Raw genomic sequence first — 144,179 nt, 5'->3', positions numbered from 1 at the left:
AAAGAGAGTAGAAATACAGAGTTCTGGCATTTTTTCTCAGCTTTGTGTAGAAGAAACAATTTAAATGTAGCCCTCTTTGGTATTGTTTTCGTATTTTTTACACTGAAATATAGATCTAGATAATCACTTAACAGATTCAAAGTACATACCCCCCTCTCACTCACTCTGTTTCATGTCCTGCGTGGTGAGTGATCACATGAGAGGACTCTATGGTTCTAAAACTAAATTGGCTCTTTATTAAAAAGATCTATTTGCAGAGATGCTGCAACTGCAACTAGCATTCCAGCCATGTGCAAACAGACTGACTTCCTGGCATGCCACTGTCTCCAAACTCTTTCCTCCTGCAAGCTGTGCCCTGCCCTCCAAGTTCCTGGTGGGATGCTACAGACTTCATTGGGTATTGCAAGTGCCCCGCACCACTCAGGATCAGGCCCCAGGAGTGCCAAATCCATCAGTCAGCTTCCAAAGGGTGCATTACATGGGAACCGAATGGTGAGTGCATGAGCCAAAGGACAACACAGCTACCACGAAGACTTGTAGGTTGTGCATCCTGAGGCTTGTTCAGAAGAACAGCTGGAGAGAGGCCATGCCATGGAGGCCAGTAAATCAGGGAAGGCTCTTCGATTCAGAAGCCTCCCATATGTCATGTCTAGATTTGCTCTGAGCAGGGTTATGACATGAAGGTGAAAAGGTCCGTGCAGTATTGCCCATGCTAAACAATTACAAATCATGACTCCTTCTCGTCCTTCGGAATCACAAGATTGGTTTAAAAATCACAAGATTTATTTAAAAGTAATAAATGTTGGATTCTTTTATTCTGCTTCCTGGTTTTTTGCACCTTTAGGGTGCACCTGCTTCACATTTTCAAGCTTTTCTCTGCAAACAGGAGGGCCAGACACTCCCTTATTTTTAAAATGAAAGCTGAGGGTCTCATGAATTATCATAATTCCAGCAGCTGCTGCTTCAAGAACAACATCATAAACCACGCGAGTTGACAACTCTGCCTGCATGCTGTGTGCACTGGCGTTCCCACCTTTGCTTACCCCAGTGGCAGTGCAGCCACGGGAGACTTCTCTGAACATACTAGGGTGAACACTACCTCCAGCTTCAAGGCTGCTTTTACTGAAGTCGCTGGGACACATTCTGCTCTCATTTACCCTGATGTAGATCTGGAGCAACTTTAGTGGAGTCACTCTAGATTTTCTTTCCATGTCTGGGAAAGCCACAGAATTTGTGAACCCCCATGACGCTTTCAGCATTATTGCTGCAGCTTGCTTTCAAAATGTTCCTGCGACATTATCAATAACACCTGCATTGAATTGTTTAACTTTGAAGACAGTTTGAGTCTGAGCAACTGTTAAAGGTGACCTGCAAAGCGCTTCTTAAAAACTGGACTTATGCTTTTTTTTTTTTGCTTCTTTCTGAGTGAGATGAGGAGGAAGGATGCCCCAGTGGTTAGGGCACTAGCCTGGGATTTGGGAGGTTCTGTGCTCTGCCACAGGCTCCCTGCGTGATCTTTAGCAAGTTGCTTTGTGTCTCTGTGCCTCAGTTTCCCAACCGTCAAATGGGAGTCACAGCACAGCCCTGCCTCACAGGATCAACACAGTGAAGACTGTGAGTTGCTCAGATACTATGGTGATGGGCGCCATATAGGCACTAAAGATAGAGAGAGGTTGGGGGGGGGAAACGGGCTTCCCACTTTAAAAAAAAATTAAATCCCAACAGTTCTGGAATATTTTTTCCTGTTTCTTTTTTATCTTAGAAATATCATGAATGTCTGGCCCTCTCCATTTTTGCCTCCTACGTGTCTCCTGTGCGCTGTGAGTGCTCACATTGCAATTGAAGAGACGGACTGTTGAATCTTTAAGAAGACATCCCTTTCTGCAAAATGTTAATTGGTCATTGAAGTTAAATAGATGTTAGCAAAAGCCAAAGGCCAGCATTTGCTGAAGTGGGTGCCTAAGTCTGAATATCTAAATCTATCTTTAAGCAGCTAAATAAGCTCACATTAGCCACCCGCTTCTCAAAATTAGGGCTTGTGAGCTTTAAAGATTAGTTAAAAAACCCTTCCCCTCTCAATAGCTCAGCTTTCACTCTGGCTTCTGATTTCATCATTTCACACGTACTCAGGTCAGAGCCATCCAGCCTAGACCGGGCCGCTCTGTCTAAGTATCAATAGAGCCCTCATTGTGTTAGTATCTGAGCACCTTACAGTCCTCCCCCAGCACCCCTGGGAGACAGGGTTCTATTAGCCTGATTTTCTTCAGATGAGGAATTGCGGGAGAGGGTAAATTGAGTGATTTGCCTAACCTCCCAGAAGAGGCTAGTGGGAGAGCTAGGACTCACACCCCTGTTTTCTGAATCCCAGGTAAGGTCCCTATCCACTGAGCCATGCTGCCCACCGTAATAAATAAGTGCCATGCAGGGTGCAAGTACTTTGGCACTGAAAGCATCAGCCTCTTGAGACAGAGAAACAAACACACTTGGACCATCCAATCAGCAGAGGGGGACAGAAAACAAAGACTCTCCAAAGCATGAAAAAAAGCAAAACAACTTGCCTTTTCTTTTCCAACCTCTTTCAGGCTTTCATTATACATCACAGGCAACCTTTCAATTTTCCTTTGCAAGTCTCCTTTGAAATCAATGGATTGGCCAGGCCTCCATCAGCAGACAATATACCATTAAAAGAAGGAAGTTGGTCTGTCTTGGGAATACATTTCAAAGGGATCTGTGGCTACAGAAGCCAACAGCCTGAAGAGATAAGCCCTGGTCTATTCTTTTAAAGTTCTGCTGGTAGATCTATGTTGGTTTAGGGGTGTGACATGTTTACAGAAATATTTATACTAGTAAAAGCCCCAGGCTGGACACAGTTATAGCACTATAAAAGCATTCATAGCAGTATAGTTTATCCCCCCTCCCATACAGGAAGGAGCTATACTACTATAAAGATTTTTATGACACTATAACCTCATCCAAACCAGTGAGGTTATATGTAGCCAATCTCATAGTCCGCACATTCTCTGGGCATATATTTTGATGATAAACAATAAATTCATAGCTAGTAGGGTGTGGGGCATTACAGAAAACCTTAAGATAGATAATGTGCACAGGCCCTTGGGCAGACCCCTTTTTACAAAGCAGTAGTATCTGAAATGCCTTCTCCCAGGGAGACCCTTTTGAAGTGGATCAGCACTCAGGTGATTGAGGCATCTGGTTTTTGCAAGAGATACCAGACTTGGAGGCAGGAGGGTGGTTACCCAGGAGCAAGAGAATGTCCTTGTTCCATTCCAAACACTATGATTTGCAGCTGGTAGGACAAATTCTCTCTCTCAAACCCCTGGGAAGCAGAGGGGCTGATTCTGCAGAGGTGCTGAGCCCTCCCAGCTCCCGTGGATTTCAAACAGAGCTGTGAGAGCTCACCACTGCTGAAACCCAGGTTCAGCATTTCGAATGACAGCGCAACCCTCTGTCCCAGCCATCCGCAAAGCACCGAGCTCACTATAAACTGCACTGAGCACCTCTGCACTGCAGGAGTGCCCCGCACAGCACTCACTAAGCTCTCAGTGTCCTGTCTCAGAAGGAACTGGGGAAAGTCTCCCCTGTGATCGTTCAGGAACATGGAATAGACAGTCCCCGTTCCTGAGGGGAAACTCAAGATCACAGCTTCCCATCCAGATTTTGAACACCCCCACTTTTGGCAGTGGTCAGATCCAGGTTGTTGGGTCAGGTTCTGCTCTGAGAGGATGATAACTTTATGAGCAGATATTACCATAATGTGCATTTATGTTGATGATGTGTATAAATGACATCCCTTGGGAAATTGCTACGAGACTGGAGTATTTCTAACTTTAACCCTGCTGGATACGTGTGCTGCAGAGTTCCTGGACAACACTGCTGTTCAGCTGAGTAGGACTTTCTCATCCTAGTCCCATGATTCCTTGATGCAGAGTCTAATGTGACTTTTGATGTCTTTTGGAGTCGAAGCTTCAGTCCTAATTAAGTGAAAGAATGAGAAAAAACATCTGGCTTCCTTTGAGCCTTTAAAGGAGACCCTCTAATGAATGTTATGTTAATAGGAGGTGAACAAAGTCAACAACAGCTGCATGAAATCACCATAATTAAAAAAAAATATCCTTCCCAGTAAGCAGATAGCTGTGGTCATTCAAAAGCAGGGAAAGGTTAATTTCAACCTAAGCTCCCAGCCACCTCTATGAGAACAAAGATTAAAGATGAAGCCATAATGCACCCATGTGCTAGCTGAGCTTGGATTTCTATTTGCCTTTCTTTTGTAAAAGGTTACACAAACAATGCCACTTTACAGCGAGGTTTTACCCAAATAAGCTGTTCTGTCCACAGCGTAACACACACATTTACAATAGCAAATTCCCCCTTCCATCATGCTCCAAAGAATGATGGAGTTTAAGAAAAATGTAGGGTGAATATTGGGGAATAAAAATGTCCCTCACTGTGAGACGAGTTACAGTGTTAGGTGCTCAGGTACTACAGTGATGAGTGTGATATAAGAACATAGAGACTAGGAAACTGTGACATAGTCTTGCAAAGAAAGGACTGGAAAATGTGTTGGCTGAGTTCTTTAAAGGGTTGAACAAAACAGGAATTATTAGAACTCCTTGAAGCTGGGTGGATGCACTTCCCCAGAGTTTGGGTGACTATTATTTGGGTTACTTTTAGCACAGGGTTCATTACCTCTGATGTTTTACTCTGAGTTTTGGATAGAGCCTGTTGGGAAATGATTTGGTGTTTCCTCAAGAAAAATGCAATGAAAACCAACATTTGTTGTTAAAACTGTTCTTTGACATTTTAGTTTTTGCCACAGACCAAAAATGTTTGTTTTTTCAACAAAAACCTTAAACATTTCAAAGAAAAACATATTTTTTCACAAAAATGTGAATTTCTTTGAAAAAGCCTTTTTCCATTGATTGGGAAGTTTGCATAGACCATTTTTGAGTAGCTGTGGCTATGGATTTGAATGACAACGCTCAAGAGGTTCGTGCATGCACATGTATATACCACTTTCCTCTGCTGGCTAGAGTAGCAAACTCATGACGAGTTCTAATGCCATTGCAGTCCATGGAGATTCTCCTTTAGTGTGAGTGGCAAGGTCTTGTGCTTTTGAGGCAGAGAAGGCCTTGAATACTATCCTTGTTTATGGTCAGTCGGCCTTAAGCAGGCACAGTGTGTGGTAGGTGACCACGAAGCCCTATGTGGCCACAGACCTATTACCAGATAAATCCAGTACCACCATGTGTAACTCAGCCGGACCCACTGAATTTCAACTGGCTTTGAAACTATGAATCCCGTGTGGTTTTCTAATTGCGTTTTAGTTTACAGTTGCATATCATTGGTAAAGAAAACCTGTTGATTATACAACAAGTGATCAAGACTAGCAGAAAGATTTATATGAAGAGCTGCTAAATCCTCCTGGATTGTAAAAACAAAGGAACTGCATCAAACAGCTAGACACTCTTGCAGCCAGAGAAAGCAAAGTGAGCTTGAGGCATGTGGTTTGGTATATAAATGTCTCATCTCCAGTAGCAAGGAACAAGGCTACTGCCTCTTTGCCCCACAGAAACAGCTCAGACTCCATTGGTTAGTTATCCACACTACACAGTTTATCCAAGTTCCCTCCACCACCTTCACAGTGCCGTGCTGTAAGGCTATTTTCAGTGACCCCTGTACCTACAGCCCTTATTTCAGGGCTAGAGAGGAGAAGAGGTCTCCTTTTCTTGAGATCTCTCCAAATCTGGGCTCAGCTAGCCCCATTCTTCCCCACTCATGCTTCCTTCCTGTGCCTTTTTATCAGTCCTCAGCTGGTAAGCTAATTAATAGCACCCCCAGCCTGCCACCCTGATTAATTACATCCCAATCAGACCGCTCTGGAGGGCTTAATTATGAGTGTTGGCTCACCCGCCAGCTCGCAGCACTGGATCACGTAGCCGTTTCATTAGTAGTCTGGGGAGGGAGCTGGGTTGGCTGTGGTAAAACCTGGGGAAGCAGGAGGAAATGTCTGCTGGGAACAAGCCCTCCCCTTCCACCACCATGGATCAATATTTGGCCAGAGCCATCCACATGGAGGCTCTGCGTCTCAGTTCCCATGCCACACCTCTTCCGCCATCCCTGTATGCCTCCGATGGAGATGCTCTACCAGAGACTCCCCTGTCTGCAGATGCCTTGTGGGGCCCCACAGAGCAGGAGGGGACCAGAGGAAAGATAGCACAGCCCTACGATGTGTTCTCTTTTCCCTGTAAACTGCTGGGCTGGGGGAGGGACAATGCATGTCTCTTCCCGTGGCACACCCATTACTCAGCCCCCACTCCACTCTGTGTGAATCTCCCTGCACTAACAGAGAGACATGGACCAGTGAAAAGTTTTGGTACCACAGAGTTGGCTGTATTGCCCCCCCCCACACACACACACAGACACACTATCTGGGATCCAGGAGACCCATTGTATGGAGATTCTGGTCGGGGCAGGATCCCTTTCCATCGCCAAGCCCACCACGAGGCTCTCCTGGCAGACCTTTCCTCCCCCAGATGCTCTCCATCAAGTACCTCTGCAGGAGCAGGTCATCCAGCCCTTGGGCTACATTGAGTTAAATTCTGAGTTATTTGTTTTTCCATGTAAAACACATTGAGGGGGATTTATTTTTAACTGATTCCATGTTACAAAGAACAAAGCAGAACCTGGAAACAAACATCCAAAGTACCCAGAAATGAAGAACCACGAATGGCAAGATCAATAAACTATTCAGTCCCTTCGGACAAAGCACTCTCAAGAAACCTCCACGGATTAAATTAACGCTGCATGTTAATCCAGGCCGGTCATTTTAAAGAGTGTTTAAAGCAGTTTATGGAAAAACAGATCATGTTGGCTGGCATTTGGTTGTCCCCCGCTTCCCGCAGCTCCCATTGGCCAGGAACGGCGAAACGCAGCCACTGGGAGTGGCTGTGCAAATGTAAACAAACTGTCTGGCAGCCTGCCAGCAGATTACCCTGACGGGCCGCGTGCTGCCCGCAGGTTGCCCACCCCTGATCCAGGGTGTGGGCTGAGCAATTCCGAGGGAGGAACCCTAGGAGCAGTCAGGCATGAGGAGAAGGGGTTGAGGCAGCTTTGCTACCTTATTGCTGATTTCTTACCTAACCATCATCACAATAGCATCTAGAAGCCCCAAATGACGTGAAGGCCCCATGGTGCTAGGTGCTGCATAAAACACATAATGAGAGTCAATACTGGCTCTAAATAGTTTACAATCTAATTAGAAAAGATAAGGAGTGACAAGGGAGACAGAGGCGTAGAGCAATGAAGTGACTTGACCAAGGTTACACAGCAGGTCAATGGCACAGCTCAAAATGGAGCCCGGGTCTCCTGAGTCCTATCCCAATGCCCTGTCCACTAGAACACATTGGCTACCAAAGTCAAGGCCTAAGGAAGGGATTAATTTGGACTTCACAAAATGCATGGATGGTGTTAGAGCATGCTGGCAAAGGCACCTGCTTACTGAGGATACCAGGATTCCATATCTCATCAAAGCCTCTGTAACATGACCATAACCCCTCAGTTGCTTGCTACTATGGAAATCAGGTGCACCAGAAAACCACCGTATCTGCTCTTCTGTGCGATGCTGTCCATGTAGCAAGCTCCGGCATTCTCGCTGAGTGGTGAATGAGAACGCCAGCCGGAAAGGCAATAGCCCACGATGATGTACTTGTACAGCATGTTTGTCCTCTCACACGCAATAAATATGAGAGCTAGTATGTGTTTGTTCTGCCAGAGACACACCTCTGCTAGGGTGGGGAAACAGCAAAGAGCCCATCAAGGAGATAATTTGGCATCTTCAGGAAAGTAAATTATCTACACAGAGCTTGGATCTGTCTGTTATCTGACTGCAGACCAGACAGAGCAGTGTCTGTTGCCCTTTAAGGGTCACTCTGCTCCAAAGAGAGGGGGGAAGCATTTGCAACATGAGTTTTGCCCAGCCAGATCCGTGTGATGTCAGTAGCACGGGCCATCTGACATCCCTGTAGCTATTCCAGCCGCTGGGAAGGTGTGACGGTTTATTGTGCTTTGCCCTGCTCTGGAGTGCAGACAAGGACTGTCAAATCCAAGAGTCGGGGCAGCCTGCAATCAAACCTCCTCGGCTACTGAATTACCAGCAGTATGGAACTTGGTTAATGTGACACACATACGGTGTATAGGTCTGAGCACAGGACTAGGGGTCTTTTCCAGCTCTGCCATTGACTCCTTCTGCACCCTTGGGAGAGTCACTCACACCCAGATCCACAATGGTATTTAGGCTCCTAACTTCCACTGATTTCAATGAAAGTTGGGAGCCTAAATAGCTTTGTTGATCTGGGCTGTCGTGACTCAGCCTCAGTTTCCCCATCGGTAGATTAGGGCTAATAAATACCTGCTTGTATTGTAAGATGCCTAGCACATTTTTTGGGCCCTGAGGACTAATAATCCCAACTGGGGCAGAGATTGTGTTTTTCTCCATGAATGGCACAAGGTTGAGTGCATAGCTGAGACTCCGTAAAAAGTAACCCTTCACTGGGTTAGGGAGGGTTAGTTAGTCAGTGTTTGTGAAGAACTTTGCTGCCCCAAAAGCAAACTGTGCTGTTATTACTGATCTAGAGGGAGCCCTGAGGCAGACTCATGGTCATCCCAGCAGGACAAGACTTTGTCTCTATTGACGGCCTGTCCTTCCATTTTGCTGTGGCTGCTTCTCCGTTAGCTAGATCCAATAATTAAAACCTCAGGAAAGTTAAGCCATCTGAACACTGAGCCGAAACAACCACAGAAAGAATAGCAATGGACTATTAGGGCCAGAGTCTGCTCTCAGTGACCTTGGTGTAAATGAGGATTTTAGTAGATTTGCTCCTGACTTCCTTGGTGTAACTGAGAGCAGGGTCTGGCCCTTAGCCCCCACACAGTTGAATAGAGATTATTTCTCCCAAGGGTTAGGATCTGTACTTAGGATCAGCCCTGGCTCAACAGTCATAGGCCTGGAATGCCAGGGCAAACACCAAGTGTAGATAAGGAAAGCTACAATTTGCACTAGCTGGTGGAGTGAACTTGACCAGTGTAAATGGTAGCTTTCTTGTCTACACTTTATTCTTGCACCACCCGTTGCTGAATTCCAAATACAGACGAGGCCTCCCAGTGAGCAGGTAGCTCTTTGGATCCTCTATATTCCCAGACAATGGGAGCGACTCTCTGAAACCTTTCTCATTAATCTGGGTCCGGCAGGGTCTGGACGTCCTCACTTTCCGGGCGCTAGACAAGGGTCATCTTGTCTTGAGGGCAGTTGCCGGAGGGGGAGGTCGAGGGGCTGGGAGAGGATATCTGGAGACTGGGATAGCGCTGGCTACTTGTTAATATTGTGAGGCAGCTTTCAGTAGCATGGGTGGCTTGTTATGGGGATTATCTCAGGGTGGTTGTTTTACAGAGTCCAGGGTTCGTATAAATGCTTTAAAAATTGTGTGGAAAAGGGGAAGGAAGGAAAGAAGGGAGCAGGAGAGGAGATGGACAGAAAGATGGGGCAGGGAGAGTCTTTCTGTTCAGTGTTTGTACAGCACCCAGCTCAATGGAGCCCTGGACATGACTGGGGCTCCAAATAATCATAGTTGGATATAATTCCCCAGCTGTCCATCAGCTTTGGTCCAGGCCACAAAGGAGCTGAGTACCCTCCCTTCCTATTGACTCCAGTGGAAGCTGCAGGTGCTCAGCACCTTCCAGGATCCAGGCCCCTGGCTGAGTTAAAAGTAAACTGTGCCTTTCCTTTCTTGTTCACTGCTTCGCAGCACACCCGCCCCTCCCAGCCCTGTAATTCATGCTCCTCTGTTTCATTGACATGGATGGGATTTCACGTCTAAACACAGTTCCACCGTGTACCAGCTCCCCCTGATAAGTGAGGTGCCATCCACGTTTGCCTCAACTCACTGGCATGCAGGTAATTGCTCCACCTCCCACCGAACACATTCCTTCCTCATGCCTGAGCTCACAAGCTCAAGGAATAAGTGTGCGTGTGTCTGTTTATGGAAGATACATGCAGACAGATAGCTAGTTAGATGGATGCTGTGCATATATTCAGATCTAGAATGATGTTTCATATAGACAGTGGAAGCCTAAACGCTTCTGACCATTGCCCACAATTAGGGTTCTGTCCCCAACATACGTCACTTACTATTGATTTACATTATGGTCGTGCCATAAGGCTCCACTCAGGGATCAGGGCCCCATTAGTTGTCTCTGTATACATACATACACACACACACACACAGAGCAAAAAGACAGTCCCTTTCCCAAAGAGCTTACGCTTTGTATATATAAGTTCACTTTAAATAAGATCTTTCCTCTTTTCTCCCAATGAATCCTTTGTTGCTTGGTCCATTCAGATAAATGGGGACTGTACTGTAATTTAAAACATCAGAGGCCTCCTACGAGCGATTCAGTAACTATGGAGAATGGGGCCCAATTTTCTGATTGCACAGTGTGGGTCAAATTCTCTGGTGGTGGCAGAACTACACTGACTTCAGTGGGATTGCACCAGCAGAGAACCTGGCCCTGTGGGGTCTCTGGTCTCCAATCTTTATAATACCGAATAAGTACATTTATACTTATGACTCTTGGGGATTGCTTTAGTCTGTCTTCAAACCATCACAGCCCTAAAATGAGCAATTTAAATGGATTGGACCTGGGTGGTGAAAAGCACCACTTGGATAGATAGCTATGACTACAAAAGGAAACATTCTCCTTCTCAGGGCCACTAGCACAGGCACCGACTTTCCAAGGTGCTGGGGGGTGCTCGAACCCTGGCTCTGTCCCAGGCCCTGTCCCCACTCCACACCTTCCCCCAGGCCCAGCCCCATCCCCCATCTTCTCACTCCCACCCCGCCTCTCCCTGCCCAGTTCCGCCCCCTCCCCTGAGAGGGCAGCATCCTCATTCTTCCCCACTCCCTCCCAGCCTCCTGCATGCCGTGAAACAGCTGTTACCTAACCGTGGGCAGGTTCAGGGTTCGTGGAATCTGCTGCATCATGTGTGGCTTGTCCTCTGGGGCTGAGTTTCATTTAGCATGCGTGCGGTGAAATCCAGCGACAGGCGACCCTCCCATACACACAGAGGCACATACAGATGGAGAAGTCTGGCCCAAAGTGAATATTCAGATAGTTCCAGTTTCATGTAGCTCATGTTCAATCACCTAGAAAAAGCCCCTGTTAACACCTCTTCTCCTTGTTCAGTCATGACGGAGCCTCTGATCTCAGGTCCTCTTCAGAAGCTAGTGCAAGCCGCAGTTCCTTGCTGCTGTGTTGTAGGAAGGAATAGTCTTATTCTTGGAGGCAGTAGAGGAAGTTTGCATTGCCAGAAGGGCTCAAACTTGAGACCTTTAGCACCACAGCACGGACACCTACCACTTGTGCTAAAGAAGTCACTCTGTTAGCTGGTGTCAGTAGTCAGCTGTTATCCTCTAGTGGACCAGCAGTTATGGAGCGATCATCCCTGTCATCCACTCCCAGCTTCTGGCTGTCAGGGGTTTAGGGACACACAGAGCATGGGGTTGCGTCCCTGACCATCTTGGCTAATAGCCATTGATGGACCCATCCTCCATGAACTTACCCAGTTCTTTTTTTAACCCAGTTACACTTTTGGCCTTCGCAACATCCCCTGGCAACCAGTTCCACAGGTTGATTGTGCGTTGTGTGAAGAAGCACTTCCTTTTGTTTTTTTTAAATCTGCTGCCTATTAATTTCACAGGTGACCCCTAGTTCTTGTCTTATGTGATGGGGTAAATAACACTTCCCTATTAAGTTTCTGCACACCATTCATTATTTTATAGACCTCTATCCTAACTCCCCTTAGTCGTCTCTTATTCTAAGCTGAACAGTTCCAGTCTTTTTAATCTCTCCTTGGATGGAAGCTGTTCCATACCCCTAATTATTTTTGTTGTCCTTCTCGGCAGCTTTTCTAATTTTATTACATCTTTTTTATATGGGGCAACCAGAACTGCACACAGCATTCAAGGTGTGGCTGTACCATGGATTTATACAGTCATATTACAATGTTTTCTGTCTTATTATCTATCCCTTTCCTAATGGTTCCTAACTTTCTGTTAGCTTTTTTTGACTGCTATTGCACATTGAGCAGATGTTTTCAGAGAACTACCCATAATGACTCCAAGATAGGGGGACCAGATGTCCCGATTTTATGGGGACAGTCCCAATTTTTGGATCTTTTTCTTATATAGGCTCCTATTACCTCTCACCCCCACCCCGATTTTTCACATTTTCTGTCTGGTCACCCTACTCCAAGATCACTTTGGTATCACTTTTGGTAGCAGCCAATTTTGACCCCATCCTTTTGTATGTACAGTTGGGATTATTTTGTCCAATGTGCATTATTTTGCACTTATCAACATTGAATTTCACCTGCCATTTTATTGCCCAGTCACCCAGTTTTGTGAGATCCCTTTAAAAAAAAAAAAGGAGTACTTGTGGCACCTTAGAGACTAACAAATTTATTAGAGCATAAGCTTTCAGTGAGCTGTAGCTCACGAAAGCTTATGCTCTAATAAATTTGTTAGTCTCTAAGGTGCCACAAGTACTCCTTTTCTTTTTGCGAATACAGACTAACACGGCTGCTACTCTGAAATCTTCTCAGTTTGTAACACTTTGTAACTCTTGTGAGATCCCTTTGTAACGCTTTGCAGTCTGCAATTTCATTCGGCTACAGAATTCTTCTTCGCTGCCTGTCCTAAGCTCTCAATATATTGCTGTTCTGCATTGGTAAACACCTTCTGCATTCTAGCCTAGAAGCAGCTGCATCAGCCTGGTGCTTTTTGCATGTCCTGAGTTCAGGCTTGGGAAGGAAAAGCACTGCACAGATATGTGTGATACAATTTATTAGTTACTATTACCCATAAAGGAGAGATGAATAATTAAGCATTGCAGATGGCCCTTGTGCTGCGTGTTCCCCATTTGCTGGCTCATAATCAGTGCTGCTGCTGCAGCATTCAGCAACAATCCTTGGCAGTGGAATGTGATGGCCTGTTCGAACTGCGGGCTCACATGCTGAGCTGCCGGCAGGCCCTGGCCCATGTCTAGCTGGGTAGTGCCAGGCAATCAGGGTAGCAAGGAGGCTCCATTAGCCAATAAGTAAGACTTCAAGCTCCGTTATCAAGCACTCTGTCCCACAACTACAGTGAATATTCCTCACCATACCTTGGCAGGAGAGCAGGCTGCTTTCCCCAGCACATCCCCTCTCTCACTCCACCCATGAGGGAGCCTGGGATGGGTTGTGTGATTAGCTTAGCTATCACTGGGTGAATAGAATCGGACTCCACACATGCTGTCTCTGTGCAACTGCAGCCCTTCTGGGTCGGGGGATCCCCCGGCAAGCACCTCAAACCTACCCTCTCCCCAATCAGTGGCCCCACGTGATCCCCCACAGCTTGAAAAATGAATTTCAAAGACCCAAGCACCTTCCATTTGTTAAACCCTAAGCTGACCCTGATGAAATCCTTCTGAACACTTGACAAATAATAGTACCCCCTTCCACCCCACCTCCCACAAATGACAACAATACTTGGCAGTTCTGTAGTATCTTTCATGCCCAGAGCTCAAAGCTGTGTACCACCATTACATTTGCTTAGAGTTTTCTAAAAATCCTTTATAACCCAGCAAAAGCTTACATCCAACCTCAGTGGTCAATCTGCTTAGATTATTCTTTAGAGTGTCAGCTATTTATACACTAGGGAGAGAACATTTTCAATGTATCTGAAAAGAAACCTGCAGTGAATAGCTTGAAAAACTTTTAAAACCGAAGCCTCTTTCCAAGTGGCTTGTTACAGATTAATTTCCACTCAACCCCAGATTTTGTCTGCAAAGCATTTCATTATATCTTCCATTATACTCTGTGTACTGCCTCTCTTCAGAGGGGATGTGAGCATATAATGAAATGTGTTGCTAAATGAAATCTTGGTTTTAGCAGAAATTAATCTATAGAAGTTGCTTGGAAAGAGGTGTCTGCAGAACATGACCGCTCCTGCCAGAAATAGATCAGAGATGGGTGCTCTCAGATATTCCCTTATTATGCAGAAAGCTTGTCAGTGAGAGAGTAAGGAATGCATTTTGCTGTTCTTCCATACTGAAATTATGCCCCAGCATTGTGTTGAGTGCGTTTTAGCTGCCTTTCAAATGAGATGTGAAGCCAAGGTTGTGAGAATGAATGGGCATTTAAGGACTCCTTTTCATGCTTTCCAAGAGTAAAAATGTCAACCCCAATGTTTTATCATCATCTCTGATCATAATTCATGATCATCTTGTTGCCCCCATGGGCTCCCACACAGGCTGTTTGCTGTATCTACCTGTTGCCTATAGCTCTATACTTAGATTGTAAGCGCTTTGGGGCAGGGACCATCTGCTATATGTTTGTACAGTGCCCAGCGCAATGGAGCTGAGTCCTCTGGGCATAACCATCCAACAAATAAATGCCATCTTAGCCAAAGTCTAAAATTCTGCCTACCCAAATCCTTCACTGCTGTGCAATGTCTCTATGCACACTTAAACAGCTGGTGTCTTCCACCCCAGAAGGAGCTATATTTTGGTGACACTTAGGACTGGAGAAATGATTTGCAACAGGTGTGTTATTCAGTGAATTTAATCTTTTTCTCTTTCCATATTGTCCAATTGGCTGCGATTTTTGTTGAGTGGGTTGGTTAGCCAGGCTGGGGCTCCTACATGCTACTGTAGTACAGCTAATAAAAAATACTACAATTATTTGCTAAAATAATTTCTCTGACTCATTCCCTGCCCTGCCATTATTTTTGTGAGCAACTGCTTCTGACTAGTCAGTATTCAACATCGGATACTTCGGCTCTTTTGATTGGGCTTGCAAGTCAGATGGTATTGTTTCTGTTACGCAGTTGGATGAAAGTGGTTCTTAGAATCAGGTTTCCAGTGCAAATACTTGAGATTGTGAATTTGAAATGCGTTTTCCATGAACAGGCTGTAACACTCATTTAAAATATGCTGTTTCCACCAATATTCCCTCCCATTTGCTAGCACACCCCAGGAAAGCTAAGCCACACCCAGCTGCAGTGAACAAGTGTTAAAAGGTCAACTGGAAAATGTTTCACAGCCTTTGCTTAGTGCTACTGTCATGCCTCCCTGTCTGTCGGTCTTGCTTTCTGGGACCAACGGTGCTGTTATAAATGTGAGGTTTTATCCTGTTTACAACAGAAAGCCTGGAAAAATAATCCTATTTGCAATAATTCACCTCCATCAGCCCAAGGTGACCTCCAGTTCAATAGATGCTTTGAGACTATCTCGAGTTCCTGACGTACATTCAATTAATTATATATTATAATCCTAGCCGACAAAGAGAGCTCTAATGGGCTGGTGAGTCACCAAAGCAAAGGCAGATAATTAAGGCACAGGTGCAGGGATCTCAACGCTCAGAGCTTTCCTTTGGCTCCGCGGCCTGACTGTTTTGTATGCTCGTGATCTGCCTTTCTTAGATTGCAAACCCTTCTGGGCAGGCACCAGGTCACCCTCTAGGGACAATATTTTCTCAGCACCCAGTAGTTCCCATTGACTCCTATAGGAGCTGAACAGTGCTGGGGATTCAACACTATCCTCCCAGTTGTGAACCCTGGTCACAAATGGCAGGCATGGGCATCAGGTATCAAAGGCCGGGCAGGCTAAGCCTCCCCTGACCCAGGCCGTGGCCCCACCCATGTTCTGCCCCGAGGCCCCGCCCTGCCTCCCCCTCTACCCTGAAGCCGGCAGGGGCTCAGCTCCAGCTGGCGGCCTGGAGCTTGGATCTGTTGGTGGCGGCCAGGGGTAGACTGGGGGGAATGTCCAGCCCTCAGGCCGGCTTGAGGTGGGGGGTCAGGCCAGCGGCCCGGTGCTGGGGGGGCCGGTGGCTCAACCCATTACTGGGGCTGGGGAACCAGCTGGGGCGGGCGGTCCAGTGCTGACAGGGCCAGCCAGCATGGCTGGGGCAGGTGGGCTGGAGCTCCTCCAGCTGCGGGGGGGGGGGGGAAAAGACCTCAGGCAGAAGGGGCAGGGCCAGCAAGCTAGCCTCCCCCAAGGGGAGGTCACCTGCTGCCCGTGACATGAACACATCTTCAGTCAAAGGTGGTTGAATCACCTTGGCCATAAACTCTGGTTGCTTCCTTTTCCACTCCCCACTCCCCGCAGTATCCCTGCAGTCTTATCCAGATTGCAGCTCAGCCAGCTAGTATTTATCCCTGCTCTGGTCTCCCATAGGCCCTGGGTGGACAGGTGGTCATCAGCCATGTCTGCAGGCTTCTCTGCACAGGGACACCCAGGAAAGTGAAAGCAAATCGACTTGAGGTATGAATTAAAATGCATTAGTTAAAGCACATTAAACCTCATGTGCATGCTCTGTGAAGCAGCTTCATTTGTTTCAGCTTAATTCCCCATTAACTCCACCCCGTTAGCTAACTTTCCTGAGTGTCCCTGTGTAGACAAGCCCTGAGCCAAGTGTGGTAGAGGTAAAGCTCTTAGTGTCATTAGCATGGTAGCCTCGAGCCCCTCACTAACAACCTGCTATATGCATTGAACAGGAAGGGAGGTAAGACTGATTGGGACCACCACATAGCACTCTAAGGAGCAATTTCCCTGTACCACCCCCAGGAATGCTCAGCCAGGAGAAAGGAGTGCTCCCAAAAGCAGCACCATCCCCTCTGGTCCTTTACACACCTCCCTGCCATATTATCTGAGCACCTCAGGATCATTCATGCACTTTCCCAACACCCCTATGAGGCAGGGAAGCGTTATTATTCCCATTTCACAGATGGGAAAATAAGAGTAAGTGATGTGACCAAGGCCACACAAGAAGCATGTGTGGCAGAGTTCAGAACAGAGTTCAGTCTTCTGAGCACCAGTCCAGTCCTGTAATCACTAGACCATCCTCCTGTTGCAGTCGCCAGGTGAGTCTACACCACCTTGTGATGAGAGGGCTGGACAGCTGCTGGAAGGTCTAACAATATCATCACAGACCAGGATGAGATCATCTACCCGTCCCACACTGCTATTTCTGTCCCGTACACAGTTCTGTACCCACATTAATAAGGATCATGTAGACCTGAGACAGATAGGTACTTGGAGTTGACTCACTGCAACCTTTTCTATGGTCTTCCCCAGAAATGGAAAGTTGTCAGCATCTAGTGGTGGTTTCTTGAGCAAAGGACACATCACAGCTTCTTTAGGAGTAGCCAGCACCACCCTTGCACCCCGGCGGACGTGTGGACAATGACCTCCAGCATTGTCCAGATCTGTGTCTCTAGTTAGCCCTCCCAGCCAAGGAGGACATGGATCCAAAGAACAAGTGTTTTGATTAACTCCCTTCTCTGATCTTGGTGATCTCCCCTTCTCTTGCATCTTTCCACCCTGTAAACTGCTCTGGGGCCAGAGGCTCTTGGCAAGTGCTTGGTGGCGACTTGCTGCTGTTTGTCCAGCATCTGCAGAGCATCGCCAACAGCAATGGAAACTACAAATAACTGACTGGAGCTTGTGGATTTCATTATCGAGCGCAGAAAAGGAAACACCTTGAGCTGGGGGAATTGAATTCAGCCAGTGGGGTTGGATTGACAACGTGCCAGCTCCAGAGGCATCGATGTTCCCATCACACATTCATAACAAATGACAAACAGACACCATTTTCCACTTGAATGGTACATCCCTTTAAAACCCCTGTCCAGCTAGAACTGTAGCACAGTTGCCAGGATGGCCCACGGTCCACGAGCTTCTGTAATAGTACTTAGCACTTCTGCAGCGTTTTTAAATCCACCAATCTCAAAATGCTTTGCAAGGGCGGGATGTCTCAACCTGTTTTACAGGCAGGAAAACTGAGGCACTTGCACAAGGGGCTGCAAACTGTGACACTGACTGCCGAAGCACTGATGCATTGGAACATCACACCCAATCCCATGTGCACACCTGGATTTATTCCCCACCAAATCATTTCAAGGCACGGCGATTACATTGTGTTGGGGGCAGTGAGGGAATGACACTGTCCAGGTCTGTCTCCCATTAGCCTGATCCTTTTCCCTCCATCCTCAGCTAAGGATCCTCTTCTCTCAGAGCCCCGTGTTCTGTCTCTGAGTTCTGTTGAGATCTCTGTTACAAATTGTCCTTTCATTCAAGCCATGGAAAGCAGAGAAGTTTACCCAAGCTCCAAAGTGAGGGAGAGGATGGATTTTTCCATTAAAAACACTCCACCTGCTATTACTTTGATTTCCACCCAGCCTCTGTGTCCCATTCCCCTCCCCAGTGTTTTCATAATCTCACAGGAAAACACTCACAATGGAACCAAGTACCAGACCAGAGAATAACACGCATGCCAATAAGCCTGCAGACAGCAGCTCCTGTTCCACAAGTGGCCAATAATGATTTTGTTTTCCTTCTCCCTTCATATGCTAATCACCGAGGAGCAGTTGTGAGTTGGGGACTGACTCCAATTAGGGGATGGAATGAAAGGCTCAAGGACTTTTCAATGCTAAGTGGCAATAGGGAGAAATCAGGAACAAAATGACTGGAGCTGAAATTAACAAAAGGTCTTGAAGGACTCCCATTGCCAGTTCTGGGCTATGTTCGCTCCTTTCAGTGTAACCCTCAGTGACTAGCCAAAGCGTCCATCAGAGATTGCTGCCTCCACATTATATTCCACTGCCCAAATGCTAACAGCAGGCAGAACAGGGCGTGTGCATGCGTGGGCAGTTGGTGAGAGGGAAGCTGGTTTGAAGAAGCCACTTGGAAATTCTTTGGATTTTTCTGCCTTTGTTTCTGGGCACTGAACTGAACAGAGATGCAAACTGCTGAGATTTCACCAGACAAAGGTTCCCCCACCCACCAGCACAGGAAGGGAATTGGGATTTCTAGCAACAAGGCCTTTTCACTCCTTTCATAGGATTGTTTCAAAAATGAGATAGAATTGCTTTTTCTTTCTGGCAGAGCAGCCGATGAGGAAACAGACGCTCGGATCTTTCTGCCCTGTGCACTTTTAAAAATGGACTCCCTGTTAATCCATGAAAAACCCGAGAAGCTAGAGATGGAACGGGTCATCCAGTCTATCTGCCTGAATCATAGAATATCAGGGTTGGAAGGGACCCCAGAAGGTCATCTAGTCCAACCCCCTGCTCAAAGCAGGACCAAGTCCCAGTTAAATCATCCCAGCTAGGGCTTTGTCAAGCCTGACCTTAAAAACCTCTAAGGAAGGAGATTCTACCACCTCCCTAGGTAACGCATTCCAGTGTTTCACCACTCTCTTAGTGAAAAAGTTTTTCCTAATATCCAATCTAAACCTCCCCCATTGCAACTTGAGACCATTACTCCTCGTTCTGTCATCTGCTACCATTGAGAACAGTCTAGAGCCATCCTCTTTGAAACCCCCTTTCAGGTAGTTGAAAGCAGCTATCAAATCCCCCCTCATTCTTCTCTTCTGCAGACTAAACAATCCCAGCTCCCTCAGCCTCTCCTCATAAGTCATGTGCTCTAGACCCCTAATCATTTTCGTTGCCCTTCGTTGTACTCTTTCCAATTTATCCACATCCTTCCTGTAGTGTGGGGCCCAAAACTGGACACAGTACTCCAGATGAGGCCTCACCAGTGTCGAATAGAGGGGAACGATCACGTCCCTCGATCTGCTCGCTATGCCCCTACTTATACAACCCAAAATGCCATTGGCCTTCTTGGCAACAAGGGCACACTGCTGACTCATATCCAGCTTCTCGTCCACTGTCACCCCTAGGTCCTTTTCCGCAGAACTGCTGCCGAGCCATTCGGTCCCTAGTCTGTAGCGGTGCATTGGATTCTTCCATCCTAAGTGCAGGACCCTGCATTTATCCTTATTGAACCTCATTAGATTTCTTTTGGCCCAATCCTCCAATTTGTCTAGGTCCTTCTGTATCCTATCCCTCCCCTCCAGCGTATCTACCACTCCTCCCAGTTTAGTATCATCCGCAAATTTGCTGCCTGCAACCAGTGGAGGCTTGATCTCTCTAGTTAGTATCTTTTCCAGTCTCATTTTAAAAAGTCCCACATGCTTGAGCTCTTCCCTCTGCTCTTTGGAGACTATCCACAGACCATTCACACTGCATTTTATTTCAATATGTGACAAAGAGGGAATATCGTTTCCACTGGGTTTTTCCAAGGGAAGAGAAGAAAATTGTGTCAAACTCTTTTCTAAAACCTTATTAGAGCCACACTGTTAGGGTATGACCCACTCTCCTCTGCCTCAAGTCAAGGGGTGCTGCAGAACAGTGAAGGCTGCCTCCGGGTTGCCAAAAAGATATAGTCTGGATAGCTGGGTTCTATCTCTAGCTCTGCCACTGACTCACTGACCTTGGGCAAGTCACTTTGCCTCAGCCCATCTGTAAAATGTGGCTCATAATATTCACCTAACCCCCACAAGGGGCTGTGAGCCTTGGTTCATACATGTTTGTGAACTGTTTCCAGATCCTTTGGATGGAAGAGCAAAGCGGGATTGTTGGCAAATGCATCCATGCCTGTGTTGGAAAGCTATAAATAGGAACAGATGAATCGGAAAAAGAGAGACACACATTGGTGGTATGTTTTTGGAGCAGGGCAATGGAAAAAGTGGAAACTTTTCTGTTAAATATAGGGACAGTTACTCTCATACAGGGCCAGTCGCTGTGATATACAAGTGTTTGTCTAGAGAGGATGAGGAACAGCGGAAAAGATGCAGAATGAAGCTTGTTTCTCTGTGACTGCTGCCGTATTATCCCTCCCACACATACTCATACCCCACACCTTCTAAGAACAATCACAGGGTACCTGGGAACTCCTCACCTTTTCCTCTCTCCCTTGTTTTCAGCTGGGTCACAGAGACCAGCTGGTCCTGACTGTGAGTCACATTAAAAATCACATGTGCATCGTACAGCAACTCAAAGATACTGGACAGAGCAAATCAGAGAGGAAGGTTGGACTTATGGATAAAAAGCTAGAATAAGACACAGGCGATCTGCTTCCAATTTCCAGCTTATCATTATCATTATCATTAATTATTATTATTAATAATCACATTTACTGTGGAGCCTAAGGGTCAGTGAAGAATGGGGCCTCACTGGCCACTCACAGAGTATTAGACAGCCACTGGCCTAAAGAGCTTACAATATAAATAGACAGTACAGATACCGGGTGAGGGACAGGGTAGAACACACCAGCACAGTGAACAAAGTGGTGGCAGCAAACGACATGTTAGTGCCATATTTCCTGTGTGACTTTGGACAGATTATTTAATCTCTTTGTCCTTTAGCTCACCGTCTGTGCAACAGGGCTAATAATCCTTCTTTCATGTGGCTTGTCTGTTGTGATTGTAAGCTCTTTGGGATAGGGGCTGTTGCTTGCTATGTACAGAGCCTGGTGCCATAGGCCCAAATCTTACTAGGGGCCAGTTGGTGCTACCACAGTACAAATGATTAATAATAAATTGAAGAGAGAAGGAAGGTAAGATTTTAGAAGGACAAGTGATCTCTATTCCTTATGAAGAAATAAACAACAGTTTTCTAGGATAACGGTCCAAAATATTACAGTCAGGCCATAGGGTAACATTTTCAAAAGTTACATAGGAACCAAAGTTCAAAAGTGACTCAGGATCCTAAGGGCTTGTCTACATGTACAGCACTGCAGTGGTACATCTGGTGAAGATGCTCTAGGCTGATGGGAGAGCTTTCCTGTCGGCACTATAAAACCACTTCCACGAGTGGAAGAAGCTATATTGGTGCTTCTCCCGCTGACACAGCTCTGTCCACACCGGCACTTAGGTCGGTGTAACTTATGTCGATCGGGGATGGTTTATTCACCCCCCGAACGACATAAGTTATACAGATATAAGCTGTAGTGTAGGCATAGCCTTAGTCTCGATGAAAGTCCATGGAATTTAGGCTTCTAAGTGGCTAGGGTCAAGATTTTCAAAAGTGGCTAGTGAGCTTGAGTGCCCTGTTTTGGGAGGCACACCTTGCGACCCCTTAAAGGGGTTTGACTTTCAGAGGGTAGATGCTCAGCATTTCTAAAAATCCCTTAAGGTGTCTCCTGTAGGGTCCCCAAAAATGGAGGCATCAGACTCATTAGTCGCTTCTGGAAATCTTGGCCTACATCCCTTTTAAAAATGGGACTTTGGAGACATTTTCAAAAGCACAGATGGAAGTTAGGCCCTTAAATCCCATGGATTTTCAGTGAGAGCTGTGTGTTTAATTGTCCTTCTTGTTTTTGAAAAGCTCCTCCTAAAGGCCTAAGTCACTTAGGCACTTTTGCAAATTTTAATGTCTGGTAAACCGCATTGCTTGGGAACACCACTGTAGAACACGTAGAACTTCTTAGTAACCAGGAGTGGAAGCAGACAAGATGCTCTCGCAGATAGATCATCACTAAGGATGGGGCTCAACATAGATGCCCGTGTTGCTAAGACTGGGAGAATTTTGGATCTGGATCAGAAGATCATGGTGTCGACTTATTGCTAGTCAGCCCAAGTGTAAAAAGCTCCCTCCCCTCCCCTCCTATCCACCTCCAACCCCCACCTCCGGGTTTCCTTGCTCTGCATGTAAAATTCTTCACCAAAGCTGGGTGAATTACTCAGCATGATCATTATTTGTTAGGGGTTAGAGCTTTTTGCTGTTTGCAAGTCAGCTGGGAATGGATCCCAGATTTCCTTTGAAGGGATTTGTCATTCGGAAGCATGAAAATCAATATTCCCAGATAACTTGTGGGTTTCCTAGCTGAAACATACTCAGTTTGTTTTGCCTCTTTTACAGATGTATAAGTGGGCCTGAATATTTTCCCGCACAGGATGTAGCAATATAATAAGAATTTCCTTCTAATTACAGAAATTTGAGCAAAGTACTTGTAAGCAGGTGGCATTCTTGTCCTGCTCCTAATGCAGCACGGCCAAACACACATGCAGGACCCGGTCCAGTTTATTCTCCTTTCCCTGGAATTTCCCTTTATTGTTACCTTCAACAACAAACAAAACATAAACCTCAGCTTGAGCGTTCTCCCGAGATTGGGTGTTTCCTGCAGGGCCCTCTCTGATCCTGTTCCTAGCTCCCTTTGGCTCAGACAGAGATTCAATCCTCTTTTATACTCCTGGATGAGCAAAAATAAATGCATTTCTGTGCAACATCCTTGCATCTGATACCAGGGTGAGTCAGCAAAAGAGCTCTGCATCTTTATGCCGGGTCCTAGAACCTGCCACAGGTTACACGTAAAAAGGCATCTCTTTTGCACAGAAAAATCAGTGCAGTTGCATTATTGATTAAGTGCCGATACAGAGGAGCTACTAGTGAACACTGCTAGTGAAATAAACAGGTGCATAGCGCTGGAAACAGAACACTGTCATAAGTATATGTTTAGTACATGTTCACCAGTGCAACTACGTAGAACTAATTTTTCAGGCACATCATAATGGTAATATGGTGTCGGTTTGAGCATATGTAATATTAACATATATATATAACTACAGTGTGACTGCTATGCAGTGAATGTACCTTATGTAAAACATGAGGAATAGAATGGAAGTTTTGTGTGAACCCCTTTCAAACTCCAAGGAATAGTTTGAGGCAGATCACAAAATTTCAAACGGTTCATTGATCACAGTCCTACATCATGTACAGTTACCTAAAAGCTGTCTTGTCTATCTCCTGCCGTGTGTCTATACAGCTCTTAGACCAGTGGGTCCCTGAACTCAGTCTAGGACCTACCAAAACACCAATAATAAATGCTAATAATTATTAGTACTAGTATTGCCTGTTTCATCATCAAAGCACTGTATTGTCCTCAATTAATTAAGCAGTTGGTCCTTTCCTCTCACATACACTGAGATAAATCAAGAGCGACTCCACCACACTCAGGACAGTTAGGCCAGCATAAAGCTGGGGCAGGAGGAGAATCAGAATCCAGCCCCTTCAGTCTGTAACAAATCTCAAGAGAAGAGGCATTCCGGCAAGCCTTCCTGCTGCCAGCGGCTGGGATCACCATAGAAATCGCCTCTCTTGTAAGGTTGCGGCGCTTCCACTTGTGGACTTATTCAGAAGCAGAAAATGAGGCAGCAGCCCTGCCCTCACCCTCTCTCCAAAATGGAAAACAGCAGAGAAATAAAATCCTCCAAACTTCATGAATCTGGAAAACGTTTGACTCAGGTTCTATTCAAGCTTGAGTTGAAGGTTTGAGTCAATTTCTTATTGAACCCAATTCATTCTGTGCAACAGACTGGCAAACTGTGTGTCTTATTCCCATCGAGAGGCTGGTTTATTAGAGGGTAACAGCTTACTACCGCTACTGGCCAACAGAGTTACTTGTTTATCTCAAGTGGTAAGTGGATCTCTGCTCTGGTTCATAAGGTCACAGGTTCAAATCCTGTTACTGATCCATTCAGGGGCTCATTATATTGCCAATCTCTGGATGCAAACTCGGCCATCAGCTCCTGGGAAGTCCTTGGAGCTGCATGGCTGTAAACAGAGGGCATAATCTGCCCTTCTCCCTGTTACCACAAATACGTTCATTGGATTATTTTGAATGAAGAGAGCAACATGAGCTATAGGGCACTGGACTGTAAGTCTGAGTTGGGCTCCACCATTCCTGGCTCTGCAGTACCTCACTGATAAGGTAAGTCTGAAGCTGTCTGTGCCCCATAACCCCATTTGTGAAATGGGAATCATGCTACTTCCTTTCCTTTGCAACCAATTTGAGATCTACTGATGAAAAGTGAAGTAAGTGTTAGTATTAATTATTACAGTCCTCTCCTCTGCAGCTCCTGCTCTTTGGAACAGCTTTCCTGTGCCCCATAACAGTAAGGATATGTTCACATTCAGTATATTATTCAGTCACTAGATGTATCCATGTGCTGTATAGCAGTCCAGGCAGTATACAGACCCTGGTAAACAAGGGAGACAGAGTTGGAGCTCATGCTATGTGGAGGCTTGTTTGTTTGTTTCTGTAGATACAGCTGTTTTCTTTACTAACAGCTTCCTGTTGAAGATGAACTATGATTCCACAGATCAGCCATCTGCCTCCTTGGGTCTTCATCTCTCCACAAAATCCTGTATAAGAACCTGACTCCCCACCACCACCACCTGTTCCTTTTTATTTCTCTTGCTTGTTCTCCTGTGTATCCATTGCATATCTATTATGAACTATTACTTGTAAAGTGTTTTGAGGTACAGTTTGCATGCAAGCTGTCGCACAGGATGATGCTGCATCACAATGCGTAGTTCTGGACAAAACCATCTTGTGCAATTATTGCTGGTCTGTTGCTGTGGCCAGCAGAAAGCTGCATTTTGGCTCAGAGCTATTCCATTAAGCACAGCTCTAAGTAAGGGCACTGAGGAGCCAGGCTGCCCCACGGGGAAGCACACGGGGAATGCAGCTGCTATACCACCCAGGGGAGAGTGTGGTGTCCATCCCCTTTCAAGGTCAGTCAGCCTTGCAGATCAGGGGGTGTGTGGCGAATGGGAAAGCTCATGGTCCCACTTCCTCCCAGGAAATATTATCCCTGAACTGGGTGCAGCAATGGTTGAAACTGTGAGTAGCCTGCAAGGGCTCTTTGTGACTCTGCCCGACACACCTGTGACAGTGGTAATTCTAACAGACCTCCACATAGGGCACTCAGTAAGCTTGCTCAGCTGAATACCCTAACAGAGCATATATAGGGCTGGATTCAGTGGGTTTTGGATTAGGCCTGTAAACTGTGTGCATATTTGCTTCACACTCGTTCTCTTTACCCCTCTCTGCTCCTTTCTTCATAGGCTGTCGTGGGAGGGACAAGAACCCAGTAAATTCTAGTAATATAAGAACATAAGACCAGCCATACTGAGTCAGACCAATGGTACATCTAGCCCAGTATCTTGTCTTCCGACCATGGCCAGTGCCAGGTTCTTCAGAGGGAATGTGCAGAACAGGTAATCCTCAAGTGATCCATCCCATCATCCACTCCCAGCTTCTGGCAAACAGAGGCTAGGGACGCCATTGATGGACTTATCCTCCATGAACTTATCTAGTTCTTTTTTGATCCCTGTTACAGTTTGGTCTTCCCAACATCCCCGGGCAATGAGTTCCACAGGTTGACTGTGCGTTGTGTGAAGAAATACTTCCTTTTGTTTGTTTTAAACCTGCTGCCTATTAATTTCACTGAGTGACCCCTAGTTCTTGTGTTATGTGCAGGAGTAAGTAACACTGCCTTATTCACTTTCTACACACCAGTCAAGACTTTATAGACCTCTATCATATCCCGCCTTAGTCTTCTCTTTTCCAAGCAGAAAAGTCCCGGTTTTTTTAACCTCTCCTCATACAGAAGTTGAAATTCAAATGCAAAGGGCCTGATTTGGTGGGACTCAGTGACTTCCCTGAAGTTGCTCTTGATTTAAGCTAGGGGAGCAGAGAGCAGAATCAGGTCACAGTTAGGAACGAAGCAAAATACGTCACCTGATGGGCATTCTAATTAAGAGTTGTTTAGAGGAAAGTGGCGCCTTGCAAGGCAAGACTCGTGTTTGAATGATGTGATTGGCAGGGGGAGGCCCTGGTCTTTCAAGTGATTTGCTTCCGCTGGTGATTCTCTAGGGGACAGAAGCTACACAGTGCCAGCACTTTGTTTCACCAGAACCTTTCATTCTTCCCATTTCCTTGGCAGCGCTGAGCTGTAATGAATCATGTTGATCGCAGGCACAATTCAGTGCTGCAGATCTGAAACCCGCTGCACTGGTCTCATTGGCACCCAGTCCTCCTTCCATTCGGATGGGAGACTGGGGCTCCGGGCATGGAGGTCAGTTTGGATCTGAAGTCCTCCGTAACGCTTAGAGTGTTAGATATGAAGGGTGGGCTTTGGTCTGGCCTCCAATTCAAAACCTTGCCTCCTCTGAGCATCCCTAGCCTCTGACTGCCAGAAGCTGGGAGTGGACAACAGGGGATGGATCACTGGACAATTGCCTGTTCTGTTCATTCCCTCTGAAGCACCTGGCACTGACCACTGTCAGAAGACAGGATACTGGGCTAGATGGACCATTGGTCTGACCCAGTATAGCCGTTCTGATGTTCATATGTTATGGGGTTCTCTTGCATTCACACACATAACCTACTCTAGGGATAGAGAAGATATCAATCTTCAGCTGCAGTAGGATGCAGCTGTGAACAAAAGGGGCAGAGGGAGGGGAGTTAATAGCCAAAGAGTGGAAACAGGAAATGATCATAAATAATTAAGAAATAACTAGAATAAATTAATAATATGTGGCCCGTTCACATTCCCTTTCATCTGGCCACGGATCCTCATTTGCATCTCTGCTGGAGTCAGTGCAGCTGCATGAAGGCAGACTATTGCTCTAATTAGCGAGGTGAACTCATACCGAGTGAAAGAAATTGCTTCGCTCTCAGCTGAAATGCAGCCACTTCTGGGGTGGAATTCAGTTACTGCTTAGCAATGCACTACACATAAGTTCAGTGAAGAAGAATACCATAACCTCGTGAAACTACTAGGGTTGCCAATCCTCCTGGATTGTCCAGGAGTCTCCAGGAATCAGCCTCAATATCCTGTTTGCTACTGAAAATAATCCAGCAGATTTTAATAGGCCAAAAGTCCCGTCGGCGTCACAGCGGGGTTAAGGCAGGCTCCCTACCTGCCCTGGATCTGCGCAGCTCCCAGAAGCGGCCAGCACATCCCTGCGGCCCCTAAGCACCACATAGGAGCAATCAGGGAGGTCCCTCATGCTGCCCCCGTCCTGAGCGATGGCTCCATAGCTCCCATTGGCTGGGAACCGCAGCCAATGGGAGCTGCGGGGGTGGTGCCTGCAGGCAGGGGCAGTGCGCAGAGCCAGTGGCTGCCCCTGAGCCTAGGAGCCGCAGGGACATGCTGACCACTTCCAGGAGCCGCCTGAGGTAAGCACTGCCCAGACGAAGCCTGCACCCCACATCCCCTCCTGCATGCCAACCCCCTGCTCAAGCCTCCTCCTGCACTCAAACTCCCTCCCAGAGCCTGCACCCTGACCCCCCCTCCCACAGCCAACCCCCACATCAGCCCCAAACTCCCTCCCAGAGCCCATACCCTGTACCCCCTCCCACAACCCAACCCCCTGCCCCAGCCCTGAGCCCCCCTCCCGCACCCAAACTCCCTCCCAGAGCCTGCACCCTGCACCCCCTCCCAAGGGTGTGTCCCTTGGCCACACCCCCTCCCGCATCTCAACTCCCTGCCCCAGCCTGGTGAAAGTGAGTGAGGGCGAAGGACAGAGATTGCCAGAGGGAAGGGGGATGGAGTAAGAAAGGGCAGGGCAGGGGCGGGGCCTTGGGGAAGGGGGCGGGGCAAGGTTGTTTGTGTTTGTGCAAATAGACATTTGGCAACCCTACAAACTACGGAGGGAATTTATGTAACCTAAACCTTCTTACCGTAATGGAATATTGTTTCATTAGCAAAGAGTGAAGCTGAATGCAAAAGATGAACAAGTGGAACTTTATTAAAACTTGTTGATCACTCTTTCCATGTGACCGTGTTCTAACTCCACCATTTCCTTGTTCCTCTGGTGTCCGATCAATAACAATCCTTCGAGGGAACATGGGCCCTCTGACTCCAGTTCCACTGATCAGGATACATCGTCCCTATTTTACAAACATTTTAATATTAACATTAAAAACAAATAATTGATGCCCAGAGTCCCAGGCTGTGGCCCTTCAACCAGAGGTTGCTAGCACACAGCCAAGTTCCTATCTTGTCATTACCACAGACTCAGCTGGGTTCCATCGTATTTAGGATAGTTTGGTCTCCACAACAGGTGACCACACTGGGAACGATCCATCTCTGTCTCCCTGACCCCCGTCTCCAAGCACAGACGACAACTTCTGCTCATGCCGGTGGGTGTTCGACTGCCCCGGCCCCGCCTCGACTCCACCCCTGCCCCGCCCCCTCTATGCCCCTATTCCGACTCCTTCCCCAAATCCCTGCACTGGGAGGTAGGCGGAGGAGCAGAGGAGCGGGGATGCGGTGCGCTCAGGGGAAGAGGAGGAGCAGAAGTGAGGTGGGGCCGGGGGGTGGGGAGGGGAACTTGGCTGCCTAATTTTTCTAAACTAATTTTTCCTCATGGATGCTCCAGCCCCGGAGCACCCACGGAGTCGGCGCCTATGTCTCCAAGTTTAGCAAACTATCTCTCTGGAGTCTGCTCGCTCCCTCCCTGGGGGTTAGCCTCGGGGTGTTTCTTTGTCCCTCTATTCTGTGATGATTTCTCTGCCTCTGCACACTCTCTCTGGGCATTGTGTCTGCTGGCTCATAGGTGTCTCCTGTTCCTTTGGATCATGTGTCCCTCTGGCATAGTCACCTCACATGACCTGGGTGCCTCTGTGTCCCTTATGACTTCTTTAGTCCACTCCTTTTGGTGTCTCTCTAATGGCTGGATCCTCACAGAAGTGCCTGTCTCCAAGGCTGGTAGGTCCCTGGGTCACCCACCATACTGTAGTACCTGCTTTCTCTGACTGTTGGCCATCTCCTCTCAGCAGTGTCCCCATACTTGTAGGTACAACAGGTCTCCCCTCACTGGTAGCAAGGTTTTGGTCCTTTGTCCCATCAGTGGCTGCGCTGGCCTGTTTTGACACCCCTGTGATGAACTGTTCCTGTGTGCCAACAAGGGGTCTGAATCAGAAGGAACAGCCTCTTGCAACAGTCTCTTAGCTGTTTTCACAGCTGAGTCCAGCCAACCATTACAGTGGGGGTAGGATGTGGAGGAGGTGCGGTGGTCAAACTCCCATATGCGTGCAAATTGCTTGAATTCTTCTGAGACAAACTGAGGTCCATGTCTGTGAATACAGGGTCTGGAATGCCATATCTCCCAAAGTGGTCTTTCACTTTACCAACCACTGACTTGCTTCTTGTATCGGGGCATCAACCTCCCAAAACTTTCCGTAGCAGGCCACTGTCATGAAGTCCTGCTTTTCCTTGAAGGTAAGTTGGTCACTTGTCACCTTTTCCTATGGTCAGCTCTTGGACTAATAGAGTCTCACATGGCAGGCAGGTGTCCCATGCTTCCGTCAAGGAGTGGAGATATGTATTTCCAGGAAACACACTTCTGAACGCGTTTAAGACAGCTGTCGATGCCCAGGTGTGAGACGTATTTTTTTACTTGAGGGTGACATTTTTGGGGGTTCCCCACAGTGTCCGGGTGAATCACTACCACCTGCATACAGCATGAATGAGCCTGGTCTGCCTCTGCCAGGGGAAACTCACTCCAACTACCAGCTGTTGGCAACACAAGCGCTCCACTCTGGGATCCACAAGCCCCACTCTTTCCCAGTCCAGACTAGCAATTCACACACCCTACTTGAGTGCCCAGTCCCTTATCTTCTGGGTGCCCTTAGTGTGCACTGATGTGCTGCTTCTGTGGAAGCAGTGCACCCCAGTTCACCATCTCCTTAGCACAAGGTACTTAAACTTCAGTTTGGTTTTGCAATAGATATGTTTATTTAACACAGCTTGAGAGAGAGATTCAGATAATACCATGGATATGGGCTTGGAAACATAAGATTACAAGTAAAAACATAAAATGGAATCTATAGCCCTGTGACAGGGTGCTGGGCAAAGGGTTGCAGATTCAGCCCTCTGTCACGCCTGCTCTTCGTGAGGGGAACAAATTAGAGTGGGCTGGAGATAACCTGGCCCTAATCAGGGAGGCGGAGACAGCTGCCGTCAGGTATGGACAAAACTTGTACAGAAAATGTGTCATTCCTATGACGCGCTGCATTCCTTTCACATCCCTGGAGCTGGCATGTCTCCGACTACCTTGATCTCACTGGGAACTCCTTTCAGTCCCTCTGCTGTGAACAGATGTCCAATGTATGTCACCTCACGTTGTTTGGGTCACATTTTTTGGGTTGTGAGTTTTCTAGTCTTGTCCCTGCATCACTAGAAAAGCTTGTCGTGTTCTGTCATGGCCTCATTCAGCTTCTGTATTATTGCTCCCTTCACCGACAATGAGGTTATTATCTGCAGTTATTTTCACCCCAGGCAACCCTTCCAGCACTTAGGCAAGTATTCTCTGGAACACCTCCGGTCCTGGGTTTATACCTATTAGCGTATTTAAGCCCCACAATTAGCAAAAATATATTTAAATAAAAAAAATTAATCACTGTAGGTATAAAAGAAATAAACTACCCAACAGTGGGTATGCCCCACCTTGCCAATTTTAAAAAAGCCTTGCTTCATGCAAAACAAACATTTAGCAACATGCTACTAAAATAAATTAAATAATAGCACCACTAAAGTATGATTAAATTTTAAAAAATTATATAGCAAAAAAAAAAAACCTCAAAAGCAACCTGTACAACAATGTCTGTGCAATGTAACAATACTGCAAACCCCCACAATAACTTACTATTTTCCAATGCATAATAATAAAAATGATAACCTAATAAATTCCAATAATGTTCTAAATTTTCATTTTGCTTTGGGGGTTAATTAAACCACGTTATACCAATAGCTAGCAAAAAAATAAGCAAATTAGTCAATTAACTGCAGCAACCCAAACAAAAATACCAAAACAAAGTCTAGCTATTTTGCACCAGAAAACTAAAATTCTAAAAATATCCACACAAGCTCAACAAATAATGGTGCACCATTAGTATAACATTTTTAAAGGCTGTTCCCCTCATAAACATCAGTTTTAAATATTATAATTCATCCCATAATTGTTTTTTTAAATTAATTAAAATAATGTTTGTCATAATGTGCTTTATATGCTATTAAATATTTTTCCTACCAGTATAACTGATGGGCCAGATTTTCTTCAGGTGGAAGCAGACTTCAATGGAAATTTGTGATTTATTCCAGCTGAGGATCTGGCCCATGGCTCAATGGAGTTATTCCTGATTTACACCAATGTCAGAGGAGGAACAGGCCATAAGTGGGGGGTGGGCAGCCCAAATCTGGAGAAATTACTGCTGCTCTTACAACTTGTTGTTATGCGTTCTCATTACAACGACGTATTTTAAAATCACCTCCCAGGGAAAATAGATAGCTGAGTGGATGGGCTATGAATTGACCATTTTTGCTCTGGGAAAGCTCTTTGAATTCATCATGGGTCAGAAGTAGGTCTAGGTTGTTACCATCCATATGAAATGAGTTTGGTGGGTCTCAGTCGACATCCCCAAAACTCCCTTTGCATCTTGCCAGCTGTCTGAGCAGACAGACCAAGGACTGACTGGGCCATGGAATTGAATGAGCTCCAGGGAGCTCCTGAGTACCTTGATGATGTGCTGTGATGGGCGCTGGCACTGCCATCACCTGCTCTGTATGTGTCCTGTGGGCCAACATTGGACTTGAGTCTCCTGGGCTATAAATCTGGCACCTTTTGACAATGTTGTGCGCATTTAAAAAAAATTAATTGTCTCTCATACCGTAAAATAACCCAACCCAGCCAGGAGATTTCATTTTCTTTTATGACTCATGTCAGTGGTTAGTGAGCATGTCTCAGTGAAGCTCCATTTTGTGTTCCTGTGCATTAAAAATGCCACATAAAAACAAAATGTGCTGTGAGTTGCATTTATATTTACTGGGTTGAAGGGATTAAAGGGTCCTTTCTGCCAGTGATGGCTGCATGCACTTCTCATTAATGCTGACAAGCGTGATGCACTTCCACTAGCTGGATGATTGTCCCCAAAATTAATCTTTACTAAAATGAGAGGGAAGGAGTGGGAAGCTCTTTCTATTACAAACATACTTCAATTCACAATTCCTTTCTAATCTGGTTTTTAAATACAGGCCACTTCAACATAAAATATTGAGCATGCTAACAAACAAGGAGGGGAATACATGGAGGAGTTTGTATACAGACACGTCCAATTCATGGAATAATGATATTTTGCATTTCTGCAATGCTCAAAACACTTTACAAACATCCATGAATTGTTTCTGGTTAACCCCACTGTGCAGGAGGGTACTATGATCTGCATTTTACAGATGGGGAAACTGAAGTACAGAGTAGAGGGGCGTGGGGAAGCCCTTTGCCCAAGGTCTCAAAGCCAGTCAGTACCTGGGCTAGAAATATGACCTAGGTCTCCTGACTCCTCATCCTGTGTTTTTAAACACTGGATTATCCTTCCGACGGCAACATTGAATTTGGTTTCTCTCTACAAAGCCTGCTAGCCCAAAGGCCATTAATTCAGTGGGAATTGGACTCCTCACTCACTCTTATGCCGCTCTGAAAATTTCAGCCTAAGCCTGTTTGCCAGGATGTTGTCATTTATATACTAGAGGTGGGATCTTCCAAAGCACTCAGCCATCAATGGGAGTTGGAGGCCTTTGAAAATCCCATCTATGTGTACAACTGGAAGTTCAACAGAATTTTTCTTTTTTTATTGGACGAGAGATACTAATGAATCACTGACGGGCCACCTTTTTTTGACAGTATTGTTGGGCCGTTATCATGGCTAGGCATCCTGGGAGAAGTGACTCTTGCAAAGGACAGAGTTGTGGCTGTGAAAACTGATGAAACTGGGAGGCTATTCTAGGCACTAGGGACAGCTGTAGGAGGTGCTTGGGGGAGAAGTGGGTGAAAGTGTCTGCCACCATTGGCCGAGAGCAGGCGGCATATCACAATGTAGTGAGATAAGAGACTCCAGCCAAATTGTGAAGGACCTTAAGGTTAAGAACCAGAAGCCAGGGACTGTCGCTCATCATGGGGCATCCTTATATTGAGGGACCTGAAAAAGAAGTGTGTGTGTCTGATGGGATCACAGTCCGGGACTGGGGCTCCTAAGCACTTCCCCAATATGAATAATAACTGTCACTGGCGTACTCCAAAACTGCAGCATCTCCCCGCCAGCCTGGTCCTCTAACCCTTCTGCTTTCTGGCCCCCTCCTGCACACTGCTTGAACCCTGCCCTCATGCTGTGCGGGACAGTACACTCAGTGGTGTTGTGAAGCTAGAACGCCGTTGTGTCAAGTTCCAGCTCTGCTCCACTGCTGGATTGTGCTTGGCACTGTACAGACCCAGATGAAGAGACAGTCCTTGCCCTGAAGAATTCACAGTCTTGCAGATTGTAAGACAGACAATGCGTAGAAGAGGAAACACAGAGGAGATCAATGATCTGAGCCAGGAATAGAAGCAAGGTCTCGTGATTACCAAGCCAGTGCTCTACCCACTGGACAACATTGCCTCTCATTGCTCTGGCAAAGCCCTAATCAAGTATCAGCTTCAGCCACGTTATCAATGGATGTTCATTCAGGGACAATAAAAAGAAAACCACAAAGTCTCTCTCCCCATGCTGTAGTCTTAAAGAGACCAAGCTCATTTCTAGTAAGCCAATGCACTTTGTTATAACAGTGCAATGTGGTTAATGGAGAGTGAAATTGGAGAAGAATGTGGGACGTTTGTGCCTTTTCTCTCTAAAACAAATAGCGAATTCCTCCGGACGGCTGGAGGAATTAAACAATGATCTGTTCCGCCAGGGTTTAAGGTGTTGCTGTGGCAACTTCAGGGCTGTTTGTGGGCAAATCCTAGTCAAAGACGGAAGAGGAGGGAGGGAAGTATCATTGAAAGAAATGTGACTAAGGAGTTCTGAGAGCAGGGTTTCCCCAGCTGGGTGGGTTTATGTTTCCTCAGAGTGGAGAGATACACATCATTCTATGGGCAGTTTTCATTTCAGTCCAAAAGGCCTGATCTGAAGCCTATTGAACTCAATAGGAATCTTTCCACTGAATTCAATGACTTTGGTTTGGGCCCAAAAGGCCTAGCTCAGCTGGTGGGGATGCTGATGGTCCCTAGTTCAGCAACAGGGGAGTGGGAGATGAAAAGGCCCTGCCAGCAAACGGATCTCTGCAGTAACTGGCCGGGGTGTTGAATTGGGGCCTTTGTGATGGGAATTACATAATTTGTCAAAGCGGCAATGGGACTTTCCACTGGCAATGGCTTTGTAAAAGAGACACCTATTTAGCTGCATGAGTGAAAGAGACATGCAGAAACACAGGCCTCCTCAAATGGCTATTTCCAACAGCTGATAATGTGTCTAGCCGCCTGCCTGCCCTTCTTAATGGACTGCTTGTTTATTTTTCTAATGCTTTTCTCTCTTCTCTCCCCCTTTTTTACATTATGCAAATGTTAGTTAGCACTTATGAAAGGGACACACCAGTCACACTAGACAGCCACAGAGTAAGCACAGCAGATGCTGCATAGAATGCCCCCATTGAGCTCTCCCAGTGCAATGGATCGCTAATCTGCAGCACTCCCACTAGTCCAGGGGTAGTCAGTTATTGTTTGTCCAGGTCCAGATTCTTGGTCAAGGTATAATCATAGAATATCAGGGTTGGAAGGGACCTCAGGAGGTCATCTAGTCCAACCCCCAGCTCAAAGCAAGACCAATCCCCAATTTTTGCCCCAGATCCCTAAATGGCCCCCTCCAGGATTGAACTCCCAACCCTGGGTTTAGCAGGCCAATGCTCAAACCCACTGAGCTATCCTTCCCTCCCCACATCAAGGTCTAGACTCCAGAGAATCATTTGCCACAACCCAATAACAAAAATCATAGAATCATAGGGCTGAAAGGGACCTCAAGGGGTCCTCTAGTCCAGTCCCCTGCACTCATGGTAGGCTTAAGTATTCTAGACCATGCCTGACAGGTTCTGCTCTTAAAAATCTCCAGTGATGGAGATTCCACAACCTCCCTAGGCAATTTATTCCAGTGCTTAACCACTCTGACAGTTAGGAAGCTTTTCCTAATGTCCAACTGAACCCTGCCTTGCTGCAATTTAAGCCCATTGCTTCTTGTCCTATCCTCAGAGGTTAAGGAGAACAATTTTTCTCCCTCCTCCTTGCAGAGACCTTTTATGTACTTGAAAACCGTTACCATGTCCACTCTCAGCCTTCTCTTCTCCAGACTAAACAAACCCAGTTTTTTCAATCTTCCCTCACAGGTCATGTTTTCTAGACCTTTAATAAATTTTGTTGCTCTTCTCTGGACTTTCTCCAATTTGTCAACATCTTTCCTAAAATCTGGCACCCAGACCAAGACACAATACTCCAGTTGAGGCCTAACTGAGCAGAGCCGAAGAATTACTTCTCCTGTCTTTCTTATAACACTCCTGCTAAAACATCCCAGAATGATGTTTGCTTTTTTTGCAACAGTGTTACACTGTTGACTCATATTTAGCTTGTTGTCCACTATGACCCCCAAATCCCTTTCCGCAGGACTCCTTCCTAGGCAGTCATTGCCCATTTTGTATGTGTGCAACAGATTGTTCCTTCCTAAGTGGAGTACTTTGCATTTGTCCCTATTGAATTTCATCCTATTTACTTTAGACCGTTTCTCCAGTTTCTCCAGATCCTTTTGAATGTTAATCCTATCCTCCAAAGCACTTGCAACCCCTCCCAGCTTGGTATCATCCATAAAATTTATAAGTGTACTCTCCATGCCATTATCTAATTGCTTGATGCAGATATCGAACAGAACTATGTAATGATAATAATAAATAAATAAAAAGGATTTTGCAGTCCATTCAAAAGCACCTAGCAGTCCCGATTTGGCCCGTGGTCTGCCTATTGACTACCCTTGCAGACTAGTCCAGTTCTGCCCCTCCAGACTCCCTGCCAATGGCAAATGAATCCTGACATGCAGCAGCTTCTGGTATGCCATTATTATTACTCAACCATTACTCAACCATTACTCTGCTATTACTCAACTCACCACATCCATGCCAGTTTAAACCAAGCCTGACCTGTAACAGCCCCTGCTATTCCACTGGATTCCATCCACACACGGCTTTGCCAGTGCCCCTCAGTCCTGACCTGCTCTTCCAATCAATTTAATTCAATCCAATCAACAGTCTAGTCATTCCTGTGATGCAGATGAAAATCTTGAGGCTAGAATCTGGACTGAGATCACCAAAATCATTTCTATTGGGCATAATTCTGATTTGACCCAGGTCTTGGGTCCAATTAGATCTGCACAATAATAATTAATAATCATTAATAATTTATATTGCAGTGCTGTGGACCAAGTACTAGCTGCTTCTCAAACACAGCTGGGAACACAGTCCTTGCCCCCAAAGAACTGGCAATTTTGACTTCTTTATATTGTAGATTGTAAATCACTTTGAAATTATTCAGTATGGAAGGTGCTAGATAAATGTAATATAGATGCATTCTGTTTATCTGATATGTGCCAAGGATTGTCCCTGACATCAGTCTGGTTCTTAGGCTACACTGCTGCTGGCACTGCTTCATGAAGCTGCTCCTAATACACACACACACACACAATGTACTGTGCATGGCAAAAGTGTCTTCCACAGTGTGGGATGCATTCATGATAGAATTATTATGATTATTTATTTGACTGTAGCATTTAGAGGCTCCAGTCGACACCAGGCCTCCGTTGCACTAGGTTCTATAGGAGTAAGAGACAGTCCCTGTCCAGATGAGCTCACAATCTAAACAGACAAAAGATGGAACAATAGAAGTACTATAGTGCCCATTGTAAATACAGAGAACTGAGACTCAGAGAGATTCAATGACCAGGAGTCTGTGACACAGCTGGGAACTGAACCCAGATTTCTTGGGGTTCAACTCGATGTCTTAACGACATCATCCTTCCTGTTGTTATTACTTCTTCACTAGCGTGCCCCAAGGCTTCCCCATGGCTGTCAGCAAGGGCCTTGTGTTACATTGCTAACGGGATTGCTTTATGAAACAGTTCCTACTTACAAGGCATTGTACATATCAGGACATGACAAAAGTTTCTGGTGCTGCATGAGATGCGTTCTACACAATAGAACACAAATCTCCTGACTCGCAGTCCTGTGCTCTGACTACTACACCAAACCTCCTCCCTAATTTCTACCTTAAGACCCTCTTCCCCTCCTGTTTTACTACATTCCCTGTTGTTGGTTTTTTGCAACTCTGCTTCTGAAGGCTCCCTTCCATAAATGTTCTCTTTTCCTTGGGGTTATCTGCCAGCCAGCCGTCGGACTGTAGGTGTATTTGCCTTTTGCAGGGATCTCTTTATCTTCCTGAAATAGTCTGTGGTTATCTTGACCCCCAGTGGCAGCCCGTGTTCTTCATTCTGTTACTCATCCCATAGGTAGAAGGTTGGCGCACTTCAGCTCATCATCCTGCCTTAATCCCAAGTTTGAATTCCAAACGTTATTACTTTGGGCCCTATTGCACAAATAAGATAGGTGGTGACATACAATAAAATTGGATTACAGGGAAGCTTGGACAGACAGTTAAATTATCCAAGCCTGGATCCCAGCCCAAACTCAGGAGCTAGCACTTCCGTGATGTACAGGTTTTCCTCGTTTCAGAGTAGCAGCTGTGTTAGTCTGTATCCGCAAAAAGAAAAGGAGTACTTGTGGCACCATAGAGACTAACAAATTTATTTGAGCATAAGCTTTCGTGAGCTACAGCTCACTTGATCAGATGCTGTAGCTCACGAAAGCTTATGCTCAAATAAATTTGTTAGTCTCTAAGGTGCCACAAGTCCTCCTTTTCTTTTTGAGGTTTTCCTCGCTAGCTACCTGCTGATGGAGATAAATGCTGCAATGGTTTTGTCAATGTCAGTCAAATCTGATCGCAAACTTGAACGCAGCCCTAAGTGAATTATGCAGGACAGAGAAAGTACAGCTCTGTGAGGTCATGAGGCCCATCTCTCCCCTGAGGCAGCATTGTTCCCTGTATTCTATTTTCCAGTGCTTCGTCCAGTCTAGTTCTAAATGTCTGAAGTAATTAGGCTTCCATCACTTCCCCTGGGGAGACTATTAAAGAGTTTAACAGATTTCACTGTTAAGAAGTTTTCCCTAAAATGCAGCCACCATTCTTCTTTTTGTAATTTCAGTCCCATCATTCCTTCTTATACTCCTTTGAGCCACCATGGGGTCTACCTGTGTAAAGCTCCATTTCACATCCCAGTCTTGCTATTTCACAGAATCTTTAACTAAATAAGTGGAACACGGGGTTTGCTTTTTAAGAAACCTCCGTGTGTGCACAGATGAGTGTATATGCACATGCGCACGTGTCTGGGTGCTATTGCAAACCTCAAGCATTAAACATGATGAGATTGTCTTGAAAATCATGAGATTTAACAAAATAATAATAATACATGTTGGAGTTGTGCCTTCTGGTCTCTGAGATCTTGGGCCCCACTAGGGCAGCGGTTCTCAAACTTTAGCAACCTGAGGACCCCATTTTGATTTAAAATTTTCCGTGCACCCCTCAAGCCCCTGACTCAGCCCCAGGCCCCACCCCCACTCCTCCCCTTTCCCCAATGCCCCACCCCCAACCCCACCTCTTCTTGCCCCTGATCCACCCCATCCCCTCCTCTTCCCTGTCTCTTTCCAACCCCTCCCCCGAGCTGTTCCATGGTATGCAAGAGGCACTGGGAGGGAGGGGGAGGAGTTGAGGGAGGGAGGGGGAGGAGTTAATCTGTGGGACTGGCGGACCCCCTGGAGTACCCTCATCCACGGATCCCAGTTTGAGAAATGCTGCACTAGGATCGTGGTGCAAGTTTTTCTCCACCACCATGAGGTCTGGAAACTTGCATTTAAAAAAAAAAATACAAGATGAGATTCTCATGCAATCAACTGACTCCATGAGCTGGGGCTTTCAGAAAACCATAAAATATTGTGACACTCTTGATAAAATCATAACCTGGCCACTGTGTGTGTGTTTAGGTTAAATGTATAAACACCATGCAAGAGGTGGTGATACCCATGTGACAAACTCTGGAACTGCCTAACTGCATTGACCGAGTCTCTTTGACCTCCTCACCTGCACTCTGCCCACTAATCTATCGCTACTGGAACTACTTCTAAGATTGCATAGCTCTGTACAGCAGCATTATGGGGCGGGCTGCAAAAGTAAACAGAAATAAACAAAGCCCCCATTTTAAAGGTGATCAGCCAGAGGGAAAAATAATGCTGCTTCAGAGGTGGGGTGAGATGTTTGTGTTTCTATATTATGTACACAAAAGCCCTCCAACATTTGTCTCTCTCCCTCCCAAAATGGAAGAGAAAGGGAATCTAATGGCCATCCTAAAGTCCAGGCAGAACCTTTCATAGACAAATATTCTGGGCACCCTGTGTGAACATCTTCTGCCGGGGGATTCATCAATGCATGGCTCTCCTTTTCTGGCTGTGTGTTGTTGCATACGGCAAAACTATATAATCTGAGGCTGTGTCTATATTGGGATTTCATCTACCAGCCTAACTGCTACCTTAGGGCCAGACTGCAAATTCGCCATTGACTGCCGTGGAGTTAAGGGGTCTGCGAAAGGTTGTCACGACCAGAGAACAGTGGTTTTCAACTGGTGGCCCACAGATCCCTGGGGGTCTGCAGATTATGTCTAAGATTTCCAAAGGGGTCCGCACCTCCATTCGAAATTTTTTAGGGGTCCGCAAATGGAAAAAGATTGAAAACCACTGCCTTAGGGCATAAGTTCCAGACTTTGATGTGCCCATGTGTCCTGCTGCATGGCCTAAATAGAAACAAACCTCCCTTGGGGAGGACGAGACTGCCTCCCTGCAGGCCACTCCCTAGGGCATGAGATAGCACAACACAGCCACACCCACTCAGGCTATATGTTACCAGCTTTACAACACAACTAGTGAAAATAACTCACCCCTCTCTGCACAAAGCCAGCAAATGAGCATGGTTCTGCTGCTCTATATACAACTCCCAATAAATCCATTTGAGTAGGTGTGATAAATGAAGGGGGCGGGGGTAGCTCCCTTTTATAGAACCAGCCAGCCAGTTAGCTATAAAATCCCTCTTGGTAGTTGTTCTCTACTTGCTTTACCTGTAAAGGGTTAAAAAATCTGACTGCATGCATAGGTAAAAGGAAGTGAGTGGGCACCTGGCCAAAAGAGCCAATGGGAAGGCCAGAACTTTTTAAAATTGAAACAAGACTCCCTTTTTGTCTGTCTGTGGTTGTTCTCTCGGAGAGGAGAGACAGGGCTGGAACTATGCTGTAACAAGCTTTGAGCCAGGTATGAAAAATCATCAGATCATACCTAGAAACTACTCATTTAAAACCCCAGATATGTAAGTAGATCAGGAAATGTCTAGGAAGACACAATTAGGTTTATTTCTTTTATTTCTTTGTGGCTTGTGGATTCCTCTTTGCTAACTCGGGTGCTTTTGTTTTGCTTGTAACCTTTAAGCTGGACCTCAAGAGAGCTATCTTGATGCTTAATTCTTGTAATTGTTTTTGTTTTTTTTAATCTAGCAAAAAGCCTAAATTCCAAATGTATTTTCTTTCTTTTTGTTTTTAATAAAATTTACCTTTTTTAAGAACAGGATTGGATTTTTGTGTCCTAAGAGATTTGTGCATATGTTGTTTACTTAGCTGGTGGCAACAGCTGATTTCCTTTGTTTCTTTATCAGCTCTTCCCTGGAGGGGGCATGAAAAGGCTTGAGGGTACCCCACAGGAAGGAATTCCAAAATGCACCTTCCTGGGTTCTAAAAAAGGGGGGTTTGCACTTGGGTGGTGGCCGCATCTACCCATCCAAGTTCAGCGAAAAGCTGTAACCTTGGGAGTTTAATCCAAGCCTGGAGTGGCTAGTATTAATTTTTAGAATCCTTGTGGGCCCCCACTTCTGCACTCAAAGTGCCAGAGTGGGGAATCGGCCTTGACAGTAGGTTTCTCCCTGTTCTCCATGTGCCAATACAGTACAATAGCTGCAGCATAAACATTCCATTTCCCAATACATAGCAGCCTTGTGAGCCACTTGTGATTTTAAAACTGGCCTGCTTTTACCACAGGATGAAGTTTGTTCCAACTATTGACTGTTTCTGCATTTTTGCACTCAGAGTCCCGTGTAAATGGGCACAATCAGACAAGTGTGGACAGTTAATCATAAGCACAAAATTCTGCCTACAAAAAACATAAGCTGGTGCAGAAAATCTGTCTGATCCTGTAGTTCCTATGCAAGTAAAAGTCTTATGGTCTTCAAAATGATACGTACACTGACTAATACACTTACCTGTCTCCAAGAGCAGCTAATAAATGTCTGGCATAAACATTACTAGGCAGTATGGCACAGCTAAATACAGTGGGCCTGATTCAGCATGGCATAGATCCAGATGGGCAGGTGTATCTCTTGATTCCAATGCATGTACACTAATTTCCTGAAGTAACATGCTGGTGGCTCAGGCCCAACGGGGTGCATATGCAGTGAAAAAAAAAAAACTTGCCCATCACTAGCACTAGGGGGCCCTGATTCTCATTAGAGTTAATCAGCATAGCTCCATTGGTTTTGTCCCTATGTGTAATAAATGATTTCATTAAAGAGGCAGCCGATACACACGTTGTGCTGTTACATTAGTGGTGTCCTGGGCGGGAAGCTGGAGTCCCCCAGATTCTCTATTCTTTCTGTCTTCTCCTTGGATCTTTTTCTTTTGTCTTTTCTTCATCGTCTTGAGTTGGCTTTTGTAGCATCTCCCCGTGGATGCATCAGCAGCAGTCTAAGAGAAAGTCCTTTTGCAAAATCATTGGCCGTGCCTGTGCAATGGACATCTCTGACACTGTACCACAATGGAATTCCTCGCTGTTAAGGATCCATCCGGAGTTCTGTTATCTGCGCTCATTTGAAACCGCTCAATATTCTGAAAATACTTTCCATGCTTGGTCTGAGCCCAGAGGTGATATTTTTCTAGAGTCGGAGGACAAAGCATCAAATTAAAATATACTCCGATTTTTAAAACGGATACGTATTTTGTTCACTCTCCAAATGGCTGATGAAAAGCACTCAATCCTCAGCAGTCAGTCCTCATGGAGAAGTAATGTTCTAGGAGAATTAGTACTGCCCCTTCCCTTCTTTGGGCTTGTCTTCACATTTAGTGCTACAAGGGTGCACCTACACCAGTGCAGCTGTGCTATGGTAGCGCTTTAGTGAAGACACTACTATGCCAATGGGAAAGCTTCTCCCATTGGCATAGTTAATCCACTTTCCCAAGAGCTGGTAGCTATGTTCACAGGAGAAGTTCTCCCATCAACATCACACTGTCTGCACAGGGCGGAAGTGAGGGGCTAAGTCAGTAGAACTATGTCGTTCAGAGGTGTGGATTTTTCACACCTCTGAGCAATGTAGTTATACTGATATAGGTCTGTATTGTAGACCTGGCCTAACCCCAACTCGAAATAATCCAGATTCTCCTTCCAGGGATCAGGATGCAACACTTGCACTCTGAGAGATGGCCAGACTCTGAGAGTCATTTATTTGATACTGGAAAGATGTGGGGCATAAATATTTGTAAGTTCTCTAGGTTAGGGTCTGTTTTTTCATTATATGCATATACTGTGCCAAGCACAATGGAGCCCTCATCCTTGATTGGTGGTGTCTAGATGCCACCTCAATACAAATAATAAATAATAAACATGTTTAATTTACCCACATGCCTCTTCTCCCCATCTACACTTCAGATATATGTCCTTAATACTCAGGGCTTGTCATTGAAATGCTGCAGCAGCATAGCTGCGCCATTGTAGTGTTTCAGTGTAGACAATACCTATGCCAACAGGGAAGGAGGGATTTTCCCATCGGCATAAGGAATCCACCTCCCAGAGAGGCAGTAGCTAGGTTGACAGAAGAATTCTTCCATCAACCTAGCCCTGTCTACACTGGAGGGGTTAAATCATCTTAAATAGACCACTCAGGCATCTGGATTTTTCACACCCCGAGTGATATAGTTAAGCCAAACTAATTTTCTCGTGGAGACCAACTCCCAGGTTGCAAAGTATTTCCAAAGACCTCCTACAAGAGTGACAATATTAATATCCTGGTTCTCTGGCTATAAACATTTAATTTCCAGTTTATATGGAAAATTTATACATAGGAGAAAAGTTGGCATATGTTAAAACAGGGAAAATTTTAAAGGAAAAGAAATCTCCTTTCAGCAGTGGTCCCAGACTGGGAAATACCTGCCTCCATCCTATTATTATTTATTGAAGCTAAACAAATTCAGAATGGAAATAAGGGGTGCATTTGTAAGTGACAGTAATTAACTATTAGACCAACGTACCAAGGGTTGTGGAGGGTTCTCCTTCAATGGCTATTTTAAATCAAGATTGGATGTTTTTCTAAAAGATCTGCTGTAGTTCAAACAGGAATTATTTGGCGGGAAGTGCTATGGCTTGTGTTGTGCAAGAGGTCAGACTAGATGATCACAGTTGTTCCTTCTGGCCTTAAAATCTATGAAGTTATGAATTTTTCATTATTGATTTCTATGGCAGTAGCATCTGGGAACCCTGGGACCAGGACCCCATTGTGACAGATGCTGTACAAACACAAAGCAAAAAGACAGTCTCTTCCCCAAAAGAGTTTACAGTCTAAGTATATGATTCCATTAAAATAAGAACACTATAAGGTGATGTTTCAAAGTTTCTTCACATTAAAATAAATAAAAATAAATTCTCGGACTTGCTATCGAGAATGTGTGTGTATGAGAAGGAAAGTTACTTTTTGCAACATAAAATCATAGAATCGTAGGACTGGAAGGGACCTTGAGAGGTCATCTAGTCCAGTCCCCTGCACTCATGGCAGGATTAAGTATTATCTAGACCACCCTGACAGGTGTTTGTCCAACCTGCTCTTAAAAATCTCCAACGATGGAGATTCCATAACCTCCCTAGGCAATTTATTCCAGTGCTTAACCACCCTGACAGTTAGGAATTTTTTTCCTAATGTCCAACCTAAACCGCCCCGGCTGCAATTTAAACCCCTTGCTTCTTGTCCTGTCCTCAGAGGTTAAGAACAACAATTTTTCTCCCTCCTCCTTGTAATAACCTTTGTAACCTTGTAACAACCATGGGCAGCTGGTGAACGAGCCATTGGGGGAGGCTAAGCCCTGGCCCCTCCCCCTCTCCCAAGGCCCTGCCCCTCCTCTTCCACCACTTCCGAAGCCCAAAGCACACGCCCCTCCGTGTCCCCAGTCCCAGAGTGCTGGGTGGGAAGCCTGGCTGGAGCACCCCCAACCCCAACACGCTGGGCAGGCAGCGCTGCCAGAGTGCCCCCAGCCTCAACGTGCTGGGCAGGTAGTGTGCCTGAAGCGTCCCTAACCCAACTGCTGGGTGGGCGACATAGCCGGCGCACCCACAACTCCAGCGCCGGGCAGACAGGCAGTATGGCATGGAAGAGCGCTGGGAAGGGAATTGAAGCAGGCAAGAGGGGTCTGGGGCTCATGGGCTGGGCCACGTCAGGTTGTTTGGGGAGGCACAGCCTTCCCCAACCTATGCTACTCACTGCCCATGGTAACAACCTTGTAAAAACATCAGATTGCAGTATCCAAGGCTGGCTGCTTTTTGGACATCTGTCCTTAATTTAATTTTTGATATCACTGAATCCAGATTATCACTGGACACGTTAGTGATATGTCTGGACTTCCCAGAGAGAGGGGACAGTTCAGTGGAAACCTCTAAGCTTATTTCTAGTCTCCAGGTAGCAGCAAAATACTACTTCGCTAAATGTTAGATAAAGACCTTCCAGCAGCAACAAATAAATGTAGCAAATGTCGCCTTATTGCTACGTTTATTTTTCACATATTGCTTATTTTTGTGTTCTTGAACCAATAAAAATTTGGGTTTTTTTAAAGTTCAAATCCCAGTTGTTTATTCAAGCAATATTTGAAAATGTAATTTGTGGGCGGGGAGTTTGAGGGGGGTAGGGTGCCCAGATAGCAAGTGCGAAAAATCGGGACACATTCTTTTCAAGAGGGCGTATAGTTGTTCATATAAGATAAAGCTCCTAATATTGGGACAATGCTGATGTTATCAGGACATCTGATCACCCTAGATGGGGCAGTACTTTGCACTGAAATAAAGCCTTGGGCGCTTCCGAAATGTCTCGCCATCACAGAGGCATGTCATTTGGGGTGGCCTTAGAAGTAGTGTGTCATTTACACTTGCTCAAATCTGTTACTCATTCAAATTAAGAGGAATTTTGCACAGTGCGGGATGAAGGCTGTTTCTGGATCTCAGATAATATATACTTAAAAACAAGCATATTATTATTATTTGTATTGCGGTTACACCTAGGAGCCTGTCACAGATCTGGACCCCCATTGTGCTAGGGCTGTACATACACAGAGCTAACAGTCCCTGCCCCAAGGAGTTGGCAGGCTAAGTACTACTGAGAGTTGGTATCGTTCAGTCTGGTTTCGATCAGCGGTGATGTGTGTAAAACTTGGATTCACAATGTGTTTCATACAGTTTCAGCTGTTGAAAGTAGAACCAACTCCAGCCCCCATAATCCTTCTGGTTTTTCTGTTACCACCAAGGGAAAGCTTCACACAACAGTGAGCAGTGGGGGAATGTATGGGAATAGCAGTGAGCCTCCTGCATATGCCCTGCTACCTTTGCACCCATGCAGACGGGGAGGGCCCTACCAAATTCATGGCCATGAAAAACGTGCCACGGACCGTGAAATCTGGCCTCCCCTGTAAAATTTACTCTATATTATATAGAACTCATGGGGGAGACCAATGTTCCTCAAATTGAGGGTCCTGACCAAAAACGGAGAGTCACAAGATTATTTTAGGGAGGTTTTGGTATTGCCACCCTTACTTCTGTGCTGCCTTCAGAGCTGGGTGGCCAGAGAGTGGTGGCTGCTGACTGAGGGCCCAGCTCTGCAGTCAGCAGCGCAGAAGTAAAGAGTGGCAATACCATACCGTGCCATCCTTACTTCTGCGCTGGTGCTCGCGGTGGCTCTGCCGTCAGAGCTAGGCTCCGGGCCAGCAGCTGCTGCTCTCCAGCTGCCCAGCTATGCGGGCAGCACCACAGCCAGCAGCAGTGCAGAAGTAAGGGTAGCCGTACTGCAACCTCCCCTGTACAGGTTTCAGAGTAGCAGCCGGGTTAGTCTGTATTCGCGAAAAGAAAAGGAGGACTTGTGGCACCTTAGAGACTAACAAATTGATTTGAGCATAAGCTTTCGTGAGCTACAGCTCACTTCATCGGATGCATTCGGTGGAAAATACAGCGGGGAGATTTATATACAGACAGACAGAGAACATGAAACAATGGGTTTTATCGTACCATAACCTTGTGACCTCCCTCCCCACACAACTCCTCTTTGGGTCAGGACCCCAACAATCACAACCCTGCGAAATTTCAGCTGTAAATAGCTGAAGTCATGAAATTTACGGTTTCAAAGGCCCGATGCCCCTGAAATTGAGCCAACTGGTCTGTGATTTTGGTAGGGCCCCTACAAGCAGCCCTAAAATCAGCCAGTGGGAGGGTGGGGCCTGCCGTGGACAGGCCGTCGCTGTGGCCAATCAGGGCCGGACGGGGGGCCAGCCATTCAGGACGCAGGGTTTGGCGAAGCGGACCAATCGCTCTCCCCGGGCTCCGCCGCACGGGAGTGCGGAGCGGTGCCCAGGCTGGGACCCCGCAGGGCAGCGGCGGCAGCGGACAAAGGCAGCTGCGGCGCGCGCCTGGGGGCGCAGGGAGCCCGGCAGGGGGAGCCGCGGGGCGGGCGCCGCGGGGCCGGAGCGCAGCGCAGCGCCGAGCGCAGCGCAGGAGCGGGCGAGTTGCCCCGAGCCCGGCTCCCCGGAGCCCCCAAGCCCCGTGCAAAGCGGGGGTCGTAGAGGCCGCGGACCCCAGCGCTGCTGGGCTGCGAAGCGGCGCTAGGGACCGGCGCCGAGCAGCGCCCCGGCTCCGCGGGCGGCGGGCGCTTGTCTCCCCGCCCGAGCCCCGGTGCGTCGCGCAGAGCCAGCCCCCTGCCCAGCCTCGCCGCCGGCCGACCCCGCGGGGCTGCGGGAGAGAGAAACCTTCCGCGGCGATCCAGGGAGGCACCATGCGTTGCCCGCTCCTGCTGCTCGTCCTGCTCTGTTGCAGGGGTAAGTGCCAGTCTCCTTCCCTGCCCCTTCCCTGGGGGGGGGGGAAGCCGTGCCGGCCCCCGCTGGTGCAGGGGTACCCCCAACGGCAGCCTTCCCCTCTCCCTTCGCCGGGTGGGGGCCAGAAGGCCGGCTCTGGGAGGAGAGAGGGAGTTAGCCCCAGGCTGCCAGCCACGGGGCTCGCTGCAGGGATGGATCCTCCCCTGCCCCTCAGAGAGGCACCAGGCTGAGACCCGACGACTCATTGCATGTACGCCGCCAAAGGGTAACTGCTGACGCACGCCGGAGCTGAACCAGCAACCTGGTGGTGCAAGGGGTCTAGCATCACGTTGGCGAGCCCCTGAACCATCCAGCTTCCTTGGGCAGAGACGGGTTAGTTTATGCTGCAACTGATCGCAGCAGCCCCAGATGGTTAGGAAGCATTGGCTTGCAGTCAGGGCTGAGTGAAGGGCAGGGCAGAGTAAAGCTCAGGCTGGGGGCAGCTTTGATCCTCTTCCAGGGGAGCAAAGCAAGTGGAAATTTAGCAAAAGGAAAAGATGTTTCTCTCTTGCCCAGTGGCTCTCCTGAAGCCGGCAAATCTGTTGGCATGTGCTGCACATCCAGCAGACGCTCCTGGTTTTGCTGAGTTTGAAGTGGAAATGGCCCAGCCAGACAAAAGTAGGGACACAGGTTACCCTGTCTGCATAGTAATGCTTTGCATCTATATAGTGCTCTTCATCCCAGAGGAATCCAGAGCACTTTATGCCGTTATTCAGTAATTGTTACAGGAATCAGTTTACCCCATGCTGAAACGCAGCTGTCTCCAGGGTGGAATGGAGCAGCTGTTTAACAGTGCCCACCTAGCAGCTTAGAGCAGGAAATAAAGAACACTGTTCTGATTTGGATCTTACACCAGTTCGTTTCACGCTGGTATCACTCCACTGACTTGGCTGGAGTTATTATTTTTTACTTCTTTTACAGGATGCCTGCACACCCCAAACAACATCAGGGCCCCACTGAGTCAGGCACTGTACAAACACGGCCCTCCTCTACACTACAAACATATGTTGGTATAACTACATTGCTCAAGGGTATGGAAAATCCACACCCCTGAGCGACGCAGTTACTCCGACTGAACTCCTGGTGTAGACAGCGCTATGTAGACAGGAGGGCTTTTCCCTTCGACACAGCTACTGCCTCTCCAGGAGGTGGAGTACCTACACCGATGGGAGATGCTCTCCTTTCGATGTAGGTAGCCTCTTCATGAAGCGCTGCAGCCCAGTAAGTGTAGACAAGCCCTGAGAGACAGTCCCTGCCTTGCAGAGCTTACAGTGTAAATGGACAAGACAGATAAAAGGTAGGAAGAGAAACAGGAAAAGCATCTTACCTGAGGTCACAGCAAGTGGGTGGCAGAGTCAGGAATAGATCTCCTGACTTCCTGTGCAGAGCCCTAGCAATAGCACCTCTGTTTGCTTACCCTGACTTACACTGGTGTGAGTGCAGTTGGAATCAGGAGCCCGTACAAGGGGATCTGATGAGAGGAAATAATGATCCAGACTTGGATTCATCCAGGACTTTGGGTTAACACCCATACTCTGGTGAAAATTGCCGTAGGATCTTTAATGGGCCCCAAGCCACCAAGACCTCAGTTGTATGCCTCATCTGAAAGGTGTGTTTAAAATGCACTCACAGCATGAACCATTTTAAAAGAAAAATAGTCAGAAAGGGAATTCCTCTCTTTGTTGTAAACGGGAGGAAGGGCGAGGACAGCGAAGGCGTGCAATATTTCTTGACATTAAGAGGGAGAAAGGATGGAAAAAAGTTAGTGAAGTCCTGCGCTAGAGGATGTCTTGCAGTGAACTCTCTGCCCATCTGACGGCTTGCCCTCGCTGCTAAAAGCTGTTTTGTTTTTTTTTTTACCTTGCAGTAACTATCCTGAGTTCAAAGCACAGTGAAGGTCTGCCCCAGGCAGAGGCGCAGGATTGAGCTCAGCGAGTTTAATCTTCCACTAAAACTAAAGTACCCTGTCTTCACTGTGTTTTTACCGCAGGATAGCTCCTGCGCTGTAGTTACCCCCGGAACCGAAAGCACCACTCTTTTAGCAGTGGAGACCAGCCCTGAGTCAACATGTGCAGGGGAGGTCAGGCTGTTATGAAAAGGATTGAGGTGTTGAAAAATTGATTTCTGTTGTTGTTCAACATGAGAGGATTAGGCCAAACTCTGATCTCAGTGATGCTGGTGTATATCAGGAGTAACCGCACTGAAGTCAGTGCAGTCACTTGCACTTTACACCAGACATAACCTGGCCCAGCAACGCCTCGGAAGATTTTTTTCCCAGAGTTTCGAGTCAAATCCACTTTGAGTTGTAGGAAATGGGGTTTAGGGCTGTGCTGATGGGTGATGGTGATGGGGGAGGCATTCTGATGGCTCTGTTATATTGTCTATCAAGTGATCCTGCTGGGCTCCTCTTGGAACTCATCCAGTTCTGCCTCACAGCATCTCCTTCCATAAGTTACTGCTGTTATGGTTTGAAATCAGTCAACTGCAGGTACTCTTCTACTTTCCCTTGTGTAGAAAGGGTGGATGGTTTTTTTTAATTTTTTTTTTTTTCAAGGGTCAGATTGGGCCTCCCTTACGTTGACTTCAGCTTGCCCAGCGGATTACACCATTTTGTGAGCCGTACCTAATTTCATGAGCAGAACCCATGCTAATCAGTGGGTGCGCTCAAGGAGCAAGGACCCACGCGTGTCAGGAAGGGTGGCCAACCCTGTTCCTTATTTTCCTAAAGGAGAAAAAAATTGTGGGGGAAGGAATTAAAATGTGCATTTTTTTTTTAAGGAAAAGAAATAACTGGAAACCGCAAGGGGCTTGATTGCCCTCTGCCTGACTGCATGTGCAGCCAGCTATAGCTATGCACAAGGGGTGTGAAATGCTAGCACCTGTGCACACGAGTGGAGAGTTCTGATTTGGCAGTGTTTTACCCTGGCTTCGCACAGGTGTAAATAAATGATAGCACAGTGCACAAGGCAGCTCAGCATCAGGACTGTGGTGTTGCAGATTTAAAAACACTGTGGTTTTCTGCTAAGGCTGTTTTACTGTGTAATCTGGCTCTGATGCTGAGCTCACACCAGAGTGATCCACTGGCTTCAATGGAGCTACTCCTGATTGACACTGGGGTAGGTCAGATCAGAGTCTGGTTGGCACAGCATACACATGAAGGTGGTCTGAAGCATAATTTCCTCAAATTCAGACAATCTGTTGAGAGAGGCCCAAAGATGCCTGTTTCAGCATGTTCATGGGACACTTATTAGATTTTTAAATCCCATTAGAAGATACGGGGGTGGTGTTGATGTGGGAGGAAAAATTTGACCCCTTTATCTTAAGGATAAAAAGAATCAAAGCCTCAAATAATCCGTAATGCAAATGGCAGGACTGGATTTTCCCTATAGGCCCGCTCTTTGCCTAATCTAAAGCCATCACAGTCCCAAGGTTTAAACTCATGTCTCTAAAACTCCCCCTCTTCAGTCCCAGAGCTACAACATTTCCAAAGAAGCCAAAGGTTGGTTCGATCTAAGGGTCTGTGCATGAACTGCTGAAACTTTGAGTGATCTCGCTTTTCATTCAAATATTCACAATATTTATTGCGTTATAGGAAGGGGCAACAGGCCTCTGGGAGGGGATTGTGGTCAAAACAGGAGAGTCGCCAGGGTGGGGCTACACTAGGAACAAGGGTGTTTGTTTGTTTTTTTTAACACATTGGCAGACGTGTGTTAACTAACACATTAAATTGTAATGTGGACGAGACAAGCTGTGGTTGTAACTTGCATTAGCAGGCAGAGGTTGAGTTGGGACTCCGGCATTCTGTCCCCAGTCTAACCTTCAGCAGGTTCCTGCAATTGCGCTGTGCTGCTGATTCCCCAAGGGGTGAAATGGATACAGTAATGGTATACCCCTCTCCTCCGGGCGGTTTGGAGGCTTAATTAATGAATGGCTTGCAAGGCACCCGGACGTCCTTGGATGAAAGGACCTGTAGCAATGCGACATGGTAGTTTATTTTAATTCCGGGGGGTTTCTTTGAAGAATTATTATTCGTGCCGGTGGCTGAAGTGATGCTGCAGCTGTTTTCTAAACACTGTACGTGAGCCTGGCACCTTGTTTGAAGCTCTGTGAAGCTTTGGGGCTCTAGCCCCTGCGTTTGTGACCTACACCCTGTGGGGCTTGTGTGCATGGGGCTTTGTGGCAGGTGTATGAGATTAATTAGGGTCAGTGAGATCTCTTAGACTGTGGAATAGTTTCCCCATCACTTGTGACATTAAAACCATGGGAACTTGCAGTCAAGAGATAGATTTCCCCCCCCCCCCCCCAACAGTGGATGGGGTGAAACCCACCCAACGTGGGAAATCCTGCAGATCTTGAGACTTGCAGAAAGAGACTTGATGCTGGTTAGCTACTTCCCAGGGATACCCCCTTCTCCTATGGCAGTGGTGCGCCTTTGAGAGCTGATCCACTGTATGTACGTGGGGGAGATGAGTGTTTTGGCAGATGGGGACAGCACAGAAGATAGTGCTGAACCCCATCATTATTATCTACAGTGGGGAGATCCCTGTGGGTAGGAGGGGAGATGAAAGTGGGGAGAATGGCTGCTTCTCAGAGCCCCACTGATTTGGGTCAGAGGAGCGTCTGCAGGATCGGGAAGAAGGAGGCTGCTTGCAGCGGACCCCCTGGCTGGATTCTGATGGGTTTGGCCTGCTCTGACATGAGCAGAGAGGAGTGCATGGAGCCTACACTTCTGAGCCACTCCACTGATTTGAGTGCAGATCCATCCACTTGCAGCAGTTCTGACTTTGTTTCTTCCTTATCTGGGGCACCTACCGTCCCATGCAAGAGTCTCTGTCTGTGCCCAGCTGCTGTCCCTGTGTCCGAGGTCCTCTGTTTACTCTGTCACTGAGCCATCAAGCTGGCAGTTTGCTCCTGTGCCAGCCTGTGAGGGGGAACTGCAGCTGCGCGCAGAGCGTGACTGTGCTCTGACCAAGCAGGGAAAACCGAGGCAGGTTGGGGGGGTGCTGTCAGCGTCATCTGAGATGTTGCACCCTTTAGAACTCAGGGCAGCGGAGGTGAGTGCTGCCCCTGTTGGAGTGCCATGACAGTGCCATGCCTCCGAGCATGGAGGGCACTGGGGGGGAAGGTGCCAGCTGCCTTACCCATTCACCTGAGCATCATTGTAATGGCCTGGCTAGTGAGAATGTGAAGGGCAGCCCTCTGCTGAATGGACCTGGAAAGGCCCAACTGCGTATCATAGGTCCCTTCACCTTAGGGTAACCAGATCAGAACAGTGAAATATCGGGACACATTGGGGTGCTTTCAGCCCTGCCCACAGTCCACCCCCGCTGCTCACAGATCCTGCCCCCACTCTGCCCCAGGTCTCGCCCCTTCCCCACTCGGCTCCCCCGCCAGCATGTCCTTCCTCATCCCCCAGCCTGCTGCTGGCTTGCTGTATCCCTCCTCAGTCCCCCACCCACCGCTCGCCTCCTTACTCCCCTCCACCCCGCCCGCTGCTGGCTCGCCTCTTCACCCCCCGGCCTGCCTGCTACTCGACCCTACGGCGCTGACTTCCCCTCTGCCCGGTAGGTGCTCACCCCTGCACCGCCCTCGCACTGCCCCATTCCACCCCTTTCCCCCAAGTCCCCGCCTCTGTCCTGTCTCTTCTCCGCCTCCTCCCCTGAGCGTGCTGCATCCCCGCACCTCCCCCTCCCTCCTGGAAAGTCCAAAGTGCCGCCAAACAGCTGTTAGGCAGCGGGAAGCGCTGGGGAGGAGTGGGGATGCAGCACTCTGGGAGGAGAGAAAGAAGCGAGGAGAGGGGATCTTGGCTGCTGGTGGGTGCGGAGCACCTGCTAATTTTTCCCGGTGGGTGCTCCAGCCCCGGAGCACCCACAGAGTTGGTGCCTCCCTCCCACTTACCTCCTTACCTGAATATTGGGACAAATGGTGTCCTGATCATATATCAATTGGGACGTGGGACAATAGAGATTTGCCTTCTACGTCAAATAGAAGGGGTTGTGTTTCTGGAGCAGGAGGATCTGCTGCTGCCACCTGCCTTACCACTCCTAATCTCGCCCAACACTTGGACCTGTTTTACCATCCAGCTGGTTCCTTCTCAGGCCATCCGCATCTCCCAAGTTGAGTGCGTGTATACCACCCCCTTTCTTTCTGAGAACTTCTGTCTCCATGACCAGAGAGGGAGGCTGATAGCCTGGGGAGAGCAGAACAGCTCTGCTGGGTGTGATAGGCCTACACTGCTAGGAGCTAATGACAGGCGGGGCTGCAAAGTCCCCCAAAATGTCTGTTCTATCACTCATGCTGCTCCTGGCTAAATTCAGATTAGCCAAGATCCAAACATCCTGGGACAGCTAAGAATTTGAAGGAAGCAGGGAACAGACCCAGCCAAATTACATACTCGGTGTATGAGAATGTCTGGCCCCGTCTAGCTCTGTTCACTTGTTTGAAACCCTGGTAACTTTTTCCTTTTACATGCTTGACCCGATGTCTGTTTTCTAAGAGCCTGATTATACCCATTGCTCCTGTGGCTGCCCTAGGTAGCTTCTTCCATAATTAGTCACTTTTCCCTGTTTTTAAAAAAAAAAAAAAAAAAAAAAGATTTCTGAATTCCTGGAGCGTCTGCCCTTTCCTTTAGGAAGAGTTCACAGCCCCACCCTCTTGTTATTTTCATTGACGGGGACGCAAATAGCTTTGGGGCGTTTATTGTCTCTGTTCCCCTTCTTGTGAATTCTGTGCATCTCCCAGCGGTTGTCTCTCAATGTCCTGTTTTCTACAAAATGGTGACCTTGTTTGTTTAGCTTTATTGAATTGCTAAGATCCTGGAGTACCCAAGTCACTTACGTTTTCCCTCCCTGTCCACAATCTGTCTTATATAATAAGATGAGCTGAACTGCAGGCAGTGTGCACCTTGCTAATATCTACCTGCTGTTGCATCTTGTATGTTACCATCCAAGGGACACCAGGCAATATCACACTGAGTCGGCAGGACCCAGCTGTGTTATAGGCATGTTAATGGAATCTCTGGATTATAGAAGGGATTGGTGCTTTTCACACAGGCAAGACTAAGCTATGTTATAACTGTGTATTAACGTGATAAATTTGTCTCTGCAGATGGACTCTTAGCATAATAGTCAGTCACCAGCTGCTTCAGATTATTTTTCTGGGTTTCTCTTGTGATGTTCTTTGCAATAAATTAACATCATAGAGAAGGTAAATTTGGCATCCCTATTAGCCCTTTATCCTAATATAATAACAAGAGGACAATCAGTTACGTTGAAAGGCAACAAATTTGAAACTGGTAAAAGGTAGTACTTTAACACAGTGCCTAGTCACCTCTGGAACTCTCTGCCAAGGGAGTCCATTGATCTGTTAAAGAAAGGATGGGGATATTGAAACATAACCATAACATAATCCTGTCTTCTGACAGTGGCCAGTGCCAGGTGCTTCAGAGGGAACGAACAGAACAGGTAATCATCAAGTGATCCATCTCCTGTCTCTCACTCCCAGCTTCTGGCAAACAGAGTATAGGGACACTATACCTATCTATCCTGGCTAACAGCCATTGATGGACCTATTGAGCACGTCCACTGTTCCCATTAGTTAGGATAACAATGATGAGGGTCATACAGCATCATGCTTCAGGGCATAAGCCAAATGCTCACTGAGGGGTTTTGGAAAAACTTCTCCAATTTCTATTATATGTCCATTACAGGGATTTCAGTGCATTCTTAGGTATCTGGGGCTGGCCATTGCCAGAGACAGGAAGTGCAATTAGATGGGCCGCTGGTCTGATCCAGTTTGATAATTCTTATTTTAAAATCTAGCAGTTCTCTATTGCATTGTTGCCTGAAGCCAAATATATGGGCTTCAACTGGAGTTGATTTGATCTGTCTTTTTGTTGTTGTTTCCTCCCAAACCTCTTTCCCCAATATTATCATCAGATTTGTCCTACTCTTGAAACTAACACTTTGTGGTCATTTATATACAACATCTTGGCCCTCAGATTGACACTTGTGGCTACTCCCCAACCCCAACCTGCTGCCTTCCCCCTGCTTTGAATAACTGCCCCATCTGATTGTTTTGCCATTGCCAGGATTTTCCCCTTACATTTTTGGGGCATTAAGTGCCTGTGAGAGTTACTGGCCTGAAGACCTGGAGATTGACGCTCTCTATTTAGCCAAAGAATGGGCAACCTCGGGGTAAGTTTCTGTTCTCTTGCCCTGCCAATGTGCCTCATCTTTGACCTGGAGGGACCATATGGATGGGCAGTCTGGTCACTCTCCGCGCTTGCACTGACAGATTGTATACTCATGTCATTTTATTTATTGGCTACGCTGCACTTTTAATTCCCTAGGAGTTTGCTGGAGATAGCAGCCATTTTGTGTTTGGTTCAGCTGCAGCTTGCTGCAGAGGAGACACTGTGCTCTTGTTCGCACTGGTGGAGACTTTACTTCTGTTCTTTCTTGCTTTGTTTTTTTTTTTTTTCTCTTCATGTAAACTCTAGGTTCGTGGTTGTGCTTTGCGTATGGAGAATGAAAACTCTCTTTAAGACTTTTACTGGGGGTGGCCAAAGTTCATTCTTATTGGGGGTGGGGGTTGTGATGTGGATGGACACTTCTCTGCAAGACTAATGCTGTGTAGTAGATCACCAAGAGCTGTCGGATGATGGCAGGTATTCTGCACTCCTAACCTAGGCTGGAGTTGAACCAGACACCTAGAAGTGCTGCAGCCAAGCCCCTGAGCCACCTAGTTCCCATGCTGTAATTGTTTCCTGTCTGTAAGGGTCTGTTTACACTGCAGTTAAAAACCCGTGACTGTCCTGTGCCAGCTGGCTCGGGCTAAAGGACTGTTTAATTGTGGTACTGATGTTTGAGCCCAAGGACCTGCGCGGTGGGAGGGTCCCAGAGCGCTGGCTGCAGCCTGAACATCTACACTACAGTTAAACAGCCCCTTAGCCCAAGTCAGCTGGCACAGGCCAGCCATGAGTTTTTAATGGTAATGTAGACAGTCCCTCAGACAGACACTCAAGCAGACTTGAGTCTGCACCTGAGAGATGCTGAGGTCCTGCTACTTCCACTGAAGTCAATGGGATTTGCCAGCACCTCACAGGTGCAGCCTGTACCATATGTCAATCATGAGCTTAAATGAAAATCCCTCTCCTTTTCCCTGTACTAAATATTATAATTTTGTCCCTTCTCCCAGCCTCCCCCGCCACTGAAGTGAGGCTTTTCTATTCTCTTGCTGCTTCCTTCATTATTCTGGGGTGCAATTCATCTGCGCCTGGAGTTTTGTCAACTTTTAGTAGTTCTAATTGCATAATTATTTGCTTTAGTGCTATGCTCAGATCTTAGTGTTTCCCTCTGCCCTCCAGGAAAATGTATCCCTACCTAAAAACAGTAATAGACTGGTGGGAAATTCTCACCATCTATTCCAGCTGGAATACAAGGCGTAGCTCTAGTTAAGGTTGCTTGGGCATTAATATTACAACATTTTCAGTTGCTCTTTCATTTTATGAGCTGGAATTTTTCGGCCCTGGTCTCTGTCCGAAGGTGAATTATTGTGACAAGCTGGAGCAAAAATGGGATTAGCCCTTTTTCTGGCAGGGGGAGGAATAATGAACTTTTCCGTAATGTAAAAAATTTCTTGTGATCAACCCTAGTGCTAAGAGGCAGTGTAGTCTAGTGGGTAGAGCAGTGGCCTGGAAGTCAAGAAATGTGAGTTCTAGTCCTAGCTCTGCTACTGACCTGTTACGTTCCCTGAGGCGAATTATGTCATCTCTGTGTGCCTCTGTTCCCCTCCCACCCTGTGACTGTCTTGTCTATTTAGATCAGGGGTCTCAAACCCTGCATGCGGCCCGTGGGGTTATTTTCTGCAGCCCGACAGCTCCCCTGCTCCCCCAGCATTTACCTAGAATAGCTCCCTGCCTGCCTGCCCTGCCCCCGCGCTGCTCCGGGAAGCGGCCAGGAACTGGGGGGGCACAAGGGTCTGTGTGTTGCCCTGGCCGCTCCTCCAGGTACAGACCCCTGTGCCCCCCCAGGTGCCAGACCCACCCCCCAAGCCCCTCCTGCAGCTAAACCCCCTGCCCTGAGCCCCCTGCTGCACCCCGCACCCCTCCTGCACCCCGACCCCCTGCCCTGAGCCCCCTGCTGCACCCCGCACCCCTCCTGCACCCCAACCCCCTGCCCTGAGCTGTCTGCCACACCCTGACCCCCTGACCCACCCTGCACCTGACCCCCTGCCCTGAGCCCCCTGACGCACCCTGCACCCCTCCGGCACCCCAACCACCTTCTGCACCCTGCACCCCTCCTGCACCCCCTGGGGGCAGGGAGGGGGCGGAGTTGGAGTGGGGATTTCAGGGAAGGGGTGGGAAGAGGCGGAGCAGGGGCGGGGCCTCACAGAAGGGGTGGAGTGGGGCGGGGCCGGGGCAGCAGTGTGGAGGCGTGGTCAGGGTGCAGCCCTCGGGCCAGTGTACTAGTCCTCATGTGGCCGTCGTGGTCATTTGAGTTTGAGACCCTGATTTAGATTGTAAACTCTTTGGAGCAGGGACTGTCTACGATGAGTCTGTTCAGTGCCTAGAACAAAGGGGTCCCGATCTCGACTGGTGTCTCTAGGCTAGGGTTGCCAACTTTCTCTTTGCAGAAAACTGAACACGCTTGCCCCCCAACCTTTCTCTGAGGCCATGCCCCCCGCTCACTCCATACCCCCTCCCCCTCTCACTAGCTCTACCCAACCCTTCCTCACTTGCTCATTTTCAGCGGGCTGAGGCAGGGGGTTGAGGTGTGGGAGGGGGTACAGGCTCTGGGCTGGGGGTGCGGGCTCCGGGGTGGGGCCAGAAATGAGGGGGATCCAGGCTAGAGCGGGGGGTGAGGGCTCTGGCTGGGGGTGTGGGCTCTGGGGAGGGGCCAGGATTTGGGGTGCAGGAGGGGACTCAGGGCTGGGGCAGGGGGTTGGGGTGAGGGCTCTGGCTGGACGTGTGGGCTCTGGGGTGGGGTTGGGGTGCAGGAGGGTGCTCAGGGCTGGGGTAGGGGGTTGGGGTGCAGGAGAGGGTTTGGGGTACAGGCTCCGGGTGGCGCTTGCATCAGGCGGCTCCCAGAAAGCAGCGACATCTCCCTCCAGCTCCTAAGCGGAAGCGTGACCACATGGCTGTGCCTGCTACCTGCGCCTGCAGGCACTGCCTAGAAGCCAGAGGGACATGCTGGCAGCTTCTCAGGAGTCGCACAGAACTGGGTAGGGAGCCTGCCTGCACTGCCAACTGGACTGCTAACAGCCTGGTCAGCAGTGCTGACTGGAGTCGCCAGGGTCCCTTTTCGACCAGGGATTCCAGTTGAAAACCGGACACCTGGCAACCCTATTCTAGATGCTACAGTAATACAAACAATAATAACAAAATGTCCACGACTAGAGGGTTTAAATTTGGCAGGGAGCTAGCCCTCACGGAGCACGTGTGCCTCAGCGGAGTTACTCCCGATTTACAAGGTGGGGAGCGAGTGGAGAATCAGACCCAAAAGAATTACACCATGTCAGACCGGCAGAATTGTAATGCATAAGTGGGCTCTGGTGTTGCCTGAGTCTGGAGTGCTTGATGTCCTTTCAAACATAGTCATTTTTTGATGGATTAATACAAAGTCCACAGGTATGTTTCAGCTCCCAACAGCATCAGCAGAGCACTAACCTGTCTTCCACTCAATACAAAATGCAAATCGATTTAGGAATAAAGAGCACTGAAGGGAAAATACCAGTAATAAAGTAAAAACTGGGGCAGCCCACTGCCTGCCTCCTGGGCACCTTAATAATGGTTGTTTAATGGTTGTTTAATATTTATTACACATGCTCTGAAGGTGCTTGTCACTGCAATATTTAGGTGCACTCACCCCCAAAGTGTAGTACAAAGAGTGACCTCTGCAAAGAAGCAGTCCTAGCCCTTTTAAAAATCCTCCTCCCCTGTAGGATGAATTCAACTGAATAACGGTGAGTTTCTCAGTGGTTTGAGCAGTGGCCTGCTACACCTAGGGTTGTGAGTTCAATCCTGGAGGGTGCTATTTAGGGATCTGGGGCAAAAATTGGGGGATTGATCCTGCTCTGAGCAGGGGGTTGGACAAGATCTTCTATCACCCCTTATTCTAGCTCCAGTGTGAAGAACTGGGCTATAAGAAGAATTGCAAGGATGTAATAATATCTCACACCTGCCTTCTAGCCAATGATTGGAGCAGGGGGAAAGAGGATAAATGTGGGTTATGTATTGCACGTAAGGTACGCTAGATAGGTTACCTGACAGGATGTCTGTGCCCTGAACCCAGCAATCTACAGAGGGGGTTAGTGAGCTTCCCTTAAGAGGAAAAAGAACATCAACCTGCCCCAAAGGAAATATATGACCTGCCAGGCTTTGGAGGAAGGGCCCAGTTAGGGAAGCAAGCCTTTAAAAAAGGAAGTGTCTGGGGTGGGAGTAACCCTTGTTTCTACAAAGGAACAAATGTTTTAGATATCACCTTCCTACAGTTTTTAAAGGCACAGGACTGTAGCTTTCCTGCCTCTTTCCCCTTCAGAGATTATGGGAAGGCTCATTTTTCAGGTGGAGATAGGACCCCAACCCAGAACATCTGCCCAGGACTTGTCCAGCCTAGTCTCCGGCAGATGCTGGCTCTGTGACTATAAAAGCTCTGCCCCTAGCCGCTGTGAGGTGTACCCTATGGTCTGCTGGCTGAGTGGAGTTGCCGTTCTGAGAAGCCGCCGCTGGGACAAATGGGCATCTGACCCAGCTAGGGCTTTGTAGCTGAGGCCCAGGAACTTGATTTGGACTCAGCCTTGGATGGGCGAGCACTGTGGGGGACAAAGCCCCGGGACGATGAGTTGTAGATGGCCTGGGTCACTTAGGAGGTGGGCTGCTGCATCTGACCCTGCTGGAACTGTCACGTGGCTTTCATGGCCAGCCCTAGGTGTCGAATCTTGCACAGAGTAGCGTGGAGGTGGGAAAGGTGTCGATCACTGGGGCTAGGGCCTGTCTGGCAGAGAAGGAAGCAATCTCCTGGCCAGTTGTAAATGGACTGAAGCTGTTACATGGGGATCGAGAGGGACACCCAGGATCAAGGCATCCAAGGGGACCTTGTGGCTGACAGATGCCTTCAGTTGAGAGGGAGATTATGGCCTGGCAGGTCCTCTGTCTAGGTTCCCTGGCTACCTAGATGTGGCTGCTTTATTATAGTGTCTTATTCTTACGTATTTGTATTGCAGTAGTACCCAGCGCTCCCAATCCGGGATTGGGGCTCCATTGTGCGAAAAGCTGTACAATCGCATACAGAACAGACGTGATGCTGCTCTGTATGGCTACAAGCCAAGAGAGCTCCAGTTCTGTGTCGCAGATGCTGGTGACAGCTTGGTGACAGTACTTCAGGGTGCAAAGAGAGGGCAAATGAATTATAAAAATTATCTCTGTGCCACTTACTGTAAAACGCAGCACTCAAACCGCCTGGAGCAGGGGAGGCACGCGATAATGAGTTGGAAGGGGTGTCTTTATTTCCAGGAGCTGGCAGTCAGCGTGCCGGAACATCTGCTTCTAGATGCACATCCATAATAAAGCATCTGTTGAAAGAGAACTCGCTGTAATGCTAACTGATCTCACTTTGTTCCCTTAAATTTCAATTTGGCTTTCAGGGCCTATCAATTTGTGTGTAATTAATCTCCAAGAAGAGATGGCCTCTATATAATTCCAGCCCTCTGCTACTTTTGGTAGATGCTATGGGTTTGAATTTCCCCTCACAGAGGTGTAATTCCACCGACTCCCTGGGAGTTTGTTTATTGCAGCCGAAGCGACAGTGGAATTCGGCCTGTGTTTTAAGTGCATCACTTTATGTTGGGGAGAAGATGTGTCCTCTAGTCATAGAATCATAGGATTGGAAGGGACCTTGAGAGGTCATCTAGTCCAGTCCCCTGCATTCATGGCAGGACTAAGTATTATGTAGACCATTCCTGACAGGTGTTTGTCTAACCTGCTCTTAAAAATCCCCAATGATGGAGATTCCACAACCTCCCTAGGCAATTTATTCCAGTGCTTAACCACACTGACAGGAAGTTTTTCCTACAGTCCAACCTAAACTGCAATTGCTGCAATTTAAGCCCCTTGCTTCTTGTCCTGTCCTCAGAGGTTAAGAACCACAATTTTTCTCCCTCCTCCATGTAACAACCTTTTATGTACTTGAAAACTGTCATGTCCCCTTTTGTCTTTTCCAGACGAAACAAACCGATTTTTTTTCAATCTTTCCTCATAGGTTATGTTGTCTAGATCTTTAATCACTTTTGTTACTCTTCTCTGGACTTCTTCCAGTTTGTCCACAGCTTTCCTGAAATGTGGTACACAGAACTGGACACAATACTTCACCTGAAACCTAATCAGTGCAGAGTAGAGAGGAAGAATTATTTCTCGTGTCTTACAACACTCCTCCTAATACATCCCAGAATGATGATTGCTTTTTTTGCAACAGTGTTACACTGTTGACTCATATTAAGCCTTTGGTCCACTATAACCCCAAGATCCCTTTCCACAGGACTCCTTCTTAGGCAGTCATTTCCCATTTTGTATGTGTGCAACTGGTTGTTCCTTCCTAAATGAAGTACTTTGCATTTGTCCTTATTGAATTTCATGCATTTCATGCCAACTCTTGTGATTTTATTGCAAGCGTCATAATTTAGTGTTTTTTCTTAAAGCCTATCTTCTGGAATCATAGTACTGCAGGAGAAGCACAACTTTCATTTAAAATTGAGTTTCTAGCCCTCATGATTGCAGAGCAAAGCTTGAAAATGTGAAGCAAGGTTGCCCTTACGTTTGAAAAAAACAGAAAGCAAATAAAAAGAATTCGGTATTTTTTTTTTAAATTGCATGATTTTTAAGCCAATCTTGTGATTTTTGAATGTTTGAGATTGACAATACTGCATGCAGTACTTCCCGATGGCTGGCTTTTACCCTCTGTGCACTTAGTGCGTTTATCGCTCTCATGACAATTGCAAAGCTTGTAAATGAATTGCTCCGTCAAATAACCAAAAGCAAGTGAGCCACGTTGTTTTTCCTCTGAAAAAAGAACAATTGACCACAGGGAGCCTCATGAGGGTAGTGAGTGTGCGCAAAATCTTCGTGCGATGCAGTTATGTGTCTAATTTGCATGCACCATGGCTGATTGCATACCAAGGAAAACCCAGATTGCATTCTGGGAGGTGACTGCGTTGCTGATTCAAATGGCAACACTCTTTCCATGCGAGGATTGCAAGGTAATTTATAAACATTAGTGAATTGATCCTTGCATTATGTCTGCATGTAAATAAAAATTATTGTCCCCATTTTACAGATGGGCAAACAGGCATAGATCGGGGACATGACCTACTTAAAATCCCACAGTGAGTAAGAGGCAGGAGTAGAATGCAAAACAGCTAGCTTCCAGCCCCCTGCTCTAATCACTGAACCCCACTACCAGCCCTATATATCAGAATGTTTTCTTCTAGACCCCCACTCTCATTGACTAATTCCTTTAATATGTGTTGGTTCATTTTCATGAAACAGGTAAATGCAATACATTTGGCTTCCCTGGCACAAATCTTGTCTGACCCAGGAACAAGTCGGAGGAGTGAAGCAATGAGGTCTAGTAGTCTGAACCATGGACTAGAAGCAAAGAGCTCCTGGGTTCTATCACTGGCTCCTTGTGTGGCCTTAGTCAAATAACGCAACATCTCTGGACAAGTCAGAGTAAGCTCTTTGTTTCTCAGTTTCCCAAACTGTAAACTGGGGATAATAATGCTTGCTCACTTTTCCATGGTGGTGCTGGAGGGATTAGGCAGTTCAAGTTTGTATTGTGCTCTGACAATGTTAATGATGATCTAATTGTCCCAGTTCTCACAAGCTCAAGGGGCTCTTGTTGTTCTGGGAGAGGTTCACTGGTATTTCATGAGTTGTTGTACAATTAAGCAAGGGGCGATAGACTGGTTTAGAAGCCATAGTAAGACCTGGATTTTCAGGGCCTCCACTGTTCCTGCCGATTTACCCCTGTACAGAGTGACGGCAAAGTGGACGGAGAATTCTTCCTGTCTGGGTTGGTAGCACCTCACATCCAGCTTGCACAGATGTAAATGGGGGTGCGAGGCAGTGGAGCATCAGACATTTTGAAGTGTGCCCTCCTCTCATTTATGCTGGTGTGAATCATGAGTGACTTAGTCAAGTTGGTAGAATTACGTTAGCATAAACATTTGCGTACTAGTAACTCCCATTGAGATCAGTGGGGGGCGTCTTGTATCTTGCAGTGTGACAATCAGGCCTATAATAAAGGGCCAAATGCTGCATTCCAAGTTGATTTCATCGGGTTGAACAGAGGAGGGAACTTGGCCTAAAGTTATTAACAAGATTTGCCCTTTTGCCATTGTTTAGAGGCATATTAAGTCTGTGCATGAGTTATTTTCACAATTTAGCAGGCAGGCCATTTTTCAGGGGACTGATTTAAGTGGCTTCTGCGCTACGGGGTCCACATACACCTTGATGAATAGCAAATTACTGGTTTCTGAATGGCTTAACAGAAAGGAGCCTTAAATAAATAAATTAAATTATATATAGGCAGAAGTGTTTTGAGAAACTATCATCTGAAGACTTTCTCTTTGAAGCATAACAGCAGGGAGTTTTCCCCTGGGTCTGGAGTGCGGGAGTATGGGGTGAGCAAGCCCAATGTGTATCCAAATGAGGGGCAATTTAGGAACTTTAAATAATGTGACCTCAGTATTTTTGTTAGTGACAAAGGCAAATGGATTGTTTTAAGGGTGGCCACTGTGTGTTGTCTATAACATTATCAAGCCTATGTAGGCCTTGTCTAGACAAAGAAGTACCAGTATAGGGAAATCAGTACAACTCCTCTAGCCTGGATGCAATTATTGGGGTTGCCAACCCTCCCAGTTTTGCTGGGAGTCTCCCATAACTGGGCTCTATCTTCCGGAGGCTACTGAAGCCAAACTAGGAGATTTTAGGCCACTAAAAGTCCAGCGGGACAGCAGAGCTCAGGCAGACTCCTGGCTGCCCTGACTCTGTGCCACTCCCAAAAGTGGTCAGCAGGTCCCTGCAGCACCTGGGGCTGGGTCAGGGGATTCTGTGTGCTGCCCCCCCACCCCAGTGCCGACTCCACAGCTCCTGCAGGCAGGGGCAGCATGCAGAGCGCCCTCCCATCCCTCGGGGTCACAGGGATGTGCCAGCTGCTTCTGGGAGCGGCGCGGGGCCAGGGCAGGCAGGGAGCCTGCCTTAGCCCCACTGCCCCGCTGACTGGGAGCCGCCTGAGGTAAGCACTGCATGGACGGAGCCCACACCCTTCACCCCCTCGTGCACCCCAGCTCCAGCCCTGAGCCCCCTCCTGGAGCCCAAACCCACTCCTGCACCCCAACCCCCTGTCCAAGCGCCGAGTTCCTTCCCACGCCCGAGCTCCCTCCCGTACCCAAACTCCCTCCCAGAGCCTGCACCCCTCACCTCCTCCTACACCCCAACCCCCTGCCCCAGCCCTGAAACCCCCCTGCACCCAAACTCCCTCCCAGAGCCTACACCCCTGCCCCAGCCCAGTGAAAGTGAGTGAGGGTGGGGGAGAGCCAGCAATGGAGGAAGGGGGATGGAGTGAGTAGGGCGGGGCCTCAGAGAAGGGGTGGGGCAAGGGCATTTGGTTTTGTGTGATTAGACAGTTGGCAACTCTAGCAGCTGTGCTGGTATAAAAGTCCTTAAAGTGCTCTAGCTAGTCTCCTATGAGAAGGGGAATAAGTTATATCCGGATAAGGCACCCTTGTATTTGTGTAACTGCATGTGCGCCAGGGAGTTTGTACTGCTGGCAGTGTAACTGTATCAGTAAAAATTCACACCTCTAATCAAAATAGTTAGACTGGTACAGGCCTTCTATTAAGTTAAAGGCCCACTATTAATATGAGCCTTACATATTATGTGCTGATGTGAATGGTGCTGGGATTTGATTGTATTATTTAATGATGTGGTGGGGCACCTGACACCTATCAAAAGCTTTTTAAAAATATTATTATTTAAACCTAAATGAAAATGCACCTGACCCCTGTGATCACCGAAATGGGTGAAAGAATGTGTAAAATGGCATTGACTTTGATCCTGTTTATTTCCCTTTTGTGCTTTGTCATCACTAGGATTTTACCTGGGGTCAGTTAGTTTGAGTGAAGAAAACATCTGATTTTTCTGGTGAAGAAGCAGCAGCATCTCACTGATATCAAGGGTACATGAGTACATAGATCAGTGTTTCCCAGAGTGTAGAGAGGGGTGTTCAAAGAACCATCTGGGGGCATGGCAAACTGGCAGTGAAAGGTTCCTCCATGTTACCCAGCTTGTCTGGTAGAGAGGTGGGGTGGGGCAGTTGGTTTTGTTTTCTTGAAGGGTGGCACAGCTTGTCAAAGTTTCTCAAATGCTGATCTAGATAGCTGTGGCCAGAGTCACCACTGCCTTGCATTGTAAAACCGTACCAGATCAGATAGCACGGATGTAAATGACGACACAAGATGTAAGGCAGCAGAGAATCGGACTCAGGTGGGAGGCCTCCCTCGAAAAACACAGCTGCTGCAGGAAATGATGCTGAGTATTCAGCAGATGCCACGCTTCCCTCTGAGGCCGTATTAAATGCGTGCTCTGATGTGGTGTGAGGGATCATGGCCATGCTGGCAGTTCAGTAACGGTGCATTCTGCTAGTTTCTGAACCTGGGCCATAGCATGAGTTGGGGCCACCCTGCTGGAGGTGCTATATCTTCCAGTATAAAACAGAGGCCTGCTTACTTGCGGTCCTGTGGAGCAGGCATGGCATCCTAGCCAAAGCCCAGTTTGGCAAGTACATTCCCTTAAATTGTTCCTGCCTGGGAGCGTGTCTAGTGGCTAGAGTAGCACAGTATGGAGTCAGGACTCAAATCACTTAACCTCTCTGTCCCTTGGTTTCCCCATCAGTAAAACTGGGGTAAGAATAATACTTAACTACTTCTCCGAGGTGCTGTGAGGCTCTGTTAACTTTGGTAAAGTGTGTTGGGAGCGTCTGATGAAAGGGGCTTCAGTTATTTGTGCTGGGCTGCACATGCGTGGTGCTCAAGGTGTGGAGTGACTCAAGCTACATAGGACTGCAACAAAACATGGGAGGAACAGAACCTGGCCTTGTGTTTTGTGTGAGCTGTGAAAGAAGGAATCTCACCCTGTTTGGTGACCCGAATTATTGTTCCGAATGCTCTCTTCTGCACATTCTGTAATTTCCTGCACATACAGGAATTAACGTGAGCCCACGCTGCAGTGACTAATGAATGTTGCTGGCAGCAAACAAAGGCAGAAAGTGGTGTGTGTGTGTGTGTGAGAGAGAGAGAGAGAGTGTGAGTAGTATTACTTATACCAGTGGTTCTCAAACTTTTTTTACTGGTGACCCCTTTCACATAGCAAGCCTCTGAGTGCAACCCCCCTTATAAATTAAAAACACGTTTTTATATATTTAACACAATTATAAATGCTGGAGGCAAAGTGGGGTTTGGGGTGGAGGCTGACAGCTTGCGACCCCCCCCCATGTAATAGCCTTGTGACACCTTGAGGGGTCCCGACCTCCAGTTTGAGATCCCCTCACTTATATTCTTCTGCCCACCTGTGTGACAGCTTCTGACAGGAGAATACTTTTAGTCTTTCCCGGGACTGCTGTCTAGTCATAGTTCCAGAAAAGAAAAGGCAGCCAGTGTGAGAGATGCCTGCACCATTTGAACCAATGATGGCCCTTCCTTTATCGAAAAGTCTGCAGAATCTAATAAAAAATAGACTTTTTAAAAATCATTCTGTAGAACATAGAATACTATATCCCTGCTTTGGAATTCTATAGGATGGTTCAAAAAGCCTTATCGAGAGATCTCCTCTGTTCAATTCTATAGGTTGGTTGAAGTAATTTCTATAGAATCCAATGAAATGGCTATATAATCCTATTAGTTTCCCTATTAACGAAATTTTATTAGCCAGACTGTGAAGCCCTTCCTCTTGCTGGTGAGCTAGTAGTAAAGGGCATCAGAATCTGACCTTCCATAAAGGCCTCTCCCTTCTCTTCCTATAACAAAGTAATCTTGTCATATCCTATCTGCTGAGCATACTCCTGATAGTTTGATACATGGATGGGACATTGCAACAGTGACAGCTATGACGTGACCACAGATTTGGTACAATTTCAACACAGAGTCCAAACTCAGAGTCTCTGTGACCAGAGAGCATTCTCTTTCTCCTGGAATCTGAAGAATGTAGACAGTTTACTCCCAATGAAGCTAGGGAAAATTTTAGGGTTTTTTAATGCTTGTCACTTCAGCATTTAGTGTTCCAAATGCCCTGGATCTGTAGTTGATCTCACGTATGGGTGGAATGATGTTTAAAGAAGAGAGAAGGCGTTTTTCCTATGTCTACCTTAGATTACCAGTGCTGTGTAGGAGGTGGGAGGCACCTTTCAAAGGAAATGTCTTTATTATGCAGTCAACTGCTCAAAGCAGTCTTCTCCAACATAGTTGTGTACTTCTTCCCCCCCCACCAGTAATTATTGGATTGAGGTCCTACAGCCTCGCTAGCACTGAAAGATATTCTAGCGATTGCATCAGCACAGGATCCTGGCCTTCTGCCTATGCAAAGTCGTGTCAACTCCTTATTAAAGTCATTGCATGTTGGCCCAGCAGCTTGAGTCTTGCCCATTTGTGCTAGCTGATCTTGAAGTTGCTACAGCACTTACTTCTGGCTCGTTTGCAGGCCAACTCCTGCAGGCCTTACTCAGTTTCGTTCTCGGGCAAAGCTACCATTAGGAAGCTTCCCAGATGACTGACTTCCCAATGGGCGTGTTGCCTGAGTAAGGAGTTCAAGATTTGGCCTTCAGTCTCCCATCGCACATCAAGGCCCCTTCTGTGGGGAACACGGACCTAAGGATCAGGCTCGCTTGCTTGTAGCTTAGATGGAGAGGCCTTAGCTATGGGCTGTGCAGGTGATCATGTAGGGCACCACATCCGAGGAACCAGCCCTGAATGAATGGCTCTTCTCTGGCTGTTGAGCTTCTGCCCACTCGGTCTCCCCCTCCGAAACAGGTGTTCTCCCGGTTGCTGCATGCTGTTGTATGACGGGCTTCTCTTGGGCTTAGCTTCATCCCAGAATCCCTTGCATGATGGCTGCTGTGGTGGTTCCTCTGAAGCACAGGTTTAACCAATGCACAGGAACAATGGGACAACTCAGCGGAAACGGAGCTATCCTTTTGGAGGAGGAAGTGGCCCAGGGAGAGGAAGGGGAGGTTGGGAGGGAGTGGGGTACAGGGGTTGGTGGAAGATGTACCATCATTCCTGTCACTGCCCGGGATGCTGCTACACGTGCGGTCCATCCTGACCTTAGGTGGAGCAATTAGAGAAGCTGTCCATAGGGGACTGGCATTCTCTCTCAACTGCCAAAAAATGCTACACCGTTGTCACTCTGTGTGTGGGGCTGGGGCCTAGCATGGTGGGAAGAAATGCATGTAGGAAAGAGAATCGTTTACACTACCGGTGAGAAAACGTAGGCCCTGATCTTCGAAGGCATTTAAGTACTTCACTCCCACTGAAATCACTGGGCGTCAGGCACCTAAATACCTTTGAGGACCTAGGCCCTAGTTCCTTTGTCCTGCCAGCTGGGAAGTTTGTCCCTTGGTGGGTGACTGCTACGTATAATCAAGTAGTCAGTCTGAGGGCTGGTCTATATTGCACAGTTAGGTCGACATAAGGCAGCTTATGTCAACCTAATTATGTCACAATTCACAAGGTTGCTCAGCTCCGGGTGGGGGAGGGGCTGAGTAGTCAGGCAGCTGGACCCCCACTCCCCAAGGGTGAGAAGCCCCGGACGGCTTTCCCTGGCTCCCATCTGGGAACAGGGAAGGGAGAAGCCCCGGGTGGGGAATGGGGATCAGCCCACTGGGAGCCTGTGGGGCAGCCTGGCTCCCCGCAGGGAGCTGCCAGCAGAGTTGAGAGACCGGGCTTTCGGAACATAAGAACAGCCACACTGGGTCAGACCAAAGGTCCATCCAGCCCAGTATCCTGTCTTCCAACAGTGACCAATGCCAGGTGCCCCAAAGGGAGTGAACCTAACAGGTAATGATCAAGTGATCTCTGATCAAGTAATCAGCTCCCCATACTTTCCCCTCTTGTAAGGATTTTTTAGGGAGCCTATCTGACCAGAAGACTTCGTGGAGCCTTACAGTATATCTCCCGTTGGGTCCCCCCTTAAGCCCATCTATCAGAGCTGGAATAAAAGAAACCACCACACGGAAATGAACTCACAATAACTTGTTATTTACTAAAGGAGAAGGAAGGAAGGGGAGGGGGCTGGATTAAGGACCCTGGAGATTTGGAATACTAACGTATACACATGTGCGGACACACACTCAATAAAGCAAAGGTGTTTTTCTGCCTCCTTCAGGTACTGCCGGTAACGAGGCTGCAGAATCTGATGGATCAAAGGAAGGTAAGTAACCCTATCTCAGACCCACCCTATCCCTCGCTGCGTCGTCTATGGGAGAGTGTCGGATCTAACTAACCGGATATAGTCCGAGAGTGCATGTCTGCTCCCGAAAAGAAAATGACTAATAAACCCCAAGATGACAACTTCGGTGAGTGGCTACTGCTGGCCAGTAACCAATGTGGAAGGTGTACTACCCCACAGAGAGCGAGCTTTTAGACACCTGAGCCCCAAAGATTCCAGCGCTCAAGAGCCCCTGCCTCCTCCATTCGTTTGTACAGAAACCCGTTACTTAGCAAGAACTGATTCCCACTCTTTTCACTTTCCTGCCTTTTGCCCAGAATAGGGGAACAAGAAACAGTCACAACGTGGAAGTCACCTTGTTCTTATCCAGACCAAGATGGCCACCTAATAAACAAAGCCCTAAAATCCAGCTGGGTGTGTGCCTTCCCAAGAATTTGCCAGGGCTTTAATTAACACTCTTAGGTGGGTGGAAGTGCTCCTGGTGAGGACATGCACCACCCACCCAAGGAGGGTAGAGTGGACATTCACCAATGCAGTAATTACTGCAATGGCTATAAGTTGACGTAATATAGGTCACATGATATTTCTAGCGTAGACAAACCCTAAGCTTAAGACAAGGCACAGCACCTCATCAGTGTCGGCAATGGAAAGGGGGGAACTTTTCATTCCGCTGATCAGATCAGAAACAGAGATTATTGTTACCTGATCCGTTTTTTTGCAACAAACAAACGTTCATGTCCGACAAGCTACGCTTTGGCTTTCCATTACCAGTGAGAAAGACATAGGCTTTGATCCTCGAAGGCATTTAGGTACTTCACTCCCACTGAAATTACTGGGCGTGAAGCACCTAAATACCTTTGAGGACCTAGGCCCTAGTTCCTTTGTTCTGCCAGCTGCAAAGTTTGTCCCTTGGTGGATGACTGCTACGTATAATCAAGTAGTCAGACTGAGGGCTTGTCTACATTGCACAGTTAGGTCGACATAAGGCAGCTTATGTCAACCTAATTATGTCACAATTCACAAGGGTGCTCAGCTCCAGGTGGGGGAGGGGCTGAGTAGCCAGGCAGCTGGATTCCACTCCCCAAGGTTGTGAAGCCCCAGGCGACTTCCCCTGGCTCCAGTCTGAGAACGGGGAAGGGAGAAGCCCTGGGTGGGGAATGAGGAGCAGCCCACTGGGAGCCTGTGGGGCAACCTGGCTCCCCTCAAGGAGCTGCAAGGAGCTCCCCACGCTGCCCCTCTTGTAAGGATTTTTTAGGGAGCCTATCTGACCAGAAGACTTCGGGGAGCCTTACAATATACCTCCCGCTGAGTCCCCCCTTAAGCCCATCTATCAGAGCTGGAATAAAAGAGACCACCACACGGATATGAACTTACAATAATACTTTATTTACTGGTTTCAGAGTAGCAGCTGTGTTAGTCTGTATTCGCAAAAAGAAAAGGAGTACTTGTGGCACCTTAGAAACTAACAAATTTATTAGAGCATAAGCTTTCGTGAGCTACAGCATCTGATGAAGTGAGCTGTAGCTCACAAAAGCTTATGCTCTAATAAATTTGTTAGTCTCTAAGGTGCCACAAGTACTCCTTTTCACTTTATTTACTAAGGGAGAAGGAAGGGGAAGGGAGGGGGCTAGATTAAGGACCCTGGAGATTTGGAATATAAACATATTCACGTGCACATACACACACTGAATAAAGCAAAGATGTTTTTCTATCTCTTTCAGGTACTGCCGGTGGTGAGGCTGCAGAATCCGGTGGATCAAAGAAAGGTAAGTAACTCTATCTCAGACCCACACTATCCCTCACTGTGTCATCTATCGGTGAGTGTCAGATCTAAGTAACCGGATCTAGTCTGAGAGTGCACGTCTACCCAAGGAGAGTAGAGTGGACATGCACTACTGCAGTAATTACTGCGATGGCTGTAAATTGACCTAATATAGATTGCATTATATTTCTAGTGTACACAAACCCTAAGTTTAAGACCAGGCACAGCTCCTCATCAGTGTTGGCAATGGAGGGGGTGGGGCTTTTCATTTCACTGATCAGATCAGAAAAAAAGATTATGGTTACCTGATCTTGTTTTTGCAACAAGCAAATGTGCATGTCCGACGAGCTACGCGTCAGCTTTGGTTAATGTATTCAGTCGTGACTGTGTCTGATCTTGTAAGCAGCGTCGGGGCAAGGAAACCCCAGCCTATACAGGAAGTGGTGTGAATGATTCAAGAGATGACATCGCTAGACAGCCAGTGCCCCAGCGTGCTGCTAAGAGGGCTGTATGCCACTGAAAGTGTTGTCTTTCAGATGGGACATGAAACCCAAGCCCTGACTGTTTGTGATCATTAAAGATCTTAAGGCACTGTCTGCAAGAGAAGGAACGTTGGTCTTGCTCCAATTTAATATGGATCATTACATTCTGCCTCCCTGATTTCCCCTACAGTTTCAATTGTACCTGGTATTCTTCTTTACTTCCAGTCCTAAACTGTTAAACAGCTGCCTTGCTCTACCTCAGGTACCTTTATTTCACGAACTCCTGTTTACACATCTCCTTCTGGAGGACAGATACTATAGAATGCTAAGAGATTATTTCTTTTATCTGTTGTTTTTGCTCTTGGTATGGCTCCTTTCAGCAGTAGCATCACCATTACCAACCATTGCTTTCAGTAGTAGTAGCGGTGGTGTTGCCGCTTTCAGTAGTGTTGTTACACAGAGTACTAGGAGTAACAATCTCAGGGAAAAAACAAAAAAAGGTCTCTGCAATCAGAATTTCAGCCCAGAAGCTGGCTGGTCCTTGAGAATGCCAGTTAATTAGAAATAGTTCTGGAACAGCCATGCAAAAAGAATGCCAGCTATTTGCTTTTTATTTGTGTTAGAGTGGAGCAGACGCAATAGGATTTCTGCCCTCTGTTTTGTTTTTTCTATGATTGCTTTCTCTGTTTGCTCATCCTCTTCGCATGTGTGATGGGACAACTCCAATCCAATTAGGAAGGGGGCTCATTAATGAGGGGTTGCAGCAATGCAAAGCCATAAGCTGATTTTCTCTTGAGCATGCTTAGGGGTCTATGTGCTAGGAAGAGTGGGTCCAGCTGGTCTTTTTTAGAGAAGGTTCCCTCATGATCCAGCTCAGATCAGCAATCTTGGGGCACTGACTTCCAGGGCTTATCTCTGTCAAGAGCCTAACGACAGAGGTCTGTGGCAGAAATAAACTGGAGTAATAGTAATAGGATGAAATTTAATAGTGAGAAGTGTAAGGTTATGCATTTAGGGATTAATAACAAGAATTTTAGTTATAAGTTGGGGACGCATCAATTAGAAGTAACAGAAGAGGAGAAGGACCTTGGAGTATTGGTTGATCATAGGATGACTATGAGCTGCCAATGTGATATGGCTGTGAAAAAAGCTAATGCGGTTTTGGGATGCATCAGGAGAGGTATTTCCAGTAAGGATAAGGAGGTTTTAATACCATTATACAAGGCACTGGTGAGACCTCACCTAGAATACTGTGTGCAGTTCTGGTCTCCCATGTTTAAAAAGGATGAATTCAAACTGGAGCAGGTACAGAGAAGGGCTATTAGGATGATCCGAGGAATGGAAAACTTGTCTTATGAAAGGAGACTTAAGGAGCTTGGCTTATTTAGCCTAACTAAAAGAAGGGTGAGGGGAGATATGATTGCTCTCTATAAATATATCAGAGGGATAAATACAGGAGAGGGAGAGGAATTATTTAAGCTCAGCACCAATGTGGACACAAGAACAAATGGGTATAAACTGGCCACCAGGAAGTTTAGACTTGAAATTAGATGGAGGTTTCTAACCATCAGAGGAGTGAAGTTTTGGAATAGCCTTCCAAGGGAAGCAGTGGGGGCAAAAGATCTATCTGGCTTTAAGATTCTACTCGATAAGTTTATGGAGGAGATGGTATGATGGGATAATGTGATTTTTGGTAAGTATTTGATCTTTAAATATTCAGGGTAAATAGGACTAATCCCCTGAGATGGGATATTAGATGGATGGGATCTGAGTTACCCAGGAAAGAATTTTCTGTAGTATGTGGCTGGCGAATCTTGCCCATATGCTCAGGGTTTAGCTGATCGCCATATTTGGGATCGGGAAGGAATTTTCCTTCAGGGCAGATTGGAGAGGCCCTGGAGGTTTTTCGCCTTCCTCTGTAGCATGGGGCATGGGTGATATGAGGGAGGCTTCTCTGCTCCTTGAAGTCTTTAAACCACGATTTGAGGACTTCAATAGCTCAGACATAGGTGAGGTTTTTTGTAGGAGTGGGTGGGTGAGATTCTGTGGCCTGCGCTGTGCAGGAGGTCGGACTAGATGATCAGAATGGTCCCTTCTGACCATAGTATCTATGAATCTATAAATATCTCTGTTAGCAGCTGTGTGAACGGGGAAGTGACTGTAAACCTTTGCAAGCTAATTTACCTTAAGGCCATGTTTGTTGTAATTTTTATTATTATTATTTCATTCCCATCCTGCAGTTTGACCCTTCTGTGATCACTGCGGTGGGGAACAGATTTCCATGCTTTCAGAAACATCTGTACAGCTTGAACAGATGTGCGTGTACCCTGTCAAACAAACCATGTCCCTGGACAAAGAATACCAGTGAATAATGGTGCTTTGGATTTCTGCAATGCCTTCCGTCTGAAGAACTCTAAGTGCTAAATATCAAAGAAGGGTACCCTCACAACCCTGAGGCAGGTTGAGGTATTATAAGGCTTCTGATTTTCAGTTTTAACTGATAAACACCAATAAAACACCTGTGTTATATATATATATATATAAAAAAATTGATGTTTATCCAATAAATACTGGAAAAACACTGGAAAGGGGTACTTGTATCTAAGGACTTGTCTACTCAGAGCAGTAATGTGGACTATGAGGATGTGATTTCTAAAGCACATTAACATGTTGCACACTAACTTGTCCATGTAGACCTTGCTGGTGCACGCTAAAGGTTCCCTAGTGTGCTTGAATGTAGCAGGCTTTGAAACAGTTCAAGTGCACTAGGGAACGTGACGGAGATTATTTTGTACAGCAGTGGTCACCAACCGGTCGATCCTAGAGGATCTCCCAGTTGATTGCGATCTCTGGCAGCAGTGCAGTAAGACTCCCTGCCTACCCCGGCCCCACACCGCTTCCGGAAGCGGCCACTACTGAAAGAGCTGCGGGGGCGGTGCTTGCAGAGAGGGGCAGTGTGGGGAGCCAGGTGCTCCCCGCCCTCCCCACCCCAGGGGCTGCAGGGACGCGTTGGCCCCTTCCGGGAGTGGTGTGGGGCCAGGGTAGGCAGGGAGCCTGCCTTAGCCTTGCTGTGTCTGCCGCCGACCGGGAGCCACCGGAGGTAAGTGCTGCCTGGCAGGAGGCTGCACTCCAACTCTTATCCCTGAGCCCCCTCCTGGAGCCAGCACCCCATATCCCCTTCTGCATTCCGAACCCCCTCCTGCACCCCAGTCCTGACCCCCCTCCCAGAGCCAGGACCATACCCCATCCTGTACCCCAATCCCCTGCCCCAGCCCTGACTCCTCCCCCCCGAGCCAGCACCCTGTACCCCCTTCTGCACTCCAACACTCTGCCCCAGCCCGGAGACCCCTCCTGCACCCAAACTCCCTGACCCAGGCTCATCCTGGAGCCCCCTCTCACACTGTGAACCCCCCAGCCCAGAGCTTGCACCCCCTCCCAAAGCTAGGGTGACCAGATGTCCCGATTTTATAGGGACAGTCCCAATATTTGGGGCTTTGTCTTATATAGGTGCCTATGACCCCTTCACCTCCTGTCCCAATTTTTTCACAGTTGCTGTCTGGTCACCCTACCTGAACCCCAACCCGGTGAAAGTGTGTGAAGGTGGGGGAGAGAGAGCGCAACTGAGGGGAGATGGAGTGAGTGGGGCAGGGTAGATCCTGAGTTGCCCTGAGATACAAAAAGTGATCTTGGGTGTACAGTATATACTACTGTAACGAGTGTAATGTGTGTGATCGACATTACTCATTACAGTACGTACAAAGAGAGAGCTCCAAAAAGCTCCAATTTTTGGACATCTACATAAAACTCAAAGATTACTAAAAAAAGCCCTGAAAAATGAAATGAATAAACCCCTAGAAACAGACGCCCTAGGTATTACTAGCTCCATTTTATAGATGAAGAAACTGAGGCACAGAGAGGGGGTAGTGCCTGAGATCACAGAGGAAGTTATTGGCAGAGCCAGGAACAGAACTCCACTCTCCAGTTGTGGTTTAGCTACAAGGCCATCCTCTCCTGTTAAGGACCAGGACCAGCAAGGTATAAAATAAGGTGTTGCGCAGATAGCTAGGCAGGCTGGATTCCTGCATTTAACCCCAGAACAGGCAGAGCACCGGCAAGCCTCCCTAGACGAGAATGTCCTGCTAATAAGCTATAACTTTGACGCTCTGCCTCTGGGTGCATGGGGTCCGTGGGCAGCTAATTGTCAAGATCCAATTCAGTTTGGGCCCCATCTGGTGAGTCTGCCAACAAGAGGCTCAAGGAGAGCCAAACATGCTGGTGGTTTGATGATAGAGGCAGCTCAGTCTCCCCAACAATTGAGACCAACAAACTGATTTCCTGTATGGGCTACCGCTAAACAGTTGTCCGATGGTAACAGCTTTTGGTCCCAGCTGAGCTGACTTGACCTGGCTTTGAGCCAACATCCTGTGGGTAAAAGGCTCCATGTCCCATTGCCAGTTATCTGAGACATAAAGGCCAAGTTTGTCCCTAGTATAACTCTGTTGACACCCATGGAATTACACCAACGGGGAACTTGGTCTATCAAGCTTCCCGTGTTTATGATGTATGACCTCGCTACGTTTCCTGACCTCTCGCTTCTGGCCCACTCACTTCTGCTTCATTTGCGGAAGTATATTGAAGCACTTCCTCTGGCAATGAAGGAATTTACCATCTGCTGCAGTGAAAGAGTCCAACTCTAACTTTAGGTGGGGAAATCCCACTTGTTTGAATCACAACTTGCTAGTTTCAGTCTAGAGCTTAATGCATAGATGCAAAGAAGTCCTAGTGGCTGACAGTCTCAGTAGAGAGACGAAGTAGACATAACTGTTACTCTGTCTTACAACAGTGAGGCCCGTTTAGTGGGTGGCTGGGGCAGTGGGTGAGGTGTGTGTATGTCTGTCCATAGACAGGCAGCCCCTGTCTCCTAGGCTGGGTCAGTCCCCAGCGGCGTGAAATTTATTTACAAAATAAAATCAGAAGCTGGGCTGCGCTTGACAACCGCCACGTTGAGCAAGCATTGTCTGAAACCACTTCTTGGCTTGGGCAAGGGATGCACGACACAGACGCTAAGAAAGGGAGACATTTAGCTTAAAAGGCTTTTACAGGACTTAGCGTGTGCAGTGGAGGGCTCTGGGGGTGGGCTGATGACTTAGTGTCGGGCAGACGACTTCAGCTAGTATAAAGAATAATTCCAACTCCCAACCCTCTCCCAGAACTCAAATCTCAACTTCTTTGGAGGCCTGAAAATATATTTCCTTCTTCCTCCTGTCTCCCCATGAACCTCTGTCTGCTTCCCCATGGGAAAGGACATGGAAGAGACATTGTCTTTTGAGAGGTGGTCATGCAGTGCCATGATGGTCTATTTATTGATTGATTAGAAGATGGGAGTAGGCGAACTGGGCTTTATTCCCAGCTCTGCCACCAACCTGTTGGCTGATCTGGGGCAAGTCATTTCTTCTCTCTGTACCTGTTTCCTCTCTCACTCTTTGTCTTGTTTAGTTAGAGTGTAAGCTCTTCAGGGGCAGATACGATTTCAGTGAGTTTGTACAGTGTCCAGCACCGTGGGCCCTGATCTCAGCTGGGTGTTTGGTGCTATTGTAATAAGACTCCATTTTTGGTGCCTCCATTTTTTGCACATGGTTTGGGACCTTTGAGGCCTGATTTAGAGTGTGTGCACAGGAACTCCAGTTGGAGTCTGTGGCAATTTTTGCCTGAGGAACAATTTCACGATGTGGCGCTTTTATAGTAAGCGGTACAGATACGTTTTGGTGTCTTCCCGAGCATCTGAATGATTAGATCCTTGGCAGAAAGTATGAATATTTCAGGGTTGTCCCAAAACTTACTCCATGCTCCATCCTGCCATTCTTGGGTCAGGGAAGACGGTTTTCTGCATTGTCTTTTATCTTAAAGTGCTACAGAATCTGCGGCAACAAAGCGTGTATTGGTTTGGTGATGAATCACTTGCCTGTGTAGCGGCAGAGATGAGATGTGTGCACAGAACCCAGCTTTACCAATGCACCCCACTCCTGACCAGTAGCACGGGGATGCTACCCAAAGGTAGCCAGAGTTGAGGGGCACCTCACCACAGCCTGCCCTGAGTGTGACAGCGTCTTGTCTGCGCCTGCTGCGGATCAGCTCTCTGAGACCAACAGCCCGTGACAGCACAAGCAGTGCTTTCCTGGCCTTTGCGGGGCCTCGCTCTCTCTGGGCAGATACACCCCTCTAGGACTCAGAGCGCTCCCTGCCGCGTCCAGTCCCTTTCCCACTGAACACTCACAGAATTACCAGGCCCGCTGTTCCCAAAGGAACAGTACGCACTAGCTTGAAAGATTCAACTCTGAACCAGCACTTTGCTTAACACCACAGCACTGAGAGACATTTATAGTGAAAACAAGAATGCATTTATTGTCAAAGAGCAGTTTCAAGTGACAGTGAGGAAGAATATTGGAAACAAAAGGTTACATATAAAACCAAACCATAAGCATGCTTTCTAGAGACTGCATTTAAATTCCTTTAGCCAGGAGGTAAACTTGTGTCACCCAAAGTTCTCCAACATTTTCAACCCAGGCTGGTTGAGACTTTCCTGAATGCAAATGTGCTGTCTGTTTACTTCCTAGGTACAGGAACCCAGGGAGTCTTCTTGCTTCTAAAAATACCTGCAAAGTTCACTGTCATTAATCACCGATAACCCCCGCCCCTCCCCCCCATGGCTTGTTCTTTCCTGTGTGCTCCTTTCCTATTGACCTCTCCTCTCTTTGTTAACATTTAACTTCATATGTAAATGGCTCTCCATTGTGTCATCTTACAAGGCTTAACTTGCATCCTGACACAGAGAGACATATTTCTTATCTCCTGTCTGGAGAAACTGATCTAAGCCCTGCTTTTCATTCACATGCTTAAGAACACAGTTTTTTCTGGTACAGATACATCGCTCCTTACGTAGCACCCATACGCACGTTTCACAGTGATACTGGGTCACAAACGCACTGGCTATTCCAGAGCACTGCCAATATCCCATGCTCTGACCAGTAGCACTCCCTGTAATTCCAGTCTTAGCTCCACCCGGCATTGCTAATGCAGCATGCGCCTGCCTAGTGGTACGCTGTCTTATTCCAGCCGTGGGCCCTTATGCAGCCTGGCCCGTGCACCGGCCTGCAGCCCCCTTCGCTGCTATCCCAGCCCAGCATTCCTTCAGGAAATATGCAGACATACTGTGTCAACATTTCACTGTCGTGCCGAATGGTGGGAACCAGACAGTAAGGTCCCCGGAGCGGAATTGTTTAGATACTTTCTTAAAGCCCGACTCCCCTGTGGCTGTGAGCAGCAGCCAGGTTCATGAGCCAGCTCTTGAGAGGAACCTGGGCGTGGAGTTGGCAAACTGGCCAACTTCTCTAAAAGAAAGATGGTGATAGTTAATCTTGGGCGAGGGGAGGATGTGCCCCTTCATTTCCCCTCCTCTTTCCTTTGTCCTCTCTGTCCCCCACCCCACGCTGCCCACATAGCATTCCTCCTACGGCCCCATATCAGGGTGCGAAGGAGAGGACTTTAGGGGGCAGGGCGAGAAGAGAAGCACTGAGGATCCTCTAGTGCTGACCCTACACGCCCTTATAGAAGGCTCCAGAATTGCCTTGGTAGGGTGGGTGCCCGTGTCTCACCCTGCGCTGTTCCTAGCCCCCATTCATTCACCCTTCTCCCCTACCTCAGTGCTCCCTGGACACCACTCAGCTCTCCCTGCCCCACCCAAAGAGACTCTCCTGAGGCCCAAACTTTGCCAGGCTGCCTTTGCAACTGTCCAGGTGATGTGCTCATGTAGTCTCCCTCCCTGCACTACCTGAGCCCCCTGTGAGCTGCGTCTAGATCTCATTTTATATTGGGGAAAGTGATGCTAAGCCCTCCATCTTCCACGAAAGCGAGAATCTTGCAGCTCAAAACTGCACTATTTAAAATCCAGCATCTGCCCAGGAACCCCCGAGCGCTAAGTCTGGGTGCTGGATTCCCTCACGAACGCAAGTGCCTGGAATCCGTCCCAACTGCGGTGCTCAGTTGCCCTGTAAATGTCATTCCTCTGACTCATGACAACAGGGCAGGCTGGCTGGAAGGATGATGCCGTTCAGGAGCCAAACACAGCAGCGAAGTCTTATTTGAGGTTCCTCCACCTTGTCAGAGTCACAGGTAACTGAATAATTAAAACAATGGCTGATTCCTGGGTAGGATCTATCTTGGTAGACGATTCAGCATTTTTATTGGGCCATTATTCTGGCCTGTTGGTGGGCAAAGAATTAATGAGCATCCTCTTCCTCCTTCCCTGTTGTGCAACCCCAACCCAAACCAAGACCCTTGTGGTCTATAGGCAGCAGACCAATCAGATGAGTCGGAAAGGAACCCGCTCATGGCTGTACCTCTGGCTTGTCTCGGCTCGAAGCCCCGCTCTGCATCTCTTGCAGGGGAGGTGAAAGGAATCAACAGGTAGAGGCTGTTCAGAGCAAGAACCTGTGTGATTCTAGGCTCCTGGGTTTTATACTCATTTCTGCCACTGATTGTGGTGTGACCTTCGGCAAGTCACCCAACTTCTAACACTTACCCGTCTTCGTAAAGTACTTTGAGATTCTTGGATGAAAGGTGCTTCATGTGTAAAATGTGGATAATGATGCCGACCTTCTTTTGTAAATCGCTTTGAGAACTACTGGTGAAAAGCATTGCATGAGAGCTGGTGATTATTATAATTAATATACAGTGCAGTAAACCTGCCCTAAAGGGACACCCCAGAGTATCCCCAAATGCACAGAGTACAATTCTGAGCCACATTTATTAGGACCCCACCTCTGATAAGGACCCAGTTTTTCTTAATCCTTTAAGTGGTTGCTTAAAACAGGTTTCACTCTGCACATTGCTACTGCTGATCAGGTCCAGCTGAGCATGAGTATTCTGGGTCTCTGTTTACCAAGGCTGCTGTCACAGCCTAAAGCTCAGTGCAGCTTCTTTGTAGGGTGTACAAAGCATGGAAGGGGAGCAATTGTTTGGTAGGTTGGGATCTGACAAAATGCAGTAGCCTCCTGTCACGGTTCCTGAGTTAGCTGTCCCCTCTGACCCCTTTGTGACCTCTCTGAGATTTAGGTCTTTGGCTTTTAGCCATCACCTTTCTTGGGGTGGGGATTTAGGCTGCAGACTCCTGCAGCTGACTGTGATGATCTGTGTGGGTCTGACTTCAGCTCAGCACCTGCAGTCCTGATCTCTCCAGGGCAATGACAGGGTTAACCAATGGCCGGCCAGTCTTCATAAACCAAAGTACTATTTATTCAGAACAAATGTCTTGCAAAGAAAACCTCTTTAAAACAATATACGTCTAGCGTACCAGGCAGTCACCCCTCTTCCACATGGAGACCCTGATAGGAGTTACAGACCCGTCTCTCTTGGTCACAGTTTCATGTCAGATCTTGGATTGAGTGTGAGTGACCCTGTTAGCTGGTCAGGGTGAATATTTTAGACAGTTTCAAGTTCTTTCTCTGCTAGGCCTCTTGAACCAAGTCAAACCAATCTCTGCTTTTTCCTCATGGGACAGAACTTCCACAGACTTTGTGACCTGCCTTGTTTCAGCATTAGGGATTTGCAGTAATTACCCCCCATGACTGTCACTCGCCCATCAAGCCAAGAATACAATCCCCAGCCAGCCCATCAAGATACAGCCAACATTTATAAAGTTGACATAATAATCTTAGAATATTCCAAAGCACTACATCTGTCACGTGGCCCAAGAGATTTTCTTTATTAATTATTTGTATTTCAATAACACCTAACCAAGATTGAGGCCCCATTGTGTCAGGTGCTGTACAAACACACGAGAGACAGTTCCTGCCCCCATACTCTTACAGTCTAATTAAACAGGACGTTATTCCCTCCTTGTACTGATGGGGCATTGGGATACACAAAGAGAGGTTAAGTGACTTACCCAAGGCCTTACAGGAGTTCTGTGGCAGAGTTGGGAACTGAACCCAAACCCTAGTTCAGTGCCTTTACCACAAGACCATCCTTGCTCTTGTGGGGAAGGTGGTGGTTGCCCCTTCATTTGTGATATTTGTACATAGACTGGAGAAAACACTGGATAATGTCACGCTGTCTGAAATGCTTCATGATCACGAGTGCCTACCTGAGGGCAGACTGTCAAAAACAGGGCAGACATCCCAAACTTGTGGTATGTTCTGTAATTAGATTTCACCAACCCAGTAACGTGAACTCCTGGATCACTATATCAGTCTTATCACAGAGTCATAGACAGTCCCCTTGGGTTCTCCATAAAACTGGAGAGCCCAGGCAAGCTGAACTTAGTGATAAATGGTCACTTATGCCAAAAATCACAAAATATTCAGGTTGCTCCCAGTCCTAAGAGACCAATCACTTGGTACCCAAGATCTTACACCAAAGAAAACGCCTGTAGCCAATCCTGTAATAAACTATCTAAAGGTTTATTAATTGGGAAAAAGAAATGAGTTATTTACAGGTTCAAGCAAACATAAATCCTAAGAGTGACAGAGTTGTAATGATACGTTAATTCAAAATCAGTATTACCAACTCTAGGTGAACAAAAATCATGTCGGACCCCGAAAAATCATGAGATTCTGAAAAGATTTTGTATTTTTGGGTCAGTCTCTTGATATTTGAAGTCCCCCTGCCCATCCCCAGTGTCTGTGTATGTAAGTGTCACCCGCTCTCCCACATGTATTGGATAAGATGATTCTGGCCCCTGCTGCAGGAGCGCTCACCCCCACATATGCCCATCTCCTGCCCAGCAATTAATCCTGTCCCCCAGTCCCAATCAGTTCTGTCCTCACCCAACCTCTGTCAATTCAGCCCTCCCTCAGTTCAGTCCCCCAGCTGCCATCATAATCACCCCATCAGTTCAGCCCCCCTGACCCATTGACCCCCTCACCGCCTTCTGTTCACCCTCCCAGCACTGCCCCATCTGCTCCGAATCCATCATCAGTAGAGTCCCCCACCCCCTCATTTCAGCCCCCTGCAGTCCCCAGACCATAGTTCAGCCCTCCCTGCCTCACCTCTGCTCCTCTTAGGGTTCTTCACAGTCCCCAAGTCTTGGGGGGGCTGAAGTAGGGTCCCCTCTCTCACTTCCCAGGATGGCAGAGGAGCCTTGGGGCTGACGGGCAGCCCCACTTCCCCTGGGGCTGAGGGTGGGAGCCCCCCACCAGACTGGGGCTGAAAGCTGCAGCCCCACCCCACACACACGCACTGTGGCTGAGAGCGGGAGACCAGCGGCTGAAAAAAAAATCCTGACATTTGAGAGTTTTATCACAAGATCATGAGTTGGGCTTAATTTTATTTAGAAATTGCATCTCTGGTGATTAATTTGGAAGAGTTGGCATGTCTGCAAACTGTATCAGGGCAAACCCAGGGATAACCCTAGAGGATCTCTTGCTTCAGTTTAGAGTCTCTGGACCTGTCACAGTTCAAACAGCAAAGAGATGAAAAGTTCTCTTATGACCTTGTTATAGCTTTTACATTAAGGCCAGGCCTACACTGCCACTTACTTTGGTATAACTTATGTCCCTCAGGGGTGTGAGTAAAGGCCCATTTAGGCTATGTCTACACTACAGACTTTCCCATGTAGCTGCTGAGCTCCTCCTGCTGACATGGCAACACTTTTGCGGCAAAACTTATGTCGGTCAGGGGTGTGTTTTTTTTTTTTTTTTCACACGTCGACCGACAGAAGTTTTACTGACAAAAGTGCAGTGTAGACAAAGCCTGAATCTTGATAGGCCGTCTGAATGGGCAGCGGGGATGATTCCCGTACCTGGGTTCACAAGTTCAGAACAAACATTTTCAAATTTATAATGCAAAATGTGCGTATTTCTTTATAGTCTGGAATACAGGCATTATGAATGGGATTAAAGAGAAAAGTGGGTGAGATAACATCATTTATTGGACCAACTTTTCTTCAGGTCTGGGAAAGGGACTCTGAGCATCACAGCTAAATGCAAATAGATTGTTTAGCACAAACAGCGTATATTCTGAGACAGTGCCTCTCAATCTTTCCAGACTACTCTATCCCTTTCAGAGTCTGATTTGTCTTGTGTACCCCCAGGTTTCACCTCACTTAAAAACTACTTGCTTACAAAATCAGACATAAAAATACAAAAGTGTCATAGCACACTATTACCAAAAAATTGCTCACTTTCTAATTTTTTACCGTGTAATTATCAAATAAATCAACTGCAATATAAATATTGTACTTGCATTTCAGTGTACAGTATAGAGAGCAGTATAAACAAGTCATCGTCTGTATGAAATTTTAGTTTGTACTGACTTTGCCAGTGCTTTTTATGTAGCCTGTTGTAAAACTAGGCAAATATCTAGATGATCTGAGGTACCCCCTGGAAGACCTCTGCGTACCCCCGGGCTACTTGTACCCCTGGTTGAGAACCACTCTCTTAAGAGACCATTCAAGGTAGAATGTTAACATCTCTGCAGCCACAGCACAAAAAGAGGGGCCAAGTGGACAGTTGTAATAAGTCCACACCCCTGAGCAACACAGTTATACTGATGCATCCCCCAGTGTAGACAGCGCTATGTGGATGGGAGGGCTACTGCCTCTCACGGAGGTGGATTAACTGCGCCAAAGGGAGAAGCTCTCCTGTTGGTGTAGTAGTGTCTTCGCTGAAGTGCTACAGCGGCACAACTGCAGCGTTTTGCGTGTAGACCTGCCCTTGGTTCAGTCCATGATTTTTAGTGTCATTTTTAGTATGAAATTAAAGCTCCCATGCTCGTCTTTTGAAAGTGTTGTGCAGATTTCCTTGGAGGATGAGGACTGAGATTAGTGCATGCAGCAATTTACAAGCATTTTGTAGAGTCTTAATATTAAATACATTCTTATAAGACTAATACCTATTTTGAACCAAACTAACATAGAGGTGAACTGGTTTGGATTCCATCTATGAGTTCATCAGTTCTTAGCTAACGCCTATGGCCTTGTGTACCCCCAGAGCTGCACTTGGTTTACCAAAAAGAAAAGGAGTACTTGTGGCACCTTAGAGACTAACCAATTTATTTGAGCATAAGCTTTCGTGAGCTACAGCTCACTTCATTGGATGCATTTGGTGGAAAATACAGAGGGGAGATTTATATACACACACAGAGAACATGAAACAATGGGTTTTATCATACACACTGTAAGGAGAGTGATCACTTAAGATGAGCCATCACCAGCAGCAGGGGGGGGGAAAGGAGGAAAACCTTTCATGGTGACAAGCAAGGTAGGCTATTTCCAGCAGTTAACAAGAACATCTGAGGAACGGTGGGGGTGGGGAGAAATAACATGGGGAAATAGTTTACTTTGCATCACAGATAAACCGTAGGGAAGAATTCTGCATTGACTGTATGTTGGGTAAGGTCATCTCTTACACCAGGTCTCATCCATCTCTGAGACCTGTATTATGTCGACAAGGGGGGGAGAACAGAAGCTCTTCCTCAAACGGAACACTGGTCCAAGAGCTCCTTTTTACAGAAATAAGCGAATAGGGGTTTCCTATTTCTGGAACATCTATCACAAGAGTTAAATAATGAAGCCATTATGCATTTGCCAACAATAGAAGTTGATCTGATTACGCAGATTTAAAGCGAGATGGTCACTGGAGCCATTCATTGGGAAGGGACTTTTGTGCCAGACAGTCTTTAAATAGTTTTGAATAGAAGGGGGAGTTAGCTGTGTCCTTCCCTTCCTACACTCTTCCCCACATAAAGAATGGTCTCTTGCCAAGCCAACCGTGTCCTGTCAATGCCTGAAGGTTCAGCATGCATAGCCTTTAAATATATAGCTATCAAAATGGACTGGGTGAAGCCCACTGCAAGGGAGTGGCGGGTGGGAGACTACAGGCAAAAAGGTGGGACCATAAATAGCATCCACAGACAAAAGACTGCACGGAAACGTACAGCCCTCTTGGAGACGCTAACAGGAAATCTCCAGGCTTCTGGCTGAGTAACCCCCAGCTACCAAAGGTCATTAAACAATGTGACTGTAGCAAAGGGCCTGATCCTGTGGACCCAAGCAAACAAAGCTCCCATTGATGTTTGGCTGCAGGGTCAGGCGTGGTAGTTTACGTTTGGGTAGAACACCTTCAGTCCTAGCATATCCCCAAGAGCTTCTTAAACTCTTTGCAGTGAAACCTGTCTCAAGTGACTGCAGCAAAAGTAGGTGGCCTAGAAGAGCTGGTATTTTACTCGGAATTAAACGACATTTGCCTGAGAGCCTTTGAGGTACTTCGAAATGATCACTTTGCACAGAGACGCCTATCAGATGTAGTTCCTACGATCTCTGTCTCGCTATTTATCTTTATTAATCACTGCACCCACCACCGAAATGCAGCCCCCTCTCGGGTAGAGCACAGCAGCTATTTGACAGTGCACCCTGCAGCACTACACAACAGTGCAGGGCAGGAAGTGAATTGTTCTGTATCCAGTCGGAACTACAGGAATTTAAAGTAAATACATCACCATTAGAATTTGGCCAGGACACTAGAGCTCCTGCCTCTTAATCACAGGACTTCCTCAGTGTTGTGGAAGTGCCATGGAGTTTTAATGACCAAAGTGGATCAGTTTGATTTTTAACTCCAGAAGACAGTGCGGGCATGACAACACCCCCTGCCTTAGGACCTGACTCGGGGGACAGAGCACAACCTACTAAATCAGCCACGCCACTTCCTGCAGGACCCGAGTTAGCAAGCAGCATGTGCAGGCAAAGATGAGAGGGGAAGGCAGAAATGTCTGCCATTCAAGCCCTACTGCAGGGAGAAGCCTACGAAAGCATTTTCTGGCCGTAGCTGAAGGCTGGGGAAAGCACAGAACTATTGTGCGTAATTTGTAGAAGAGAAAAGTGAAGGTGAAGTTTCACGTAGGGACAGGGCCCTCGGCTGGAGTAAACCAGAATAACTCCATTGAAGTCAATGCACTCCACCCGTTGACATCAGCGTTCACCAGAAGATGGATAAGATCAGTGTGAGTACGCTAGGGTGGCCAGCGTCATTCATCAGGGCTTAAAATAAAGACAGACGGTGGGTGTGGCGGGATAATGGGCTGAATGGCTCGAGCTGGAGATGACGGCACCCTTCGTCAGAGGCAAAGTGTGTATTTGTGTATGCAGGTCAGGCCCTTTGTACCTCCCTTCCTTCAGCCAGGGTGACAGAAGGTCCCTAAAAGTGTGTGGGGGGGCCACCTTAACTGTGGCCCCGCCCCCTCGCATCACTCCTTCCCCCGGAGCCCCTACTCTCGCACCACCCCTTCCCCTTTGGCGGCACTGGGGGTGGGATGAGGGTGGGGGCAAAGCAAGTACAGGAGGAGCAAGGCAGGGGAGAGTCAGGTCCCCTGGATGCCGAACCACTGCAAAGTGACCCGGCTTTGTTACTGACACCTGCATACTGGCCAGCTGACAGTGGATTTGTAGCTCACCTAAGCATTTAGGTCCCTGCTGAATATTGTCCAGACACATCAGCGGGCGTTTTATGTGCCTATGGCGCTCTAGATCCAGACTCTTCTCCTTTTCCTCTTGTGCAATATGATCAGGCAGCTGGGAGTTGTGAAGGGAACAGCCACTGCTGGGGAGCGATCCCTGCCCATACGGGGAAGGGGGAAGGGAGGTACAAAGGGTCGGGCCTGCACACAGAGTTACCTACACATGCTCGACTCCGAGGACAAGTGGGTTGTAGCACCAGGGTATTATTCCACGCCAGGATCTGCTAATCCCAGTGAAGTTCTCCCCCCCCCCTTTATTTTTTCTGTTTGTGCTACTAGCGATAGGGTGCAGCTGTTCTCCCCTTATATATGTGTTGTAACTCTCGAGCTGTGTGTGGTCATTTCCTCCTCGTCCATGTGCTGGAGCTCAGCTCTCCTTCATGCCAAGCCTCGTACAAACGTGTTGCCTCCCCCCTATCCACTGTAAATTCTGGATCAGCAACACTGAATCTGGGACACCTACAGACAATGCTTCCTGTATGAAGCCAGTCACAGCATGTGACGTTTCCTGCACCGTTGTTTTCCAGCGCTGATTGAAAATGAAGAATTCCGTTTTGTGAAAAATTCTGAGGTTTCGGGTGAGACCTTTTGAAATTTTTCACACATACAGAGAGAGAGAGAGAGAGACACACACACACACACCCCCACCTGCCCAGTCAATAGCCCAGTGGCTGGGTCACTTGCGTGTGATGTGGGTTCAGCTCCGTGGTCTGCCTTAGTCACCGGAGGGAGTTGAAGCTGGATCTCACTCCTTTGCTCTGGGCAGAAATTCCATCCTAGGCCCCAATTCCCTTTATTTATTTTCCCTATTGTTCCCTCGTCTCACAGATGAGCCGTTAAGCAGAGGTCCCCTCTGCCTTTCTGCAGTGACTGCTGTCCAGAGTCCAGGATGACTTTTGAAAGGGAGTCATTGATAATTCCAGTGCCATTACCTCCTCTGTCCCTCTTGGTCTAACCTCCCAAGCTGCATGTGGGCTTTGTGTTGCTGTGTTTTCTTCCATGGTTCAGTTCTGCCAGTGCCTATTGCAATATGAAGCACTTTGGGATAGCGCATGGTAGGAGAGGCACACAGTGTACAAACCCAGCCCCGGAATCTCTCCTTGGCATGTGAGTCGTAAATGTCCTTTAGGATGAACTTGTCCCGTAGGAAGAACCTCATGGCAAGTGGGAGGGAAGTACATTGAAGATGGGAAGAGGGAGCCTGAGTACAGGGGAAGGACGGGAAAAATGCATGCTGTACTGGTAGGTTTGTACAGCCCTGCATTTCTCCATCCCATCTATCTAGTTACATCCTGGATACAGGAATTCACAGTATACTCTCCAAGCCAGATTCTCCATTCGCTTACATTAATGGAACTCCACTGGGCTCAATCCTGTGCCCCAGCTGCTTTGCTTCTTGAGACAGCAGTAGGACTGTTGGGAGTTTCCCTAAAGAGGCAGCCAAAAGCAGGCATAGCTGGCTGGCTGACCCCCCACCTCCCACTCTCAAGGCTAGGTACAGGGAGGGGTTAGGACAGAGTTTATTGCACTTACCTGCCTCCGCCTCTAGCTGTAGGTTATGTAATTTAGAGCAACCCAGCAGCTGCTCTAAAGTCTATTAGGGGCTGTTTCAGTCAGGAGATGGCCCAGGATTTGGAGAGAGGAAAGGTAGAGCCACCTTCCTTAGCGTGGCTGAGTATAACCTAGGCCCACCTGAGGGTTGAGTTCAGTGAGTTACACAGGTGTCAATGAGGAGTGAGACCAGACTTGGTCTCTTTCTCTGTATGTAGGAGTAGGTCTCTGTAGGTACAAAGCTGAGGAAGTATGGTGCATTTAGCTCAAAAATGCTTTCACTTTTCATTCTTTTCTTTTCTTTAGAAAAACAAACCAGGAAATTAAAACACAGCACAATCTGTTAATGTGACATTGAGACCACTGTTTCAACACTCGAGCCAGGAAATACCAGCGTTAATTACAGAGAATCCTTAACAAAGAGACCTTTCCTCCCAGGCGTTTGAGTTAAATAGAAAAGGAGTACTTGTGGCACCTTAGAGACTAACAAATTTATTTGAGCATAAGCTTTCATGAGCTACAGCTCACTTCATCGGATGCATCCGATTTGTTAGTCTCCAAGGTGCCACAAGAACTCCTTTTCTTTTTGCCAATACAGACTAACACGGCTGCTACTCTGAAACCTGAGTTAAATAGGTGTTCGCAGAAACAAACCCTGAGTTTGCAGGGATTGCAAATTGGGGTAGAACTTGGCATTTCAGCCAGTCTGAATGAAAATTGCTTCCCATCTCAGTTAATCTGATCAGGCCTCCATGGTGACTCAGGATGTCCTACCCCTACATCTTTGGTCTTTCATAGAGTCGTCTATGCAAAGCAGGGTAGAGAGGAGTTCACTTTCTAACATAAAACCAAGCAGAAAAACCCAGCCAACGGCCTCATTTTTAAACAGATCCACCTTTCAGGCCTTTCTCGTGTATCGTGAAGAAGCTCCATCATATAGTGAGTGGGACTGGAGAGGGTCAGGTTTCCGGAGAGGCCCAGTTTGGTGTGACATCCCAGAATGCAAACTGGTGGCCAGGTTGCTACTGGACAAATACAGGTCTATGAGCATGTGACCCTGGCCTCTGCATGCTTAGCACAGATCTCTTTCCTACCACTTTGCCTGTCTGCCTGCCCGCAGCATAACCTTTTGCTACCGAGCCAGGCATGAACCCAATTCCCTCTTCCCCTTTGGCTGGTCTCTGTTAAGCCTGGGGCAGGAAGAGGCAATGAGGCTGATGCAGTGGGCCTGTGGAGCCGAGGCAGTTTTATTATTTGTATCACTGTAGTGTCAATCTCCTGATTTTGGGGGCCTAACTCATGATTACTGTAGAGCGAACCTGGGTGGTGGAGGTAGCCCAGCTCTACTCTGGTGCCATGAGTCTTTTTTTCTGATCTAAGTTCTCAATAATGTTTTGGTTTACTTGGAAACTCTCTCGTTGGCCCCAGTGTAGCACTTGCAGGAATCCAAGGGTTTCAGAGCTCATTACACCAGCATCGTCGTCACAAACTTCAGTGGCAAAACTCCTTGGAGGGTTTGTTTACTTGAGGGATATTTTGCACCAGTTTGAAACGGGGTTACATTGCATCAGCCCTGATTAACTATATGATCTAATCGTAGATGCCGGGGTCATCTGATCCCATGACTCTCAACCTTTCCAGACTACTGTACCCCTTTCAGGAGTCTGATTTTACTTGTGCACCCTCAAGTTTCACCTCACTTAAAAGCTACTTGCTTACAAAATCAGATATAAAATACAAAAGCGTCACAGCACACTCTTACTGACAAATTGCTGATTTTCTCATTTTTTACCATGTAATTATCAAATAAATCAATTGGAATATAAATATTGTACTTACATTATCTGTATGAAATTTTAGTTTGTACTGACTTCGCTAGTGCTTTTTATGTAGCCTGTTGTAAAACTAGGCAAATATCTAGATGAGTTGATGTATCTCCTGGAAGACCTCTGCGTACCCCGGGTTGAGAATCACTGCTCTCATAGAATCATAGAATCATAGAATATCAGGGTTGGAAGGGACCCCAGAAGGTCATCTAGTCCAACCCCCTGCTCAAAGCAGGACCAAGTCCCAGTTAAATCATCCCAGCTAGGGCTTTGTCAAGCCTGACCTTAAAAACCTCTAAGGAAGGAGATTCTACCACCTCCCTAGGTAACGCATTCCAGTGTTTCACCACCCTCTTAGTGAAAAAGTTTTTCCTAATATCCAATCTAAACCTCCCCCATTGCAACTTGAGACCATTACTCCTCGTTCTGTCATCTGCTACCATTGAGAACAGTCTAGAGCCATCCTCTTTGAAACCCCCTTTCAGGTAGTTGAAAGCAGCTATCAAATCCCCCCTCATTCTTCTCTTCTGCAGACTAAACAATCCCAGCTCCCTCAGCCTCTCCTCATAAGTCATGTGCTCTAGACCCCTAATCATTTTCGTTGCCCTTCGTTGTACTCTTTCCAATTTATCCACATCCTTCCTGTAGTGTGGGGCCCAAAACTGGACACAGTACTCCAGATGAGGCCTCACCAGTGTCGAATAGAGGGGAACGATCACGTCCCTCGATCTGCTCGCTATGCCCCTACTTATACATCCCAAAATGCCATTGGCCTTCTTGGCAACAAGGGCACACTGCTGACTCATATCCAGCTTCTCGTCCACTGTCACCCCTAGGTCCTTTTCCGCAGAACTGCTGCCGAGCCATTCGGTCCCTAGTCTGTAGCGGTGCATTGGATTCTTCCATCCTAAGTGCAGGACCCTGCATTTATCCTTATTGAACCTCATTAGATTTCTTTTGGCCCAATCCTCCAATTTGTCTAGGTCCTTCTGTATCCTATCCCTCCCCTCCAGCGTATCTACCACTCCTCCCAGTTTAGTATCATCCGCAAATTTGCTGAGAGTGCAATCCACACCATCCTCCAGATCATTTATGAAGATATTGAACAAAACGGGCCCCAGGACCGACCCCTGGGGCACTCCACTTGACACCGGCTGCCAACTAGACATGGAGCCATTGATCACTACCCGTTGAGCCCGACAATCTAGCCAGCTTTCTACCCACCTTATAGTGCATTCATCCAGCCCATACTTCCTTAACTTGCTGACAAGAATGCTGTGGGAGACCGTGTCAAAAGCTTTGCTAAAGTCAAGAAACAATACATCCACTGCTTTCCCTTCATCCACAGAACCAGTAATCTCATCATAAAAGGCGATTAGATTAGTCAGGCATGACCTTCCCTTGGTGAATCCATGCTGACTGTTCCTGATCACTTTCCTCTCCTCTAAGTGCTTCAGGATTGATTCTTTGAGGACCTGCTCCATGATTTTTCCAGGGACTGAGGTGAGGCTGACCGGCCTGTAGTTCCCAGGATCCTCCTTCTTCCCTTTTTTAAAGATGGGCACTACATTAGCCTTTTTCCAGTCATCCGGGACTTCCCCCGTTCGCCACGAGTTTTCAAAGATAATGGCCAAGGGCTCTGCAATCACAGCCGCCAATTCCTTCAGCACTCTCGGATGCAATTCGTCCGGCCCCATGGACTTGTGCACGTCCAGCTTTTCTAAATAGTCCCTAACCACCTCTATCTCTACAGAGGGCTGGCCATCTCTTCCCCATTTTGTGTTGCCCAGCACAGCAGTCTGGGAGCTGACCTTGTTAGTGAAAACAGAGGCAAAAAAAGCATTGAGTACATTAGCTTTTTCCACATCCTCTGTCACTAGCTTGCCTCCCTCATTCAGTAAGGGGCCCACACTTTCCTTGGCTTTCTTCTTGTTGCCAACATACCTGAAGAAACCCTTCTTGTTACTCTTGACATCTCTTGCTAGCTGCAGCTCCAGGTGCGATTTGGCCCTCCTGATATCTTTCCTACATGCCCGAGCAATATTTTTATACTCTTCCCTGGTCATATGTCCAAGCTTCCACTTCTTGTAAGCTTCTTTTTTATGTTTAAGATCCGCTAGGATTTCACCATTAAGCCAAGCTGGTCGCCTGCCATATTTACTATTCTTTCGACTCATCGGGATGGTTTGTCCCTGTAACCTCAACAGGGATTCCTTGAAATACAGCCAGCTCTCCTGGACTCCCTTCCCTTTCATGTTAGTCCCCCAGGGGATCCTGGCCATCTGTTCCCTGAGGGAGTCAAAGTCTGCTTTCCTGAAGTCCAGGGTCCGTATCCTGCTGCTTACCTTTCTTCCCTGCGTCAGGATCCTGAACTCAACCAACTCATGGTCACTGCCTCCCAGATTCCCATCCACTTTTGCTTCCCCCACTAATTCTACCCGGTTTGTGAGCAGCAGGTCAAGAAAAGCGCTCCCCCTAGTTGGCTCCCCTAGCACTTGCACCAGGAAATTGTCCCCTACGCTTTCCAACTCTAGGCCAACCCAAAATGGTCTCTTCTGCCCTCAGACTCTGTGAAATTATGAGAGGTTGGCACCGCTTTGTTTACATGCGGGAAACCCCCCCCTAAAATGACAAGCCCTCACAAGGGTTTCAAGCCTGGGTCTCTTGTCTTTATGGAGCTGCAGTGAGAACAGAAGGCTCAGTAGGGACATGCTGGTTTGTTGGCCTGCATTCCCTGCTTTTCCGGTCCCAGCCGTTTCTCTGTCATTTCCTGAGTGGTGCAGTTTTAGGTAGACAGGATTTTTATTCTGGGTGTGCAGGGTCCCTCGCTGTTTCGTTTAGCAGCCTGGGAATGGTGATGGGCTGGAATGGTGGGAAGCTTGATCAACTCCGAAATCAAATCACAGCACTGTAGAAGCTTTAAAAGAATTTCCTAAATGACCTGGGGATTGAGATGTAGAATGGTGGGTGTGTGTTTTCCTATTTAGCAATCACATGAAGAACTCTGTAGATGAGGCTACGAAAAAACCTCTTTGTAGATGAGGATATTGATTTTTGCCTCTTCCCCACTTAATTTGACATTTGAAGTGCAGAATGCACATGGGAGTACTGGGGAAAGGCCCTGGAGTCACAGCACTGGACCTGGAAGTCCTGTATTTATCTATAGGTCAACATCTAGGCAAGCTTCCATCACATTATCCCCCCAGTGTCCCTCAGCTCTGACCTGAGGTTCAGTCCTTGGTCATGCCGCTGAGGCTGCCATCAAGGCGGCCAGGTGAGACACTTCTTGCAATATGGACCCTTGTCCATCAGCATCTGAACTGAGACCCACAGGTGACTGAATAGCCATCCTCAGATGCTGTCCAGTCCCTTCCCATCTGGGACATGTCACAAGGCAGGGACCTGCCCCCAGCTTGCTAAAGCCTGACTGCCAGATCCACAGGCTCTTTCATGCAGTTTTATTGTCCAAACTTAGGCTAGGTCAGCAAAAACCCAGTTCCTCAACTTGCCCCAGGCTACATCTCCCAGGGCTTTCCCTGCCCTTCTGCACCCCCTCCCGGCGCACTCTGGCAGTCGTGCTACATCTGCATCCCCAGGGTGGGGAGGGGAACTCAGGCATTCCTGCTCTCTAGGGCTCCCATGGAGCAGGCAGTGAGAGCCCCATGCCCCCATTTCTGTGCCCCTTTCCTGACTGGCTCTCAGCCGGTCTCACCCAGGCTTTCCCTCCATCAGTCAGACAGAGTCTCTCTCTAAACCCAGGTGCCCTCTTTCAAAGCTCAGCTGGGATCAGCTGACCAGTCACAGGTGCACCGGCCCTGCTCCCTTTTAAAGGGTCCGTGTCACCCTGTGACGGGCAGGATTTGAATCCACAACCAAAGAGTGAAGGGCTCCGTTTTCCGTTACTAATCACCCCACTGTAGCGAAATCGGAGGAAGGTCAAGCTTGAGATTAAAGAAAATTAAATTGCCTTTTTGGGGGGAGGGAGGGAGCCAGCTTTCCTAGGCACAGAAAAGCCAAGATAGGCCTACGGCTCCCAATATTTTGAAAATGTAAAAGCAGGATTACCTTTAAACGGCCTGGGCTGAGGTACCCCATCAGCCTAGTACACAAGTACTTCACAGGGGAGGGAAGTGCTATTCCCATTGGAGAAGCTGATCCAGAGGGATGAGTTGACTCACCCAAAGTCACACTGAGTTGTAGTGGAGCAGCAACTCCAACCCAGGGTTTCTAAGTCCTAGGCTACAGCCTTTAGCACTGGGCTGTCCTTCCTCTGCCTACAGCTGCTGTCCCTGCCCCCTGGGTGCTGAGTGGTTTTCATAGGACCTATTGGTCAGAGCTATTGCCACACTAAGCAGACTCTGTGTGAAGGGGACTCGGGAAGCTAGGAACACTTCTCCCACAGAGGAAGTTGTCCAGAAGTAGCAGAGAATTGGTGCGATGAGGGGAGACGTCTGGCTGAAGGTGTAAAGTCTATTTCTTTTGGAGCAGTGTTTGGCTCGGGGAATCAGTGATGGGCTTTTAGCTCTAGGTCAGTGGCCTGAATGCAGTCCAGCTTGCGTGGTGACCAAAGTCCCTGCCATCTGATAGGGTTTTGGTGGCGATAAAAATAGTTTGCACTTACACAGTGCTTTATAAGCTCAAGGTGCTGCATAAATAAGAACGCATCAGGTCACCTAGCCTCCCTGAGCTATTATGATCCCCATTTTACACAGAGGGAAGCTAAAATACACTGAATTTGAGTTACCCAGTGCCACACACAACTCATAAAGTGGAGTTCGTGGCTCCCGGCACCAGACTCTGTCCACACTGTGACCCTCTGTCAAACAAGCTGAGGGTCTAAGTCTAGTTTAGGGCTCACATGTTCACCCAACAAAACCCACCATCGCAAGCCAGCCCCTTGTTGCAGTTGCCAGGTGACAGAGACTAAAATCCCGAGCCCACCCTAGCAGAGACATCGCTGTTGATTGTAGAATCATGTAGGGTTAGAAAGGTCATTTAGTCTAGCCCACTGCAAGGTGCTAGATTTAACCCTGATGTTGGTTTACAGTAGTTCACTGTGCTAAGGACTGTACAAACACGTGGCGAGAGACAGTCCAGGCTTCCCAAGAGCTTGCGATGCAAACAGACAGGACAGACACCGGAGCAAGGAAGGATGCTTAGCCCCATTTTGCAGATGGTAACTGAGGCACTGGGAGACAAAGTGACTTTCCTAAGCTCACAGAAGAAGTCAGTGGCAGGGCTGGGACCTAAAACCCTCTGAGTCCCAGTCTAGTGCCTGAATCACAAGGCCACCCTCTTGGGAGCGTCTCTTCTCTTTTTTCACATGTGGAGATTGATTGGGGAGGGCTGGCCATGCGGCTGCTTCCTGTGGGTAAATGTCCCTTCTCGTGATTGTGGACATCATTGGTTTAACTCATTCCCGCGGCGGCCTGGAGCATCCATCAACCTGTTGAAGGGGGTGGGCAAAAGGAAGGGAGATGGTCACTGCAGCTGGTGCCCATTGAAATCCGACCCACTGAGAGCCCTTACCAGCTCTCCATCTGAACTGGAGCGATAAGAACAGGACAGTTCAGGATCGGAAGAATGCCCTGCCTTTATCTCTCCCTTGATTCAGACAGTCAGGGCTTATCAGGTGGGACCTTCTGGGCACAAGCGTTGGACTTGTTCCTGTCTGATAGCAGAGACGACACAGCGTGTTTTATTGCCTTGATTTGATTGTTGCTCAAACACTAGCTCTAAACAGCTCCAACTCAAAAGCCAGGTCCGCATCAATGAGTTCTTGTCCTGGGATGGGGTGGGTAAACAGACCCCTCCTACAGAAAGCAGGCCCCGTTGCACTAAATCTGAATCTAAGCATGGTAGCTTCCTTTCCAGAGATGTTGTACTTCTCATTCTATCTTTATGCCAGGCCCTGTCTTTAATATTGTACAATGCAATAATTGGACAGATAAACTACTGTCTATAAAGTGCTTTGACAGTGGTTGCTGTGTGTTGCCAAGTATCATTGCTAGGAGGACCTCACATGCTGTGATTTCTCTTTGGGGCAGAGTAGAAGAGGTGAGGGGATCAGTTCATTCTCCACCTCTTAATCGCCTCTCATGAGGTCAGCCGCAAAGGGATCAGTTAATGCCAATTAGTGAATGTTTTTTTGTCATGTAGACAACTGCTTTTCTATGGGGTAAATGGCACTCGGTTATTGTCTGCGCTGTAACCCCATCGTTTGGCTTAGAACTGTGATACTCAGGAACCAAATTAGCGATCAACATTACCTCAAAGAGCCACAACAAAATAACTCACCAAGTATTATTCTTTTATCAGCTACAATTGGTTATTAACATAGTGAAAACATCCTGATTGGTTAATAATTACATCACACCGTGTTTTAATGTCATGTGCTGTAAAGAGCCACAGGAGACACATTTAAGAGCTACTTATGGCTCCCGAGCCTCAGTCTGAGTATCACTGGCTTAGAGCATGAGTAATATAACTACTGTGAGCAGTGTGCTAGCAGGTCCATAGGGGGCGCTGTGCTAGATATGCGGTCTTTCTACAATGCCATAAAACTGCGGTCCTGCCCACATGTGATCAGTAAATATCCTGACTCACGTTAGTCAGCAGTTGGAGCGCTTGCCCCGGTGCCCTGACCACATTCCAGTATGAGTAATTATGTTCTGTCTAATTTCCCTCCCGGTTTCAATTGGAGATTATGTTCTTCTTCACTTCCTGGCACAGCTGCTGCCCAGCGGTGGCTGCCTTTCAGTGGCAGGTGGAGTGGCTCTTTGTAAGTAATGTTTGCAAAGCACTGTGGGATCTTGCATGATGAAAGGGAAAGAACTGAAGACTCTTGACTCCCACTCCCCTGTTCTAGGCTACACTCCCTCCCTGAGTAAATGCTATGCCTGGGTTTCCAAATCCCGTCTTGCCCTTAAAGACGTCAACCCTTTGCCCTTATTTAAGCAGGAAAGGCTGAAAAGGGGAAACAGGCATTTCCAAAGGCCTGTTCATCCCCAGTTTGTCTCTCCTCTCCCACTAACTGCATGGCCTCATGCCCCTCGGTCTCCCATCAGGTCTCAAGAGACGCAGGGGCTCTTGGCCAGCAATGCTGTGAGTGGACTCTGCCAGCTTGACAGGCTGAGTGGGGTGTGTCGCCCACAATTTCCTAGGTTATTCTTCTGTGTTTCCTGTTCCCACTATTAATAGACTTGGAGCCAATCTGAGCTCTTTCGATGAGGTGACTGGGGGGAGGGAGAGTTACAGAGATAGGAAATTAAAGGGCTTGGATGGGGAAAGAACCTAGCAGCAGGAGCTGCGAGGAGGGGGGGTGGCTTTAGATGGCATTAGGGGCGGGACGTTCCTTTTCTAGGCGCTTTGCTCTTGTGTGTTTTTCTTCTCTTCCCGTGCCAGGGGCCTACCTCTTCCCGGAGCCGGGGACCTGCCTCTTCCCGCACCTGGAGCTGGGGGCCCGCCTCTTCCCGCGCCCAGAGCTGGGGGCCCTTTCTGAATAAATCCTGCCACAGTTTCTCCTCCTCCCCCAGAGCTTCAGTTTTAAAACTCTGGGCCAGATCCTCAGTTGGTGTAAATTAGTATCACTCTGTTGACCTTAGTGTAGCTATGCCGATTTACACCAACCAATGATGTGGCCCTCTGTTGGGTTTGGATAAATGAAACAAACCCTAACAACATGAAGCACAGAGAAGCAGGTTCTCCATTGCCCAGCCCCTCAGATGGTCATTCAAAATAACACCATCAAGCACGATCAGATCAGAACAGGAGCGTTTCACATCCACTTTGTGCTGCCATGAATGACTACACAAGACACAGGGCAACGAAGAATCAGGCTCAGTCATCAGCGAGGATTGAACTTGGCACTTTCAGCCTTGCAACCACAGACCCAACTCATTTGCTGTGAGGAGGTAACTCCTGTTGCTAGCATTCAGTAAGAGACTCTAATCCACGCTAGGACTTTCCTCGAGGGAGACAAATGATCTCACATGCACACTGACATGATCGTGTTATGCTCTTATTCAGGGCATTTATTCCTCCCAGACTATTTAACCTCAAACTGCCAAGGACTCAGCCACTGGCTGGTCTTTCTAGCCAAGGCTTAGCCTAAGCTGCACTTTGCTGGCAACATGAGTGTATTGATAATACATCCCAGGACATGGTGTGTGTCAACTGAGATGGGGAGGAGTGACGGAGTTGAGGACTTCCTCTCCCCTGGAAGCTTAAGGACCTGCATACCATTTAGGGCATCTGCTCCATTCCAGCCGCCAAAAATTGCTCTTCAGAAGAATCTGCCTGAGGCCCAGAGATAAGTTGTCCTTGGACAGGAGTGGGGCGGGTTGGGCAGATGCCAGGGCTGAGCTGAGCGCCATCAGAGGTATAAAAAAAAAATCATCCCCCCTTCTGATGAATTTTGAGGGGAGGGGTGTTTAACAAGGGGCTTCCCAAGGGTCCTCACCATCCCGTGACTGCATTACAGGGTTTGTGCTGAAACAATGGCCTTTTGTCAGGGTTGACAGTCCCACCTAACAGGTGCCTCTTATGTAGATAGATCACTCCTGCCAGGGGCTCTGGGTGGGCAGGAGATCTCGGTCTCCGCTCTCTCTCTCGCTTCTCTCTCTGTCTCTCTTATGGCTTTTGATATCAGCTGCAACAAGAGGTCGGGGGGCGGGGGGGGGATTCCATTGCTTACATTCCACCCGTGTCCCTCTTGAGCCTGCTGTCCCTGTGCGAGGGAGCCTGGATACGTAGGATGGGCAGGAGGAGTGAGAACTGCAGCTCTCATCCATCCAGGAAAAGTCACAGGTTGCAGATTTTTGTGGCTGGGAATGAATTAACGGACGCTCCCCTCTGTGGAGGAACATGCGAGGGGGTGGAGGGTATGAAATCGCTGCAGCTGGAGGTGACATGGACACAGGCCATTTGCGATCCAGGCGGGACACCTGATTGGCTCTGGCAGGGTCAACAACCACAGCTTTGGGGGAAATCAGATCCCCAACATATTCTTATTATTTAATATGTATGGTGATACCTAGAGGCCCCCAGCGGAGATCAGGACCTCATTGTGCTTGGCACTTCACATACGCGTAATCTCCCAGCCCCAAAATGCTGACAAGACAGGACAGACAGAAAGCTGGGAGGGGGAACAGAGGTGGCACAGGGAGGTGAAGTGACTTGCCTAAGGACACTCAGCAGGCGAGCTGGGAACTCTAATCCATACAAGGATGAGAGTGAGCAGGACTGATGGCTTGGAGCGTGGGGATTTAACTGGTGGGGAGGCTTTTAGTGAGACCCAAGCCAGCAAACTACCTGGGCGTGAGCCTAGTGTAAAGCCAATTCACTAAGGAGGCAGTCAATCAAGTAGAGAGCTAAGGCGGGGACTTCCTTTCTCTCCATATCAAACCCCTGGTCTTCCAGTTGGGGGAGAGTCTGTCAGGGTATGTCTGTGTTTAGCCTTGGGGGTGCGATTCCTAGCTAGCGTGCTAAAAATACATTGTATCCGTGGCAGCGTGAGTAGGGCTAGCCACCCCCTATGTATTTGGCATGGCCAGCACCTTGCACCACTGCGACTCCACTCTGCTTTCAGCATGCATATGCCTACGTGAGCTGGGAATCACACCTCCAGCTTGAAAGTGTAGACATACCCTACTCAGGCAGTTGGAAGTGTAGGTGCTGGAATGAGGGGTGCTGGGGGTGCTGCCACACCCCCTGGCTTGAAGTGGTTTCCATCATATACAGGGTTTACAGTTTGATTCAGTGGCTCTCAGCACCTCCCCTATATAAATTGTTCCAGCACCCCTGGTTGGCAGAGGAGAATGGGTCACCTGCAAGAGCCATTGGTGAATGTATATTGTGCAAGGTATCCTGTCTGGTTTGCTGCTTGGTTTTTTGTTTTTTTTTTATTTAAATCAATTTTGGTGCTATTCTTTTGCCCACCCCTCTGAACTGGGTTTTTGTGGTTTTGAGCTGTCTTACTGCTGCCCTCTTCCACAGATCCTCTCTGTAGACTCAGTCTTCAGCTGGTTATTCTTGAAGCTTGGGTTGGAGGTGATGTAGGAACAAAATGAAGAGGGGTGGCAAGAGGGAAGGAGTCTGCCTGGTATCAGGGGCAAGTCTCACATGCTCCTCCATTGGCTTGTTACGTGTTTTTTCATGTATCACAGTCTAGGTGATAATATGAAAGGGCTCAACGCTTGTAAAATTCAACAGGCTCTTCAGTAAGAACTATTTACAGAGATGCTGTGTCTGCACCTAGCATTCCGGCCATGTGCACACAGACCGACTTCCTGGTGCCTCCTCCAAACTCTTCCCTCCTGCAATCTGTGCTCCTCCCTCCAAAGTCCGTGCAGTTTATGATACTTGTGCCCATTAGACTGGTTTCTTCACTTCTTTTCCTTACCTCATTCTCAGCCCTCCCCTCTGCCATGCTGCTCCTTAGGGCATTTTCTGAAAATCCCACACAGTGAGCTGGTCCTATAGGGGCTGCCGGGGAAGTGCTGAGCGAGTGTTCTCAGCAGTGGGCAGGGGCTGGTTCCCACACATCAGCTATTTACACAAGTGTCAGCGCTGGACATGGTGCGTATGAAGAGCAGGTGGAGGGGCGGGCTGGACGGAAGCCAGGAAACCCTTCCTCTCATTTTATAACCATTTGGCCCTTTGTGTTTTTTAGGAGGTGCAACTGGACAAGAAGGCACGACTGCTGTTTCCACCACAAGTGCCCCATCTGCCAATGCCACCTCCAAGGACAGCCAACCCCCCACTGATGCTACAGGTGCCCCGACCCCCATTCACACCCTGACCCCCACCAAAGCTGACACCTCACCCGTCGCTGGCGTCCTGCCTACTGCCTCGACTTCCACCAATGCCCTGCCTGGTGCCAGCACCCTGCCTCCCACCACCTCTGATACACCAGGTGGTGCCAGCACCCCATCCTCCACTGATGCTGGAACCTCGCCTGGCACCGGCACCCCATCCCACAATGGTGTCCCATCCCGCACTCATGCAAGCACTCTGCCCCCTGCCAACACTCTGCTCCTAGCTGACATCAACACCTCGCCTACTAAAGTTAGTGTTCCCTCTGAGGGCACAGCAGTGGTGGTCAGCACCACCGCCAGCTCTGCAGACTCCGTCACTGTCCATGCCCCCAGCGCCCCGACTGTCCCAGTTGTCCATGTCCTCACCTCCGCAGCAGTCCCCAGCTCCGTGGCCACCTCAGCTGCTCCCATGGCTGTTGCCCCGAGCCCTACCATCGGTGCTTACATCCCCAGCTCTGCAAACGCCACTGATCTGGCAGCCGTGTCTCCATCGCAGAAGCCCCAAACACCAGAAACCATTACAGGTATGAGCAGGACTGTGTGTAGTTTTTGGAGGCTGGGGGAATGCTGGCTGACTCTGGAATAGAAAACGGGTCATGGAGTCTTTCCAGGCTAGGTTAGGTACTGGGTTCGTGTCGAGTTCAGCTTGGCCATGGCTGACAGTCGCTGCCACCCAGCAGCTGTTCAGTGGCCTGCATGAAATCACCTGGTGTCTCGCAGTCCAGTGGCCAATGACCAGGGGTCCCTATCACAAAAGCCTCCCTAGCAAGTGGCCCCCCTTGTTGGCAGCCTCAGCAAAAGAGGCTCAGGACCAAATGGAGCATAGAGGCCGAATTCCTCGCTTGTCCCTACCAAGGCCCCGTCTGTGCTTGTTTGAAAATTTAGCAAGTAGGCCATGGAAACCAGCTTATGTTTGACATGATGGAGAAGGGAGAAGCAGTGGAGGTATGCCAAGAAAGGGGCAACATGGTCAACACAATGGGCTAGGAAAATGATCTTTGAAGAAGCATTCTGGATACGAATGGGGCAAGGTTGTATTTTTCAAGGCCAGAATGAAGGACGTTGCTCTAATCAAGATGAGAGGTGATGAGAGCCTGGATGAGAATTTTAGTTGTGTGGATGGATAAAAAAAGCTGCATTGTAGAAAGGTTATACAGAAAGAACATAAGAACAGCCATACTGGGTTAGATCAAAGGTCCATCTAGCCCAGTGTCCTGTCTTCCGACAGTGACCAGTGCCAGGTGCCCCAGAGGGAATGAACAGAACAGGTAATCATCAAGTGATCCATCCCCTGTCACCCATTCCCAGCTTCTGGCAAACAGAGGCTAGGGACACCATCCCTGCCCATCCTGGCTAATAGCCATTGATGGACCTATCCTCCGTGAACTTATCTAGTTCTTTTTTGAAGAATCGGCATGCTGTAGACATAGCCTGGATGTGTGGACCTAGACAGAGATCTGAATCAAAGATGATGCCCAGGTTACAAGCCTGTGATCAAGAGAGGAAGTTATGAGGAGATTTTCCTTTTTTTTTTTTTTGCAGGAGAGTTTAAGAGTTCTTTTAGCCAGGTTGAGCTTGAGGTGAAGGCTAGACATCCACAAGGTGTCAGAGAGGCAGGCTGAGATTTGATTTTGAGTAGAAGGCGACAGGTCTGGAGTAGAGAGAGAGAGAGCATAGAGATGGTGGTTGAATTTGTGTTTACGGATGAAATTACCCAGGGATAAGGATAGAGGGAGAAGAGAAGAGGACCCAGGACAGAGCCTCATAGAAAGTCGGAGGGGGTCTGAAGGAGCGATTAGAGAGAACCAGGAGAGGACAGAGTCATGGAACCCAAGGGAGGATAAGATCTCAAGAAGAGCAGGACTGACTGTGTCGAAGGCAGCTGACCGCTCCAGGAGGGTGAGGATGGAGCACTGACTGGTTCTGAGCTTTGGCTAAGAATAGGTCATTAGAGACTTCATCAAGAGCGAGTTCAGTGGATTGCAAGGGGCAGAAGCCAGACTGGTGAGGGTCTGGGATGGAACTGAAGGAGAGGAACTCCAGACAGCGACTGTGGACACTGCATTCAATGAGCTTCATGATGAAAGGGAGAAGGGAAATGGGGGGAGTAGTTGGAGCAGCAAGTGGGGGCAGAGGTGGTGGGTTTTTAAAAAAAAAATGGAGAGTCCAAAGCATGTTTGTGTTGTGAGGGGAAGGAGTCGGAGGAGAGAGGTTAAGGAGAAGCATAAGGGAGGGGATGAGCATAGACATGAGGGAGATCAGGAAATAAGGTGGGAGGAGGCCACTGGAGCAAGTGAAGGGGTTAGGGGAGGAGAACAGATGAGAAACTGCTGCGTCTGTGACAGGGGAGAAGGAGGAGAGTTATAGGAGGGGAGGCGAGCTGAGGGGATGGGGAAGGTCACGATTTTTGTCAGTTTTCTCTTGGAAGAAATCAGCGAGATCCTTCTATAAGGGGGATTTATGGGGGGCATTCAGCTGGCACCCTCCCCCAATCACAGCCCCTGGCAGATCCCCTCAGAGCGTGGCTTTAACCTGGCATAAAGCAGGGCAGCCTTCAGGCCCCGGCGTGGTGAGGTTTCATCTCAAGGGAGTATAACAATCTACAACAAGTTTTTACATATCAGTATTCTCTAACTTGCCCCCACCCTGCCCACCCGTTTTCTTTTCTTTTCTTTTCTTTTCTTTTCTTTTCTTTTCTTTTCTTTTCTTTTCTTTTCTTTTCTTTTCTTTTCTTTTAATAAACACCACTAAGGAATTCCTATACAAAAAACTTCAGGATACAGGTAGGGCTGCCAATAAATGTCATGTAAAGTTTAGGTGAAAGCTTACTTTTGCAGTTCACCGTTCATCACTCCTCGTGGCGCCTGTCTGCTCTTCGCATTTTGGTGGGGTATAACTATATAACTGATAACTATAACTATATAGTTATAACTGATCAATGTCTTGTTTGTTTGTGTTCTGATGTCTAGTAAGGGGCTCAGGTGCTAATGCAGACAAGGAGCATACCCCCCAGAACGGACATCAGTCAGTGAAGCCTGTGACATCTACGGAAAGTACTACCAAACATGGGAAAGTTGCAGTTCCAACCATACAGCGGTCTGGTGTTGTATCACAGCCACCAGCCTCAGGCTCTGGAACTGTGATCTCCATTACAGCCAGCACATCACTGAGCCGCCACGCTCCAACTCCTGGCCGGGAATCCAAGCCCACTGACTCCCTGCCCAAAAATCAGGTAACAAGGGCCTGGGTGTAGGTGGCATGCCCAAAGCCAGCAGAAGAAAAGGCTCAGTCCTCTTGGGCAGCCTAAGGCTGTCAAGCCTTATAGCACTGGAACATGCCAGGTTCAATATGTGCGATCAGGTCTCCCTCTGGTGGCTGGACCACAGAAAAGATACAAGCCCTACTACTGCTGCTGACAGCAAATAGAGATCCTCTTTCCTACTCAGGGAGCAGAGGCTTGTGTTTTATTCCTAAAACAGTGTATTCATTTGAAGTAGCACCCAATGTATGCATAGGTCAGGGGTTCCGTACGGCATGCGTCATTGCTTATGTATCTCTGTTGTCGTCAGGGGGTGATCTCTTTCAGGGGAAGTCTCTACAAACACATGAGCCCACAGGACAGGAATGGACCAACCCCCTCCCCTCCCCCCTCCCGCAGTGTATAGATTTGGAGATGGGGCGAAGGAGGACTACTGTTGGGAAGCTGTTCAGGAAAGACCTCTTGTTTGGGGGGTGGGATGGGGAGTATAATGGAGGGCGCGAGGGCTGGATTCACAAAGATCCTTAGGCTTTGTGACACCGAGTGACTCGGTGCTGAGAAAATCACAGGAGGTAGGTGTCCAGGCTCTCTATACAATGAATGGGGACAGACAGGTGTCTTAGACTGTCATTCACAAAAGCCAGCATGCGAGGCACGGAGCCGCCTAAGCTAGCCAATAGGAGATGCCAACCGGGGGGGGGGATAATAAGCCCCGCCCCTGCGCTGGAGCTAAGTCTGGGCTGCAGGGAGGTGCCTAGCTCCGCTTATGAGTCCCAGCTGTGGGGTTAGCCACCTACGTTTTTTGCAAGAAGCCAGACAGCAGAGGGGAAGGTCCTACCTCCCTCACTAGTCAGCCCAGCGGTTGGAACACTCCCCTGGGATGTGGGAGACTTCCCTCCCACAGTTCAAGTCCCCCCTCTGCCTGCGTGGGAGAATGGGGGGGTCTCCCACATCCCAGGTGAGTGCCACTAACTACTAGGCTACCAGATATTCTGATGTAGGGCTTCCTAAATCTCTCCTGTTGCAGCTGTTATGTGGGAGCTCTTCTTTTTCTTCCCCTCCCTCCACTGAACTCACTGATGGGTCCAGTCTGGTAGGCGATCTCTGAGCACACCTCTCGGATTGGCCCCACAGATGACGTAGATGGCCAAACACCTGTCTTCCCCGGTTTGTGAATTACTCTGGAGTTTAAGTGGGAGATAGGGGTCCAGGTGCCTAGAGTGAGGCATCAGTGCCGAGGCCCTGAGGCAGGAACATAAGCATGGAGGCAATTTTTAAGGCAAACACAGGTGCTGAGGGAGTTTTGGCCTCTCCTGGGTTCAGCGGCAGTTTTGAGGATTGCCGTGGAGCCAAAACTGGGACTTGGGTTTCTAAATCTGGGGTTTAGGCACCTAGGTACTTTTGTGAATCCAGCCCTGACTGACCTGGAGAGGAATTAGATTGTTATGGTTTTGGACAGAGGCCATATCTGGTCATTTTGTTTGCTCTAGAAATTGGGCATGCTATAAACAACAACAGAAATTAGATGATGGGGCTAGGACATGAGCTGCATCAGGCACAGGAGAGGGGGCCGTGGTAACAGGAAGCAGGGAGAGGGAAACGTTTTGGGGGTTTGTTTTCACAGTGGGTGGGCATGCATCATGGCTGACTCCCATAAATCACGTGACGGAGTGTCAGACTCCAACCATTTATTGGCAGGAACACACTGGTGAGACCCAGATCTCTCCACCTGACCCCTCTCTCTAGGTCCTAAGCCCGTTTTGGCACATGTGCTAGCAAATACAGGTCAGACGATAGTTTCCTGGTTAGAAGTGCCCAGATTGTTCAGGACACTTACCTATAAACGGTTGGGAGATGGGCCCTGTAGACCTGCCAGGCCTTTGCCATCTCTGCCTCTTGATTAATACATGGCTTTTAAGGCAAGAAGGGACCATTAGGTCATCTAGTCTGACGTGCCTAACACAGGCTATAGAACTGACTGAAGTGTTTGCAACCTTGCAACCTTGTGTCTCTGATCAATCTGCTGCATCAACGACCAGCTATCCTTCCACCATGCAGAAATGACTTGGGTTGTTTTTTTTTTTCAGTTCATTTGTGAGAACCAGAACTCGTCCAGCGACTCAGCAATCATTCTAACCCTGAACCAGCCTATACACTGTGTGAGTACCTCCCTTTACACACAACACCCTGTTCTCCTTGGCTACAACAGCAACTTCCCTGCAGCTTTTAACCCACCGATCTCAAAGCACTTGACAAGCTGTAGGCACAGGAATGATTTCACCAACAACTGAAATGCAATCACTTCTAGGGTGGAAAATGGCAGCTGCTTAACAGTACACTGCAATACTACCCAATAACTCAAGAGACCATATCCAGCTGAAACTGTTGCAGGAGTTAAAGATAGGCAGACTATAATTACCAGAGTAGGAATATGGTCAGAAAACAAGCATTAACCAACCCAAGTTGATTGGGGAAAGTGCAGATGGAAAGACCAGGGTGAAATCCTGCCTCTGTTAAAGTCCATTGGAGTTTTGCCATTAACATGATTGGGTCCAGAATTTCATCCCAGAAGTGGTCAGGACCTTGGATTTATATCTCATCTACAAGATGATACTTCCAGGGGCGCACTGCCCTCCGATAGCATGCTGGGGAGCTCGCTCAATATTGAGTGAACAGTGGCCCTCTCTGAGTCACCAGCACCATTCAGCGCAGCAGCTGGGTGGTTTGTTGGTTGGTTTTTGAAGATCTCCCATCCAAGTACTAGCACAGACACACCTTGCTTATTTTATGAGACCTAGCAACGTCAGGGCAGAAGGTAGCGTGACTACTTGTCTTACAGCAAATGACCTGCAATCTGGGACTCACTATATTAAGGTCCAAAAATCCCTGTTAGACCAAGGGGCCAGGCACAATATTACAGTCCTGTATCTTGCAGACAGTTAGAACTAGGCCCACATGCCTTACAGCTCTGGAAAACTGGGGTTCCAGCAGGAAACGAGATTCATTTCTGGCCATGGCAGGTTGTGAGGGTGGACCTGTAAACCACATCATTTTGATTACCTTCTCGCTCCCTCTGCCTCCACTTCAGTTCTGGCATGATTTTAACAGCTATTTTCTGAGAAAACCCTAGAGGGAGAGAGAAAAGTCCCTATTCTCTTCCTGCTTGCACTGGGAAAGATCAGGAGCAACTCCACTAAGATGAGTGGAGTTACCAGCTGTAAAACTGGTTTAGGTTGAAAGGAGAACCCGGCACTTATCTTTTCTACCAAAAGTACTTGGACTCTTTCTTAATGTGGCCAACACTGCTCAGGGACTCCTCACTTGTCATTCACTATCACAGAACATCCTAGTGGCTACCACAGCAGTTGCTTATCTGGGAAAGTATTTAGTTTATTTCTCGCTGTCTGTGATATGATGTAGCACCTTGGAAATGAGGAGGGGGAGCCAGCATTATGCGACCAGCCAACTTGCCATAGAACACTAGCGGCTGCTTCAGATTTGGAGCACAGTTGAGATTCGGATTTGCTCTAGTTTCTGGCGCTGGTGGTTCTCATGATAGTATAAATACCGAGTCGGAGGGGGTCAGGACTTCTGGGTCCTTTTCATGACTCTCCCTGCGTGGCCTCAGAGCGGTCAGTTAAACTTCCTGTTACCTGTAAAATGGAATAATCCTAACTTCACTGGAATGCAGAGAGATGCAATTCCCGAATGTCTGTAAAATGAATTGAGATCCTCTGATGAAAGAGTCTGTTGTGCAGTACACATCGTTATTCATATAGATCATGGCAGTTTTGAAGCTGCCAGGACCACGAAGCAGACCTTCCCCCTTCTGTTTGTCAGCCTGTTAATCCATGTCTGTCACTCCCTCGTGTGGGTGTGGATGTGTGTGTGGGGCTTAAGAGGTGAAGATGTTCCTGGCTGGGTCCAGCTTGAACCCCTGCTTCTGGGGATGGATGTTAAGGATGGACTCGGAAGTAGTTGTGAAAGTACAGTCAATCCCCTTTCCCACCATGCAGGCTTAAAAAACAAACATAAACGAGAGCCTGAAAATGGCAGGGACTCTGTGAGTAGCAGCCCTGCACATTTCTGAGATGCAGGGCCTCTAAGCTACTTCTGGCCTCTCAAGCAATACAATAGCTTGATGGCCGGCCAGGGGGCCCCTTGAAAGCACTCTTGTGGGGTTGGTGCAAGCTTGCACCTAAATCGCAGCCTGAGTAGCAACATCTGAGATGGGAAATGACTCGCTGCTGCCACCACCTGGTCATCAGTCACCCCTTTTCTTTCTTGCCACTACTGGGGAGAAATTAGCTCCTTAGATAGACACTATCAGACTAAAAACCCCATCTGTGTCTTTATCTGTGTCGCTAATAACACCCTCTGATGACTTAATTGCTTAGGGTTCCAAAAAGTATTCGGCATTAACATGGATAATGTGGATAAAGCATCCACAGTTAAACAGGATTTAAAATAACTATACATGTCTGGAAGGGATAAACTCTCATGCTTCAGGCCATAAGCCAGCCTCTCACTGCGGAGGTCGGGAGGAAACTTCTCCTTTGGGTAGGTTAGACCAGAACTGCCCACTTTAGTGTTTCTTGCACCTTCCTCTGAAACAACTCGTACTGGCCACTGCCAGAGACAGGATCCTGGATTGGATGGACCTCAGGGCTGATCCAGTCTGGCTCTTCCTACCTTCCGCTTTACTTTTCCCCACTGATATATTTCACTTGGACTGGAGGATGAAGATATACTGGCCTGTTTTGCTGGTGTTTCTAGTTAGTTTCACTTCCATGTTGTCAGTCAGTAGTACTAGACAGGTTTGCAAACTGCAGGGAGCTGTTTAACATAGTTTGCCAGACTGAATCAGAACCAAGGTCCATCTGCTTTAGTATCCTGTCTGATGCTGGCAAGATCCATGTGCTTCAGTGGAAGCTGTAAGATCTCTGCTGTAGGCAGACGTGGGATAATCTGTTCCCCACGTTAGGTCCCGTCCCATTCTCTGTTAAATCTCTAAATCTGATCTTTAAATCCAGACCAAAAATGACCTCTAGTTTTCAACCACCCTGCATACATATTCATTCATGAAAATATTTCTCCTGTATTTTATTTGCAAACTCTAAAATTTGCACCTAAACTGGCTGTCACTTTTTTTAATCGTTTGTCTAACACGCTGGCTGTAGCCAGGGATTCTCTTCTCCCTGCAGCAGACCCCAGCGACTGTAAGAACTTGTTGCTTCGCACAGCTCAAGGAGTAAGTTCCTCCTTTAGCTTAAGTGGCAGGGTTTGTGCTTTGGGTGCTGATGGTCCCAGGGCTTGATCCTTGCTGAGACTCTGTGATGTCTGTCTGTATACACATCTTTGTTACAAAATCACACCTTAGATAGGAACGTGAACTCCCATCGACCTCAGATGTTCAGAAGGGGTGTGTGTGCAGAGAATGGACACTAGCTTAGCTAATGCATCCGATGAAGTGAGCTGTAGCTCACGAAAGCTTATGCTCTAATAAATTTGTTAGTCTCTAAGGTGCCACAAGTACTCCTTTTCTTTTTGCGAATACAGACTAACACGGCTGCTACTCTGAAACTAGCTTAGCTTAGTGTGTGTGAGCGTGACTGTAGCAGCCTGCTCTCACAGCTAAAGGAGTTTAGCGGCAGGGACTTGGGCTTAGTCCTCTCCTGATGGTGGTGTCTGTCTACACGGCCAGGGCTTGTTATGCTGGCATCATTCCAAACCAAGGATGGGTTTTGTTTAAATTTTTAAAAATAAAACTGAGAAAGGCCCCTTTGTGCTGAAATGAGCATGGTTAAGTTCCCCTCCCCGACCCGACCCTCCGGCTCATTTCCGGGTAGTCGGCATATGAATATCATAGGTTAGCTTCGTCCACATCTCCTGTGTGCTTATGGGAGCTGCACTTTCGAACCGTCTGGCAGGCTCATCAGGAAGTCTGCAACTCCAATTTCTTAGAGACATAGCAATTATCTGAAATGTTAACACGATGTGCTAATTAAATATTTAAGCAGCTGCAGTAAGATCTTGATTATGCATCCCACAAACATTCGAAGGTGCCTGCCTCACCAGCTCCTGGAACGCCTCCTGCTCCACTTCCTTTAACGCCCCATGATAGGAACTCCTGAAAATCAGAACAATTTGTATGTCTCCCAAGCTAAGCAGATAACTGAGAACCTGCAGCATCTGCTTCCCCCTTCTGACGATCTGATAAACAAGTTTCTAGCCAAACCTTGACAGTCAGGAGAAAGAATCTCATGCACTTCGTAACACCAGGGAAAGCAGCAAACCGAGAGCTACCAAAGAGGACTGTTTCAGTCCATAATTGATTCAAATCTGTATTACTGGCTCCAATCCAGATTGGGGTTCCAGTATGCTATGCGGTGTACATGCACATAGTGAGAGACAGCCCTGCTCAAAAGAGTTTGTGATTTAACTAGACAAGCCAGACAAAGCGTGGAAGAGGAAAACAGTATCACACAAAGGTGCGGACCCAGATCCTTAATGGTAGCAAGAAGAATTTTTAAAGGGGAAGCCCCTTGCTCAGTAGAATGTCCGGAGCTGGGCTGGTTTCCCTAGGCAGGGCCTCTCAGAAACACCATATCATTCATCTCATTGATTTGATTTGTTGTTTGAAGGGCCCATGACAACTTGTTTCCCTCACCCCCCCCCCCCCCCCCCAAAAAAGGAAAGGAATAGGGCTGGGAGAACCGGCCTTTGCTTCCTGGAGATCTGTGCAGCGTCGCAGCCTGGCAGCTTCACCCCCACAGCGACTGACATGGGAAAGCAGGCCTCCGACTGGGGCAGGCGCACGCCAAGCTGGCTGTGCTATAAGCCCTGTCTTGAAGCCCGGATTTTCCCACGTCAGCCACACTCAGGGCCAAACTGAGTTACTTCGCTGAGCTGGAGAGTGGCAGAGGGGGGAAATCTCTGTTCTCTCTCCCTGTCCATCTGTTTAGGGCGGTTTGTTGATTCAAGTGCTGTTACCTCATTTGGGGATGTTAGTTTTAGATTCCAGCCAGTGTGGGAACCAGATTAGATCAGCCTGTCAGGTCCTGTCAACTCCGGCCAAAGAATGTAAAATACTCCGAGGGGCAGAGAGGCATTGGAGCAGATGGAAACCATGGGGGACCAGCAGGTTCAGGAGACTGGGAATGAGGAACAGAGATGTTCGCCTCATAGGGCAGCAGACCCACCCCAGCCCAGGAGGGACTGAAAGTTGTCCCAGGGCTCTTTGGGAGCCTGTAGGTGGTGAGCCTAGGAGAGACATCCATAGCCACCGGCAGTCATTGTAGAGGCAGTAATGACCGAATGGGCCATGGAGTCAGGAGCATCCTCTTGCCCATACAGGCAGCCACTCCAGGGCATGTCCAAGCAGAGTGATTAAACGACATTTTCAGATAACCAGAGCCCTTTGGTCTCCTGGGCTGACCCATCTATGGACCCACAAAGTCCTGAGGCTTCCTTGTCGGACCCCTGGCATGGGTCAGGACAGCCACACATCAAAGCAGGACAGGGAGGCAGCGTTCCTGTGACTGGAGGCCCGTTTGCCAGTCCCTTGTCTGTGCAGAGTTCCTTGGATGGCGTCAGCCGACTGCATTGACTCCTTGTGGGAGCAGTGGACTCTGTCTGGCGTTCTGTGCATGGTGTTCCCTCTGGGTCCCTCAGTTTGACCTGTGAATTGCACCCCATCCCTGTTTCTTATTATTTGCCCTCTGTTTTCAGTTTGGTTTTGGATTCTGTGGGCCCCCTCTTCACCTGAGAGGCCCAGGCTTTCCATTGCTTTGGTGAGTCCCAGGCAGGGTTTTAATAGTCCAGCATCCTTCATCAGCGCTAAATCACATTGTTTCTAAAGCCTTTTGCTTCATGGTTCTCGAAAAGGCCCAGTAAGTGCTGCAGAATTAGCCAGCTGCTAGGGAGACCGATTCCTGCGGCATTCAGCATCATATTGACAGGCCTCTGTGGGAATGTTGCAGTACTGGGAACGTCAAGAGATCAAACAGCATAACCCCAACAAATCAGGAGGACAGCCCACAATATCATGAGATTTTTTTAAAAGATGGTAGTGTGGTTTTTTGGCCTGTCTTTTGATTTTTGAACTCCCCCTGCCCAGTCCCAGTGTGGGTCAGTGAGACAATTAGTGCCGCTCAGTCTCCCAAATGTATTGAGTAAGGGGATTTGCCCCCCGCCCCCCACTGCAGGAGCTCTCACCCCAACATCTCCCCATCCCCTGCCCTGCAGTTAATTCTGCCCCTGACCTCCAAATCAGTCCTGTCTCAGCCAGTCCCCATATCAGTTCTGCCCATCTTACTTCACCGTATCAGTTCTGCCCTCCATCCACCATTGGTTCAACCCCCCAACACCCTGTTATTTCTGCATCCCCCCATTAGTTCAGCCTGTCCTAAGCACCCCATCAGTTCATCCCACCCAGCCCCCACTTTGCTAGTTCAGCCCACTCTGCTCCTCCTGTGGCTCTTTACCCCCTCTCCCAAGCCTGGGGGGCTGCAATGGGGACCCCTCTCCTCCTTTCAGGCTGGGTGCTTCCCGGGGACTCTTCACCTCTCCCCAGGGAGGTGCTGCAGGGAGTGGGAGGAGCAGAGGCACCATCCTCTCCTGGTTGCTCACAGGAGGAAGGAGAGGAGCTGAGCTGCTGGGGTCTCTCGCTCCCTCCTCTCTTGGAGTTTCCCTGGGGAAGGGGAGAGAGCTCTTTCTGCAGCAGCTCTGGTGGGTCACTAGAGGACTGGAGCTTCTCACATCAGCCGAAGCCCGGCTCTGGCCCCAACCAAAATCCCTCCATTCCCGAAAAAACCGTAAGAGTTGGCAACACTGACATTAATGCGGCTGTGCTTGCTGCTCCGTCGGAGCCAGCAATGGCTCTGCAGGGCCAGGCTCATTTGTAGCAGCCAGGGAGGGGAAGAGACCAAGACTAGAGAGTGGAGTCAGTTCCCAGCTGTGCTACAAGTTGCCCGTGTGATCTGGGGCAAGCCACTTCAGCCCAGCTCTTCAGCGGGATGTAGGCGCCTTTGGCCTCTAGGTAGGTGCCTGCGGCCACTTCTTAAACACCACTGGCATTTTCAAAACTGTCACTTCCCTGCCACCTAACCCTGTAGACCCCTAAATCCCTATGTGCACCTGCGTCTCTACCAATCAGCATTCACAAAGCCACCCAAGCCCTGACGCCGCCCCCCTGCCAAGGAGCTGTTCAGAGTCCTCGCTCAAGCCAAAGTCCCGGAGGCGCCAAAGTGAGTCTCAAAGTAGGTGGGGGAACAGCAGGGCTCCATCCTGTTGGTGTGCTCTGAGCCTGCCTGAGATCTGTGAGATCCCACAGCAGGAGATGCCAGAGGCAGGCACGGCTCTGCCTGTCCTCACACCTTTCCCCATGCTGGCGTCCTCTTTGCTGTCTGTCCCTCGGCAGGAGGGGACCCTGATTTGCCTTTGACCCATTGCCAGAGGACTGCGTGGGGCAGGACTCAGCTCACGGGGTGTGCGAGAAAGCCGATCTCGGGGCAGCACTGATTTCCTAAGCCCATTCAGCTGAACACGCCAGGACAGAAAGGATGGAAAAATCCCTTCGAACAGAGAGCCTAAGAGGAGTCAGTTCCCCTGGGAGGCAGCATCCAGCAGGCTGATACTCACTGATCTCCTCTAACAGTCACAGGGTTGCCCCAGAGATGGAGCGGGCCCCACTGAGAGAGTCAGATACCTGCAAGTCACTGCCACTTACTTTGCTTCAGGTTCTTATCTGAACCCCCTCCCCAGCTTAGCTGAGCGCCTCACGGTCTTGAGAGGATTTCCCCTTGCAGCGTGCCTGGGCGCTAGCGCTGTGCTATGATCTGGGGAGCGGAGGCACAAAGCCCCTAAGGGGAGGTTTCCAAAAGCATCAGTAGCAACGAGCTGCCTGGTCCCACGGCATGAGGTGCTTAACAGGTGTCTTCGGAAAACCTTCCCCTGAGCCACTCACCCAAGGGCCTACAGAAAGCTGCAGCCAAACGGACTTGAAGCCAGAACTCCTAAATCCCAGGCTAGCACCCCAAGCCCTGGAGCAGCCATGTCCCTGGTGGGGAGAGGACCTAGTAATGCCAGGTGGGAGAGGGGGGAAAGGCAGCCAATGCTGCTCCCCCTTTCCCCCACCCCAGCATACCAAGCCGAGGCCCTTTTGGGGGGGGGGGGCAGAGGCAGATGGTAAGGGAGCACAAAGGGTTGTGGTTTGAGAGGGAATTTTTAAAGGGGTCATTTAAAAAGATAATTAAAGGATTAGCCCCATCCGGTTGTGCAGCGCGTTAGGCAACGCGGGGGGCCACCCGAGCGCCCTGCCTCTGCCTTGCTGGTTCCGCTCACCGCTTGTGTCTCGTCTTTCCGTGGTCAGCTCTCAGGACAGGGCGTCCGGCCCTCCTGCGGGCGCTGCGCCTGGCTCCTGGGAGTGGGCCCAGGAACAATGGCTGCCAGCAGGGCAAGCGTGGCCCCGCCTGGCACTTAGCAGACCCCTAGGCACCCTGCTGAGTGCCAGCGCCGAGACCCAGCACCGCCAGAGCCCTGCCTCGGCCAGTGGACAGGGCTGGCTGGGTCAGAGGGAAGAGGGAGTCTCAGAGGAGCTCGCTGTGCGATTGAAGAGCCTGCCAGGGCCTGACTTTCCCAGTGGAAAGCGAAAGGGCAGGAGAAGGGCAGCACCAGGAGCTCTCCCCGGTCTCGTGGCGCTGAGGCCAAGGGCCCTCATCCCTGCTGGGGGGCTAACAATGCAGGCGAACTCCCCCATGCTAGCGGCTGGGGAACGTTCCTTCCTCCGGAGCATGTGCATCCTGTCACCGCCACGGGCGCCTTCTCGGCCGCTTCGCAAATATTTAGACAAGACGGGGCGAGGTTGTTCCTTGGGAGGTCAGGGGTGCAGAGGACAGGAATAAAGCAACTCTGCTCTTGGTGGCTGCCAGCCCAGGGGCTTGGCAGAGAGACCGGGCTTGCCTCTCCACGGGACGGGGCTGAGGACGGGCAAAGGAAGCATCAGCCCCTGGGCCACTGCTGGGGGGCTAGGCCCGGCTCCTCCTAGCCCAGGAGTTAAAGGGAGACCGAATGGTATGGCTCAAGGGAATTAACAAAGAGGTGAGGGGTTAGGGAGCTCGGCTCTTCTGGGCTTACACCGGCTGCCCCCTCCCTGTCACTGTCCCCTGTGCTCCAGTTCCCAGCAGCAGCATCAGAGCTCATCTGCTTCCCCGGCTGCCCGAGTAGGGTTTGTGTTGCGGTAGCACCGAGATGGCAGGGCCCCGTTGTGCTGGGCTCTGTATGTGCAAAGAATGGGGGGATGGTCCCTACCCCCAGAGAGCTATGGTGGGAGCATAAGGTCAGGCAGTGGCTGGAGACAGACAGAAACCGGGGAGCAGTGTTTGTGCTCCACTCCCCACCTCAGTTCTTGCTAACAGCGTTCCAGGAGCTCCCGGGTGCCCCCTTCTCCCCCGGCTCTGCCCCCTGGCTCAGCCCCCCGCCCTGCACCGTTTTGGGAGCTCCCGGGCACTCCCTTCTCCCCCAGGCTCTGCCTCCAGCTCAGGCCCCACCCCACACCATTCCCGGACCTCCTGGGCTCCCCTTTCTACTCTGGCCTCTGCCCCCCAGCTAAGCCCCTGGCCCTGCACTGTTTAAGGAGCTCCTGGGTGCCCCCTTCTCCCCCATGCTCTGCCCCCTGGCTCAGCCCCCTGCCCTGCACCGTTCCAGGAGCTCCCAGGCATCCTCTTCTCCCCCGGGCTCTGCCCCCCGGTTCAGCCCCCCCACCCTATGCCGTTCCGGGAGCTCCTGGGTGCCCCTTTCTCCCCTGGGCTCTGCCCCCCGTCTCAGCCCCCTACCCTGTGCCGTTCTGGGAGCTCCTGGGTGCCCCCTTCTCCTCTGGGCTCTGCTCCCCTCCCTGCACCGTTCTGGGACTTTCCAGGCACCCCCTTTTTGCCTGGGCTCCCCATCTCAGCTCACCCCCCCTGCACTGTTCAGGAGCTCCCATGCACCCCCCTTTTTCCTGGGCTCTGCTCCCCAGCCCTACCTGGCACCGTTCCAGGTGCTCGCTGGCGTTCCTAGCGCCCTCCACACTCTGCGCCCCCGCTCAGACTTCCCCTGCTGCTGCCGCACTGCCTGGCACAGTCTGAGCTAGGCCCTGGGGGCTGATGGTGCTGTGGGTTATAACCAGGGGGTGGAGGGCAGCCCCCATCCCACAGCGGGGGGGAGGGGGGTGTTAACAGCGTACATTGCCAGTGGCGGGCCGGAGCACGCTGAAGGCCGGCTGGCGGGGCTGGCTCTTTGCTTGGCTGTTCATTCTCCCGGGACTAGCAGGTACCCGCCCAGCACACGCTCAGTGTCACAAGCCCAGCCATTTGCTCACAAATCCCTGTGGGATGGGAGCTGAACGAGGCCCTGCTTGCCTCTGGGGCTCTTTGTACAACATCCATCGGGCCATCTCTCTTGCAGGGCTCTGTTTACCCTGCCCCATCCTTTCCCCTGGCCCACGTCTCAGTAATCGCACAGCCCAGCTCGTTTGAAGCCGGGGCCAGGGACGTGCAAGCGGCAGTTGGTGATTGTGATGCAGGGCAGCTTTTGCACCCTCTCCTTTGGCTGGGCTTTGCCTTTTGAAACACTCCCCCCCCTCCCACCCCCCTTTGTGATCTGGTTCCCCTCCGGGGAGTTGCTATTTCTGTAACTCCAAAAGCTGCAGCCCTCAGATAAGGCCATGCCGTGCTCTGGTGAAGAACTCGGGCCAAGTGGTTTTGGCTTGTGATAAAGAAAGTGCTTCAAAACTCTTCCTGGCTTTGGGGTTGAGCCACAAGCGGATGAAGAGGGGAGGCGGTGGAATCCACGGCCCGGAGGGACGCTCATGGGACCCTGAGCAGCTGGGGCATCTGGGCTCAGCAGAGAAAAAGCCCTGGGCAAGAAGCCCACAGCCGCTCAGGGGTGTGGTGCCCAGCAGCGCTCAGTCTCCTCTGGGGATATTATGTGAGACCACTGGGAGACTAGTCCTGTGTTTACATGGGGAGGGAGGCAGCCAATGTGGGTCATTGGAGAAGTTAGAGGTGTGGGGGGGGAGGCTAGAAAGAGAGCAACCTTGTGAAGCCTCTCGGGGCACCTGGACCTGAGAGCCGCCTTGTTACCCCAAGCCTCCCACGTGTGGGGGTCTCAGCAAAACGTGCAGGGGGATCTCTGCCACCACCAGCCTCGCAAGCCTTCTCCTTTGGCTTCTGCACGCCCTGGCTTCTCCTTACAGGTTAGCAGTAGGGATGTCCCAGGCCCTGAGTCCCTGCGACTTGTTCTCCTGTGATATCCAGCCCCGGCTGTTTGCAGAAATCACAGCTGCTGTGCCGCCCAAAGGAGCCGTGGGCCCCAGTTTTACCTTAAATCCCCGTTTCTGTAAACCATGCAGCACGTGTCATGAAATAAAAGACAGTTTATTTAAGAAAGACCCGAGAGTCAGCGAGAAACAACAGAGGGGGTGGAAACACATCTACAATACAAAGCAAAATGATAACAACCCAGACTTGGGGCTACACCCTTTCCTTGTTAATAAAGTAGGTCATGTTGTCGTCTCCCCCCCCCCCCGGCCATACACTGAATTAGTCTTTTGTCTTATGCCCAGCCAGGGCCAGCGCCTGCCTGCTATAATGCTCCTTTTCACCTCCAAGTGGTTTCAATTGTTTGCAGCTGTCTCTGGGGGTTTTCCATTGACGGTCTTGGGATGGAGTGGGTGGGTAGGGGGGATGGTGTGTCAACAAATAGCACCCGGCACTACCTTGCCGGCTGAGCATGGCCAGGTGACACCTGCCTTCTGCGCAGATACGTTATCCTCAGGTGACTTAACTTGTACGCCAAGTCCATAAAGCATACATTCAATAGCAATACCTTATCAACTATCGTATGTACAGCTCACCATAATTATGAATCCAGACCTGTTAGGAGCATCTCTTTATGGGCAAATACCCTGCAAGACCTGTTTGGTGTAGTGAGTTTGTCAGTTCTGAGGGGAGAGGTGTTTGCAAAGAACAGGGCACTCTTTGCTAAGGGGCTGCAGTGTCACAAACACCTTATTGGTGGCAAGACCATCCTCAGGACTCCCCAGGCAGGAAACTGTTGCCACTATTTTAGTGTCTCAAAAGCAAGCTCCCGACCATATTCTTTTAATGCAGCGGAAGCTGTCCCAGTGGTTAGGGCTCTAGCATGGGATGTGGGAGACTTGGGGTCATTACTGGCTGGGCTGCAGATTTCCCATGTAACCGTGGACATGTCACTTAGCCTCTCAGTGCCTCGTTCCCATCTGTGTTGTGAGGCTAAAACCGTCAAAGCGTGGGAGGATAACTGCATTAAGGACTGGGAAGCGCTCAGATACTGGGGTTATTTGGGGGGGCGTATAATTACCATAGAGTGATAAACTAAATCTGACCAGGCCTCCATTTAAAAGGCATCCGGTCACCGTAGCACTGCTGCCATCTCTGACCTGGAGATGCAACCTCCTGGGGCAAGAGGGTTGTTCACACTCCATTGAGGCCACCCATAAAGGGGCCAATTTGTGCCCAGGGCTGGTGTGGTTCTGTGATGTAGACACCTGCCCTCTCCCCCGAACAGGGCTGAGAACCCATCAGGCTCATTGCATTACAGTGCTGGGTGGAATTTGACCTGGGGAGCTGGACCCAGGCAGACCTGGAGTCCAGAAGATTGGTTGTAAGCTGTATGCTGCAGTTGGCCCTGGCTTGTCTGACATGTGCTTTCTGTCCCTGCAGGGCAGCCCTGTGGATCCCTCCCTGCACAACATGCTCTGCAAAGCCGTGAAGGCCACGTTCAACCGGAGCCGAGACATCTGCACCGTGCGCCTGAACACAGCTGGGAACACCCCCAACAGGATTGCTGTACTCGGTGTTTCTGTGCAAAGTGAGCCCTGCTCACTACCCACGGGCTCTGCAGGAGAGAGAGGGAAGGGGTTGGGGGCATCTCACTGCTAAAGACCTTTTAGCCCAGTGGTCCCCAAATTGTGGAGTGTGCCCCTCTCTACGGGGGCATGGAGGAATGTCCACCCAGGGGGGTGGGGGAGGAAGTGGCCCAGGCCAGCCCCCCATGGGGGCTGGAGAGCAGGGAGGAGCATCACCCAACCCCGCTCTGGCCCCGGCCTCAGCCATAGCTGTGGTCCTGGTTCCACTCCCAGCACCCAGCTGTGGCCCTGCTCCAGGCTGTGGCTCAGCCGCTTGGCCTCAGGCCTCTGTTCTTGGCCCCAGCCTGGCCACGACTCCACTCCAGGCCTGTGGGGGGAAGAGGGAGGTGCGGACACATTCCATTACTGCGGTGGGGGAGACAAGAAGAAGTTTGGGCACCACTATTTTAGCCTTTTCGGGAAGTACAGGAGAAGCACAGGAAGCCTGGTGGAAATCATGGAGCTGTGTAATCAGTCTTACTGGGGACTCCAGTACTTTCCATTAAGGGCTGGTTTGGGGCTCCGCGCCATTGTTCCTGCTGTCATCCTTTGGATTGTGATGGAAGCCCAGTGGCCCCAGCAATCAGTAAACCACCGCTCTGGTGCCAAACCTAGTTGCCAGGTGGATCAGTGGGAACCAGCTTAATTTCATCTTCCAGTAAGGTTACAACTCATTAGCCAATATCAACAAGGGAACAGAGCCCATGCCAGGGAGGAAAAGCCTCACGCCATGGAGGCGCAGGAGAGTAGCTGTGCAATGATCTCTCACTTCAAGGGCCCCAGTTCAAACCCAGCCCAGCTCAGGCGTGACCGAACATCAATTCGATGGCTGTTGGGTTGCTGACGTGAAATGAGGTGGTAGGTTTCAGTCCAGGCTGCAGGTGCTTCCATGGTTAAAGTGCCCCACAAGGACTGACCTTTGGGCACCCACAGAGGCGAGGACAGTGTTGTACAGGGCCAGGAGATGGACTCCCCTTCTTTCAGCAAGGCCAGGAACTTACAGCCAGTTTACACAAGTAGGACAGGCCAGAGCTCTCAGGCTTCAGGGCAGAAGCTAACTGCTAGCTGTCTGGGGTCAGGAAGAGATCTCTCCTTGGGGAAGGCTATTCATAACTGTCCCCTATGGGGGCTCTTTAACTTTCTTCTGAGGCAGCTGGTACTGGAGCGGGGACTTGCTCTCACAGCTGAGGAGGGTAGCACTTGCCTTTCTGTTTAATGCCACTCATGGGGTGGGGGGGGGAGGGAGAGAAAGTGAGAATGATGCATGGTGCTTCCCCCCTCTACCCACCAGGGAGAGCTGCTGGTACCAGACCTGGCCAGTGGTCTCATGCGGGCGAGTGTACAGAGAGGGGATCTCAAAGCTCAGGCAGACCTAGATAACCCAAGTTGGTGCTCTGGGCACACAGCCCTGCTACGGCGTCTCCCAACCCCCCTGCCGCTGCATGGTCACCTCAGTAACAGCCGCACCCCCTCAGGAGATTTAGGAACCCACTGCTTGGCAGAGGCTGTTTGCCAAACTGCGGGTAACAATCCGATCCCTCCCGTGCTCCATGAAGGACGCCTGCCCTTGGGGCAGGGAAGTGACTCCTGGCCTGTGAGCTGCTCTTCAACCATCCACCCTCCCTCTCTCACCTTCCCCAGTGCTGTCTGCTTCCATCACACACAGCACTGCCTGATGGCCAGAAACAGCTGGCTGGGTGTAACAGCCCTCCCGTGGCATGGGCACAGTGTACGCAGGGGCTGGGATTCGGAGCTGCCCTCTTGGGCTATGGGTATGTCTACACCGCAGTGAGGCACCCACAGCTGGCCTCAGGCTAAGGGGCTGTTTAATTGCAGTGTAGACATTCAGGCTCAGGCTGCAGCCTGAACTCTGGGATCCCCCCCCATCTCGCAGGGTCCTAGAGGCCGGGCTGCAGCCCGAGCCCGAACATCTACACTGCAATTACACAGCCCCTTAGAGCGACCCCCTTAGCCCAAGTCAGCTAGCACAGGCCAGCCACGGGTATTCAGTTGTAGTGTAGACATTCCCTCAGGGACTCAAGTACGTGCTTAGGGTGATTGTTTGAAACACTTGGTGCTTATGAGGCTGGAAACCAGTCCCCGCAGCCAATCTCGCTAGCCCTGGCTCCCAGCCCCAGGGCTGCATCCGCTCACCACGTGGCCCTAAGCCGCTGCACAAACAGGACTGCTGGAGTGGACAGAGCGCTGTGGGATCCCGTGGAGGGACCAGCCCAGCCCAGGCGGGGGCAAGGACTAGCTGGCCTGTGAGGTTTGCTCCTGCTTTGATTTCTGTTATTGTCCCGCTCTGCAGCACTTGTGTCATAGGGTCCCATGGAGGGCTCAGGCAGCCCTTCCCCCAGCTGGAGCTCTGGCACCAAAAATCTCCCTGGTTAAACGTTCCTTTGAACCACTTTGCTTTGGGCCTGGGTGTCGCGCTGCTGAAAGGTATTCGAGTTACAGCCATGGGCTCCAACCCAACAAGCATCCAGGCGGTAGGAAAAGCACAACCGGGAGCACAGCCTCCTCGGGCCCATGGCCTCCTTAACCCCATGCACCAAGCCTAACATGGAGAGAGGGCTGGGCAGTCTCCCTCTCCCGTTTAATCCTGGGCTTCTCTGCAGAGGCCCAAGGCATTGATGATGGTGGCACCGGCGGGGGGGGGGGGGGAAGGGGCTGCCATTTATTCACTGCAGGGCCTGGGGCAAGTCGCACCGTTTCCTCATGTGTGAGACGGAGCCTGAGCTCCACATGGGGTAGGCGGCATGGCACAACCGCTCGCAGCCATTACGCAGGGGCCGCCCTTCACCTCTGGCTGGTTTCTCCCTACAGCCAACGCCGCGCCCAAGGAGCTGTTTGACCTGCTGGAGACGAAGAAGGGAGAGCTCCAGCAGGTGAGTGAGTCTCCCCTCCCCGTGCCTGGACGAACCTCACTGCCCATTCCTTGGGAGGAGGCTTTGGGCGAACACTGCTCAGGGCCAGCTGCCGAGAGGATGCTGGCTGGAGCTCTGGGGCTGGAAGGCGATGGAGACAGTCCCACTGCTCCCTGCCGTGCCAGCCCCAGGGCAGTCAGCGTCTCCATTTCTAGAGGGCTTTAGCCTGTGACTAAGAGGAGCCAGTTCCCAGCTGCCTGGGCTGGCAGGGGGTGGGAACACGGGGTGGCTCTCACTCAGCCCCGCTGTTGTCCTTGGACATCCCTCCTTCCCCTCTGCGCAGGCTGCAGAGAGCCCCTGGCAGGGCAGGACAGCATAGTGCGCCCCCCCCCGTGGTGGGTGGTGTATGCCACCAGCTGAACGGCTGTTGCGTGCAGGCCCCAGGCTGGGGAGAGCGGGCAGGATCTGGGCTGCTTGCGGTGCCATGGGAAGAGGACTGCAGGGGACACCTGGGGGGCGGGTGCTCTGTCAGCGCAGCTAGGCACCGAGGGAAGGGAGTGTGGGTGCTGCTGGATCTGCCCCCTCACCCTTCCTGCCCTTGGTAGCTTGGCATCAGCAACGTCACCTACGCCAGCAAGTGGATGAAGGAGGAGACCGAGGACCGGTTCAGCATGCCCTTGATCATCACCATCGTGTGCATGGCCTGCTCCCTGCTGCTCATCGCGGCCATCTACGGCTGCTGCCACCAGCGGGTCGCCCGTAGGAAGGATCAGGTAAGCCACTCCCAGCCTCCATGCACCGGCAGGGGGCTTTCCCTTACGGCCCTGGCCCCCTCCACGGGAGGGGGGGTTTTGTTTAGTCAATCAGCAGACAGAAGGCTGGGGTGACCTGCCTGGCGGGGGAGAAGGGACCTGTGCCCTAATGGGGACTGGGTTTCTGCCACAAGCAGAGGGGTGGTGCCGGCTCAGTCAGTGGGGCTGGGCTGGGAGAAATGATATGGAGAAGTGCCCCTCCCTCCACTCATTACATTAGACCAGCAAGAGCTGGTCAGAATTTCAGCCCAGGGAAACCTGGAAATTTGGATGCAAATTGCTTTTGGTCGAGCACAAAAAATGTTTTTGGGGAATCATGCTGTTGACAATGAAACTGGTTTTCTGATAGAAAAACAAAAATGGGTAAAAGTTTTGGTAATCAAAAATCAGGGTTTGGGTTTTTTTTTTTTTTCCAAAATTTCCCCTGAATTTTTTTTTTTGATGAAACCCCACCCCGCAAAGCGATTTGATTTCTTTCAAAAAGTTTTTGGGGTTTTTAAATTTCTGGTAAAAAATAATTTTTCAACAAGCTGTACCCCAGACTCCGCCCCCTCAGGAAATCAACCAGGAGACTCCTCCCGGGGAAAGTTATGGAACAAGCTGCCCGTTATGCGGTTTCTTACACTCTCCTGTAACGGCTCTAACACTTGCCTCTATCAGAGACAGGATAGGGGACAAGATGGGCTGACAGTTCCCACATGTCTGACATTTTTAAGTGGGTGGCAAGTTTTTCCCTCAGGCTCCCGTCCAAATTAAATCCGAGATGTTTCCTTGGAGCCTAGCTCACACAGCGAGCACAGAGTCAGTCCCTGAGCACTCAGCCCAAAAAGCTGGTTTTGAAATGATGGGCAGCTTGGCTCCCTTCCCCGAGCCTGCATTCCATCCCTCTAGGCGCTCATAGTGTAGCTAAGGTAGCAGAGGATCAAAGCCCCAGTGGGAGTTACACACCTAAATACGTTTGGGGCTCTAGGCCTGAGTGCCTCCTTAGATGGGTGAGTCTGTTGTGAGCAGAACAGTAGGGTTTACAGTGGGCTGACAGGGCGTCAGACATTTCTCCTACTCCTGGCCCTTTGAGTTTCCTGGGAGGATCAGGCTCACAGCAGAACAGGCTGGGATGTTGTTCCCAGAGGTTCCCCACCAATCTGAATACTGGCCTGTACTGAGTTACTCTTGCTATCCCCTCACTGGCTCTGCTAGACAGTCATTGCATCGCTCTGTGCTGTGACTTGCAGAGACGGCTGACGTCCACAGGAGGGCACAGGCACTACGCACTTCAGATCAAAGAGCGCCAGGAGCAATGTTTGCTGCCGTAGCAATTTAACCCTTTATTTTAGCACTGCTAGGGAAATCCCTTTGCTCTGCTTTTGCAGAGTCGGGTCTCAAACCTAACAGATAAAGGCAACATCGGGTGCCAAGCTTATGAGCTAAAAGGCTGGCAATAGAATCAGCGTGAAGAGCCCAAAGACGCCAAAGTACAAGTCACCGCTGCCTAGGTTTACACAGCTTCAACTGCTACCGATAAAAGTTTGGATCCAAAGGAGAAGGAATTTGACAGTCATGTGCAAGAATCCTATGATACGACAAAACAACTAGAGGTCTTCACAAGTTATCCTGAGGGCAGTGTGGGATTTGTCAGAGAATTAGACTCCTCTTTTCAATTGGCTTAGAAATGTCTATAGAAGGTGATCACTCAGGGCTGGTCTACACTGAAAAGTGAGGTCAACCCAGTTATGACGTGTCGGGGTGTGAAAAATCCACAGTTCTGAGCGACGTTGTGAAGCTGACCTAAGCCCCAGCGTAGACAGCACTAGAATTCTTCCGTTGACCAAGCTACCTGGGGAGGTGAATTAACAGCAAGGGGAGGGGCCGTCCCATTGCTGTAGCGAGCGTCTGCACTGAATCGCTACAGCGATCGCGTCGCAGTATGATAAGTGTAGGCATAGCCTCAGTTTCAAAACCAGTTTGGAAAGAACAGCGAGGTCGACATAAGCAGTCTTGCATTGACCTAAGCTTATAGCATAGACCAGGCTTAGAGACCCATGTGCTGATGAAAGGTGCCACATTACTGGCTCTGGAGACCACAGTCCTCTGTTTATCCACAGAACAGTACAGCACCAACTTCCTACACTTGGAGCTGCTTCCGGTGTGCCCCACCTCTGAGATGAGGAGCGAAAAGACAGGCTGGTCTCTAGGTCCATTTAATTTTTGGTCACTGTGCCAAGGCCAAATCCAGGGATGTTAAAGGGAGACTGTCAGCTTGAAATTAACTATAAAAATGAAAAGACATTAGAAATAGTTACAAAACCTACTGGGGCTGGAGCCCCCCATCAGTGTGAATTCCTTGTACTGCTGTAGTGCTAAGGAGCCCTAGTCCTGGCTCAGGACTGCATTGTGCTAGGCACTGTACACACACAACTAGAGCGTACATGTTTCTCTCACTCTTCTTGCTCTGTGAGAAGCCCAACAACAGGTGCAACTCGCTGTATGGGGGAAGGAGTGACACTGACTATACACCATGACCTGTCAATGCTGGGTGTTGCCTCCTGTCGTTCAAAGGTTTAAACACATTTTCAGGCAGAAGTGTGATTTTTAGGTTCTTTTCACTGCAATGTGGATACCTGTCTGCTAGGAATTGGACTGCAGCTCAGCACACTCACTTGCCAAAGGGCCATTGGCCAGGCACAGACAGTAACAGGTATCCGTAATCGTGGGCCTGGGCTGGAGTCAGGTTGGCATCCTTGAGAAGAAAGGCTCTCTCTGCCCTGAGGAAGACAGGCCTTAGCAGTGATTTAGAAGGCTAGCTAAGAAATTGGAACAACCCATCCACTCTTCGTGGGTTTGGCTGGAGGCCTTGGGGCTCTGATCGGTATTGTGGGTTCTTGCACCTAAAGATGATACAGCCTGCCCCTTCAACTCTCTGTCTCTCTCTCACTCACTTTGTCCCAAGCACTCATTAGAGCAGAGGAGCTCTTAGCAGAGACAAAAACCAATGCTTATGGAGCACCCAGACTTGAAAATCCCTTCCCTGCTGCAGTTACCCCTCTTCGAAACCTTTGCCCATCAGCTGAGGACCCGTACACCGGGGATTTCCACCGGTGCAGCTACATCAGAGCAAACCCTTCCCATGTAGCTGAGCTACACGATTCAGCTCTCAGCCTCTTGGGACTGAAGGGACTAGACCATAGGTGTCTTCCGGGGCAGATGCAGCCTGAAGATCTAATGTAAAAGACAAGCCGATGATCTCTCTTCTCCCCTTGGCAAATACATTTCAGGCCTTCTTTAGAAATCATCAGAGCAAAAATGGGCACAAGCCCGTTTCCCCTCCCCTGTCCCTGTTGCAGGTCCTCGCTAACACCGAGGCTGGTCGCCCCTCCACCCCCAAATTTCCTTCCAAGCTTACTTAATTTGCCATGATTATTTAATCTATTAGCACGAGAGAAAAAGCTGCAGTCAAGTCACCAAACAGGAAGTGGCAGCATCCTGTCTAGACACGGAAGGACTCGCTCCTCGGCCCGTTTGTCAAGCCCCAGGGAACTAGACACCAGTCTAGATTGAAGATTAAAAGCGGGGTGAAAGTGAGGCTGATATTTGGACCGGAAAAGACCAGGGCCCCGCTTCAGAGCCAGTGAGGCTGCTCCGATGCTGGGCTGAGTTTTAAATAGAAGAAGGGGTGATGTGCCTGGGGGAGCAGAGTGGGAGGGGACAGCTGTGGCAATTCCCTGCCGTTGGCGTTGGTTCAGCTCTGTCCCTGCTGTCCTCTGTCCATGGCCCACAGCCACGTAGACTCTTGAGGCTGGGATACTTGGGTCTGATTCCGGTCGTTCGGCTTGGTGTGCGGGTGCTGGTGGAAGCCTGGGCTATACAGGAGATCAGACTAGACAGTCCGGGGGTTCCTGCCGGCCTTAAACTCTAGTCCAGTGGTTCTCAGCCTTTTGGGGCTCAGGACCCCTTTGTCAACGTTTAGAGCCTGTCGCAACCCAGTAAATAATCTAGAGGTGGAGGCCGGCGGGGGGTTTTGCTCCTGTTCTGCCCCCCAGTAGGGTTGGGTCCTGCCCAGCTCACCCCAGAGTGGCAGCTCCCGTGCTGTGGGGCTGGCTGGGCTCGGCTCTCCACGTGGCTCAGGTTTGGCCCCACCCCTGACTGGACTAAATTTGTGTGAGTGGAGCTGTGACCTGGCTCATGGGGTGGCAGGGCCACTCACTCAAATTTGGCCTACCCCGACTCCCGTCATCATGGTGGCTGGGCCAACCCTGAGTGGCACTGGGACCCCAGAGGGTGCAGTGCCTGAAGCAGGGAAGCCAGCTCAGCCAGACCTGTGGGACAGGAGCTGCCACGCAACCCTTCGAAACATTCTGGCAACGCAGTTGTGGGTCCCGACCCCTGGGTTGAGAAACCCTGCTCTGAGAGATGTGGGGAGATGGGCTAGGCTGAGTGACTCTCTGCTAGGATCAACACCCACTTCAGCTCCCCATCTATCTCCAGGGAAACATTCAGAAGCGGGTGGTTTGCGGACGCAGCGCCGAAGTGTCTCCCGCTGCACTATGTAAGTGATGGAAGTGAATGCAGCCGGCCTGAGTTGTGTGAGCACCAATCAGAGCTGCTGGCTTTATTTACAAAGCAGCACTTCTAGCCCCTGGCTCCTGAGGAGTTGCCCTGGCAGCAGCCTGGCTTTTAATATTTCTAACAGTAGCAGCTAGTAGGCCCTGTTTGTGCAAGGTGCTGTACGGCCACATAACCGACAACAGGTCTGAGCCCTGAAGAGCTTATTGCCTAAGGCCTGGGCTATACAGGAAAGTTGTGCCAGTTATGTCCATGTAGTCAGACCAATATAATCCCACCACCACCCCAGTGTGCACGCTCTGATTCCGATATAAGAACAGCTTTTCTGCTTTAGCTTAAGCCCCTTCCCAAGTACCACAAGCTAAATAAAAAAAAAAGCGCCACACACAGGAGTGAGTAGCGGGAGGGGGGTGGGGCAGGCGTTATGCCATTATATTAATAGTAATTCCTTTTGCTTATAACTGTAGCGGCTTAAATGTGCTCCTTGGGCTGTAGCAAAGCAAAAATCCCACCCACACAACAACTTTTCCATATAGACAAGACAGACAGTGTAGGAGGTAGGCAAATCAGAGGCAGAAGTGCAAGGTTCCACAGCAGGTCAGTGCCAGAGGTGGGGATAGAACCTACCACTCTGACATGCGCTTTGTCCCCTGGTTCCTGCTGTCTTTTTCATTGTAATGGGCCGCATTACACGGGAGGATTCAGCGCCCACGTTCAGCCTGGTTAGAACAGTCATCCCCCCTGGCCAGTTTGCCGTAGTCCACAGGGCAGGGGAGGAGTTTGTGGGGGAAGAGCAAGTAAAATCCAGTGCCGATTTCCCAAAAAACGAAGGCAGGGTGATCCTGGCTGTTATCCGCCCAGAAGGCCAATTTCCACCCACGGTCAAATTGAGAAAGGGAACACCAAGTAACTGTACAGAGCCACGAGCAATAAGCAGCATGATTGGTGGGTTTCATAAAGAAGAAATCCTGCCAGAAACTTATTTGCTTTGCTTTCTGCACTGAGACGGGGACCAACTGGAAAAATGGCAGTTCTGCAGAAAAGGACCTGGGAATTACAGTGGATGAGAAGCTGGATACGAGTCAGCAGTGTGCCCTTGTTGTCAAAAAGCCCAATGGCATATTAGGCTGCATTAGTAGAAGCATTGCCAGCCAGACGCGAGGGAAGTGATTATTCCCCTCTATTCGGCACTGGTGAGGCTACAGCTGGAGTATTGCATCCAGTTTTGATGCCCCCGACTACAGAAGGGAAGTGGACAAATTGGAGAGTCTCCAGCAGAGGACAACAAAAATGATTAGGGGGCTAGGGCACATGACTTACAAGGAGAGGCTGAGGAAACTGGGATTATTTAGTCTGCAGAAGAGATCAGTGAGGGGGATTGGATAGCAGCCTCCAATTATGTGAAGGAGGATGGAGCTCGACTGCTCTCAGTGATGGCAGAACAAGGAGCAATGGTCTCAAGTTGCAGTGGGGGAGGTCGAGGTTGGATATTAGGAAACACTATTTCACTAGGAGGGTGGTGAAGCACTGGAATGGGTTGCCTAGGGAGGTGGTGGAATCTCCATCTTAAAGGTTTTTAAGGCCCAGCTTGAGCCTTGACTGGGATGATTTAGTTGGTATTGGTCCTGCTTTGAGCAGGGGATTGGACTAGATGATCTCCTGAGGTCTCGTCCAACCCTAATATTCTGTGATTCTATGTCAAATGGATTTTAGCAAAGCATTTGATGTAGTGTCTCTTAAAGTCTTATTGGAACTGGCTTGGATAGGAACACTCGAATAACTAGTAAAAGGCTAAACCCCAGGTAATGGTAAACCAATGTAGCTGGGGCAGAAGTCTATCCACATTCTACAGTGATGGCTTGTTAGCATCACAGCTGAGCTAGGAGCGTGGCTAGACCACCACATTCAGAACACAGACTGATGATACGAAACTGGAAGAAGTGGCAAGAACCAACCAGAACAAACAAATTCTCTAAAGAGCCCGAGAGAGATTGGAAACATGTGCAGAAAAGAAATATGCACTGGGAAAGGCCCATGTGAGGACATCTGGGGGATGCTCCCTCAGGCACCTGACCAGTGCAAGACACCTGCGAGGAGCAACAATGCCCAAAGAGACAACAGAGGGACCATGGACAGCAAGTTAGACGGGAGTGGGCAATGAGACACGGCTGCAAGATGAGCCGGTGTAATATCCAGCTGCACATGCTTGGCCATCACAGCCAGAGCAGGGAACTAATAATCTCTCCTGCTCTGGTGTGACCGTTCCTAGAGCATCAGATTCATTTCCAGGCACCATATCACTAGAAAGATGAGGTGAATCAGGAGTGAAATAGTGAAGCCCAATGCCTTGGGACGAGCCTGGACAAGAAAGACAGTGGGGAGCGTAGAATGGAGAACAATGCTTCATGGCTAAGGGGAGATGGAGCGGATGAGCTATTTGTCCTTTCCCATCTCTGACTTCTGTAACAGAGGACTAAGGTGGGACTCTATGGCATTATTTATACAGAGGCACTTTGTGACCCTAAGTGGACTGTAAACCAAGGGTGGCCCCAGTCAAAGAAGGTTCAGCGTGAAAAGCAGGATTTTTCTTGTCTTGGGAATGCCAGGACGACAGGTGCAGAAACAGAGTGGAGCAGGCTAGTTCTGAATGACGATGGGCTGCTGAGCTCAGGAAAGGCCTTGCTGAAGGAATCAGAATCTGGTGAGATGAGCCGGGGAGACTGCCCATCTCTGGCCCTGGGCGTGAGGAGCTGAGGTAGAACCAAGCCACCAGCTGCACTGCACTTCAGACTCACTCTCTTTTTAAAATTCACTGATTGCCTAGCTTCAAAGGCAGGCATAGCTGACAGATTCTCCACAGAGCCCTGCCAAGGTACCTCAGTCCTGACCCACAGTACCCCAGCCTGCTCCAGTCCATGCCCCTTCATTCCCATTGCTGCGCACTTCCACCCTGACCTACAGCACCCCTGACTAGTCTAGTTTTGGTCATGGCCAGGAAAGTCACACTAACATGTCTGGTTGTGAGACGACTGTGCAGTGTGGACAGATGTTGTGAGGATAAGGTTGGCAGCTAGGAAATGCAGTACGTTTAACCACAGACCAACTACACTCTCGTTTTCACCACAGATTTCTGTTTTTTTTTCTTGTCCCTTTCTAGCAACGCCTGACAGAAGAGCTACAGACCATGGAGAATGGCTACCATGACAACCCGACCCTGGAGGTGATGGAGACCTCCTCAGAGATGCAGGAGAAGAAGGTGAACCTGAACGGGGAGCTGGGAGACAGCTGGATTGTCCCCATGGACAACCTCACAAAAGAGGAGCTAGAGGGAGAGGAGGACACGCATTTATAAAAGTGACATGAAACTCTACCAGCAAAAACAAAAAACAAAACAAAAAAGCAGCCCCAAAATGATCAGAGCCACAAGTGCCATCGCTTGGAGCATCCTGTGGAGCAAGGAGACACACTGGTGCCTGAATGCCCCGTTGAGGCAGGAGACCATGACTGGAGTTTGCTCTGGCCCAAACGTTGGTCAATCAAAACACATTCACTGTCCAGACTAGGTTGTATTTTTGTTTCTAGAGCAGGAGAGCACCTGTATTTAAGCCTTGACTAGAGGAGACAAGAAAGTTCAGCTTCTGGCCATCATAAAAGGATAAGAGTTGACGGCAGCCTGCAGGGCTTGTCAGCCTTTTCCATACTGGGACCCCTTCCATCTAGCTGGATCTAGTATTATGGGAAGGGCAGAGTGGGCTGGAAACCCTGGATACAGAATGATCAGAAGCCTCTGGTGCCTAACGGGGTACTCCAGAAACTGAGTTAGCATCATAGCGGATTTGCTTTAGTGAAGGGTGCTACTCAGGGTGGAAGGGCTGGAGGCAAAGGGCTCGCGATCTACTATCAGCTCTTTGCTCTGCCGTCATGTGCATCACCTGGTGCCAGTGCCCAGTACATTGTGAGCCTCTGCATCCTGTTCTTTTTCCATCACTGCTCCCCAGGAGAAGGAGGATCTTTCCCCCATGTAACCTCCACCGTCACCTGCAGCTTGATAGTCAAACTTCCAGATTCCACTCCAATCAAATGAGGGGGGAGTGCCATCTAGTGGTGAGAGTACGGGGTAGGGTGATCAGGGGATTTGGGGGGGTCCATTCTGTGACCTCAAAGAAGTCATTTAGGTGCTCTGTGCTTTTGTTTTTCCCATTTGTTATATGCAGAGAAGCTTTATAGACGTGCCAGTTAAGTCACAGGAGATAAGAGAAAGAGCAGCGACTGCCCTCATCCCAAGCCACATGATTTCCTGGTTATTTGCCAAGTCTCCCTGGAATCCCTATGGAAAATGCTTTGCAGTCACCAAAGCTTCCCCTGCCAACCACCAGCAATCACTCCTGGGTCCTTAATACTCCCTCTGTCCTACATGGACCTTCCTGGCCTGCAGTGTGACTTACACTGAGGATACACCCTTCCTTCAGGACAGGGGTGATGTTAAGGCTCCAAGACTGCACTTCTGCTGGGGTTTTTTAGCCATTTATGTAGATGTTGCCGTGAGATACTGCCTTCTCAAGCCATTAAAATGCAGCAGTTTTCAGATACCGTAGTGTCCTTACTACAGCGAATAAAACAGAGTTATTTAATTGTGGGCTGGAATCGTGTCCATAAACAGGCTAAGCAAGAGGTACCTGCACTGCCTCTGCCATTCAAATGAAATTCCCAAGCCCGTTTTTTTTAGCTCCTAGCCCAAAGGTCATAGAAGTTTAAAGGGCAAGTGTGTAAGAAGCCCCTCACGTATTTAGGGAGGGTCGCAGTAAGGGTCCTTAGTGCGATCTGCATTTGAAGCAGGACCAAACTCCCTGTTTCATCATTGTAGCCAATGACAAAGTCACTCGAAACGCACCTTGAAGTTTTTCACTGATGATAAAAAGGCATCTAACAGCAGGCAAATAAGAAACTACCACCTTGATGGTGCGGGGCGCAGGCAGACTCCAGAAATGCAGTTCTGACAGGAATGTATGAATGGAAAGGAGAGAGTCAAACTCATTATGTAAGGCAAGGGCTAGTGCTGGGGAGAAACTTAGTGAAGTAGCTGCTGTTAACCCAAAAATTCTCTTACACACCTGGAAATCTGTCATGTGCCAGAACAGGGCTAGCCCCGCCCCCGCCCCAGCTCTGACCCTGAGACATCTCACATGCCTTCCTAGGGGGAAAGCGTTAGTAACACCGGCAGCTCTCAGAGCAAATCCAGGCGCTATTAGAGAGACAGTGAAACAGCAACTGGCATTTCTAGAAAGAGCCAAACCAGTCATCTGTTCCATGGTGGGCAGTAATCGCTTCAGGTTTCCTTTAAGGACATTTGTTTCACTCCTGAGATCAGTCAGAAACACTGCAAAGGCCCCCAACACAGGATTAGAAGAAAACGGACCGAGGCTGTTTTACAGACTGAAACTGACCTGCTGAAACACACACAAGCCATGCTCCCTGTGCCATAAACAGAAGAATGTGTTAGGGCCCAGTGGAACTAGGAACCTAAAGTCAGTGCCAAAATTAGATCTGGTCTGAGTGAAGTGAGCTAGTCCCACTTCTGGCAGAATTTTGTGCAATCAGTTCATTTGAAAGCTATGCCAAGCTGCAAAGGAAAAAAGAACTCAGCAATCAATTGGGGAGGAGCTCGCCTAATGTCCTATCCAGATCCGGTTGGCACAGGTGAATTTCTGCCAATTCACGCACCTAGTTGAAATCAACAGATTTCAAATGTAGGAAAGGTGAGTGGAGGTTGCATCAAGCTCTGAAGGCTTGACTTAATATTTAATCTAAAACGTTACAAGAGATACAAACTGCAATGCCTCAGACAGGTGTGTGTGTAGGGTATTTTCGTAAATATGGGGGTGAAAAGTTAATGTAAGTGCAAAGAAAAGCATATGGATAGTGTTCTCACCTGCATGCAGTCAGTTCCCTCAATTCTGTTACTGGTTTTACCTCTCAAACGAGGCTGGTATGTTTGGTTGGTACACTGGTATGTCCGGATGGCCCCTCTAAGTGTTTCTTCTTTAAAAGCCTGTGTACTTGCTGATCGATGGTGCTGAGATGCCCGCTGAAAAGACTACTTCAGTGGCAAATCCGGGGCTGGATTTTGACGTTCAGACCTTTTTCTTTAAAAGCCCCACTGTTCTGGGCACTTTGCAAAGGTTTATTAACAAAGGAGCCCAGGATAAGGCCATTTCACTAAATCCGCTCTGCTGCGCAGCATCTACATTACTTTAGAACGATCACAGCAATTTCTCACGAGCCAGCTGGGTTATGGGTTTGCTGAAGGCATAGAGAACTCACCAGTGAGCTAAGTCAGGCACGTGTCCTGGCGCATGTTAAAAGTGTAACAGCCAGATGAACAGAAGTGGAGGAGGGTGTGGAGAAGGGTGTGGAGACAACATCTCTCGACACGTAGCATTCTTTTGATCTGAGCCGCCTAGTCACTTGGATCAAAATGTGCTGGAACCTGTGGTCCCTGTAGGCTGCACCTCTGTATTATAGAGAAGGGTGGCTACACTCTGCTCCTGCCTATGCATAATTGGGGCTGCAGGTTCCTCTGCTTAGCAGCTCCCACAAACTCATCAGTCACCTATAAATCAAGAGAGAATTTGCTTTAGCTTCTGCTTGTAGCAGAGATGAAAGGGCAGCTATGAATTCCACAAACTATTGTTTTGTGGCCAATTTGGTTTACACATTGCACAGCTAAGGTGTTAATGAGATTTTGCAGCGGGGAAGTGTCAGTGAAGCAAAAGCCGCCTCTTCATGTCACCACCTTAGGAGGCAAACAGTTTGGAAATCACCTACCTATTGATTTGGATTGCGCCAGGCTGGGCATCTAAACCTGTGAGAGCCTTGAGAGGTATCAGCAGAAGGCAAACTACAGGGAGCTGCACTTAAATTCCAAGGTCATTGTTGCTGCAGTCAGCCTAGCATCACTCACGCTAACACAGTACAGCGCTATTCCCCCTCATGGCTGGGCACCATAGAGCAATTCTTAAGTATTGCCGCCACCCAAGTGTTGCCCTTGCTTGAGTCATGGGCAGGGATGGACTGGTGGATAAAGTATGAGCAAAAGGAGCAGCAGCATTAGCCAAGTCAAGCCACTGTACAGATTCCAGCCACTAGAAGGGGCATCGCTGCTTTAGGATTGTACCAGTATTGCAGGACAGACCAAAATTTCATTACAGGAGGTGCCGGGGGAGGGAACAGAAGAGTTCACATTTCTGAGACACTTTTTTTTTTTTTGTTTTTGTTTTTTTTTTTAGAGTCTGATCTAGAGGTGAGTTTCCAGAGTGTGTTTGTCTCCCTCCTCTCCCCTAGGACCCATCATCATCCCAGGGCTGCTATGTCTACAGGAACTAAATCTGAGAAAGTTCTGAATTTCTTCCCAGATTTCTTATTTATCAAGTCTCCCTCCAGCACAGTCTTAATTTTAAGAACCCGCAAAAGGCATCACTGAAGGCAAGAAGCAGAAGTCTGAGCGGGTACAAGAAACAGGGTATTTCCCCATCTGAAACTCAACTAGGCCCCAATCCTGCCATCTGATCAGCCCCGGCAGCCCCTCACGCCTACCTTTCAGCTCACTGAAGTCAGTGGAGCTCGGCATAGGTGCAAGGAGGATCCTTGTGTGGCTCATAGCATAGGGCTGGGGTGCTGGCGCTGAAGAACCCATTATCTGTTGCAGACATTACGACAGAGCCCCGATAGCCCTTGGGCTGGCAGAAGGGCTGGTTAAATCAAAGGGATTTTTGCCTACATAAGAACTTCAGGCCAATGTTTACAAAAAACTCCCTAAGCCCCGATAATTTATCCTTTTCTCTAAAAAGGGCTTGATTTTATTTAGGCAACAAATTTAGGTGCATTTTTAAAAAAAAGGTTTTCACAGTACAAAACCCAAAACGATTACTTCTGCTCTCTTTTTAAAGGGACACCCTCCACTTTAAAAAAGGAATCACACTTCTGGCCCTAAACACTGTACTCTCGACTGTTGTAAGGACCATCTTGTTCATCTTCTGTAACAGAAAGTGATTAGATAATTATTTTTCTTCTGCCTTTCCGGTTCATGGTCAAGTTCAGTTTCTCTGTGTAACCAGCCTCTCTTGTTTTTGTGGGTCTTTAACACAGCAGCAGCAGCGAGAACATTTTAAAAGATAGGAACTGGATCGTGAAACCACAATAGGTGACAGGAAGTCACGTGGGCAGGTGTCGTGGTAACAAGTTACTTTAAACCTTTTAAAAGTTTAAAAGGGCTCAAGTGGACCATGTCCCTTTAATTTAATCTACACCATTGTGAACCCAGAGACTGTCGTGTGCCGGTTCAGGAGATGCAGAAAATGAAAGTAACCTCCTTAATTCGAAGGCAGTGTGGTCTGAGGACAGGGTATTAGAGTGGGAGTCTAGAGACCTAGGTTCTGGCCCTGGCTCTGAAACCTAGGGCAAAACACTTCAGGGTGGATTTTAAAAGGTATTTAGGCACCTAACTCCCATTGGTTTCAGTTACAAGTGAGAACTTGTCCAGGATAACAGGGAAATCTCTGAAGCTTGGGACATGCTTCCTCAGGTAGGGGAAGTACGTAACCCAGACCTGCTTGATGTGTTCTGTCCACTTCGAGTGGCACCGAGACTGTCTAGAGATGGATGAGTCTGCTACAGCCTCACCTAAGAGGCACATGGCTTTTATCTCATGCAGTAGAGGCTCATACACAGAGCCTCCCAGGTTTGACCCCACCCAGGGTCTGTCAGTGTTACACCTACATACTTTTAAAAATCTGGCCCTTACTCTGTGCTGTCGAAGTGTAAAGTTTCCAGAAACAGCACCCAAGTTCCATTTCCAAAAGCAAAAGACACTTAAGGAGCCTTACCATGAGTGAAAGCCCGAGGCGCTTACATGTCTGAATGTATAAATATGGGAAAACGTTACCCAAGATCCTGGTCTGTGACTCAAGGGGAATATTTACTCTCGTTGGTAGAGCGGGTTCAGATTTACAGAGGAAGAGAGCTATGCATGGAGTGTTACGCATTTCCCTATCCAGGCCGAGAAAAGTGCAGACCAGCAGGAATGGTGACAAAGTAACAGACTTTTCGGAGTCTCGGGTGTTAAACATCCAAGGTATTCACACAGGCTAAAGGTTAGGGGGGAGGAAGGATCTCAACCAGAACTGAATACCCAGTACAAGGAATCTGTAAACTCTGATATGAAGTAACCCTTCCCCCTTCTCTCGTACACTGAAAGAGTCTGATAAGTGTTTAAACAAGTGTATGTTCAATATGTAAATATTACTGCTAGTGGTGTGGCAATGTACTTAGCACACTTTGCATATTTGTGCGCTGCTTTGGGGGGAAATAAAGTGAAGGTTCAGAGCCCAGTGCTCTGCGAGCAGCCCCACTGACATGGCTAGGAGTACTCACACAGGAAAGTACTTCTTCGCCTCCAGCAGGGGGATGAGAATCTGACCAAACTAAGGGGATGTTCATTTCAGGCTATAGCTTGCCAATGGGACGCTGCAGATTAAGATTTGTGGTAGGCCCAGAAGAATCTTGCTGTGTTCTAGGGTGAAGCGGGATGGCTAAAACTGACCAACAGTGGCCAAGTGACAGGCTTTGAAGCGTGCTGTTGTATTAGAACAAGCAGCTTTGTTTTCATATTTAAACAGGCTCAACCTGCTGTTGTGATGATACAAAAAGCCTTAAGGAGCTAGTCTCAGCATTTCCAATAACTTTCATAACCATGTTGATTCACAGTTGTTCTAATGGACAACTCAGCCATTTGCAAGCTTGTGCAGCTGCCCTTTTACATAGTGTTGGGTGTCTCTGCTTGTTTGTGCCAAGGAATCTTTAATGGCAGGATATCATCATAAAGGCCTCAATTCAGCAAATCATCCCTATTCAACTAACTTCTTCTCTCTCTATATGTTCTTATACCATGCTCATCACCAGAGCACCCGAGTGCCTTCTGCCATGTGACGAACATCTGTCTCGTTCTCTCACCTAACCACAGGTGAAAGCCACACGTTTAGGCGGGCTAGGGTGTTTTTTGTTTTGTTTTTTAAATACACATGTTGCTATTTATGTTAGAGGAGGCAAGATCAAAAATATCCACCTTGCACTTGGAGCAGAAAGTGGTTCTCAGCTTTAAGTGCATGCTTAAGCCCTACTGAAATCAGATATATACTTAACTGCTTTGCTGAACGGGGTTCAGAGACCTGATATCACAGATTGGAACACCACGGTGCAGGCCCAGGGCCTATCACTGAAATTACAGGTCTCATTCAGAGCAAACAACATTGCTCAGCAAGCAGTGACTAAACTTTTGAAGGGGAATTGTGAAATTTATTTATTTTTCCATAACACCATATTTTTAAAACACAAGAATCTTAAAATATAGATTTTTTCCTCCTCCCACTTTTTAAATAAAGATTTCCTATGAAGAATGGAAAGCGATACAGAGTAGATCATGTTCTTCAAAGTCCACTAGGAAATAGGAGAACTAGAAAATGCAACTTTGAGCATATTTGGCCTTAAAACTTCATAGTATAATGTAGCCATAATTGTGTATGTGAGACCAAAAAAATGAAAATCCTCCCAAAAACAATAGCTTTAACATAAAGACACACTGTACAAATAGAGATTGTTACCTTCACATTTTGGTAAGACAAGTTCTTGCAAGACTTCTATTTTCAGAATCATAGAAGGAAAGTGTAAATAATGCATATTTTATGCTCATAGTCATATGCCATGGTCCAGCTGACAGGAGGTTTATATTACTGCCACCACAGCAAAATTATACCTAAAATAGACTGTGGGGAGGGAAAATACATGTTTAAAGAGGCTATTTTGTTGTTGAATGTTTCACATGTACACAATACAGCTATCTTGTGTGCTGTAGAGTGGCATCTCTCGTAGGGACAGGAGTCTGATTTACACTGGAAGTTACTGAGCAACTGGATTGTAGAGATTATAATTCTTGCATTTTCCTACAAAATATATTTTGAAGACACCATGTATTTCTGTCAATAAACATTCTTGTGTGTAAAACAGGACTTAGTTTTTGGTTGGGGCGAAGGGGGGACTGCTTGCGATAAAGGGACATTGCCACAAATGAAGCATAAATTGCAAGTATATTGCCAATATTTAAGATTGCTTTGAGTTAAACATCCTTGCCACAGGGTCCACTCACTGAGTGGCACCACCTGCTGGCCGCCCTGGGAATTAACTCTTCCAGGGTTGTGCTCTCCCTCCAGTGGCATCTTCTCCCCATTCTGCCTTGCTCTGCAGCCCCTACTCACTCCCAGATCTGCAATTTCCTCTTCATGGCATGGCTCTCCGGCCAGGTCATTAAGGTCCTCCCGTTCTGGGGAATTCAACGTCCAGGCCCACTGGCTGGCATATCCAAGCTCATGCCACTTCCCAGTAGCTGGGAGGGAAACTCAGACCCGCCCTCTACACTGCATTCCAGCCCAGGGACCCTAACAAGCAGCCACAGTCCCTGTACAGTCCTACCTCTTGCTGCCGTTTCCTTGGGCCTTTTCCTACTTATATGGCTTCCCTCACTCTGTATTTGCCAGCCTCCAACTCCCTCCACTCAAAGAGTGACTGCAGCCCACTTCCCTGCAGCCACTCTCATCAACAGCCCCTATCTGCAGCCAGCTACCTGGCTTTACACAGGCCCCGCCTGTTCCTGCACAGGTGAGCCTGTTCCTTTAATTAGGGCTTTCCTCTCAGTGTTTAGTCTACTAAGTTAATTAGCCCATCTGGCCTCCATGAACTCCTCCTAATGCTGTGTGGGGTGGACACCTCCCCACAATCCCTGTACAGTGTCTGAAACCCAGAAACATGCTAGTGAATGGGCTGACTGTTCCATGGAGGGTGGGAGGAGTGTCTCCTGTACATGTCACTGTTTGCATTTTATCCCACTTGTGCATCTTCCCCCAACCCCCCACCCCACTTATGCTTGACTGTATATTACTTACAAATACAAAAGCTGTAATTGATTGTTAAGCACCAGATCCATGGCACACAGACACACAGCTAAACACTGATTTCAGTACTCAGGATACCCTTTCAGCTCTTTGTGGAATATAAGAATGCTAGACAGACTTGCCCCAATTATTTTTGCGGAAACCTGTAATACACATTCAATATGTACCAAAAAACCCAATTTCCATGTGCCCCCTCCAAAAGGTGCATTCAGTTCCTAAGAGAAAATGGTACTGGAATGAACACACAGTAGCCAAAATATCACATCCTGTTGGTATATATAATTTTATTAAGAAAAAAATGAAAATACATTCTTTCCATATGTACATTACATACAGCGGAATTCTACATGTCATTGTTCACCAGCTCACCCATTCATTTATTCACAGAGCAGTGCTTACATATTTACCAACCCAGGAATCATAACATGGCCAAGGGCCAGAGAAGGGAAATTAACATTCCAAGCTGCAAAAAAGAAAAAAATGTGAATAGCTGAGGTGGTATGTCAGGAAGAGGTGACAGATGCAGATAGACAATTCTGTCAGTATCTTAGAGCATTCATTATTACTGTGGTGTGTGTCCTAAGAGCTCTGTACGAGTATTCAACACAGACCTCGACCTGCTCATGAAAATGTCACTGCAACTCACAGATACTCTTTCTGCAGGACCCTCGTTGATTCAAACGTTCTCCTGTAACTCACAGTCCAGATCTCCTATGGCAGGGGTTGAAGGTAAGGCAAATGATCAGTGAATAAAGAAAAGGAGTACTTGTGGCACCTTAGAGACTAACAAATTTATTAGAGCATAAGCTTTCGTGAGCTACAGCTCACTTCCTGTAGCTCACGAAAGCTTATGCTCTAATAAATTTGTTAGTCTCTAAGGTGCCACAAGTACTCCTTTTCTTTTTGCGAATACAGACTAACACGGCTGCTACTCTGAAACCTGTGATCAGTGAATGTCCACGTAACAGGACTCAAAAGGGCACAAGTGTACTTAGGACTGTCTTAGAAATGCAACTAGGCACCAAGTCAGAGATTAAACAAACGAAGATGTGCAAAATTCTTGACTAGGGGAAGTTCAGATCTCAAAGCACTATATGGGGGACAGCTTTTGGGGGCTTAATGTGGGTGGAGGGAAAGGAATGAGGTTCTATTTCAAAGATTACGACAACAGTCAACATATACTCTCTATGTGCAGGCACAACTCCTGTTAGCATTCATGGGAACCATGCAATGTCAGATTCAATCCCCTTCCCAGATTATCATGGCTATAAATCATCAATTAAGCAGGTGCTACTAACTCAAGATAGCGGGATGGAGGATAATGGCCCTTTGCCCAAATGGTACAAGGGGAAAAGTTTGCAGTGGGCAGCATTAAAATCTCTGCAGTCACTGTCCAAGGTACTGTAAATAACTATAGCCTCTATATATAGGGCTTGGTGCATCTCTGTCCCACAACTGTTGGGTGTGGAGATTTTAATGACATCCACTGAGACTATCACAGCTTAGTCCAAGCAGCCAGTGAACCTAGAGATACAAAACTTGCTCTAGGTGTTTTAAGGTGGGAGGGAAAACAATTGAGGTGTGACCTGGCATCAGGTCTTTGTAAAAGTTTGCATGTGTAAAATCAATCTGATAATCATATGCAGAAGTTGCTGGAATGCAATCTCGCAATATCCCAGAGTGAACTAGAGGGTCCAAGTTAGTAGACTGAAAACCTAGCCATCAGGCCATTGATTTAAAGTCAGACTCTGCAAACTGTGCACAGAACTCATATCAGCTTCACCATGAACTCTGCAGGAACAGTTTGCAAGATTAAGCCCTACAACCAGAGCACAGGGTTTATCTGCCCAGAGAATGACACAGGAGGTAAGCAAGGTGCTCACTCTCACCCCAAGGGGGCAACCTTAAGACATTAACCTGCGGCAGATGAGGACGAAAACAAAGACATTACATTTTCAATGCTATTCTGCCTTTTAAAATATCCTGGTAATTGAAAATCATCAAGCATAACTACAGGATGGAAAGGGTTAAAAAAATCCAGCTTCTCACTCAACATAGCTGCTCCCCAGGCTTCACTAAGTCTTACACGTAGAGTTTAACCAAAGCAAATTAATGAATTTTCACCCCTGCAGCAGAGTCAACACCGCTATGGGAGATCAAGCTGGCTACTCTCCTGTCTCATGCAGCAGCAAAGCTGACAGCAGAAATAGGTATCGGAGGCAGAAAGAATGGCTGGTGTTTGGATCCCAGAATCTCTGCGGTTAGTCATTTTATGTACTTGTAAATTGAGCAGTTTATCAGAACTGAAGACAGACACTTTTTAAAAATCACTTTTCTCTCAGAACAGAACTAAGTCATTTCCCAAAGATTTCGAAGATCACCTCCCCTAAAACAAGATGCTCTGTGAAAGGCAGCTGTAGCACCTTGCAGCGGTTGTGTTTGAAGGAAGTGTGTATCAATTGGTTCAATACCTTGGATAGCGATGTATTAGGTAATTATACAGAATGAATTTTTAAATCAACATTGAGAAACATGTGCCATTTAGTGTCTACAAAGCTTGGAACAGTGTAGGTGTGTCCGTGGGAGCTGAGATTTTGGTACAGACCTCTTCTTCTGTTTTCAGTTAAAAGTAGTTCACCCAAGTTAGCCCAGTTTTTTTTGTTAAGCTTTAAGTAGAAGGAACTTTAGAACATCTTCCAGTTGGATCTCCCTTGCTTCCAGTTGTCAGATGTATTTTCTAGGTCCTACTTTTCATCTTTCAAGATGGCCACTTCTGGTTGGTTTGTTAATTACTCTGTATTGCATCTGATATCTCCTAACAGGTTCTAAACAGATTTGCTTCTCTTTGCAGCTGGGCACAGTGAGCGGAAAAGCGTTGTCTAACATTATACATCCATTTAATGCTCTCATGTGGCAGCAAAGCCTGCCTGAAGTGCAGCCCAGGATTTGGAAGATGTTGCTCTTGCACTAATTTCATTTTTAAAAGGAGCCAGATGGGTAATCTATAAGGAATCTGGATAGTGGGAGGACACATTCATTCCTAATGGTGCGAATTTATAGATTGGAGGTAAAAAGGGAGGGGAGAGGTTTCAAAAATTTTTGCATATGGAACAGCCCACTTAATAAAGCAATTTATGAGGCCTACCCTCCCTCCTGTCCCTGCTCTATTTCTCTTCCTATTTGCAACAGGGAAGGATGGCAGAGGAGTCTGCAATTTACAATAAACCCGGAAAGCTGATAATTAACTGTTGACTATTAATATCTACATGACAAGCATAATCTTCAATCCATTATTTAGCTTGTTAACTTCAACACAAGATCTCTGTCCTCATACTTCTGCATAGGAGCTAGCACACTGCTGATGCAATATAAAATCATATGCCACCCTAGGAATGAGGGTCTATTACAGTCTGGGGCCTCTAGGTCCTGACCAGAATGT

General features: G+C 48.5%; 1 protein-coding gene across 1 annotated transcript; it reads left to right on the top strand.

Moving 5' to 3' along the window:
* Positions 1-47,394: 47,394 nt before the first annotated feature.
* PODXL (podocalyxin like) lies at positions 47,395-139,796 on the top strand. Its single transcript, XM_038378989.2, has 10 exons — positions 47,395-47,838; positions 70,307-70,351; positions 72,091-72,135; positions 102,170-102,838; positions 105,284-105,546; positions 107,661-107,732; positions 120,315-120,462; positions 123,329-123,390; positions 123,975-124,142; positions 131,899-139,796. Exons 1-10 carry the CDS (start codon positions 47,796-47,798, stop codon positions 132,091-132,093), a joined length of 1,710 nt encoding a protein of 569 aa, XP_038234917.1. The 5' UTR covers positions 47,395-47,795; the 3' UTR covers positions 132,094-139,796.
* The last annotated feature ends 4,383 nt before the right edge of the window (positions 139,797-144,179 follow it).

The sequence above is a fragment of the Dermochelys coriacea genome, chromosome 1 (assembly GCF_009764565.3).
Source record: "Dermochelys coriacea isolate rDerCor1 chromosome 1, rDerCor1.pri.v4, whole genome shotgun sequence".
NCBI lineage: Eukaryota > Metazoa > Chordata > Testudines > Dermochelyidae > Dermochelys > Dermochelys coriacea.
This window is presented reverse-complemented; position numbering and strand designations above follow the sequence as displayed.

What these genes read in the sequence shown, in the direction of transcription:
- PODXL (XM_038378989.2), top strand. Translation starts at nt 47,796, where the DNA reads ATGCGTTGCCCGCTCCTGCTGCTCGTCCTGCTCTGTTGCAGGG. An exon ending in ATCCGGTGGATCAAAGAAAG is followed by an intron (nt 72,136 to 102,169) that starts GTAAGTAACTCT and finishes TGTGTTTTTTAG; the next exon opens with GAGGTGCAACTGGACAAGAA. An exon ending in TGAACCAGCCTATACACTGT is followed by an intron (nt 107,733 to 120,314) that starts GTGAGTACCTCC and finishes CTGTCCCTGCAG; the next exon opens with GGCAGCCCTGTGGATCCCTC.